General features: G+C 56.2%; 4 protein-coding genes and 1 long non-coding RNA gene across 19 annotated transcripts; 1 reads left to right on the top strand and 4 right to left on the bottom strand.

Annotated features, from left to right (window-relative positions):
• Window positions 1–43,440: 43,440 nt before the first annotated feature.
• Window positions 43,441–46,393, bottom strand: LOC136301123 (uncharacterized). Its single transcript, XR_010723796.1, has 3 exons — window positions 46,254–46,393; window positions 45,198–45,798; window positions 43,441–44,592 (listed from the first exon to the last, which is right to left on the bottom strand). It is a non-coding gene; the product is annotated as an uncharacterized lncRNA (long non-coding RNA).
• Window positions 46,394–57,447: 11,054 nt separating this feature from the next.
• CPNE5 (copine 5) lies at window positions 57,448–71,826 on the bottom strand. Of its 6 annotated transcripts, XM_066203916.1 has the most exons (21): window positions 71,678–71,826; window positions 70,236–70,276; window positions 69,526–69,572; window positions 68,018–68,121; window positions 67,557–67,596; window positions 67,397–67,473; window positions 66,608–66,667; window positions 66,460–66,523; window positions 66,126–66,229; window positions 65,818–65,922; window positions 64,758–64,799; window positions 64,378–64,453; window positions 63,646–63,699; window positions 63,507–63,568; window positions 62,721–62,767; window positions 61,790–61,971; window positions 60,867–60,994; window positions 60,697–60,799; window positions 59,957–60,014; window positions 59,656–59,729; window positions 57,448–58,158 (listed from the first exon to the last, which is right to left on the bottom strand). In XM_066203916.1, exons 1-21 carry the CDS (start codon window positions 71,758–71,760, stop codon window positions 57,985–57,987), a joined length of 1,725 nt encoding a protein of 574 aa, XP_066060013.1. In that variant the 5' UTR covers window positions 71,761–71,826; the 3' UTR covers window positions 57,448–57,984. The 6 variants fall into 6 exon arrangements, with proteins under 6 accessions (XP_066060013.1, XP_066060016.1, XP_066060010.1 ...); XM_066203919.1 differs by lacking the exons at window positions 68,018–68,121; window positions 70,236–70,276; window positions 71,678–71,826 and having other exon boundaries at window positions 69,526–69,534; XM_066203913.1 differs by lacking the exons at window positions 69,526–69,572; window positions 70,236–70,276; window positions 71,678–71,826 and having other exon boundaries at window positions 68,018–68,859.
• A 1,624-nt stretch (window positions 71,827–73,450) lies between these two features.
• PPIL1 (peptidylprolyl isomerase like 1) lies at window positions 73,451–76,233 on the bottom strand. 4 transcript variants are annotated; one of them, XM_066203997.1, is made up of 4 exons: window positions 76,131–76,233; window positions 74,859–75,013; window positions 74,711–74,779; window positions 73,451–73,733 (listed from the first exon to the last, which is right to left on the bottom strand). In XM_066203997.1, the coding sequence occupies exons 1-4, from the start codon at window positions 76,184–76,186 to the stop codon at window positions 73,513–73,515; spliced, it is 501 nt and encodes a 166-aa protein (XP_066060094.1). In that variant the 5' UTR covers window positions 76,187–76,233; the 3' UTR covers window positions 73,451–73,512. The 4 variants fall into 4 exon arrangements, with proteins under 4 accessions (XP_066060094.1, XP_066060096.1, XP_066060095.1 ...); XM_066203999.1 differs by lacking the exon at window positions 76,131–76,233 and adding an exon at window positions 76,044–76,122; XM_066203998.1 differs by lacking the exon at window positions 76,131–76,233 and adding an exon at window positions 75,113–75,943.
• A 204-nt stretch (window positions 76,234–76,437) lies between these two features.
• On the top strand, window positions 76,438–79,366 carry PSRC1 (proline and serine rich coiled-coil 1). The gene is made up of 7 exons (XM_066204149.1): window positions 76,438–76,475; window positions 77,605–77,642; window positions 77,727–77,784; window positions 78,213–78,564; window positions 78,764–78,920; window positions 79,000–79,170; window positions 79,257–79,366. Exons 2-7 carry the CDS (start codon window positions 77,627–77,629, stop codon window positions 79,364–79,366), a joined length of 864 nt encoding a protein of 287 aa, XP_066060246.1. The 5' UTR covers window positions 76,438–76,475; window positions 77,605–77,626.
• Window positions 79,367–80,160: 794 nt separating this feature from the next.
• Window positions 80,161–110,517, bottom strand: CELSR2 (cadherin EGF LAG seven-pass G-type receptor 2). 7 transcript variants are annotated; one of them, XM_066204146.1, is made up of 36 exons: window positions 106,752–110,517; window positions 104,051–104,698; window positions 103,191–103,413; window positions 102,575–102,690; window positions 102,092–102,180; window positions 101,286–101,443; window positions 100,692–100,855; window positions 99,965–100,090; window positions 99,346–99,512; window positions 98,510–98,695; window positions 98,285–98,398; window positions 96,565–96,739; window positions 95,573–95,714; window positions 95,002–95,122; window positions 94,606–94,789; window positions 94,282–94,299; window positions 93,717–93,818; window positions 92,874–92,968; window positions 92,587–92,796; window positions 91,766–91,949; window positions 90,518–90,661; window positions 89,717–89,954; window positions 89,160–89,345; window positions 88,040–88,166; window positions 86,796–86,996; window positions 86,134–86,308; window positions 85,022–85,134; window positions 84,867–84,943; window positions 84,266–84,392; window positions 83,618–83,734; window positions 83,407–83,537; window positions 82,853–82,941; window positions 82,619–82,762; window positions 81,835–82,041; window positions 81,535–81,760; window positions 80,382–80,468 (listed from the first exon to the last, which is right to left on the bottom strand). In XM_066204146.1, exons 1-36 carry the CDS (start codon window positions 110,503–110,505, stop codon window positions 80,441–80,443), a joined length of 9,306 nt encoding a protein of 3,101 aa, XP_066060243.1. In that variant the 5' UTR covers window positions 110,506–110,517; the 3' UTR covers window positions 80,382–80,440. The 7 variants fall into 7 exon arrangements, with proteins under 7 accessions (XP_066060240.1, XP_066060242.1, XP_066060243.1 ...); XM_066204143.1 differs by lacking the exon at window positions 80,382–80,468 and adding an exon at window positions 80,161–80,248 and having other exon boundaries at window positions 82,619–82,941; XM_066204142.1 differs by having other exon boundaries at window positions 82,619–82,941.
• Window positions 110,518–111,014: the final 497 nt, after the last annotated feature.

Below are 111,014 nucleotides of genomic sequence, written 5' to 3'. Positions count from 1 at the left end.
AGCTCTCCACAGGCAGAGAAGCTGTTTGCAGCACGGCAAGTGCTTCTCCTAGCCTGGGGGAAGCGAGCAAACGCCGTTTGGCCGCGCCGAGTGCACTCTCCGGCGGTCTCGCTCGCACAGGCCGGCCTGGAACAGCGTCAAACGCTGTTTCCGAGCTCTCCACAGGCAGAGAAGCTGTTTGCAGCACGGCAAAGTGCTTCTCCCTAGCCTGGGAAGCGAGCAAACGCCGTTTGGCCGCGCCGAGTGCACTCTCCGGCGGTTCGCTCGCAGGCCGGCCTGGAACAGCGTCAAACGCTGTTTCGAGCTCTCCACAGGCAGAGAAGCTGTTTTGCAGCACGGCAAGTGCTTCTCCTAGCCTGGGAAGCGAGCAAACGCCGTTTGGCCACGCCGAGTGCACTCTCCGGCGGTTCGCTCGCAGGCCGGCCTGGAACATCGTCAAACGCTGTTTCCGAGCTCTCCAGAGGCAGAGAAGCTGTTTGCAGCACGGCAGGAGTGCTTCTCCTAGCCTGGGAAGCGAGCAAACGCCGTTTGGCCGCGCCCGAGTGCACTCTCCGGCGGTTCGCTCGCAGGCCGGCCTGGAACAGCGTCAAACGCTGTTTCCGAGCTCTCCACAGGCAGAGAAGCTGTTTGCAGGCACGGCAAGTGCTTCTCCTAGCCTGTGGAAGCGAGCAAACGCCGTTTGGCCGCGCCGAGTGCACTCTCCGGCGGTTCGCTCGCAGGCCGGCCTGGAACAGCGTCAAACGCTGTTTCCGAGCTCTCCACAGGCAGAGAAGCTGTTTGCAGCACGGCAAGTGCTTCTCCTAGCCTGGGAAGCGAGCAAACGCCGTTTGGCCGCGCCGAGTGCACTCTCCGGCGGTTCGCTCGCAGGCCGGCCTGGAACAGCGTCAAACGCTGTTTCCGAGCTCTCCACAGGCAGAGAAGCTGTTTGCAGCACGGCAAGTGCTTCTCCTAGCCTGGGAAGCGAGCAAACGCCGTTTGGGCCGCGCCGAGTGCACTCTCCGGCGGTTCGCTCGCAGGCCGGCCCTGGAACAGCGTCAAACGCTGTTTCCGAGCTCTCCACAGGCAGAGAAGCTGTTTGCAGCACGGGCAAGTGCTTCTCCTAGCCTGGGAAGCGAGCAAACGCCGTTTGGCCCGCGCCGAGTGCACTCTCCGGCGGTTCGCTCGCAGGGCCGGCCTGGAACAGCGTCAAACGCTGTTTCCGAGCTCTCCACAGGCAGAGAAGCTGTTTGCAGCACGGCAAGTGCTTCTCCTAGCCTGGAAGCGAGCAAACGCCGTTTGGCCGCGCCGAGTGCACTCTCCGGCGCTTCGCGCGCAGGCCGGCCTGGAACAGCGTCAAACGCTGTTTCCGAGCTCTCCACAGGCAGAGAAGCTGTTTGCAGCACGGCAAGTGCTTCTCCTAGCCTGGGAAGCGAGCAAACGCCGTTGTGGCCGCGCCGAGTGCACTCTCCGGCGCTTCGCTCGCAGGCCGGCCTGGAACAGCGTCAAACGCTGTTTCCGAGCTCTCCACAGGCAGAGAAGCTGTTTGCAGCACGGCAAGTGCTTCTCCTAGCCTGGGAAGCGAGCAAACGCCGTTTGGCCGCGCCGAGTGCACTCTCCGGCGCTTCGCTCGCAGGCCGGCCTGGAACAGCGTCAAACGCTGTTTCCGAGCTCTCCACAGGCAGAGAAGCTGTTTGCAGCACGGCAAGTGCTTCTCCTAGCCTGGGAAGCGAGCAAACGCCGTTTGGCCGCGCCGAGTGCACTCTCCCGGCGCCTTCGCGCGCAGGCCGGCCTGGAACAGCGTCAAACGCTGTTTTCCGAGCTCTCCACAGGCAGAGAAAGCTGTTTGCAGCACGGCAAAGTGCTTCTCCTAGCCTGGGAAGCGAGCAAACGCCGTTTGGCCGCGCCGAGTGCACTCTCCGGCGCCTTCGCTCGCAGGCCGGCCTGGAACAGCGTCAAACGCTGTTTCCGAGCTCTCCACAGGCAGAGAAGCTGTTTGCAGCACGGCAAGTGCTTCTCCTAGCCTGGGAAGCGAGCAAACGCCGTTTTGGCCGCGCCGAGTGCACTCTCCGGCGCTTCGCTCGCAGGCCGGCCTGGAACAGCGTCAAACGCTGTTTCCGAGCTCTCCACAGGCAGAGAAGCTGTTTGCAGCACGGCAAGTGCTTCTCCTAGCCTGGGGAAGCGAGCAAACGCCGTTTGGCCGCGCCGAGTGCACTCTCCGGCGGTTCGCTCGCAGGCCGGCCTGGAACAGCGTCAAACGCTGTTTCCGAGCTCTCCACAGGCAGAGAAGCTGTTTGCAGCACGGAAAGTGCTTCTCCTAGCCTGGGAAGCGAGCAAACGCCGTTTGGCCGCGCCGAGTGCACTCTCCGGCGCTTCGCTCGCAGGCCGGCTGGAACAGCGTCAAACGCTGTTTCCGAGCTCTCCACAGGCAGAGAAGCTGTTTGCAGCACGGCAAGTGCTTCTCCTAGCCTGGGGAAGCGAGCAAACGCCGTTTGGCCGCGCCGAGTGCACTCTCCGGCGGTTCGCTCGCAGGCCGGCCTGGAACAGCGTCAAACCGCTGTTTCCGAGCTCTCCACAGGCAGAGAAGCTGTTTGCAGCACGGCAAGTGCTTCTCCTAGCCTGGGAAGCGAGCAAACGCCGTTTGGCCGCGCCGAGTGCACTCTCCGGCGCGTTCGCTCGCAGGCCGGCCTGGAACAGCGTCAAACGCTGTTTCCGAGCTCTCCACAGGCAGAGAAGCTGTTTGCAGCACGGCAAGTGCTTCTCCTAGCCTGGGGAAGCGAGCAAACGCCGTTTGGCCGCGCCGAGTGCACTCTCCGGCGGTTCGCTCGCAGGCCGCCTGGAACAGCGTCAAACGCTGTTTCCGAGCTCTCCACAGGCAGAGAAGCTGTTTGCAGCACGGCAAGTGCTTCTCCTAGCCTGGGAAGCGAGCAAACGCCGTTTGGCCGCCGCCGAGTGCACTCTCCGGCGGTTCGCTCGCAGGCCGGCCTGGAACAGCGTCAAACGCTGTTTCCGAGCTCTCCACAGGCAGAGAAGCTGTTTGCAGCACGGCAAGTGCTTCTCCTAGCCTGGGAAGGCGAGCAAACGCCGTTTGGCCGCGCCGAGTGCACTCTCCGGCGCGTTCGCTCGCAGGCCGGCCTGGAACAGCGTCAAACGCTGTTTCCGAGCTCTCCACAGGCAGAGAAGCTGTTTGCAGCACGGCAAGTGCTTCTCCTAGCCTGGGAAGCGAGCAAACGCCGTTTGGCCGCGCCGAGTGCACTCCTCCGGCGGTCGCTCGCAGGGCCGGCCTGGAACAGCGTCAAACGCTGTTTCCGAGCTCTCCACAGGCAGAGAAGCTGTTTGCAGCACGGCAAGTGCTTCTCCTAGCCTGGGAAGTCGAGCAAACGCCGTTTGGCCGCGCCGAGTGCACCTTCTCCCGGCGGTTTCGCTCGCAGGCCGGCTGGAACAGCGTCAAACGCTGTTTCCGAGCTCTCCACAGGCAGAGAAGCTGTTTGCAGCACGGCAAGTGCTTCTCCTAGCCTGGGGAAGCGAGCAAACGCCGTTTGGCCGCGGCCGAGTGCACTCTCCGGCGGTTCGCTCGCAGGCCGGCCGTGGAACAGCGTTCAAACGTTGTTTCCGAGCTCTCCACAGGCAGAGAAGCTGTTTGCAGCACTGGCAAGTGCTTCTCCTAGCCTGGGAAGCGAGCAAACGCCGTTTGGCTGCGCCGAGTGCACTCTCCGGCGGTTCGCTCGCAGGCCGGCCTGGAACAGCGTCAAACGCTGTTTCCGAGCTCTCCACAGGCAGAGAGGAGCCTGTTTGCAGCACGGCAAGTGCTTCTCCTAGCCTGGGAAGCGAGCAAACGCCGTTTTGGCCGCGCCGAGTGCACTCTCCGGCGTTCGCTCGCAGGCCGGCCTGGAAACAGCGTCAAACGCTGTTTCCGAGCTCTCCACAGGCAGAGAAGCTGTTTGCAGCACGGCAAGTGCTTCTCCTAGCCTGGGAAGCGAGGCAAACGCCGTTTGGCCGCGCCGAGTGCACTCTCCGGCGGTTCGCTCGCAGGCCGGCCTGGAACAGCATCAAACGCTGTTTCCGAGCTCTCCACAGGCAGAGAAGCTGTTTGCAGCACGGCAAGTGCTTCTCCTAGCCTGGGGAAGCGAGCAAACGCCGTTTGGCCGCGCCGAGTGCACTCTCCGGCGCTTCGCTCGCAGGCCGGCCTGGAACAGCGTCAAACGCTGTTTCCCGAGTTCTCCACAGGCAGAGAAGCTGTTTGCAGCACGGCAAGTGCTTCTCCTAGCCTGGGAAGCGAGCAAACGCCGTTTGGCCGCGCCGAGTGCACTCTCCGGCGCTTCGCTCGCAGGCCGGCCTGGAACAGCGTCAAACGCTGTTTCCGAGCTCTCCACAGGCAGAGAAGCTGTTTGCAGCACGGCAAGTGCTTCTCCTAGCCTGGGAAGCGAGCAAACGCCGGTTTGGCCGCGCCGAGTACACTCTCCGGCGCTTCGCTCGCAGGCCGGCCTGGAACAGCGTCAAACGCTGTTTCCGAGCTCTCCACAGGCAGAGAAGCTGTTTGCAGCACGGCAAGTGCTTTCTCCTAGCCTGGGAAGCGAGCAAACGCCGTTTGGCCGCGCCGAGTGCACTCTCCGGCGGTTCGCTCGCAGGCCGGCCTGGAACAGCGTCAAACGCTGTTTCCGAGCTCTCCACAGGCAGAGAAGCTGTTTGCAGCACGGCAAGTGCTTCTCCTAGCCCTGGGAAGCGAGCAAACGCCGTTTGGCCGCGCCGAGTGCACTCTCCGGCGCTTCGCTCGCAGGCCGGCCTGGAACAGCGTCAAACGCTGTTTCCGAGCTCTCCACAGGCAGAGAAGCTGTTTGCAGCACGGAAAGTGCTTCTCCTAGCCTGGGAAGCGAGCAAACGCCGTTTGGCCGCGCCGAGGTGCAACTCTCCGGCGCTCTCGCTCGCAGGCCGGCCTGGAACAGCGTCAAACGCTGTTTCCGAGCTCTCCACAGGCAGAGAAGCTGTTTGCAGCACGGGCAAGTGCTTCTCCTAGCCTGGGAAGCGAGCAAACGCCGTTTGGCCGCGCCGAGTGCACTCTCCGGCGGTTCTGCTCGCAGGCCGGCCTGGAAACAGCGTCAAACGCTGTTTCCGAGCTCTCCACAGGCAGAGAAGCTGTTTGCAGCACGGCAAGTGCTTCTCCTAGCCTGGGAAGCGAGCAAACGCCGTTTGGCCGCGCCGAGTGCACTCTCCGGCGCTTCGCTCGCAGGCCGGCCTGGAACAGCGTCAAACGCTGTTTCCGAGCTCTCCACAGGCAGAGAAGCTGTTTGCAGCACGGCAAGTGCTTCTCCTAGCCTGGGAAGCGAGCAAACGCCGTTTGGGCCGCGCCGAGTGCACTCTCCGGCGCTTCGCTCGCAGGCCGGCCTGGAACAGCGTTCAAACGCTGTTTCCGAGCTCTCCACAGGCAGAGAAGCTGTTTGCAGCACGGCAAGTGCTTCTCCTAGCCTGGGAAGCGAGCAAACGCCGTTTGGCCGCGCCGAGGTGCACTCTCCGGCGGTTCGCTCGCAGGCCGGCCTGGAACAGCGTCAAACGCTGTTTCCGAGCTCTCCACAGGCAGAGAAGCTGTTTGCAGCACGGCAAGTGCTTCTCCTAGCCTGGGAAGTGAGCAAACGCCGTTTGGCCGCGCCGAGTGCACTCTCCCGGCGGTTCTGCTTCGCAGGCCGGCTTGGAACAGCGGTCAAACGCTGTTTCCGAGCTCTCCACAGGCAGAGAAGCTGTTTGCAGCACGGCAAGTGCTTCTCCTAGCCTGGGAAGCGAGCAAACGCCGTTTGGCCGCGCCGAGTGCACTCTCCGGCGGTTCGCTCGCAGGCCGGCCTGGAACAGCGTCAAACGTTGTTTCCGAGCTCTCCACAGGCAGAGAAGCTGTTTGCAGCACGGCAAGTGCTTCTCCTAGCCTGGGAAGCGAGCAAACGCCGTTTGGCTGCGCCGAGTGCACTCTCCGGCGGTTCGCTCGCAGGCCGGCCTGGAACAGCGTCAAACGCTGTTTCCGAGCTCTCCACAGGCCAGAGAAGCTGTTTGCAGCACGGCAAGTGCTTCTCCTAGCCTGGGAAGCGAGCAAACGCCGTTTTGGCCGCGCCGAGTGCACTCTCCGGCGCTTCGCGTCGCAGGCCGGCCTGAACAGCGTCAAACGCTGTTTCCGAGCTCTCCACAGGCAGAGAAGCTGTTTGCAGCACGGCAAGTGCTTCTCCTAGCCTGGGAAGCGAGCAAACGCCGTTTGGCCGCGCCGAGTGCACTCTCCGGCGGTTTCGCTCGCAGGCCGGCCTGGAACAGCATCAAACGCTTGTTTCCGAGCTCTCCACAGGCAGAGAAGCTGTTTGCAGCACGGCAAGTGCTTCTCCTAGCCTGGGGAAGCGAGCAAACGCCGTTTGGCCGCGCCGAGTGCACTCTCCGGCGCTTCGCTCGCAGGCCGGCCCTGGAACAGCGTCAAACGCTGTTTCCGAGTTCTCCACAGGCAGAGAAGCTGTTTGCAGCACGGCAAGTGCTTCTCCTAGCCTGGGAAGCGAGCAAACGCCGTTTGGCCGCGCCGATGCACTCCTCCGGCGGTTCGCTCGCAGGCCGGCCTGGAACAGCGTCAACGCTGTTTCCGAGCTCTCCACAGGCAGAGAAGCTGTTTGCATAACGGCAAGTGCTTCTCCTAGCCTGGGAAGCGAGCAAAACGCCGTTTGGCCGCGCCGAGTACACTCTCCGGCGGTTCGCCTCGCAGGCCGGCCTGGAACAGCGTCAAACGCTGTTTCCGAGCTCTCACAGGCAGAGAAGCTGTTTGCAGCACGGCAAGTGCTTCTCCTAGCCTGGGAAGCGAGCAAACGCCGTTTGGCCGCGCCGAGTGCACTCTCCCGGCGGTTCGCTCGCAGGCCGGCCTGGAACAGCGTCAAAACGCTGTTTCCGAGCTCTCCACAGGCAGAGAAGCTGATTTGCAGCACGGCAAGTGCTTCTCCTAGCCTGGGAAGCGAGCAAACGCCGTTTGGCCGCGCCGAGTGCACTCTCCGGCGCTTCGCTCGCAGGCCGGCCTGGAACAGCGTCAAACGCTGTTTCCGAGCTCTCCACAGGCAGAGAAGCTGTTTGCAGCACGGCAAGTGCTTCTCCTATCCTGGGAAGCGAGGCAAACGCCGTTTGGCCGCGCCGAGTGCACTCTCCGGCGCGTTCGCTCGCAAGGCCGGCCTGGAACAGCGTCAAACGCTGTTTCCGAGCTCTCCACAGGCAGAGAAGCTGTTTGCAGCACGGCAAGTGCTTCTCCTAGCCTGGGAAGCGAGCAAACGCCGTTTGGCCGCGCCGAGTGCACTCTCCGGGCGGTTCGGCTTCGCAGGCCGGCCTGGAACAGCGTCAAACGCTGTTTCCGAGCTCTCCCACAGGCAGAGAAGCTGTTTGCAGCACGGCAAGTGCTTCTCCTAGCCTGGGAAGCGAGCAAACGCCATTTGGCCGCGCCGAGTGCACTCTCCGGCGCTTCGCCTCGCAGGCCGGCCTGGAACAGCGTCAAACCGCTGTTTCCGAGCTCTCCACAGGCAGAGAAGCTGTTTGCAGCACGGCAAGTGCTTCTCCTAGCCTGGGAAGCGAGCAAACGCCGTTTGGCCGCGCCGAGTGCACTCTCCGGCGCTTCGCTCGCAGGCCGGCCTGGAACAGCGTCAAACGCTGTTTCCGAGTTCTCCACAGGCAGAGAAGCTGTTTGCAGGCACGGCAAGTGCTTCTCCTAGCCTGGGAAGCGAGCAAACGCCGTTTGGGGCCGCGCCGAGTGCACTCTCCGGCGGTTCGCTCGCAGGCCAGGCCGGCCTGGAACAGCGTTCAAACGCCTGTTTCCGAGCTCTCCACAGGCAGAGAAGCTGTTTGCAGCACGGCAAGTGCTTCTCCTAGCCTGGGAAGCGAGCAAACGCCGTTTGGGCCGCGCCGAGTACACTCTCCGGCGGTTCGCTCGCTAGGCCGGCCTGGAACAGCGTCAAACGCTGTTTCCGAGCTCTCCACAGGCAGAGAAGCTGTTTGCAGCACGGCAAGTGCTTCTCCTAGCCTGGGAAGCGAGCAAACGCCGTTTGGCCGCGGCCGAGTGCACTCTCCGGCGTTCGCTCGCAGGCCGGCCTGGAACAGCGTCAAACGCTGTTTCCGAGCTCTCCACAGGCAGAGAAGCTGTTTGCAGCACGGCAAGTGCTTGCTTCTCTAGCCTGGGGAAGCGAGCAAACGCCGTTTGGCCGCGACGAGTGCACTCTCCGGCGGTTCGCTCGCAGGCCGGCTTGGAACAGCGTCAAACGCTGTTTCCGAGCTCTCCACAGGCAGAGAAGCTGTTTGCAGCCTGGCAAGTGCTTCTCCTAGCCTGGGAAGCGCGCAAACGCCGTTTGGCCGCGCCGAGTGCACTCTCCGGCGCTTCGCTCGCAGGCCGGCTTGGAACTAGCGTCAAACGCTGTTTCCGAGCTCTCCACAGGCAGAGAAGCTGTTTGCAGCACGGCAAGTGCTTCTCCTAGCCTGGGAAGCGAGCAAACGCCGTTTGGCCGCGCCGAGTGCACTCTCCGGCGGTTCGCTCGCAGGCAGGCTTGGAACAGCGTCAAACGCTGTTTCCGAGCTCTCCACAGGCAGAGAAGCTGTTTGCAGCACGGCAAGTGCTTCTCCTAGCCTGGGAAGCGAGCAAACGCCGTTTGGCCGCGCCGAGTGCACTTTCCGGCGGTTCGCTCGCAGGCAGGCTTGGAACAGTGTCAAACGCTGTTTCCGAGCTCTCCACAGGCAGAGAAGCTGTTTGCAGCACGGCAAGTGCTTCTCCTAGCCTGGAAGCGAGCAAACGCCGTTTGGCCGCGCCGAGTGCACTCTCCGGCGGTTCGCTCGCAGGCAGGCTTGGAACAGCGTCAAACGCTGTTTCCGAGCTCTCCACAGGCAGAGAAGCTGTTTGCAGCACGGCAAGTGCTTCTCCTAGCCTGGGAAGCGAGCAAACGCCGTTTGGCCGCGCCGAGTGCACTCTCCGGCGCTTCGCTCGCAGGCCGGCCTGGAACAGCGTCAAACGCTGTTTCCGAGTTCTCCACAGGCAGAGAAGCTGTTTGCAGCACGGCAATGTGCTTCTCCTAGCCTGGGAAGCGAGCAAACGCCGTTTGGCCGCGCCTAGTGCACTCTCCGGCGCTTCGCTCGTAGGCAGGCTTGGAACAGCGTTAAACGCTGTTTCCGAGCTCTCCACAGGCAGGGAAGCTGTTTGCAGCACGGCAAGTGCTTCTCCTAGCCTGGGAAGCGAGCAAACGCCGTTTGGCCGCGCCTAGTGCACTCTCCGGCGCTTCGCTCGCAGGCAGGCTTGGAACAGCGTTAAACGCTGTTTCCGAGCTCTCCACAGGCAGAGAAGCTGTTTGCAGCACGGCAAGTGCTTCTCCTAGCCTGGGAAGCGAGCAAACGCCGTTTGGCCGCGCCTAGTGCACTCTCCGGCGCTTCGCTCGCAGGCAGGCTTGGAACAGCGTTAAACGCTGTTTCCGAGCTCTCCACAGGCAGAGAGGCTGTTTGCAGCACGGCAAGTGCTTCTCCTAGCCTGGGAAGCAAGCAAACGCCGTTTGGCCGCGCCGAGTGCACTCTCCGGCGGTTCGCTCGCAGGCAGGCTTGGAACAGCGTCAAACGCTGTTTCCGAGCTCTCCACAGGCAGAGAAGCTGTTTGCAGCACGGCAAGTGCTTCTCCTAGCCTGGGAAGCGAGCAAACGCCGTTTGGCCGCGCCGAGTGCACTCTCCGGCGGTTCGCTCGCAGGCAGGCTTGGAACAGCGTCAAACGCTGTTTCCGAGCTCTCCACAGGCAGAGAAGCTGTTTGCAGCACGGCAAGTGCTTCTCCTAGCCTGGGAAGCGAGCAAACGCCGTTTGGCCGCGCCGAGTGCACTCTCCGGCGCTTCGCTCGCAGGCAGGCTTGGAACAGCGTCAAACGCTGTTTCCGAGCTCTCCACAGGCAGAGAAGCTGTTTGCAGCACGGCAAGTGCTTCTCCTAGCCTGGGAAGCGAGCAAACGCCGTTTGGCCGCGCCTACTGCACTCTCCGGCGATTCGCTCGCAGGCAGGCTTGGAACAGCGTTAAACGCTGTTTCCGAGCTCTCCACAGGCAGAGAAGCTGTTTGCAGCACGGAAAGTGCTTCTCCTAGCCTGGGAAGCGAGCAAACGCCGTTTGGCCGCGCCTAGTGCACTCTCCGGCGGTATGCTGCAGGCTGGCTGCGAACAGCGGCTGGGCGCGGTTTCCGTGCTCCCCACAAGCAGAGAAGCTCCTCTAGCACCGAAAGTGCATTTTCGGGGCTGGGAAGCAAGATTTCACTTATTCATTATCTGCAGTGCGCTTACCTGCTCGGCGTGCTTTGCGGCGGCTGAGATCCTCGAGGAGCGGCAGACACGCGTCTCCCGGGCCGGGAAGCGTGGCCTCGCTGTTTCGTCACTTCCGGTGCTCCTGCCGTGCGTGCAGCGCTGTGCAGAGGCGGAGGAGCTCGAGGAGCGGCGGCCACGCCTCTCCGGGGCCGGGATTGGAGAAGTCGCTTGTTCGTCACCTGCCGTGCGCCTGCCGTGTTCGGCGCGCTCTGCAGTGGTAGAGAAGCTCGAGCAGCTGCGGCCGCGCGTCTCCTGGGCCAGGAAGCGAGAACTCGAGCCCGATGAGGAGTGTCTGCTTCTGCTTTTAACTTGTGGAAAGTTCAAAGCCTGTGGCTGTAAAATTAGCAGCAATACTGGTGCCTTCTTTTATCGCTCAAGGTCACTGGCCAGCAGGGAACAAGAAGTGTCCCAGGACTTGTTGGTGCCCTGCCAGAGAGAGAAGCAGCAAATGGTGTTGAGAGAATTTCTGGGAGTGCATGTGGGATCCTGGTTTTCTTGATAGCTTGAGAAAGGATCTGAACAGAAAAAATATCTTTCTTTTTACAGGAGAATCTGATGTGGAACATGGGACCAGGATGACTTGCTGTGACTTCTTGAAAGCTGGAAAGAAGGCGATGTTAATCTTTTTGGCTAGAGGCCAAGTGTCTGCAAAGCCTTGGAAGAAGCCTATGCCAGGTAAGTGAGGACACGAACAGGAAAACACCTGGAGGCTGTGATGTGATTTCACGGAGGGTTATGGATTCCTGTCTCAAATGTCCATGTGTCAGTAGGGCTGGATCCAAGTGCCCCGGTGGAGAGGCAGGGTTGTCCTGCGTTCCAGCTTTTTAGTGGCTGGAGTTTTGCCCAAGGAAGAGCAGCATCCTGATTTTGCTGCCATGTTCAGCCAGCACGGAGCTGTTGGGTGCCTCTGTCCAGGAGCAGCAGGAGCTGGATTTCTGTCCCTGGGATTGCCTTGCTGTCCAAGACAAGGGCTGAAGGTGAGGGGCAAGGCAGGCCTGGGAGCTCTGGGAGTCAGGAGTGCCAGGCCTTTCATCTCCTGGTGCTGCTCAGGTAGTTGCTCAGGTGTTCACCAGTAGGTTTTTTGACGGCCTTTGGCTTTCTGGATGGAAGCAAAAGGGTCCTTTCCCCTCCCTGCCTTCTGTCATTCCCAGGTCAGCCACTGCTCTTTGCTGGCAGGCTAAATAGCCTCAGGAGTGGGCAGAGGAAGTGCTGCCTGATCTGTGAGGTTCCACAGGAGATTTGCACAGAGGTTCAAGCAGCTTGGGACTTCCTGAAGGCCTGAGGCCTGAAGCAGAGTCTTGAGGCAAAGCTGACCTCTGGGTGAGCCTTCAACCCAGATGTTGTGTTTGTATCCTGTCGGTAGTGTGGTAGCCAGGATCATTAGTGTTCTGGGCTAGGTCCGTGCTCATTAGTGAAACATGGCTTGACCTTTCTGTGTTCAGAGGCCGGACAGGGCCCTGAGATGAGTCCTGTGGCCTTGTTGGGAGGAGCGGGGCCAAAGGCAGCTCCTGCATTGCTCCTGAAGCCCTGGCCAGGCTTTGGGGCGACGCAGGAGGAGGCTGAGCCCAGCTGTTCCCGCCGTGGGAGTTGTGTGCGCCTGTTTATTGCAGCATTTGCCCGACCTGGGCCCTGTCCCGGCACAGCCGGAGCCTCTTGGCCTGCGGGCGGACGCACCAGCGGGAATTGCCAGTTCTGGGGGGGCTCTCCAGGGCTGGGTTGTGACAGGGGATTCCCAGCTGCTGGGGGTAAGGCTCAGGGTCCCTGGTGCTGGATCTCAGTCCCTGTAGGTCACCTTGGGTAGCAGTGCTGGGGGGCATTGCTGAGCTTCTCCTTGGGAGGTTCTTGGCTGCTCTGAGCTGTCGCCAATGACCCTGAGCTCCTGAGGTTGGTGTCTGTGTCTTTGGTGCTGACCCTGCCCCCTGGCCAAGCTACTTTGGAGGGTTTGAAGGGTCTAGGGCTGAGTGCCCTTTGGGCAGTTTGCTGCCAGTCTGGTGTGCTCCTGGAAAGTGCCGCTGACCTGCCAGGACTGAGGAGCTGCTGGCTGGATGCTGGTTCTGTTCTGCAGTGGGAGCAGGTAGCCACAGGGATACAGGGGGAAAATGGGCTGCTGAAATGAAGGAAACAACATGCTTCTAACAGCAGCTACTTTCTTGCGTACATAAAGCTACAGTTCCAGTTTCTAGCACTACTCTTCATGGGTACAGGTGTCTCTCTCGGTCGGCTAAGTTATTTCTCCATCAGGCGGGCGGGCAGGAAGGCAGGAACGCACGCACGCATCTTTCAGGGCACTTAATTGGTTAAGTGTCCATCACCGTGCTATGTGTCTCCTATCTGAGTTTTGCATTTCTTGGAGAGGCTTTCCTAGGCTCTTATTTTTAGAGCTGTTGTGGTTCCTGTAGCCTTGATGAATTCCTGAGAACTCTGGAAAAGAAGACTGCAGGTGTCGTCTTCTCTACAAACAGTTTGGCTGATACAGGGAATGGCCCAAGTTATTTAGACACATTGCTACACCGGGAGGGCTTAGAGAGAAACCTGGAGATGGGTTGTGGAAGCCTGAAGTGGGATCTTCTCCCCTGCCGACCCTTGATACCAGGGAAGCAGGGAGATGCACGTTTCCATCTAGCACAGGGCTGCTTGGGCAAATGAACAGGGCTCTGGAAAGTCTTTGAACATGAAGGGGTTTTGTTCTAGTCGTGGTTTAGGAGCACCTTCTCTCCTAAAGGAAAGAAGTGGCACTTGCTGCAGCTGAGAGACTTCAGTTCCTTTCCTTCAGAATGTTTGGAGAGCCCTGTGGCTGACATGCTGCTATCATCATGTGGACGGTTCTGGTCTTTGCAGTGTATTTCATTGTATTCCACATAGGATCGAATGTCCCTGCAGTGATTTGTGACCTGCCGGAATGTTTTTTGGACCCAGTGCTCTCACTCGGGGCTCGAAGTTCCCACCCGGAATGACGCCGTCAGCTCCGGGGGACTGGGAGCCTCGTGGTCATTGTGCCCTTGTGACTGTGGAGTGCCTTGGGTGAGTCAGAGCCTGGGAGATCTCTGTGACCTTTGCTCATGCCAGGTAACATCCACGAGCTGCATTCATTGCAGCTCATCTAAAGCAATCGAGTGTTTTGTGGTCAAATAAGTCTCTCCTCTCTTCTGTTAGGCTTTCTTGGTGCTGTTAGCACTCTGTTCTAACCAGCTGAGCTAATCTCTGGGTAATTCTCACGTTGTCCATCAGAAATTCATCTTGAGTTGTTTAAACTGGAACTTCATTTGAAATCTACAGGGAAGAAAATGCAGTCACAGTCAAAACACTGAAGCGCTTGGGAGAGGCAAAGCAGAGCTTTTATTTGCCAAGCTCTTGAAAGAAAAATGCCAGCTGACTTAAGTACCAGCCTCAAAAGCAGTTCCAACTTTTCTTCTAATAATGATGTAAAGGCAATAAAGGTAGGCATTTGGTATAACTTGGAGATGTCGTTTAGGATGGAGAAACTGCCCAAGATTATCTCAGCCAGATGGAACAAATGACGGCTTTTTCCTCCGGTCCCACTTTTGGGCAAGGTGAATTTTTGGGGCAGTTTTTCAGTGGGAGTGGTAATGGGAGTTTCCCAGATGAGCTGAGATCTGCTGGGAGTGTTGGTAGCTCCCGCTGCCTCCAAAATGACAAGCTGTTGTTTAACTCTTTCGTTTCTGTTTTCTTAGGGGAGAAATGCCCTGAGGTTGTTCTTGTCTCTGGCCCTTGCAGGGCGGGCTTGGATCTCTGCTCCGGCTGTAGTGGTCCGTAGGATGGTGGGTTTCCAGGGATGTAAACAGTTGTGAATCCAGCCGGGAGCACTAGTCTGGCTGTGCTACAGGGGTGTAACGGCCTGCTGGGCTCCTCCTGTGCTTCTGTCCCAGTACAGAACTGTCCTGCCCTGTCCAGCAGCCCTTCCTTTCTTGGGAAACTGGTCCGTCCTGTGCTCGGTGGGGAGATCCTGGTTGGTACTGTGTTCTGCCTGCCTGGACTGGTGTTGGGGGTTAGGTTTGTTCCTTCTTTCTCTAAAGAATTTTTTCCCCACAACTTACCAAGGAGACCAAGTGTTGGATACTTGAGAGTACTTAACCGAAACAAAGAGGTGGACAAAGGTGGAAGGGGGAGATAACGCAGGTAAAAGACAAAGCTTGAGGCAGCTGCATGCTTTTTTTTTTTTTTTTTTTTCCGGCGTTCGGGGAGACGCGTGTCTGCCGCTCCTCGAGGATCTCAGCCGCCGCAAAGCACGCCAAGGGGAGAACGGCTGTTGCTGGCTGGAGGAGTTTCACTGTGGCCAAAGGGATCCAGTCCTGGGAAATCTACTATCACCGGGTCGGCCTGAATCCGGAGTTTTCCCGGCCACCCGCGGGGAGCTGCTCCAGGCCCTACCTCGCCATCGACTTCTTCGGCGCTGCTCCTCTTGCTACAGTGTGACCCTGCACCCCCTGCGCTGCCGGGACATCCTGCCCCTGCCTGCCGGGACACTCTGCCATCCCAGCTACCAGCCCGGGACTTTTCCACTGTTTCAGCTTGGTGCTCTGAGGATCCTGCAGGGACACCAAAACCAAACTGCCCTGGGTTTTGTGAAACAAAGCCCTCAAGGTTCTTGGTACTGTTGTCGTTTGTCATTAATGCTGTAGTTGTTTGGTGGGGGGGGAGTTTTTTGTGTTTGTTTGCTTTGTATTACATACTAGTAAAGAACTGCTATTCCTATTTCCCAAATTTTTGCCAAAGAGCCTCTGATTGTAATTTTACCTGGCAGATACCTGTCTTCCCAAACCAAGACAACTGGCAAACGCTGTTGCCACGGTTGGACCATTACCATGGAGGTGCTGCGGACAGGTGGCAATCCTCCTTCCCCTTGCAGGTGGGTCTGTGCTGCCCTGGGTGGCTCTGGTTTGCCCTGGGTTCCCAGAGAGCATCTCCCAGTGAGAGGCTGAGGCCCGGAGAGCAGCCTGAGCCTGAGGTGACTTCCGAGATGAACCTTGAGCATGATGCTGTTAATGCTGTTAATGCCATCAAGACACTTTAGTTAAAAACAGGTGCTCTAAACATCAGTGTTAGTTGTTCTCAATGCCAAGCTGCCTTTTGTGGAGTTGTTTGTGTCCCTTTGTGTAGGGCGTATGCAGAAATCTTCCCTGCAGGTATCCCTGGAGACTTGTCAGGAGAATATTGCAGGCAAAACCCTCCCGGCTGTGGCCTGGGCTCTGGCCAAGCCCTGGCTCTAGCTGGTTGGGAAGTGGGCCGTCAGAACCTGGCGTTTCCTGCACAAAAAGCTGATCGAGTCGTTTGGGCTTGTCAATTTGGGCCTCTGAGGCTGGACCCCTTTCTGGGCGCCCTGGAGATCCCCGCTACAGGTGGACGCACCGCGTAGGATCTCGCCATTGCCAAGAAGGGTTCTTCAAGTCCTGGCTGCGGAATGGGGCTCTCTGCAGGCTCTGGCTGATGGTGGGGTGTTCAGGCCATTGGTGACGGGTGTCAGGCACTGTTCTCTCTTTCCCACTCCTGTAGGAATGGTCAGATGCTTTCCCTTGCTTGGTGCTAAAGCCAAGTGAGTGATAAGCTCATTGTTTTATGAAATGCTTTCCAGCAGCCCTTTCTTTCTTGGGAAGCTGGTCCATCCTCTGCTCAGTGGGGAGATCCTGGTTGATGGTGTGTTCCGCCTGCCTGGACTGGGAAATGCTGCTGCTGTAGTTGGACCATTGCCATGGAGGTGCCACAGACAGATGACAATCCTCCTTCTCCTTGTAGCTAGGCCTGTGCTGCTCTGGGAGGTACACTGAGGATTTCTCATTCCTGTGCACCTGTAAAATAAGGGGGATGTAAAATAACCACTGGGGATGCTCTGAACAAGTTAAGGCAAATGTGTGTTTGGGGCAGCCCCCGTGGATAAACTGCTGTTGTGTTGCAGATCTGCAGCAGGGCTGGTTTCGGCAGCGTGGCCGTAGGGTGTGTGAGAGCAGAGCAGGGAATGGACCCATCAGCTCCAGCAGGGTGCAGAGTGTCTGCTTTCAAGAAGCTTTTACTTTCTGGGAAGTGCAAAGCCTGTGACTGTAAATAGCAGTACTAGTGGTGTGCCTTCTTTTATCTCTCAAGTCACTGGCCAGCGTGGAACAAGAAGTGACCCAGAACGCGTTGGGGGCATTCTGGCCAGCAGGGGTCGCTGTGGTGCATGCTCACAGGGCAACAGGGGCGCTGTGGTGAAGGCATGCTGCCCAGCACGGGGCACTGTGGTGCATGCTGATGGCCAGGAGGGAGTCCTGTGGTGTAGGCATTGTGGTCAGCAGCAGGTGCTGTGGTGCACACTCCTGGCCAGCAGGGCACGCTTCCGTGAAGGCCTTGTGACAAGCAGGGGGTGCTCTGCTGCATTCTCACCACCAGGAGGGGGCGCTGTGGTGAAGTTATTCTGGCCAGAAGGGGGTGCTGTGGTGCATGCTTACGGCTTGGAGGGGGCAATGTAGGGTTGGCATTGTGGTCAGCAGTGGGTGCTGTGGTGCGCACTCCTGGTCAGCACACTTCCGTGAAGGCCCTTTGGAAAGCATTCTCACCGCCAGCAGGGCGCGCTGTGTTGAAGGCATTGTGGTCAGCAGAGGGCGATGTGGTGCACACTCCGGGTTTGCAAGGGGATCTGCGCTAAAGGCATTGTCGGAAGTAGGGAGCATGGTGGTGCATGCTCACGGCCAGCAGGGAGCGCTGTTGTGATGGACTCACAGCCGGCAAAGTGAGCAGTGGCTCACACTCGCAGGCCAGCAGAGGGTGCTGCGGTGAAAGCAGTGTGGCCAGCAGGAGGCGCTGTGGTGCATGCTTTCGGGCAGCAGGAGGCGCTGTGGTGAAGGCAGTGTGGCCAGCAGGGGGCGCTGTGGTGCATGCTCACGGCCGGGAGGGGGCACTGTGGTGTAGGCATTGTGGTCAGCAGCAGGTGCTGTGGTGCACACTCCCGGCCAGCAGAGCGCGCTTTCGTGAAGGCCTTGTGACAAGCACAGGGCGCTCTGCTGCATTCTCACCGCCAGCAAGGGGCTCTGTGTTGAAGGCATTGTGGTCAGCAGGGGGCGATGTCATGCATGCTCTGTGTTTTGGACGGGTACTGCACTAAAGGCATTGTCGCAAGTAGGGAGCACTGTGGTACATGCTCACGGCCAGCAGGGAGCGCTGTTGTGATGGACTCACAGCTAGCAGGGGGTACTGTTTGACGAAGTCACTAGCCAAAACGTGCGCTGTGGTGCACACTCACAGGCCAGCAGAGGGTGCTGTGATGAAGGCAGTGTGGCCAGCAGGGAGCGCTGTGGTGTGCTGTCCTGTCCAGCAGAACATATTGTGGTGAAGGCATTGGGTTTGGCTGTGGACACTGTGGTGCACGCACCCAACCAGTAGAGGGCACTGTGGTGTAGATCATGCACATAGCCAGCAGAGAGCGCTGTTTTGACAAACTCACAGCCAGCAGGGTGCACTGTGGTGCACAGTCCAAGCCAGCAGGGGGCACAGTGCTGAAAGCATTGTGGCAAGCAGGGGGCACTGTGGTGCACACTCCCGGTCAGCAGGGGGCTCTGTGGTGAAGGCAGTGTGGCCAGCAGGGGGCGCTGTGGTTCACGCACCCAACCAGTATGAGGCACAGTGGTGAGGGCATTCTGGCCAGCAGGAGCACTGTGGTGCACACTCCCAGAACAGCAGAGGGTGCTGTGGTGAAGACAGTTTGGCTGGTAGGGAATGCTTTGGTGCATGCTCCCCAGCAGTGGTGGGCACTATAGTGAGGGCATTCTGGCCAGCAGGGGTCCCTGAGGTGCATGCTCGTGGGCAACAGGGGGCGCTGTGGTGAAGGAATTGTGGCCATTAGGGGGCATTGTGGTGCATGCTCAGAGCCAGCAGGGGGGGCGGAGGTGAAGGCATTTTGGCCAGAAAGGGGGGCTGTGGTGCACGCTCATGGCCAGCAGGGGGCGCTGTTGTGATGGACTCACAGCCAGCATGAGGTGCTGTGGTTCACAATTTCAGCTCGCAGGGGGCGCTGTGGTGAAGGCATTGCGGCCATCAGTGTCCGCTGTGTTGCATACTCCTGGCCAGGAGGGTAATCTGTGGTGAAGGCATTGTGATCAGTAAGTGGCGCTGTGTTGCACGCTTTCAACAAGCAGGGGTACTGCTCTGAAAGCATTGTAACCAGCAGGGGGCATTATGGTGCATGCTATCAGCCAGCAGAGAGAGCTGCTTTGACACACTCACAGCCAGCAGTATCTGCTGTGGTGCACTGTCCCATCCAGTAGAACATGCTGTGGTGAAGGCTTTAGGGTCAGCAGGGGGCGCTGTGGTGCACGCTCCCAATCAGTAGAGGGCACTGTGGTCAAGGGATTCTTGCCAGCAGAGGGCACTGTGGATCATGCACATAGCCAGCATGGGGCGCTGTTTTGACAAACTCACAGCCAGCAGAGTGCACTGTGTTACACACTCTTAGCCATCAGGGGGCGCAGTGCTAAAATCATTGTGGCAAGCACGGGTCACTGTGGTGCACTCTTCCGTCAAGCAGGGAGCGATTTGGTGAAAACATTGCATCCTGCAGGGGTCGCTGTGGTGAACCCTCCTGCCCAGCAACGGGCGTTGTGTTGACTGCCTTGTGGTGAGCAGGGGGCACTGTGCTGAAGGCATTATGGCCAAAATGGGGAGCTGTGGCAAAGACATTATGGTTCACCAGGTGCGCTGTTCTGCTCATTCTTTGCCAGCAGGGCGCTCTCTGGTGTTGGCCTTGTGACCAAAAAAGGGCGCTGATGTTCACTCTCCTGGTCAGCAGGAGGTGCTGTAGTGAATGTATTGTGGCCAGCAGGGGCCGCTGTTTTTAGGCATTGTGACCAGCAGGGGGCGCTGAAGTGAAGGAATTGTTGCCAGTAGGTGGCATTGTAGTGGCAGCATTGTGGCCAGCAGGGGGCGCTGCTGTGGACACTCCCGGCCAGCAGGAGGCGCTGTGGAGAAGGCATTGTGCCCTGCTGGGGCCTCTGCGGGACATCCTCCTGGACAGCAGTAGGTGATGTTTAGAAAGTTATGTGGCCCGCAGGGGGTGCCGTTGTGCACCCTTCTGGTGAGCATGGGGCACTGTGGTGAAAGCATTGTGGTCAGCAGGCAGCATTGTGGTGCATGCTCACAACCAGCAGGGGACACTGTTGTGATGGACTCACAGACAGCATTGGGTGCTGTGTTGCACACTTCCAGCCAGCAGGGGGCGCTCTAGTGAATGCATGGGGGCCAGTAGGGGGGCGCTGTGTTGCATGCTTTCAACCAGAAGAGGGCCCTGTGGTGAAGGCATTGTCGCCAGCAGGGGGTGCTGTGATGCATGCTCACATCCTTCAAGGGCACTGTTGTAATGGACTCAAAGCCAGCAAATGGTGCTCTGGTGCACCCTTCTGGCCAGCAGAGGGAGCTGTGGTGAAGGAATTGTGGCCAGCAGGAGGCGCTGTGGTTCTTCCTCACTGCCTGCAGGGGGCGCTGTTTTGATGGACTCACAGCCGGCAGGAGGCGCTTTGGTGTGCACTTATGGCCACCAGGGGGTGCTATGGTGCATGTTCAAGGCGAGTAGGGGCCATGTTTTGATAGACTCACAGCCAGCACAGGGCGCGGAGGTGGATGCTCCCGACCAGCAGGGGGCGCTGTGCAGAAGGCATTGTGGCCAGCAGAGGGCACTGTGGTGCACTATCCTGGCCAGCAGGGGATGTTTTGAAATGCATTGTGTCCAGCAGGGGGCGCTAGAGTGAAGGCATCGTGGCCAGCACAGGGCCCTGTGATATATGCTCATGGCCTGCAAGGGGTGCTGTTGTGATTGACTCACAGCCAGCAGGGTGCACTGTGGAGCACACTATTCGCCAGCAGAGGGCTCTGTACTGAAGGCATTGTGGCCAGCAGGAGGCGCTGTTGTGAAGGCATTGTGGGCAGCAGGCGCTGTGGTTCATGCTGATGGCAAGGAGGGGGTGTGGTTTTTATAGGCTCACAGCCAGGAGGGAGAGCTGTGGTGCACAATCATGGCCAGTATGAGGCGCTGTGGTACACCCTCCAGGACAGCGGGAGCATTGCGATGAGGGCATTGTGGCCAGCAACAGGCGCTGTGGTTCATGCTCACAGCCAGCAGGGGGTGGTTTGGTGATGAACTCACAGCCAGCAGGGGACGCTATGGTGCACACTCACGGCTAGCAAGGAGCGCTGCGGTGCACCCTCCCGGCCAGCACAGGGTGCTGTGGTGAAGGATTTGAGGCCAGCAGGGGGAGCTGTGGTGTACCGTCCAGGCCGGCAGGGGGTGCTGTGGAGAAAGCATTGTAGCCAGCAGGGGGCGTTTTGGTGCCTGCTCACCACCTGAAAGGGGCGCTGTTCGCATTGACTCACAGCCAGCAGGGGGCGCTGTGGTGAACACTCCTGGCCAGGAGTGGGCGCTGTGGTGACAGAATTGTGACCCGCAGGGGGCCCTGTGGTGCACACTCATGGCTGCAAGGGGGCCTGTTGTGAAGGCATTGTGGCCAACAGGGGACGCTGTTGTGCAAATTTCTAGCCAGCTAACCTAACCTATATATGCCACTTAAAGGCCTTCTACTATTCTAAACCATAGTGCCAATGAATTTGTAGATGTTTACATTTTGGTTGTTAAGTCTGTAGATGAACAAATCCCATCACTAGGTTAATATAAAAAAGGAATACTTTGTTCCTTCAGCCTCAAGCTTCTCAGTTTCTCAATCTAAATGCTCTGTTTACATAAAGCTGAAAGAGCTCAGTGCTGCAGCATTTAACATTGACCAAAGGCTCTCTCCTGAGGCTGGATCTTGCCAGAGCCATGTTACTCTGTGCCTTAAAACTGGGTCCTGGCGTGAATATTCTGGGGTGAATAGTTCCCAGAGGACAGCTGGATGCTGTAGTCACAAAGCTGTTACTGATGACCTGCTGGAAGTCAAAGTTGTCATGCACAAACTGGCTAGTGCTAGAGACTGCTGTGACTTCGAATCCCAGAGCAGGGTGACTGACTATACCATTCTCCTAGTGAAAACCAGGACACTCCCTCCCTCAGGGCAGGGCGACCCAAACTCCTCAATAAATGCAGCAAACAGAGACTTAAAGACAGCAGGGTTCTTCAAAGGAAATGTGTCATGGCTAGCCAGCACAGTTGCATGATTAAGGGAGATTTTAGGTATCAATAACCATTGAAGTATGGTGATATTAACAGCTGCACATTCCTTCTGGTTCTCTTTCCTCTAGTGCAGAGCCAAGAGTTGTTATTAGGTGTCCGATTTGCCTGGATTTTTACTCAGAGGTAAGGATCCACCTGTTATCATCCTTTCTGCCTTGTGGGAGGAGGAGGAAGCCAGAAGGGGAGCGGCACAAGTCACTTGGCTGACATGGGATGCTGTGGGCAGCTGGCTGGAAACAGCCCTTGCTGTGAAGCTCCACAGGCCACTTCTTGGTGGAGAACGTAGAGGGAGAAGCCCTTGCAAAGATGGCACAGGCAGACCTGTGGGTCCCCCAGTATTCTGACTCCAGATGCTCCAAAGTCTCATTTGCCTGGTGCCAATGGAGGAGCAAACACAAATTCTTTCCTCCTAATACATGTTGTGGTTTTCTTTCTTCCAGATTATGCAACATGGACGACAGTTAATGGCACCCCTGTGTGGCCATGTCTTCTGCAGCGAGTGCCTCCCTCTTGCCCTGCAGACTGCTCCCATATGCCCAACTTGTAGAGTGGAACTCAATCCAGATCTGTATTTTCCCATTTATTTATGAGTGCTTCTGCTTCTCAGGACAGACTCAGATGGTTCCTGAACAATAGGCAATGTAGAGACTTGTTTCTTTATGTATATAGATCTTTCTGTATATAGTATCATTTTTGCTGAATTCAATTATAAATAAAGTTTTGATTGCTTTAAATATAATCTGTGATAAATATTGTAAGATTAATTCGTGTTTTTCTTTTTATATTACTTTATAAGCCTATGTAATAGTAGTTTGAGAGTTAGTTCGTGTTTTACTGTATAACATTCTTAAGCCTAAGGAATGCAGGGTTCCAGGAAGACATTCCTCTGCCGAGAAGCAGAAAATCACTCATCTTCGAAAGAGAGTACCACTCATGGGTGATGGAGCTGAGCACCACCATCAGCGATCGTCGGCCGAGGGCTCAGCACCCCATATCCATCATCCCAATCTCAAGGATATACATCTCAATACCTGGTTCCAGTAAACCCAGACATAAGCTTATGTCTCCCTAGAAAGACTATTCACCGAACTTACAACCTGAAAAGAAATCAGACGAATATGAATCAAGGACCATATACACAAAGAACCAATGAAATAATCGGTTGCACAAGCCCAAAAACTGTATAAAAACAGGCCCTGCACACTCCGAATTTGTGAACCAGAGGGGGATTCTGTGCCATAGGGGCAGGATCTGCGGTTCACCCAGTGCTGATTCCCGGGATCGGATCTGTACTTTGGTTGTGGTTTTATCAGGGTTTTTCTATTTGTAAATTATTAAAATTTTCATAATATTTTATTTTACAGATTTGGCTAATCATTTATAACATAATCTGTCTGCTCTTCTGTGCTGGACTCTGCTGATAGCCAGAGATGTTGTTTCACAGGTGGAAATAAGGCCCTTGGTTTGAGCAGTCAGAAGCTCGTTCTTTTCATCACACTGTAGTCATTGATTTGGGGGAAATGTGCTAAAGCCATAAGCTTTGTAGTTCCTGTGGCCAGCGTGTGTTGTAGAGGGAAAAAGAAACAGGCCCTGCTTGGAGTGTGAGGGATTTGATTTCTCAGCCAGACCTCTGGTGGACACTTTGGCGAAAATGTCTTGATTCCATTGCTCAGAAGTTGGAAAGCGTATCTGGTTGTGCACACATCCAAAGAAAGCGTATGTGTGAGGTTCATAATTCCTAAGGAAATTCCCCAGCAGTCATAACCCTTTATTTACATATTTTCTTTTGAATCATTGCTACCTTGTCTTTCTGTGGAAGTGTTTCAAACATTCATTGAGAGTTCAGGAGCTGGCTTGTTCATGACTTAGCTGACAAGCCCAGGCTTAATCCAAACACCCAGAATTACAGGGAAATATAGAGACAGTTTATAAATACTGCCCTCCCATGCAACGTAGTTCTTCCTTGCACATCCGCAGAGCAGATTTACTCCATCCTTTCTTCCCAACAGCATCTCTCCAGCACAAATCCCGCTTCTCAGACACAAACCAAACAGAAACCGATTACAACGCAGGCCTGGGGGGCTGGGCCTGGGGGGCGGGGCAGGGAGGGGCGGAGCCCAGGCTGGGGTGTGGCCGGTCCGGGGGCAGAGCCCCTGGGCCCTGAGCGCAGGTCGGGGGGCCGAGGGGGTTCCCGGGGCCCGCTATCCAATCAGCCCTGCCAACGCCTCAGCGAGCCCGCTAATCGTGAGCCGGGCAGGGATTCCAAAGGGTGCCGGAAAAAGCGGCTGCTCTGTGGGCTCGGTGAGGAATACGGTGGGGGCCTGGGGCCCGCCCCGCGGCCCTGAAGCCGCGCCCCGGTACTGCCCGGCCCCGGCCGCCTCCGGGCCCCGCCTCACAGAGCCCCGGCCCCGCCCCGAGCCCGCCCCGGCGCCCTGCGCGGCCCTTCTCCCCTGGGCCGGCCCCGCCCCTCACAGCGGAGCCGAGCCGAGGTCGCTCCTGGCTCTGCGCGGAGCCCGAGCGCTGAGGCGGGGCCAGGAACCGGGCGTTCTGCTTCAGGTCCTGTCAGTGTCGGCTGGGGCTCTCGAGCGGTGCCGCCTCTCCCGCAGCGGGAGGACTGTGGGTCTCAGGGTCAGGGCGGCGTTGGAGCCAGGAGCAGGAGCGGGATTGCTGCGGACGGCACGAGCCGCTCCTGCTCCGCCTGCAGCCGGCGCTGCGCTGGGCTCCTGGCGGGGCTCTGGGCACGAGAGGACGGCGGCGGGGATGATTTCTTCGTGCTGACTGGGACGGGCCGAGGCGCAGGGAACCCCCGTGCCGGCCCCAGGACCCCCCAAACCCCGCTGCTCCCTGCGATGCCTAGGAATTGTTTTCCAGCGTAGGCAGAAAATTCTTTATGAGAAAACTCAAAACTCAAGGATATGGGGTCTGAGGAGAGAGGAGAGATTCTGGTATAAATTCAATATGCATTGGGAAAAATAAATTTATGCAAAAGCTCACATCCTCCCCCAGATTGGCTTCTGTGTGATCATCTGGGACTCCAACTGATCCGATGGGATTTTCAGCTTGTGGGGCTATAACGACCTGCCAGATTTTAAGCATGACAGAAAAAAATGGGAAAACTCTCTGGATGAGGCAGTGGAGCCTCTCAGTAGTGTCCCAAAGGTATAGCAGTACCCAGTATCTCTGACTGCAATTTGAGGGGTCCCAGCATAGCCCCTCTGTTGTGTTCCTCTGGAGCTGACATTTCCCAGCATCCCTGACCACGGTTTGGGGGTCCCAGCACAGGTCCCCTGGAACATCCTGCTGCTTCTCCAAGTCCCGTTTAAACAGGATGGGGTTTTTTTGGGGTAGGAACACCCAAAACCAGCAGAACTGGCATTAACCACTTCCTGGAGGAATCTCTCTTTTCTTCCTCACCAAATCCCCACTGTCAAAACCCAGCCCGAGGCTAAGCTCCCCATCCCCTCAATCTCTCCAAGGAACTGGGCTTAGATTTCCCAATCCAGCAGGACAGAAATGCTGTTGTCCTTATTGTATATCCTAATTGCAGTAATTGCTTAAGAAATAATTGAAAGACATTAAAGGAATGAAGAGAAATTAAATAAGAGCTGCCAGCTCCAAGGGCCATCCAAGGGTTGTTCAAACCCCTTATCAGTGATTTGCTTTAATTAACCAACTCAGAGTAATTAACACCACATTGATACAGCATGATTCTTTTAAAATTGAGTTATAGATGAATACTGAAGAATGGAAAAACCTTTGTAAGCCCGGAAACTCTTTTAAGACGTATACAGGGCACAGCTGCAGACAGTGTCTTGGGATTCAGGGGGAAAAAAAACAGAGTTTCAATCTTTAGCATCTTCCACTATGTCATCGTTGACAACAAACATGGCTTCAGCCTCAGGAAGACACGGAGAGTCAGAGATTTTGCAGATCCTGGTCCCACCTCAACCTTTCAGCAGGCACAGTCTGTAAGGAGAAGAAAATGGGTCAGAATGGACAGCCGACTTGCAGAAAATCATCATCATTCATTAAGCATTAAGTAGAGCTGGAAGAACTTCCCCAAAGGTCCGTTTCCCTGTGGACTGAGGGCTCCAAGTTCAAGCACAGGCTGGACCTGCCATGGGCAGACTATGGAAACCCCAGAAGTAAAAGCTACTTGGTCAATTCCATAAAAGCATTCCAAAATCAGGCTCCTGGGATGTGACCATCTCTTCTCTCACCTTCAAACATCCAGAATGAAGTCTATTGCTGTTGAGGATTGTCATGGGTTTTGTAAAGAGTATATTATTCTATTCCATCTGGGTGGAGCAGAATTGCTTATCTTTGCTCAAATGGGTCAGTGTCACTTATCAGACGGTGGAGTGCTACTTATCTCTCTTCATTGTTTCTCTGCTTCCATGGGAATGTCTTCTACTAATGGACCATTAAGAGCTCATCAATGACATTACACATTACAGTGCACTATTGTAAGCTGCTCCACGCACGCAGGAGGAGCCAAACCATCTTAACCTAGATAAAAAGGAGCCACAGTCCCACTAGGTATCCAGTTTTTCCACCGGATCCCTGGAAGAAGACCGGACCCATCTCACCATTACTAGACCCTTTTTTCTTCAACGGGACCATCTCTACTCCAACAGAACCACATCTGCCACTCCAGGAGGGCTTACTTCGGACTGCTTCCAACACCCTGACCAACAGGGTGTCAGGTTGTATTTCTGACTCTGTCAGGGTTTTCTAAGATTTCTTTTTTATTTGTTTGCTTATTCGTCTGTACTACAACATCTGTATTTTTACATCCCTAGTAAAGAACTGCTATACCTATTCCCAAAATCTTTGCCTGACAGCCTTTTAATTGCGAATATATGATAATTTGGAAAAGAGGGGGAGGGGCTTACATTTTAAAGGAGACTCCAATCCTCCCTGGAAAATACCTGTCTATCTAAATCAAGACAGATTTTGGCGCCCAACATGAGGCAAGAGGGCATTGAGAAGAAAAAAGAATAGCAGTTCTTTGGTGATCTAAGTTCTTGTGTATAGAAACCTTGTTAGACAGCATCATGTGGTCCAGTTTTCCCTAGTTTGGGTGGCATATGGTTGTGGCTGTATTTCTGCCATTTGCAAGCCCTTATCTAAACATGAGCCCCAGAACTAAAGCTGTCTGTCATCCAGTTTATTCTATGGCTTAATAAAGTCAAGAACTCATAGATTTTAAATTTCCTCTGGAAGGCAGGCACATGGATTCAGGGCTATCGTACACTAACTGTGTGTTTTTGGAGTTACTTTAACAATGGTACCTACTGTGAGGAAATGACACAGGGGGAGTTTTTTTCCCAACCCTTTACCCGTCTCTTTGAGTCTGCCCCACCAGTTTTTGAAGGGTTTAAATCCTCTCTGAATGCTAATGATATCATACAATGGCTAGTGCTGCTAATAGGCATATTCTATTTAGCATTCAGAGATAAGGGAAGATTGACCTGGATAACCACCCTGATACCTACCCCACAGATTAGGGATGATACCCCAGAGCCTGCCTCAGAAAGGACCCACCCGGGTTGGGTTGAGGTTCTGGTAAAAGAGATGCATGAGATGGGCCAGATGCTGAGAGAATACATTTCCCCAGCTCATGAAAAACCCTCCCCCTGTCCCGAGAAGGCAGAGACTGATGGTGCAGGAGTAGAACCCACAGACGTTACAACTGTCAAAGTTCCAGCTGAACCACAAGGGCAGCCACAGCCAGCAGCAATCGCCCCTGTAGAAACAAAGAAGTCTAAAGTGAAATCGTCAAATCCTGGTATTAAGGATAAGAAAGGAGAGCCCTCACAATCCACAGAAGAGCCACAGGTTGAGATCATCACTGAGTCCCTGTCGTATGAGAGTCTACGTAATCTGCAAAAAAATATTGTACGACGAGAACGTGAGGCTTATACAGCCTGGCTACTTCGAGTCTGGGACCTTATGGGTACAGGCGTACAACTGGATAGTGCTGAAGCAAAGAATTTGAGACCCTTGACCCAGAACTCAAGTATAAATCAAGTATTTGTAAGAAACCAAAGGCCCCTTTCCCTTTGGGAACGACTTCTAATGAGTGTGAGAGAGATATTTGTCCACAAAAACAGAATGCAAGAGCACAATAGAATGCGATGAAAAACCCTTGAGAAAGGAATCCAACAGTTGAGAGAAGTGGCAGTATTGGAAGTACTTTTTAGGAGGACTTGACAGCATGATAATGACCCCAACAAGGTTAGATGCACAGGGCACATGTTGTGTAATCTAGCAACTCATGGACCATCTCAATACACCACATTCATCGCAACAATTAATGCCGAGGATAACTGAGAGACAGTAGGTTCTGTTGCCAACAAGCTCAGAAATTATAAAAGTATGATCAGTGGCCCAATGCAGGCTCATGTCTCTGCGGTGGTGAAGGAACTCAAAGAGAAAATGAGAGAAATGAGAGAGGAGATAAGAAAGAACAGTTCCCATGTAGCACCGGTGCGAGTCACAGGCCCCAGAATCAGAACCCAACATCCCCCAGCGAGAGAGAGAGGGTACACCCCTCGAGCTGACCTGTGGTTTTATCTGCGGGACCATGGGGAGGACATGGGAGTGTGGCATGGGAAACCCACTTCTGTCCTGGTAACACAGGTACATGAACTCAAGGAGAGCAACACTAACAGAGGAAATTCCACTAGAATGAAGGTAGCCTCAGCCTCCCATGAGCAAGCTGCCAGGTATTACAAAGGTAAAAATGCTGTGTCGAATTCCCTTGAAAGAACCTCTACCATGTATGTCCAAGAAGAAAATAATAACCAGTGCTAGAGGGGCCCTGCCTCTAACCAGGAAGAGACATGGGAAAATCAGGTTTTTTAGGCTGTGTGGATTCGATAGCCTGGCACATCAGAGCCACAAAAATATGAAGCTTTGGTAGATACTAGGTTGCAGTGTACTCTAATGCCATTGAGACATGTGGGAGCAGAACCAATTTCCATTGCCGAGGTGACGGGGAGATCACAGGAATTGACTCTGGTTGAAGCCGAGGTGAGCCTGACCGGAAAGGAGTGGCAGAAACTTCCGATTGTGACCGGCCCAGAGGCTCCGTGTATTCTGGGCATAGACTTCCTCAAGAATGGCTATTATAAAGACCCTAAAGGACTCAGATGGGCTTTTAGAATAGCTGCTGTGAAGACAAAGAACATTAAGCAGTTAAACACCTTGCCAAGACTATCAAAGAACGTGGGTTCTTTGATATGGGTTCTGCAGTGAGACTCCTAAAAGTAGAAGAACAAGTACCTGTTGCCACCTCGATGGTGCACCGTCGGCAGTATCGGACAAATCAAGATGCCGTGATCCCCATCCACAAGATGATCCGTGAGCTGGAGAGCCAAAAGGTGGTCAGCAAAACCCACTCACCCTTCAACAGCCCCATCTGGCCTGTGCGCAAGTCTGACAGAAAATAAAAACTGACTGTGGACTATCGTGCATTAAATGAAGTGACTCCACCGCTGAGTGCTGCTCTGCCGAATATGCTAGAACTTCAGTACGAGCTAGAGTCCAAAGCAGCGAAGCAGTATGCCACTATTGACATTGCCAATGCATTTTTCTCCATTCCTCTGGCTGCAAAATACAGACCTCAGTTTGCTTTCACCTAGAGGGGCGTGCAGTACACCTAAAACCGGCTGCCCCAGGGGTGGAAACACAGCCCCACCATCTGCCATAGGCTGATCCAGGCTGCACTGAAGAAAGGTGAGGCTCCGGAACATCTACAATACATTAATGACATCATTGTGTGAGAGAAGACTGCAGCTGAAGTATTTGAGAAACGAAAAAAGATCATCCAGATTCTCCTAGAAGCCGGTTTTGCCATCAAAAAAAGCAAAGTCAAAAGACCTACTCAAAAGATCCAGTTCCTGAAAGTAAAGTAGCAAAATAGACGGCAGCAGATTCCCACTGAAGTCATCAACAAGATCACAGCAATGTCTCCACCGACCAACAAAAAAGAAACACAAGCTTTCCTAAGTGCCATAGGCTTTTAGAGAATGCACATTCCAGAATACAGCCATATTTTCAGCCCTCTCTACCTAGCTACCCGCAAGAACAATTTCCACTGGGGCCCTGAAAAACAACTAGCTTTTGTTCAGATCAAGCAAGAGATTGTTTACGCAGTAGCCCTTGGCCCAGTCAAGACAGAACCAAAAGTGAAAAATGTGCTTTACTCCACAGCCGAGAACAACAGTTTGTCCTGAAGCCTTTAGCAAAAAGTGCCTGGGGAGACCCGAGGCAGACCACTGAGATTCTAGAGCAAAAGTTACAAAGAGTCCAAAGCCAACTACACTCCCACAGAGAAAAAAAATCTTAGCTGCCTATAAAAAAGTTCAAGTTGCCTCAGAAGTAATTAGCACAAAAGCACAACTCCTCCTGACACCCCGACTACCAGTGCTGGAGTAGATGTTTAAAAGAAACGTTCCCTCTACCCACCATCCACTGACGCCACATAAAGCAAATGGATTGCCCTTATCACACAGCGCGCCCTCATTAAAAACCCAAATCGCCCTGAGATTTTAGAAGTAATTACCAACTGGCCAGAAAGTGAAAGCTTTAGTCTCACAGTAGAAGAGCAAAAACAAGTGACAAGAGCTGAAGAAGCTCCTCCGTACAACCAACTGCCAGCAAAAGAAACACATTACGCTCTTTTCACTGACAGCTCCTGTCGCATCGTAAAGATGAACCGCAAGTAGAAAGCAGCCGTATGGAGCCCCACACGACAGGTCACACGAGCCACTGAAGGAGAAGAAAAATCGAGTCAACTTGCTGAGCTCAAAGCTGTTCAATTGGCCTTGAACATTGCTGAAAGAGAAAAGTAGCCAAAGCTCTACCTCTACGCTGATTCGTGGATAGTAGCCAATGCTCTGTGACACTGGCTGGAAAAGTAGAAAAAGGCAAACTGACAGCGTAGAAGAAAACCAGTCTGGGCTGCTGATGAATAGAAAGACATTACCACTCAAGTAAAGAAGTTGCCTGTAAAAGTCCGCCATGTAAATGCCCGTGTCCCCAAGAGTCGAGCTAATAAGAAGCACCAAAACAATGAGCAAGTAGATCAAGCTGCAAAGATAGAAGTGTCAAAAATAAATTTAAATTAGCAACACAAGAAAAAGTTATTCCTAGCCCGATAGGCCCATGATGCCTCAGGTCATCAGGGCAGAGATGCCACCTATAAGTGGGCACGAGACCAAAAAGTGAATTTAACCATAAACAGTGTTTCTCAAGTCATCCATGACTGTGAGACATGTGCTGCAATCAAGCAAGCCAAGCGGGTGAAACCCTTATAGTATAGTGAGCGGTAGTCCAAATACAAGTATGGGGAAGCCTGGCAAATTGACTATATCACCCTTCCCCAAACCCACCAAGGCAAGCGCTATGTGCTAACCATAATGGAAGCCACCACTAGATAAAAACCTACCCTGTGCCTCACGCTACTGCCCGGAACACCATCCTGGGCCTGAAAAAACAAGTCCTGTGAAAACATGGCACCCCTAAGAAAATCGAGTCAGACAATGAGACCCATTTCAAGAACAGCCTTATCAACGCCTGAGCTAAAGAGCATGGCATTAAATGAATATATCACATTCCTTATCATGCACCGGCTGCCGAAAAAATTGAACGGTGCAATGGACTACTAAAGACTACCCTGAAAGCACTTAGTGAAAAAACCTTCAAAAATTGAAAAATGAACTTAGCAAAAGCCACATGAATAGTCAACACTCGAGGATCTGTCAATCGAGCTAGTCCTGCCCATTCTGAACCTTTGCACACAGTGAATAAAAATAAAGTCCCTGTAGTACACATGAAAAGTATTTTAAAAAAGACTATTTAGATTAACCCTACATCAAGCAAAAGTGAACCCATTTGTGGGATTGTTTTTGCTCAAAAACCTGGTTACACTTGGTAAGTAATGCAAAAAAATGAAAAAACCAGTTGTGTACCACAAAGAAACCTATTCCTAAGTAAAAATTAAGTGTAAAAGTTCATTGTGTTAAATATGATGCAGATGGTAATAGAATAAGATCTATTACCATTCGTGGGATTGTTTTTGCTCAAAAACCTGGTTACACTTGGTAAGTAATGCAAAAAAATGAAAAAACCAGTTGTGTACCACAAAGAAACCTAATCCTAAGTAAAAATTAAGTGTAAAAGTTCATTGTGTTAAATATGATGCAGATGGTAATAGAATAAGAAGTAGATAATGTCATAAGTTTTGTAAAGAGCATATTATTCTACTCCATCTGGGTGGAGCAGAATTGCTTATCTTTGCTCAAGTAAGTCAGTGTCACTTATCAGATAGTAGAGTGCTACTTATCTCTCTTCATTCTTTCACTACTTCCATGAGAATGTCTTCTGCTAATAGACCATTAAAAGCTCATCAATGACATTACACATTACAGTGCACTATTGTAAGCTGCTCCACACAGGCAGAAGGAGCCAAACCATCTTAACCTAAATTAAAAAAAGCCACAGTCCCACTAGGTATCCAGTTTTTCCACTGGATCCCTAGAAGACTGGACCCATCTCACCATTACTAGACCCTTTTTTCTTCAACGAGACCATCTCTACTCCAACAGAACCACATCTACCACTCCAGGAGGGCTTACTTCGGACTGCTTCCAACACCCTGACCAACAGGGTGTCAGGTTGTATTTCTGACTCTGTCAGGGTTTTCTACGATTTCTTGTTTGTTCATTTGTTTGCTTATTCTTCTGTACTAACATCTGTATTTTTATATCCCTAGTAAAGAACTGCTATACCTATTTTCAGAATCTTTGCCTGACAGCCTTTTAATTGCAAATTTATAATAATTTAGAAAAAAAGAAAAGAGGCTTACATTTTAAAAGAAACTCCAACCCTCCCTGGCAAATACCTGTCTATCTAAATCAAGACAAGGAGCATTCAAAAACTTGTTAGACCAGAAACTGCCTCACAAATTACACTGGAGTAATGTAAGCTCCTCTGGCTTGCAGGTATGTCAATAACAAAATGTTTTAGTTACCTGACCAAAAAAGGATCTGAGACCATCACTACAGACTGAATTGGAGCACTACTTCAAGACAGGGCAGTGAAGATGGAGGGGAGAAGCTTTTCTAAGCGATACAGTGCCTACCAGTGAGGCAGAACGGGCAAATTCATTCTGAGTTTTTGGAGAAAACTTTAAAACTCACAGTGGCAAAGCTAAGTAGAGTTGGGTAACAAAACAAAAACAAAACACAACAAAAAAACACCACCAAGCCAAAAACCTTTTTGAAATTATTCTTGCCTTTTACAACTGCTTGCTTTTACTGAAAAACACTAGGTGGAACACTCGATCGGTATGAGAAACACTGACAATTAGCTGAATGCACAGAAAAGCAAACTCACCCAAACAGCAGCATTAACATCAAAAAAACTGCTGAAATAATTGCTCAAATATATACCAAGCCTTCCTTAAAGGAGTGTGGCCATCAGCCTGGTTTGGTTTGCCTCCCTTTGAAGTTGTCAAACAACGGATCTTCAACACCTCATGCAAAAGCATTTATCTAATGCTGCAAAACAGCCTTTTCTTAGATCATATTTTAGCCCCAAAAAACCCCACCAGACTAACAAGTCACCACATACAGTTCTTGAGTCATTCCTGTCTTTGAGCACAAGTCAAGCTAAAGCTATGGAGACAAGAAAAAGAAAAGTGACTTAATGCTGCTCCATTGCAAATTACAAAATCACAGGGAGGTTTCTCATTAGCTTAGGAAAATGGACGCCCAGTTCAGTAGATACTGAATAGCAGGGAAGTCAGGAGATAAATGCTTTGCTTTCAGAGACAAAAATTTAAATAAATACTTCCATTAAACCAGAAGTCTACAGATCGACTCCTCAGAAGTCTTTATTAAGAACAAAACCCCTGGAGTACCCTCTCAAGGGACACAAGGGGAGCCCCTTGGCTGGGACACAGCCTTGGTCAGCACTGCTCCCCTGCAGCACAGACCACCCATGGCTTTCAGCTCTTTCACGGCCTCCACAACGTTCCCACAGATGCCAGAGGCTTACGGGGCCAAGTTTCACATTCGCCGTTCTCCTGCCATTCAATACGTATTTCCTCTCAGACCTGCCCATGCAGAGCAGCCACCCGTGACTCAATTGTCGTCAGTCTTGTCTCCAGATCTTGGAGTATTGTATCTACCTGCAAAATAATCAGGGAAACTACTGTACTTGGTTACACACAGAATTTGACAACAGAAAGAGCATGTGTGGATGTCAGAAACGGCTCAAATACAATCTCACGTGACCAATGCTTTTCATTTGATCCTTTCCTTGCTACGTTCATACCTTGAAAGCTCAGCTGACTCTAACATTCACTTTCCATGCAGGAACTCTTTCCAGCCTTGCTAAGTGGCACAGCCACACACTCAGCTTTTGCTGGAAAACCTGCAGCTTCCACAGTCAACTTCCTCACACTATTTGATCCCAGCTCCTCCTACCTGCCAAGGTAGTCACAAGATTTTAGTAGAACAAAACATCAGCTTGATTTATCAGGATTAGTTTATGACTGATATTTCAATACAAAGTTACAGGAAAACATTAAGTCCATTTGCACAAAAGGCAGAAGAAACGTGACTCAAAGTTAAGATCTGATGAAGTGAATCAGAACTAACTAGGAATAACATATCAAATTACTGAGACATAAATAGGAACCTAATGCTGTGCTTAATAAAAACAAAATGCTAATTACCATGCAAATTGAAGGAAAAGTTGCTGAAGATCTTGCATAACACAAGATACCAAATACATGAAGCGGACCAGTGCATGTTACAATGCACTGAATTGCTCTGGGTGAAATCAGCTGTTCTGCAGAAACTGTTGAAGCCTACTAAAGTTTCACAGAGGTGATTTCAACAAAGAATAATATGAGGTTAAATCTCACCCTTTGCAGCGCCTCTTGCAAGACAGCTTCACTTTCAAGAGTTCGTGGTTCCTCATGAATAAGAGCTTACTTTTCTAGGGTTTCTAGAATAGAGCCGAGATGCCACTGTTCAGATCCTGCACGTCCCACTCTGAAGCCAAAAATCCAAATACAGCACTCCTTCAGAACCCTGAGAGACAGCCATGGATTCCGGGGCAAAGGGATACACTGAAAAATTGCACCAAGACATCAAGAACAGTGCAGCACTGGCTGGGAGAAGCAGTATAACTCTCTCCGAGAAAATGCCATTCTGCAGCCAGCTTAGTGCTTTAGAGAATTTTACTGCTTTACTGCCATAGGAAAAAAAAAAAAAAAGTATTATAGCTGTGGAATGAAGAAAAAAAATCCCCAAACCTCTGTCCAGAGTACGAGGGTGAACATCCACAGCAATACAGCAAAATAAATGGGAACTTCAGAAAAAAACAGAGATAATAAAACCAGTCCAGATGAACAACCATCGTCTATTAGAACAATGCTCACACCAAACAACTCTGGCATGGAGCCCTTATTCAGGATACAGTTATTGAAAAATATTTTGGACCACTTTTAAGTGCTATACACCAAACTAAACCCAAGAACGCTTCTATTTTCTGGACAGATTCTCAGACAGCTGAGTGAGAGTCTTAAGCACACATTCAGTTGTCAGATTTGCCTTTGCCCACCTTAGCAAGGACGGAGCACATGTGGCCACTACAGGTCAGACCCAGGCCAAGTCCTGCCTGAGCCCCTCTGGCCACCCTTCCCGCTGCTAATGCTGACCCCTAACAGGCTCCACCCAGGCCCGTTCGGTGCTTGGTTTGTGTGTTCTTCCCATCAAATGGGAAGGAATCCTCCTGTGCCCTGGGCCCCGTGATACTTTCTTGGCTGGAATGCAATTTCTCATACAAAAGGCAGACCCGGTTGTTTTGTTTGGGGTTTTTTCCTAGGATTTGTCTTACACAGGTGATGTTCCTCACAACTTAGCACTACGATGCTGTAGTAGTTTGAAGGCAAAACAAATGAGAGGCTCCCAGTCAGAGATACAATTTAATAGGGAAAAAAAAAAAAGAAAGAAAGTAAAATAAAATCGATGCAATAATACAAAAGACCACTGACAGAGTCAGAATACAACCTGAGCGTAGTGATGGAAGCAGTCCAGATGAGGTGGTCTTCCTGAAGCAGTGATCCTGTAGAGAGGTCTGGTAGCTCGGGTCCTCTGGGAATCCAGTGGGTAAGCGCCCCTCTGGTGTTCAGAGTCTCAGCTTATATCCAGGCTGGAATGCTTGGTTTCTCCCTCTGGGTGGAGCATCCCACAATGGGATGGTGAGTCATGTGATAAGGCCTGATGGGCCCATTAACAGGAGGTAGTCCAGGAGGGGGTTATCTGTGAGCTGTGTAGCAAAGGTGCTGATGGCCCATTAACAGAAGATAAGCTAGAGTGGAGGAGGCAGGGAGCACTGCCTCACCTGGTTTCAACAGTTCATGAAGATGGTGATAGAATATACTTCAACCCAGGACATTATCCACCCCTTATTCTATTACCATCTACATCATCCCAAATCAATACCTTCCTTAAACTACACACACACACACATATATATATAATGAAATCCTACACACAGTTCTCACTTAAAATAAGGTCTCCTTGTGGTACACAGTGGGTGTCCCCATCCTTTTGCATCACCCACCAAGTGTAACCAGGTCCTTGTGCAAAGACAACCCCACGGATGGGTTTGCCCTTGCCCGAGGTGGGATTAATCCAAACAGTCTTTCCTAACATACCTCTCATGTGTACCACAGGGACCCTATCTCCATCCACTGTATGCAAGGATTCAGACTGGGCAGGACCAGCTCGATTGATGGACCCTCGGGTATTGACCATCCAGGTGGCCTTCGCTAAGTTCTGTTCCCAATTTTTGAAGGTTCCTCCACCAAGTGCCTTAAGGGTAGTTTTAAGCAGTCCATTGCAGCGTTCCACCTTCCCAGCAGCTGGTGCATGGTATGGGATATGGTATATCCATTCGATTCCGTGTTCTGTGGCCCAAGTGCTTATGAGGCCATTCTTGAAATGAGTCCCGTTGTCTGACTCAATTCTCTCAGGGGTGCCATGTCTCCACAGGACCTGCTTTTCCAGGCCCAAGATGGTGTTCCGGGCAGTAGCATGAGGCACAGGGTAGGTCTCCAGCCATCCAGTGGTTGCTTCCACCATGGTGAGCACGTAGCGCTTGCCTTGGCGGGTTTGGGGAAGGGTGATGTAGTCAATTTGCCAGGCTTCCCCATACCTATACTTTGACCATCGTCCGCCATACCACAGAGGCTTCACTCGCTTGGCCTGTTTGATCGCAGCACAGGTCTCGCAGTCATGGATAGCCTGGGAGATGCTGTCCATAGTAATGTCCACCCCTCGGTCACGAGCCCATCGATATGTTGCATCTCTCCCTTGATGACCAGAGGCATCATGAGCCCAACGAGCTAGGAATAATTCTCCTTTGTGCTGCCAGTCTAGATCAACCTGAGATACTTTCACCTTGGCAGCTCGATCCACCTGCTCGTTGTTGTGATGTTCTTCATTAGCCCGACTCTTGGGTACGTGCGCATCCACGTGTCAAACCTTCACGGTCAGCCTTTCTACTCGGGTGGCGATGTCCTGCCAAATCTCAGCAGCCCAGATGGGTTTCCCTCGGCGCTGCCAGTTGGCCTTTCTCCAGCGGTCCAGCCATCCCCACAGAGCATTAGCTACCATCCATGAGTCAGTGTAGAGATAGAGCCTTGGCCACTTCTCTCGTTCAGCAATATCCAAAGCCAGCTGGACAGCTTTAAGCTCTGCGACCTGACTCGATCCACCTTCTCCCTCGGTAGCTTGTGCAACTCGTCGTGTGGGGCTCCATACAGCAGCTTTCCACTTCCGGTTAGTACCTACAATTCGGCAGGAACCGTCGGTGAAAAGGGCATATCGTCTCTCACTCTCTGGTAGCTCGTTATATGGTGGGGCTTCCTCGGCCCGTGTCACTTGCTCCTCCTCTTCTTCAGAGGATAATCCAAAGGTCTCACCTTCAGGCCAGTTTGTTATAATTTCCAGAATCCCAGGGCGATTCAGGTTTCCAATACGGGCGCGCTGCGTGATCAGGGCGATCCATTTGCTCCACGTGGTGTCGGTGGCGTGATGTGTGGTAGGAACCTTTCCCTTGAACATCCACCCCAGCACCGGTAGTCGAGGTGCCAGAAGCAGCTGTGCTTCAGTACCAATCACCTCTGAGGCAGCTTGGACTCCTTCATAGGCGGCTAAGATTTCCTTCTCTGTGGGAGTGTAGTTGGCTTCGGATCCTCTGTAGCTTCGGCTCCAGAATCCCAGTGGTCGTCCCCGAGTCTCACCCGGCACCTTCTGCCAAAGGCTCCATGACAGACCGTGGCTCCCGGCTGCAGAGTAAAGCACATTCTTCACCTCTGATCCCGTCCTGACTGGGCCAAGGGCTACCGCATGAGCGATTTCCTGCTTGATCTGGGCGAAAGCTTCCTGCTGTTCTGGGCCCCAGTGGAAATCGTTCTTCTTGCGGGTAATCAGGTAGAGAGGGCTCACGATTTGGCTATACTCGGGAATGTGCATCCTCCAGAAGCCTATGGCACCTAGGAAAGCTTGTGTTTCCTTCTTGTTGGTCGGTGGAGACATTGCAGTGATCTTATTGATGACTTCGGTGGGAATCTGACGCCGTCCATCTTGCCACTTCACTCCCAGAAACTGGATCTCTCGAGCAGGTCCCTTGACTTTGCTCCTCTTGATGGCGAAGCCGGCCTTCAGGAGAATCTGAATGATCTTCTCTCCCTTCTCAAAGACTTCTGTTCCAGTGTTTCCCCACACGATAATGTCGTCAATGTATTGCAGGTGTTCTGGAGCCTCACCCTTTTCCAGTGCAGTCTGGATCAGTCCATGGCAAATGGTGGGACTGTGCTTCCACCCCTGGGGCAGTCGGTTCCAGGTGTACTGCACGCCCCTCCAGGTGAAGGCAAACTGAGGCCTGCATTCTGCTGCCAGAGGAATGGAGAAAAAGGCATTTGCAATATCAATGGTCGCATACCATTTTGCTGCCTTGGATTCCAGCTCATACTGAAGCTCCAACATGTCTGGTACAGCAGCGCTCAGTGGTGGTGTGACTTCATTCAGGCCACTGACAATCCACTGTCAGTCTCCATTCTCCGCTGGACTTACGCACGGGCCATATAGGGCTATTAAAGGGTGAACGAGCCTTGCTTACCACCCCTTGGCTCTCCAGCTCACGAATCATCTTATGGATGGGGACCACAGAGTCTCTGTCGGTGCGATATTGCCGACGGTGCACTGTTGCTCGGGCGATCGGCACCTGTTGTTCTTCAACTTTCAGTAGTCCGACAGCAGAGGGGTTGTCTGAGAGTCCAGGCAAGGTACTCAGTTGTCTGATGCCTTCTGTCTCTAGAGCAGCTATGCCAAAAACCCAGCGGTATCCTCTTGGGTCTTTGAAATACCCATTTCTGAGATAGTCTATGCCCAAAATGCATGGGGCCTCTGGACCAGTCACAATGGGGTGTTTCTGCCATTCTTTCCCAGTTAGACTTACTTCAGCTTCCAGTACAGTCAGCTCCTGGGATCCTCCTGTCACCCCAGAAATGGAAATGGGTTCTGCTCCCACGTACCTTGATGGCATCAGAGTACACTGAGCACCGGTATCAACCAGAGCCGTATATCTTTGTGGGTCAGATGTTCCAGGCCATTGAATCCACACAGTCCAGTAGATCCGATTGTCCCTTTCCTCTACCTGGCTAGAGGCAGGGCCCCCCTATTCCTGGTCATGGCATACATTGCTCTCTTCTTGTAAATATGTTTCTGAGGTTCCTTCAAGAGGATCAGTCATATCGTCATTCCTGTACCGTCTGGAGTTCTGTGCACGAGAGACCGGAGCAACATTGATTCTAGATGGGCTCTTTGTGGTAGGTGTTTCTCTTTTCAGTTCACGTACCCGGGCTGCTAAGGAGGAGGTGGGTTTTCCATCCCACTTCCTCATGTCTTCTCCATGCTCCCGAAGAAAAGACCAGAGGTTACCTCATGGTGTGTATCCTCTCTCCCTGGCTGGGGTGCGCCTGCTCCTAATGGCAGAGACTCTCATTGGCTCTGGCTGGATATGGTAAATTTCTTCCTTAAGTTCTTTTTTCAGTTTCTGATGGCCTTCTTCAATCAAGTTCCGGACTTGCTCAGCCAGTCTTGTTTCCACAGACGAGACATGGGTACGAACTGGAGCAGTGACAGTGTCCTCGTAAATTCTTAGTTTATTAGCCAAGACACCTACCCTGTCCTCACCTTCCCTCCATTGCAGTGTTGCCAGGTAACGTGAGTACATCTCGGGTCCAAGCCGTGCAAATCTCAACCACATCCGTGATGTGCACTGGACACCATCTGGGTTTTTAGGAAATCTCTCATCTTCTGAAAAAAGGATTTCCAACACAGCCAATTCCCTCAGGCATCGGATACCTTGTTCTATTGTGTTCCATTTTCCTTGGTGCACTTGGAGGTCTTCTTTACAAAGGTATCTATCCTTCACACTTGTTAGCAGTCGCTGCCAGAGGCTGAGAGGTTCTTGGCTTTTCCCAATCCCCTGGTCAATGACCACATCCCGGGACAACGATCCCAGTTGCCTGGCCTCACTTCCATCCAGAATGGTGTCATTGGCTGCAGCGTCCCAGATGCGGAGCAGCCAGGTCAGGATGGACTCATTGGTCTGGCGGGTGAATTCCCTTCGCAGGTCACGCAGCTCACCCAGAGATAGAGAGCGAGTGATGATTTCTGGCTCTGTCTCTTCTGCTGATTGTGAAGGTCCTGCTGCACCCTCATCAGTCACTATGCGGACTGATTTGGTCCTTGATTTCTTCTTCTGAACCGGGGCAACTGCTACTGGTTTAGGCTGTTCCGGTTCGGTGATGGTTTGTGTGGAGATGCTGATGGCACCCTTAGTCCCTTTCTCCTCTGTGACAGTCTGCGTAGATGTGGACACTGTTGCCTCACTTTTGGCTTCTTTCTCCTCTGTGACGGTCTGCGTAGATGAGGACACTGCTGCCTTGCCTTTGGTTCCTTTCGCCTCTGTGACACTCTGTGTAGACACTGATATTGTTGCTCTGCTTCTTTTTCCCTCTTCCTCTTCCTTCAGAACACGCTGTATCACACCATGTAGTCTTTTGATTCTAAGCATGGTGCGGGCCGTGCAGAGAAGACAAAGCAGGACTAACAACAACATCATGCTGTCCTTGGCATCCAGAGGGTATTCCATATTTTCAAAAACTGCTGTGTCATGCCTGAAAAGCTGGAAAAAATCATTCTTCACCCCTCCCCACAGGGGCTGGGTGAGATTGTTGAGGCCCCAGATGTAGCATCCTAGACCAGAACAAGAAAACAAAAGTGGGTGTATATTCTGAATAATGTTCATTGCCTCGGAGTTTATCAAGCAATGGACATAATAGACCACTAAAGCAATTTTAGTACCATACCCTGGTCTATGCAGGAGCATTAAGACTGGCAGATAGTACCCCAGTTGTGGAAAAATATAGAGAGATAGGTATAAGACACATGTAAGCATGTTGAGCATCATAGCGAACAGGTGTCTTCTTCAATACAAAATTGTAATTCTGACTTTTCTCAGTGTCTTGTGCCCCACGTTGGGCGCCAAAAAATGTAGTAGTTTGAAGACAAAACAAATGAGAGGCTCCAAGTCAGAGATACAATTTAATAGGAAAAAAAAAGGAAAGAAAGTAAAATAAAATAGATGCAATAATACAAAAGACCACTGACAGAGTCAGAATACAACCTGAGCGTAGTGATGGAAGCAGTCCAGATGAGGTGGTCTTCCTGAAGCAGTGATCCTGTAGAAAGGTCTGGTAGCTCGGGTCCTCTGGGAATCCAGTGGGTAAGCGCCCCTCTGGTGTTCAGAGTCTCAGCTTATATCCAGGCTGGAATGCTTGGTTTCTCCCTCTGGGCGGAGCATCTCACAATGGGATGGTGAGTCATGTGATAAGGCCTGATGGGCCCATTAACAGGAGGTAGTCCAGGAGGGGGCTATCTGTAAGCTGTGTAGCAAAGGCGCTGATGGCCCATTAACAGAAGATAAGCCAGAGTGGAGGAGGCAGGGAGCGCTGCCTCACCTGGTTTCAACAGTTCTTGAAGATGGTGATAGAATATACTTCAACCCAGGACAGTGGGACAGGATGGGAGGGTTCAGTTGTTTGGCTGACACTTTGTCTGTTCACACTGCAGAAGTGACATGATCCCCTCTGCTTTCCCCTGCTCCCACCCCCGGACCGGATAAGGGGGTCCTGAGGAGGAGGCCGGGGCGAACCCCGATCGGAGGAGAGGGCCCAGGGGAAGGGGCTGGGACTGAAGGGGATAAAAAGTCCCCTCTCTCTCCCACCCCCCTCCCCCCAAGGGGGCTCACCCAGGAACCCCCCCTCCGGAGGGAGCCCTTCCTAACCCCCTAGCCCAGGACCCCCTCCTAAGGAGGGGCCCTCCCTAACACTCAGCCCCCCCACCGTGGGACCCCCATTCTCTAAGGAAGGGGCCCCCCTAACCCCAGCCCCAACTCCCCCAGGGGCACCCCAGTGTGATGTGGGGAAAGTCAGATCCCCGGGTGTGTCAGGCCGTGTTTTTAACTGCATGGGGGGACAGCCGCAGAGCAGGCCGGCCCCGTGTGGGGGCTCCAGCCCTCTGGGCTTTAGTCTCCCGTGCCCCGAGACCCACGGATGCGGGAGGAAGCGAGAAAGGGGACGATGGGAAGAGAGGAGGGCTGGCAGGGATGAGAAGGGGTAGGGAGGGGGGTCAGGGTGTGTAGGGAAGCAGGAGGGGAAGGGAAAAGAAGGGTGGGGGGGAAGAAGGCGGGTGGATGGGGGAGAGGGGTAATAGAAGTGGGTAGTGGGGCAGGGACAGGAGAGGAAGGAGTGGGGGGTCAGGTTTGGGGGGGGGGGGGGAGAGGAGGGGAGTGTTTCGGGGACAAAGAACAGGAATACAGGGAGAAGGAAGGAAGGTTAGAAGGGGGGACAGGAGGGCAGGCCAGAATGGGAGGGAAAGGCTTTGGGGAGGAGAGGGAAAGGGGGGAAAGGGAGAGAAAGAAGGGGAATAAGGGGAAGAGGAAGGAAGGGTAGAAGGGGGAACAGGAGGGGAAGCCGAATCCCGTCCTGTCCCAGGCTGTGAGCCCGGACAGTGGGCTCCTGTCTCCAACGTGCTCAGAGTGAGCAAAGGGCTGGCAAAGCGATTTCCATAGATTAAATCACTTCGTCCCGGCCCCGCGCACCTGATCCGAGCCCGGGACCCGCCCCTGAAGCTGCGTCCCTGGTACCGCCCGGCCCTGCCCCCGGCCGCCTCCAGGGTGTGCCTCACAGAGCCCCGGCCCTGTCCCAAGCCCGGCCCGGACCCCGCCCTGTCCGGGATGCTGCATTCTGCGGAGCTTGGCTCGGTTCGGCTGCACTCGGTGCCGCTCTATGTGTTCGGCGTGGCTCGGCTCGGTCGGCTGAACTCGGTGCCGCTTGCTGCATTCGGCCAATCTCGGCTCGGCTGCCTGGGGGTGGCGTGGGCCGGGCCGAGGCGCCGCACGGGGAAGCGGAGCTGCCTCACGTTAAACACGCAGAGCTCGGTGTTTTCCGGCTGCCGAGTCCCGCAAGCCGGCGCACGGACACGAACAGGGGCACAGGGTCCAGCAGCACCTCACCATGCAGTGACTGCACTCGCGCTAATTAATGGGCATGAGAGCAGGCAGCTGGGCTCGGCTGAGCTCGGTGCCGCTCAGCTCAGTTCGGCTGCACGCTGCCCAGTTCACTTAAACTTGGCTCGGTTCGGCTGAACTTGGCTAGATTTGGTTGAACTTAGCTAAGCTCAGCTAAATTTGGCTCACAGATTTCCTCATGTCGGCCGCTAGTAATTCTACGTGACACAAACTGTAGCCTTTAAAGGGCTTGGGGGTTTTTAAAGAAATAAAAATTTAAACTCAAGTCTTGGTGCAGAGCCGATGGCTCCTTTAGGACAAGAATATTTACATGTGGACGCAATTCCCTTATTTGCATCTCATTTTTATTTACCCCTTCCCCAGAAATTCAATGCACATCAGAAGGAATGTGCAGTTCTGGTTTTTCCCTGTACAGTATTTGGTACAAAGGACCTGGGCACAGGATGCAGTCATGAGTCAATTGAATAAATCCTGGTTTACTTTTCACAGGTTCTTGTTCTGGCACTGCATGTTTACAGATGTGGGGTGGCATGTTCAACTACCCTCATGGCCACATTCAAGAACAACTTATCAGATTTTGCACACTTACTCAATAAGCAGAAAATCCTTTGGGGTTTAGTTCCATCTCTCACCTGTTCCAAGTGGAGGGAAGATAGGCTTTTGTTGCACATCACAGCAGCAGTGATGGATGAGGGCTTTTTTTAATTTAAAAAAAAAAAAAGGGTAATAAAAATAAACCAGGTCTGATATCAATGTCTTTCAAAGCCACTAAAGTTTTTTAAACCCAAGAAGACCATCATGATTCCTGAGTTCAGCCTTCTATTCATACTGGTTTTGGTATCATGAAATCAAACAGATTCTTCAAGAAATAGTAAATTGTCATGACTAAACCTCTGGCTCCTTGTCATTTGCACTTACAGCCCATTGAGGGAAGCTCTGCAGCCTTTTTTTCCCCATCCCATATTGGAGAGAGGATGAATATTAATGACACACACGTCCACAAACAGTCTCTCTGGTTCTACAAAAAGTTAAAAATGTCAGTAATAAAAATGATATAAGTAATATTCTATCTCAGACTGTTCAAGAAAAGAGAAATAGGAGCTTTAATGCTCCACTGACAGATACTGAATAAAATCTTTCCCCTAAGTTTGCACACAGTAATAAAATACTGATTTTTTTACCAAACAAGTCAGGTCTTTATGAGAGCAGCTCAGGAGGCTTCCATGGCACACAGTGATGATGGCAGAGCAGAGAACGTTAAAGATGAAGTGTTAGTTCCAGAATTAATGCCCTGATGTAGCCAAATTTTTTTGCAGAGAGACATAATAGCTTCTTCTTGTTTCTGAGTTTCTGAGTAATCCTGTAATTCATAACCTGCACCAGTGCAGACCCATCTGACATGGGTAAGTAACATATCCGGCTCCTGGGCTCCAAGCCACGTGCCTCCATTGTAAACGGAAGTCAGGAATACAAAAACAGCTGTGGAAGAAAGATGAGAGAAAAATCAGAACAGATATTCTTCTCTTTCCACACAGTAATAAAAAACAGCCAAGCTGTTTACCTCCTGTTAAACCTACCTGTTAAAATAGTTCCCTAACTAGTTTTCCTAGATGGAAAATCTGGAGTGACTTTGCCCATGCCAAGCCAATGATCCTGCCCACAAGTGGGAACAAACCAGATTCCTGTTAAATAAAATAGTTTTAAATCTGACCCGTCAGCTGCTATCATTGACCAGCAACAGGAATCAGCATCCAGGTCCACACGGACCTGTTTTTTGCAGACTGTTTTCCCTCTTGGAATTACATTTTTTTTTATACCTTTTTGTTCCAGTTTAGTCCTTGAAAGGGAAGCTTCTTAGAGGGAGTGTGAGTGTTGTAGTGTCAGAAAACCTCCCAGAGTAACCATGCTCCGTGCTACCCACCCCTTCCTCCATCCCAACAAAGACACAGCTTCTGCTGTGGGAAGCCATGAGCCTGGGTGGATATGGGTAAACTAGTTTAAAACTGGATTTAAAAAGCCATGAAATTTCCTAGTTCCTCCCACCACTGCCTCGTAACATGAGTGATAAGAACAAGACAAGGCACCTGTCTGGTCCGCATCCTCTTCCGTCGCTGGTGACAGGCACAGGGATTTCCCAGGCTTGTGGAAGGTGCTGGCCAGGCCCAGCTCCTCCAGCAGCTGCAGCACGATGGAACTGAGCACTCCGAGCTCCCTGGAGAGCCCAGCTGAGGCGCTGCTGGCCTGGCTGAGCCGGGTGTAAAGCCTGAAGAGGTCGTTCCTCAGTGTCTCATCCCTGAGCATCTCCCGCGTGGCCAGCAGGTGTGGCAGAATGCGGTTCCGCAGCCACCTCAGCGCTGGGGACACGTCCTGCTCCCTGAGGAGGCTCTGCCTGGCCAGGGACCTCAGCAGCCATTTAAGTGACCACGTGAGTGGACACACAGGTGACAGCCACTGCCTCGCCCCCAGGTTCACTGGCTCTGAGGGTCTCCCCTCCCTGTGTGGAGGGTGGTGCTAGGAAAACAGGGTCACAAAGGGCAAGTATGAAATTCAGGTGTTCTCTGCATTTCTCCAGCTCAGATACTTCCATGTCTGCAGCAGTGTCATCTTCTTCCACCTTGTTCTTTTTCCAAGTGTGTCGATACAGATGAGATGAGGCTTGAGGTTTGTTCTTGTCTTTAGTATTTTCTGTAAGAAGAAAACCACCATCAAAACAAACATCAGAGACTCCTAAGGATTTTCCTGGTACAAAATTGTGCAAGTAAGGTGCTCTCCTGTGTTGGTTCAGTTGTTACAATGGCAAGTACCAGCCTCGTTTAGCAGCCTTATGGAGTCTACACTGTTCCAAGGGGCTCTGGGAGCTCCCAGGGACTCCAGGCTGGAACCCTATTCCAAACTGGATCCCCCAGCCTGGAGATGAGAGAAGCTCCTGAAGCCTTACTTTATTCCCCATGTATTCAAATACCTAAATCCTCCTGTCAGAGAAATCTCATCCAAATTCACCACTCAACACACAAACTGAAGGTGAAAAAAGCCATTCATCTACCAGAGATAAAGAAATCCTCCTGGCCTTAATAAAGTTCAAATTGGACAGAAGATGAAATGCAAACTGACTAAAACAAAAACCAAAAGGCAGGACTTACCAAATATGTTTGATTATTGTGGCTAAAACATACAGAAATTCATTTACAAGCTGAATAGAAAGAAGTTTCCCGAAGTCGCAGGGGAAACCCCGAAATAATAAAAGGAGTCGGCAGAGCAAACGCAGGCCCAACCAATATGATTACTACTACGTTTCTCCTTTATTCTATGTAAGATGGCAGATTTTATACACTCTATATTGTTTACACTTTTAGATACATTCTCATTGGTACATGGCACAGGAAAGAATGCAAACACCTATTGTTTTATAAACTGTTTAAGGTAGCTACTATGTTCATACCAATTACTATACTTGTTAACTACTATGAAACCCTTTGACCCTTGCAACACCTTAAGTGAATATTTCTACATATGACACACTCTTGGCACTAATTTCTGTCTGCGCCACAACCTCACAGGCCTCAGTGCCACGGCCTAGAGGCCTAGCATATTGCTCAGTCTGGATGATTCAAGTACAGCTCATCTCCTACAGTTTCCTCTTCTCTTGGAATTGATTCTTGTTTTCTCTCATATCCTAAATTTTTTAGCCACAGAGCATGGAGTAAGTAAATAATTTTATTTATCACCTTGCTTTCCAGAAACTTGAAAAACAAACCAAACAAACAAAACCAACCAACCAGACAACAACAAAACAAAACAGTAAACCACATTTGGAAGGAAGATCCATCACCTACAGGGGACCATATTCTAGTGCATTTTTGGCGCACTTGCCTGAACTTGTCAGGGTGCTCTGAGCAGCAGAGATTTTTTTGTGTATGTAAATATATGTGAGGGAGAGGCTAGTGGAGGAGGGAATGTTCTAGACAGCTCAAAGCCATTACTGTGCCACTTCCTGTGCAGCATGCTGGTCCTGTTACAGGATGTGAACTGAGGGTGTTTGAAAGTTAAAAGGTAAAGACACCAAAACAAAGTGCCAGTTTGCTTTCTCAGTTTTTCAAGGAAGTGTTTTCCAAATAATGAAGCCCCCTCACCACCATCCCTCCTACCACAACCTGAAAGCATCTCGATTCTGTTTTCAAAAACACACAGGACACCTCAGAGTTCAGCAAGTTCTGACAGTACAGCCATTGGTGCCCCCGGCTCCCTGCCTGTCACCCTTGTTTTCATACTCAGTCACATAATTATTCTACTGTGGGCAGTAAACTTGTTCCCATCTCTACTGTACTTCTCTGCTTACCTTTTCTCTAAGCTGTGCAGGACCCACGTGGGGAGTCCGTGATCCTGGATCAGCTCATAGGTAGCTCTGGTGTCACGGGCAGCACTTTGTAATATCTCCAGCATACAACTCTGAAACAGAAAATATAACTTGTTCTTTTACAGTTAAGATCTAATTATCTAACTTAAAATTAGCAATTTGACTGGTATCTGGTCAACTTCAAGGTGAAATGGACACCACCTGCTCTCAGAAACTCCAGGGAAGGAAAGACATTCTCTGTTCAAAGCTTCATACCACAGGTGCTACTCTTACAAGAAGTCATCAGGTAGCAAGACTATTTTATCTTTTTATCCAAGGTTTTGATACCTGAAATACTCAGGATGGATGCTCCCAAACCTGAGAGCTCCTGGCACATGAGTTTCCCTTCTGCTGAAGCGCTGTTCAGATAACAAAGATGCTGGCTAGGGAATGGAGGCCCCCAAAAAAGAAAAGGCCCTGACTGTAGGACCAAAACCATGGTACGAACGTGAGGCTCTGTGTTGGCAGCAACCTGTTCGAGTTACAGGGGATAAGGATGTGACTGGTTTAGACATAAGCAATTATTTCCCCCTCCACACATACACAAAATCAGCAGGGAACAGATTTTCAAGAAGGCAAAGACAGAGTCAACTGCTCCTTTCTGCTTTGTACTTGAGAACTCAAAGCCATGGAAACTTCTGTGGTTTGGGGTTTTTGGTACTTTCTTTTTAAATTCTTACCTGGGAGCCCTCATTACACAAAGGATTGTTCTAAAAGGAAAGAATGACCTGGAATATCCTCTGGTAGTCATGAAACTCACAACAATGTTTGTTACACAGCCCTTCCCCAAGAAATCTGAGCATCCATTCATGCTCTGCTTTGTACTGGAAGCCACAAAAAAACCCCCCAGCATCAGACATTTAGATATTTCCAAATAATATGCTGCACACAGATCTAGAGGCCTCAAAGAGGGGGTTTCTGTGGCTTTGCTTGGAGCAGGAGCCCTGTGTGTTTTCTGTGCTCTCCAAAAGCAGAGAAGGTAATGTAGCATCGCTCATGCCTCTCCCACTCCTGGAACAATGAGAACGCTGCGCGCAGATCTAGTGGCTTCTGAGGGCGTTTCTGTGGGTTTGCTTGGAGCAGCAGCCCTGTGTGTTTTCTGTGCTCTCCACAAGCAGAGAAGCTTGTGTAACAATGCTCGTGCTCCTGCCAGGCTAGGAATAGAGAGGATGCTGCACACAGATCTAGTGGCCTCAGAGGGGGGTTTTGTGGGTTTGCTTGGAGCAGGAGCCCTGTATGTTTTCTGTGCTCTCCACAAGCAGAGAAACTAGTGCAGTCCCGCTAGTGCGTTTTCAAGTCCATCAAGACATTCTGCTGTTTTCCTGTGTCTGCAGCAGCAAGAAGCAAGGCTCTGCTGCCTAGTTGCTTCTTTTCCATGGCAGAGCTGTCAGCAGCTCCAAGCTCTGTTTTGCAGGCAGAACACTGCACGCAGAGCTTATGGTCTCGGTGGGGGATTTTGTGGTTTTGTTTGGAGCAGGAGCCCTGTGTGTTTCCTGTGCTCTTTACAAGCAGAGAAGCTAGTGCAGCACTGCTCGTGTATTTTCCTTCTCTGGAAGACATTCTGCTGCACTTGGATTTTTTATGTGCCTGCAGCAGCCAGAAGTAAGGCCCTTCTGCCTAGTTGTTTCTTTTCCATGGCAGAGCTGTCAGCATCTCTAAGCTCTCTTTTTCAGAGAGCATGCTGCACGCAGGTTGTGACCTCAGTGGGGTTTCCGTCTGTTTGAGGCCCAGTGTGTTTTCTGTGCTACCAGCAGGCAGCAAAGCTAGTGTAGTGCCACTCGTGCCTCTTCCAGCCTTGGAATACATTCTGCTACACTTGGTGTTTTCCCGTGTCTGCCACAGCTAGAACAAAGGCCTTGCTGCCTGGTTGCTTCTTTTCCCTGGCAGAGCTCTCAATAACTGTAAGCTCTTTTTTGCCAAGAGAACACTTCATTTTTGCTCAGGTGCAGAAGGACACATAGGTCCTGGAGTCTGTGCAGTGAAGGTAGAAGGGAGATGGGGGACGATGTGGAAGACAAGCCCAGGGGAGTAGGTATCTTTACTAGGAAATCTGCTGGCTCCTCAGTGACATTTAGGGAGACCTCCAGAAACCGCTACAGGACAGTGCTGTGCACAAGGGCTGTTTCCCTGCCAAACATGCCCTGGCTGCAGGGGAATGCTGTAGACACTGCAGCAGGGGGCGGACCCTTGCCTGTCTTGGTTTGTGTGCTTGTGCTTGTCGGCTTGCTCAGTTACAGATGAAGGATTCATTCTCTTTTCTCAGCGAGCAGTGTTCTGACCCTGGGACCTCATTAGTCCTCTCAGTTCATATTTACCCTTTGCACCACTTTTTCCTATTCTTATTCGAGCCTGACCTCAAGACCCAGCCTAGTTGTCCCATTTATAACTCTGTGCCCTCGGAGGCCTTTCGGCTCTGGTCCCTGGAACACGTTCAAGGCTGTAGCCATGATCTAAGCACCAACAAGAAACAGCCCTTGGCTTTCCAAATGGGACCACTTCTCCTCATTCTAGGGGTCAGCTCTTTATTAGCAGAGTGCTGCAGGCCCCTGAATCGCAGGTCGCTCTCAGGGACACGCAGTTGCATGATGCAACACAAGTGCTTCAGACACTGCAGTAGCTGGCAGCATTCTCTTTTGGTTTATGTGTTTGTGCTTGTCAGTTTGCTTGGTTACAGAAGCAGGATCCGTTCTCTCTTTTCCTCGCAAGCAAAGATGCTACTGCACCAACTCTCCTGCCTTTTCCAGCACTGGATGAGATTCTGCTACAGTCTGAGTTTTCCATATGTGCAGCAGCTAAAGCAAAAGCCTTGCTGGCTCTTTGCTACTTTTTCATGTCAGAGTTGTAAACCACTAAAAGCCCTGTTTTGCAGAGAGAAAAGTGCTTGTCACTTGGAAGGAGAAAGTCATGGAGAGGCTGGAGCATGGTGCAGGGAAGGTACAAGGGAGATGGGGGAGAATGCGGGAGACAAGCCCGGGGTGAGGAAGTGCTGAGGGTGCTTTAGCCAGGAAAACTGCAGGCTCGTGAGGGACATTGAGGCAGACTTCCAGAAACCCCTACAGGACAGTGCTGAGCACAAGGGCTGTTTCCCTGCCAAACATACCCTGGCTTCAGGGGAGTGCTGTAGACACTGCAGCAGGTGGCAGTCTCTTCTTTTGTCAGTTTGCTTAGTTACAGAAGCAGGATTCGTTCTCTCTTTTTGCAACAAGCAAATATGCTACTGCACCAACTTTTCTACCATTTCCAGCACTGGATGAGATTCTGATACAGCTGGAGTTTTCCATGTCTGCACCAGCAAGAGCAAAGGCATTGCTGGCTCTTTGCTACTTTTCCAAGTCAGAACTGTCAAGAACTAAAAGCTCCATTTTGCAGAGAGGACAGTTCTTGCTGCTGAGAAGCAGAAAGCCATGGAGGGGCTGGAGCGTGTGCAGAGAAGGACAAGGGAGCTGGGGAAGGATGTAGAATACAAGCTGTACCCCCTCCATCTCTCTACTGTTAGTATTGTCTAGATTGCATTCACCTATGTAGCTGTCAATCCTTCCTAAACCCTGTGTTTTCTTCCAGACTGTTCCCTTTCAATCTCCTAAGCTTCAATGCCTTATTAGTTTTTCATATTGTTATGCTTCTTTATTGGTTTTAGTATTGCAATCCCCACCTTGTTTCCTTCTCCCTATCGGATCCTTTCCCTCTCTTGTCCTGAGAGGGCGCAGACTTACTAAGAGTTTTTGCTTTCATTTTCTCTTTTAGTTAGACCTCTTGCTTTCACTTTTCGTTTAGAGATTTTAGGTCCTAGCCTCTGCTATGTGTTCAGGTTAGGTCGTTTTATGTTATGGTTTTATAATAAACAAATCTCAGAGTTGCAAGCTAGGCCCATCTTGCATCTTTTACACAGATCTGCCGGTGACTGCCTGGGACACACAGGGCCCTGGGAGAACATCTCACCCCCACAAAGAAGAGTACCACAACATGCCACTACTGTGGTATGTCTCTCACAGATGGGGGAAAAGCTGGGGCTGCAACCACTCTGGTGTCACAGAGAGGAGAATGCTGGGGCTGCCCTGCTCCTTCCCTGCCCCCAACAGCTCTGCCAATGCCTGGAGTGGACAGAAATGCTGAGCCAAAGGGTGAGAGCTGCAGAAGGGGCTGAGCTGGGAGAGACCTAGTAGAATCATGGAGTCCAGGCAATCTCAGCCTGGGCATCCCTGGGATTGGTGTCCAAAAGCTCCTGGACTTGCAGCAGCCTCAAGGCTGTGACCGTTCCCTGGAGAGCCTGGTCAGTGGCTGAACTCCCTGTAGGGGAATAAGCTTTTGCTGATCTCCAGCCCAGAGCTGGCCTGGCCCAGCCCCGGCTGTTTCCTCGGCTGCTGTCCCTGCTCCCCCTGGGGCAGAAATTGTAGCTGCCCCTGCACTGTCCCTTGGGAGGAGCCACAGCCGCCGGGGAGCTCGGAGTTCTGTCTGCTGGGCTGCAGCCAGAGCAACTCAGTGCCCGCAGAGCTCCGTGGAAAGGTCCTGCCCGTGGCTCAGGGCTGAGCCAGTGCCACAGGGAGAAAATCAACTTGCAGCTTCTACCCCACAACAGGGAGGAGCAGCAATTGCTGGCTAAGAGAGACTCTTTCCAAGGGCCTGCAGGGAGACGACACAGGGAATGGCTTCACGCTGCCTGGGGCAAGGGTGAGATGGGATGTGGGGATGGACTTGTACCTTGGGAGGGCGGTTGGGCCATGGCCCAGGTTGGTCCAAGAAGCTGTGGCTGCCCTGGAATCCCTGGAAGTGTCCAAGGCCCGGTTGGATGTGGCTTCCTGCCCAGGAGGAGTGGGGTGGGATGGGATGGGATGGGATGGGAAGGGAAGGGAAGGGAAGGGAAGGGAAGGGAAGGGAAGGGAAGGGAAGGGAAGGGAAGGGAAGGGAAGGGAAGGGAAGGGAAGGGAAGGGAAGGGAAGGGAAGGGAAGGGAAGGGAAGGGAAGGGAAGGGAAGGGAAGGGAAGGGAAGGGAAGGGAAGGGAAGGGAAGGGAAGGGAAGGGAAGGGAAGGGAAGGGAAGGGAAGGGAAGGGAAGGGAAGGGAAGGGAAGGGAAGGGAAGGGAAGGGAAGGGAAGGGAAGGGATGGGAAGGGATGGGGTGTGATGGGAAAGGGTGGGGCAGTGTACATTGGGGATGGAACTGTGGGGGTGGGATGAAATCTTTGAGGGGTGGGGGATTGGAAGAGGGGGATGGGGTGGTTTGGGCTTTTGGAGCAGGGCACTAGAGGGAAGGACAGCAGCGGGCACTTTTAGAGATGGTGTCTTGAGTTTTGTAAAAAAAAAAGTTTATTCTATTCCATCTGTTGAAACCAGTTGGGAAGATGTTTTTCTTTTCTTTATCTGTTGTAACTCCAGAAGGGAGAGGGTAACTGCCTTCTCTGATAACAAACCAGCTGTGAAAACTGGGTGGGGCACTGTTTCTTATCTCTGCTCAGTCTTCCACTACCCCCATGGGGATATCTTCCATGGGCCGTTAAAGCTCACCAATGACATGACACATTACATCATCCCATTGTGAGATGCTCTACCTAGGGAGGAGGAGCCAAACCATTTCCTCCTAGATAAAAAGGAGCCACAAGTATCACCAGACATCCAGTGTTCCCACGGGACTCCCAAAGGAACACTGGATCCATCTCTGGACCCTTTTCTCCACAGCACCATCACTGCTTCCAACACGACTACATCTGCCACTCCAGGAGGGCTTACTTTTGGACTGTTTCCAACACACTGACCAACAGGGTGTCAGGTTGTATTTCTGACTCTGTCAGGGTTTTCTAGGATTTCTTGTTTGTTTGCTTGCTTATTCTTCCATACTACAACATTTGTATTTTTTATATCCCTAGAAAATAACTGCTATACCTATTCCCAAAATCTTTGCCTGACAGCCTTTTAATTGCAAATTTATTATAATTTGGAAAGGGGGAGGGGGGGCTTACATTCCAAGGGAGACTCCAGTCTTCCCTGGCAGATACCTGTCTATCTAAACCAAGACAGATGGTGTTGCTGCTTTTAGTAATTTTGGGTCCTAGAATTGTCTTCTGGGCAGTTGCAGTTAAATTGGGAAGGCTGAGGTAAAGGTTCTGAGCTGTGGAAGGCTGAGGTTATGTGCCAGGCATTTTGGGAGGGTGAGGGCACTATGTGGAAGGAAGACAGGAAGGCAGGAAGGAGTCCAGATCCAGTCCTTACCCGCACCTGGAGCCTGAAAGCTGGTGTTTGCTGGCACTGCCAGTGCCCAGATCTCGAAATTTCCCAGTGCCACCACCAGCGCCAACTAGATCTGGTAATTTGCTGGTGCCAGGACTCCAGATCCAGCAAATTGCCAGGGCTGGCACTGCCCTGGTGTGGTGTTTGCCATCACTGGTACCACTGGTACCACCCAGGTACCAGTACTACCCAGGTACCAGTACCACCCAATTTCCTGCTGATAGAGCACTGAGGTTGTCTGGATGAGCAGGAAAGCTGACCCTGAGCCAAGAGATTTCCTTGGCTGCAGCAAAGCCTTGGCATGCAAAAACCTTCCTGGCACTGTACCCTGGGCCAGGATGGATTGTGTCACAGGAGCTGATCCTAAATTTTTTCTCCCAGGCAGCCTTAGGACATGGAAGATGGAGAAGCCAGAGCTGACTCTCAGCTTTCTGGAGTCTTCCCGAAGAATCCTGTGTGGGAAGCAGCCTGGTAGCAGGGTTTATGTGCCAGGGGCGGGCAATTCAGAGCCCTTTCCTCCCTCATGGAATGAGCATCTGGCACTTTCCATTTCCTTATGGCCCTGCAGCTGCCAAAGCTGCCTTTTTCTTTCAGCTGAGAACAGTCCTACTTGAGAGCCTGTCCTCAAACTACTTTTCCTGCAAATGTGCTCAGTGTATCCTCATTTTTTGCATTTTTAGGTCCTTTGTCCGTGCAGGTTTAATAACTGAAGTATGGAACAGGTCTACTGTGGGGGAGTTCTTTCATTTGGGGTATTTTTTGTTTCATTGTTTTGGGGTTCCCCCCCCCTTTTTTTTTTTGTTTTTGTTTGTCTGTTTTTAATCAACTCCCCCTGGCGGCTCTGTGCAGAGCTCTGTAACTCTATCTGACACTTGCCTGTGGCACTGTGTAGGTAGCCAGGGGGACCTTCTCCAAGCTGTCCGCAGAGGAATCCACATCAGCCCAGGCTGAGGTGGTCAGTGGCTGGTCAGTTCCTGGCCAGTGAAGCTCTGGATGCTTCCCTTAGAGCATCTCCAGGGAGGGAATGCTGGGGCTGCCACCACTCTGGTGTCACAGAGAGAGGAACACTGGTGTAACAGACACGCTCAGCCTGGTCATCCCTGGGAGCGGTGTTCAAAGGCTCCTGGAGCTCTGGCAGCCTTGGGCCAATGCAAAAGCAGCAGGGAGGAGAAGGCCAGGCAGTGGGGCGGTGCCACAGGGCCCGGGAGCAGGGTGGGGTTGGCATGGGGCCAAGAGTAGGGTCAGGGGGCCAAGGGGCGGGCAGACATGTAAAGTCCCTTCCAAGTGTTGACATGAGCAGCCTGCTGTCACTGCTCAGGGTGGAGATTGCAGCAGTTTCAGAGCTGCACACGGGTGCAGCACTGGCGGCAGGTGCAGGAATGGTAGGGAGGCAGTGCGTGAAGGCATTGGGCAGGGCATGAGGGCGGCACGGGGATGGCTGTCAGGTGATTGAACGGGGCTGGGCTTTGTGGCATGAGTTTGCCATCTCTTAGATTCTCAGCCGAGATGAAGCACACATTTTGGCTTTCAGGAGTTCATCAGCAGACATGGCCTTGAGGAGAGATTTTAGGATTCTGTGGACATTTAGGAGGAAGGGGTTTGCTGCAGACCTTGCTCAGGCACACATCCCACCCCCAATCCGAGTATGGTGTGTGACTGGAGAAAACAGACCGCCCCCAATGGAACATTTCTGGGTAAGCTCTAGGCAGAAATCTGGATGGAAAATTAACCCTAACACTAACCCTAATCCCCAACCTTAACCCCCAATCCTAATCCTAACCCTGAGCCCCAACTCTAACCCCCAACCCAAACCCTAACCCAAGCTTTTTTTCCACAGTGATTCTAAAGAGGTGAGTGTTTGGGAGAGGCCCAATGGATAAATGTGGAGGGATGCCGGTGTGTGACAATTCCATGTCTCCTCAGGATTTCCTGGAGTAGCAGCCTCTGGAGATGTCTTGCTGGACCCACCCCCCCACACACGCACACAGTGTGTCCTCCTAAACAGGCAAAGAACCCCTCCAAACTGACAGCCCCCCACCCCCCACAAAACAAGGTTGGCCCCAAACAGTCAAGGACCCTCTCCGTACTCTTCTGCAGGGGGATATGCATGCAGGGTTTCATCTGCCCCTCTTCTCTCTTTATGTGGAGTGTTTTATTTTTGGGAGCAACCCCTGACACCCGCCCCCAGCGAAAGATGGCACCCCTGGTGGCAGTCCTGTTATGGGGGGTCTCAGGGGCTTTTTTCCCACCATTTGCTCTCCACAGCAACATGAGGCCCCCTCACACTGCCTGATCTAAGGGAGGCTCCCTGTGTTTTGGTGTGCCAGTTCAGGTCTGTGCCCCCTGGGATCTGTGCTGCTTTCCCCCAGGGCCGACCTTGGCCAAGGAAAATGCAGGAATAAAGAATGGAATCTTGAAGCAAATTTGGGATCTGGAGGGCCCCCACAGCCTGGAGGGGTGCAAGAAGGGGGGGTGAGAGCAGCCACCCAAACATGGGATTTCCCACCCAGTATCCATTGACAGGTTTGGTCTTAGCATGGGTGCAGTCCCCTTACACTGGAAAGCCACTTCTTTTGGGGGGGAGACAGGGGCCTAAAACAACTCCCACCTCCCAGCCAGGGGACAGGAAGCTTTTTCACTCTCCCACCATTAGAGTGCTGGGGCTTTGTGACCCCCAAACTGGAGGATGGGCGTTTTGTGACCTCATTGAGCTGGGATGTGGGGTATCTGTGACCCCCTCAATTTATAAATTATAAAAGGGCAGTTATGAAAGGACAGTTATAAACCCCCTGCACACCAGGTTGGAGTGTGGGCACTTTGTGACCTGCCCCTCCCAAGCTGGAGGGGGAGGCTTTATGAGACCCCACAGACACAGTTGAGGGGTGCTTTGTTACCCTATGAAAGTGAAATGTGAGGGCTTTGTGACCCTCCTAACTGGGGTGTGGATACTTTGTGAACCGCCCAGTAGGATGTGGAGTCTCTGTGACCGCCCCCCGTTGGGTTTCAGGGACTTTATGACACCTCTCAATTGGGGTGTGGAGTCTCTATGAGCACCACCCCCCCCCAACCTACCATGGCCCCCTTCAAGCAGGTTTGGGGTGTGGGGGGTGCAGAATCCTGTAAATAACCCAACTCTCCCCTCCCCCAAGTGGTTTCTGTGTATTTGCAATTCTGAGGGTCACACAGTGAGGTCGGGGTCACACAGTTTGAGGTGTCACACAGTGGTGGGGTGTTATACACAGCTGGTGGGGGATCAGAGCTGGGGCAGATGCCACAGCCTGGGGGGGGGGGGGTTACATTGTGTGGGGGCATCACAGCCAGGAAATATCAGACATGGGGGCCATCACACAGTTGGGGGGTGTCAGAGCTGGGGGGAGGGTCACACACAGCCAGGTAGGTCATATATTTGAGGGGATCCACACAGTATGTGGGGATCTGACTCTGGGGAAGGGTCAGAGCTGGGGGTGTCACAGCTGGGGGAGAGCACAGGTTGAGGGGGTGACACAGCGGGAGGGCATCACAGCTTGGAGGGTATCACAGATGGGGAGGGGGCAGAACTGCGGGGGAGAGGGAGAGTCACACAGGGCAGCAGGGGTGTTGTCACAGTCCCAGGAGGTGTCACACAGCTGGAGAGGGTCACACACAGGGGAGTTACACATACAACCAGGGTGGGGTCCCTTTTAGGGGAGATGCTGGGACGTCCCAGGGGAGGGGGCTGTAATTAAAGCCACAATAATTTATTGTGATTTAAGGCAACTCAATACAAACCCACATGGACACATGCGACACGGCAAGGGGGAACACAAAAAACACTGGGGACCCCATTGGGATCAGCCCAGGAAATTTGGGGAGACCGTGGATTTGGGGAAGCTGGTGAGGTGAGGAGGGGTCATGCATCACCCTAGGGGGACACTCCATGTTTGGTGGAGGCTCCTGCACACCCCGGTTTTCTGGTCAGGAGGGTGAAGACCCCCTGCCTCTTTTTTTGTGGGGGCGGGATAGTCCTGAATGGGTATAGGAGCCAAGAATGCTCAGGCAACACCATACCAATCCCCTGGGAAACCCAAAAGATGGTTTATGGGTGTGGTGGGAACCCGGATTGGGGAGGGGACCCCAGATCAGGGGGGGACCCCAAGGTTGTGGAAGAGAGGACAGGGACCCCCAGTCCCAGGTCCCTGGCAGAGTATGGCTGCCTTTGGTCCTTGGATAGAGGGTCCTGGGGCAGAATGAGGGGACGTGGTGTGTTGGGGGTAGGCAGTCAGGGTGGGGGGATTTCAGGGGACATGGGAGGTATGGGGGGTGGTTTTATGCCCCGTGCCTTCATGTAAGAGAGGAGCTGGTCGGGAATCTCAGCTAGGACTTCCCGCGCCAGCCCTGCCATGCTCAGTCCCGCGCCGGGACCCCCCGACATGTAGTCACGAAATGGAACAAACTGGAGGGGCACAGGGGGGCAGAGTGGTTGAGGGTGTCCAGGGCCGGGAAGCCTCTGGAACTGTGTGCCCCACACACAGCAGTTCCAGTGTCTCCTCCCCATTCCTGATGTCCCAGTGTCCCTCACATCCAGGTACATATTAAGACCCAGCGCCTCCCCATATCCTGGTACCCCAGCCATGTCCTAATGTACTCCCATATCCCAGTGTTCCCCATTTCCCAGTACACCACTCTTCATGCCCCAGGGCATCCCTACATCCACGTGCATGCCAAGCCTCAATGCCCTTCCATTTCCCAGTGCCTCCCATTTCCCACAGCCTCCACATCCCAGTGGCCTCTCCTATTTCCCAGTACACCCCCATGTCCCACTGCCCCCCATCAAGGTCCATCCTGGTGCCCCAATGCCCCCTTCATTTGCCAGCACACCCTCCTCATGTCCCAGTGCCCCCATATCTGACTGCCCCCCTCATTTCCTAGTGCACCCCTCTTCCCCAATACCTTCCCCCTTCATGTCCCAGTGCTCCCCAAATCCAGGTACATCCCATATCCCAGTGCCCATCTCCAATGTCCCAATGTTCCCCCATGTCCCAGTGCCTGCTAATGTCCCAGGCTCCCCCCAGAATCTCCCAACAGAGATCCTAAGTCTCATTCCAGCCCCTTTTCACAGCACAACCCCCTCAAATATCTTAGTACACTCCCTCTTCATGTCACAGTGCAACTCCATATCCCAGTACCTGCCCCTCCATGCCCCAGTGCCCCCCACATCCCAGTGCCCCCCATTTCCCAGTATCAACCCCCTTCATGCCAAAGTGCCCCCCATATCCTAATTACCCCAATGTCCCACTGCACCTCCATTCCACAGTTCATCCCAAATCTCAGTACACCCACTTTTCCCAGTGAAGGCCCCCACCATGTACCCAGTGCACCCAATGTCCCAGTGTCAGTGTTTCAGTGTCACACTGAAATACATTCCAAGGTCCAGTGCACTCCTTTTTCCCAGTGCATCCCTCCCATGTCACAGTGCACCACTCCTATGTCCCAGCACACCCCTGACATGCTAAACCCCCCCACCATTTCCCAGTAAACCTCCTTTCACGTCCTATTGTCTCCTTCATGTCTCAGTGCCCCCCATATCTTAATACACTTCCATGTCCCACTGCATCCTCCTTCCAAGGTACATCCAAAGTCCCAGGGCACCCTCTTTTCCCAGTGAAGCCCCCTCACCATGTCCCAGTGCACACCCAAATCCCAGTCTGTCCCTCCATCCAGGTGCATCCCAAACCCATTGCAACCCCTAGTCCCAGTGCATCCCTCTCACGTCCCAGTGCCCCGGCAAACACCAGTGCTGCCCCATGTCCCAGTCCATTTTACCATCCCTGCACACCAGTCCAACCCATTGCATCCCAGGAGTGATGGGGCTGATTTGAGGTCCCCAGGGAATCCCCTACCACCCTGCTGGGTGGGCTGGGAGTCCCCAAATCCCTCATTGGTGAGGTACCTGGACAATATCACGCTCAGCCACTTTCCCACGGGAAGAGATGCGGATGTCGTCCCCATCCAGCTCCACCATGGCTGGGGGCAATGTGGGCAGAGGTCAGCAGCACCCCAGTGCCCTCCACCCCAGGGTGGGATCCCATTATGTCCCTCTCAACCTCACAACTAGAACCCCCAAACCCCCTCGCTGGAGTATGCTGAGCCCATTCATATGCTGACACATTTAACTCATAATTCCAGTGGTCAAGGGACCCCCCCTGATCTCCTCAGCCTTCCATTAGATGCCCCCAGCCCCCAGATCTTACCATCAAACTCTGCCTGGCCAACTCCCACGATGATGATGGACATGGGCAATTTGGCAGCCTGAGGGAGCCAGGGGGTGAAGGGAGTCCCATGAAATTTAATGATGCTGTCACCAAATGAGTCGTCCCCCCTTTCCCACAGCACCCAGGGGTGCCAATACCCTCTCCCGTAAGGATTCCAGTCCCTCACCATTCCCCATCACCCAAGGATCTCAGACCTCCCCACCGGCACTGGGGGGGTTCCAGAAATTTCCTAGCCCCCTTGCAGCACCCAGGGGTTCCAGACACCCATACACCCCAAACCCTGGGAGTCCCAGCCCCTTCTCAACTCCAGGGGTCCAAGCCCTTTCCCACCTCTCAAAGGTCCCAGTCCCTCCTCACTGCCTCTAGCACGCAGGTCCACACCGCCCCCCCCCCAAGCACCCAGGGCTCCCAGCCCCTTCCCCACCCCTCCAGCATGCAAGGGTCCCAACCCACCCCCTCCCTCTAAGCTTCAGGGTCCCAGCTCCTTACCCACCCCATCACCCAAAAGGTCCCAGCTGCCACCCCCAACCCCTTAGAACCCAGGGGTCCAATCCCCTTTCCACCCCCCAACCTTTCCCACCCTCAAGGGTCCCAATCCCTCCTCATTGCCCCATCACCCAAGAGTCCCAGGTTGCCCCATCACCCAAGGGCCCCAGGTTCCCCACCCCTAGCACTCAGGGGTGCCACCATCCCGCCCAGTGCTACCACAAGGGTCTCACATTGACGATGGCCTCCTTGGTCTGAGCCATGTCAGAGATGACACCATCGGTGATGATGAGGAGAACAAAGTACTGGGACCCGTCCAGCACTGTGGCCGCTGAGCTGGGGGGACCCTGCATGACGCCAGGGGACACAGGGACCCCACCCCGGGGCATGGGGCCCCTCTTACCGGGCAACATGGTTGACGACAGGGGCAAAGTTGGTGGGGCCGTAGAGCTGAACACGGCGCAGGCTGCACTGATACGCCTCCAGCACCCCCGCAATGCCATGGCATGCCGGGTTTGATGCATCCCCATTCTGCCACAAAGTCACCAGGACCATGGTGACACCACGGTCCCCACCCACGGACAGGGTGACACTACAGACCCCACCCACAAACAAGGATGGCACTGCTGTGGCCCCCGGATGCTAACAAGGATGATCCCACCATGTCCACAATGCAGTGACAAGGAAGACACCAACATGTTGCCAAACCAGTGTCAGGGATGATACTGCCATGGCCCCAACCCAGTGACAAAATGATGATGCCACTATGTTCCCAACCCAAGACAAGGATGACACCACTACATCCCCAGTGACAAGGAAATTGCCACCACATACCCAGCCCAGTGACAAGAATGATACCACCATGTCCACTACACAGTGAGAATGGGTGGCGAGAACACACCATTATATGCCCAGCACAGAGTCCACACCACCACATCCTGAACCTGCTGATGAGGATGATGCTACTATGTCTCCAACCTGGTGACACAGCCATGACCCCAAACCAGTCACAAAATGATGATGCCACTGTGTTCGCAGTCCAAAGATAAGGATGACACTACCACATCCCCAGTCCAGATCCAACCCAAACACACCATGTATCCAACTCGGTGATCAAGGATGAGACCACTATGACCCCAAACTGGTGACAACACCAAGCCCCTTCCTAATATGATGACAAGGATGACACTGCCATGGCCCCAATCCAAGCATAAGCATGATCCTCCATGTCCCAAACAATGTGACAAGATGATTTCACCATATCCCCGACTGGGTGACAAGGACACCACCCTTCCTCCGCAGTCCTGTCCCTCCTTGGCCCCTCACCAGTGGGAATTCATGGGACACGTGCCCATCTGGGGGGATCTTGGCGCCAAAGCCAAGGGCTGGGAACATCTTGTCACTGTCGTAGTCCTGGATGATGTCCCCCACGGCGCGCAGTGCCAGGCTGTAGGCATTCAGCTGGAAGGGGCTCAGGTAGTGCAGGGACGTGGGCTGCGAGGGGTTCCCTGCACGGGTATGGGATTCAGCACCTCCACAGGCCCCCCAGCACTGTCATAATCCCCCCCAGCACCCCCAAAACACCCCTAGCATCCCCACAACCACGGCACCACTATGGCCCCAACCCAGTGGCAAGGATGATGTCATCTTATCCCCAACACAGTGACCAGGACAAGGATAAATCCCACCATGTCTCCAAGTGCCACCACGTCCCCAACACAGTGACAAGGGTGACACCTTCACATTCCCAACTTGGTGACAAGGGTGATGCCACCACATCCCCAATCTGGTGACAGCTGGTGACAAGGATGACACCACCATGGAACCAACACAATGGCAAGGATGACACTACCGTGTCCCCAATGCAGTGACAAAGGTGACACTGCCATGACCCCAACTCAGTGACAAGAGTGGCACCACTGTCCCAAATTCAGTGATGATGACACCTAATCCCCAACCCAGTGGCAGCTGGTGATAAGTATGACACCACCATAGTACCAACACAGTGACAAAAATAACATCACCATGGGCTCAAACCCGTGACAAGGACAAAACCATCATGACCCCAACCCAGTGACAAGGGAGATGCCACTGGGTCCCCAACCCAGTGACAAGGGAGACATGACCATGCCCTCAACACAACTACAAGGACAACATCATGTCCCCAAATTGGTGACAAGGATGACACCATCATGACATCAAACTCATTACAACTGCCCCAGATAAATCCCCCTGGGGGAACACAGTTCCCACTCACCATTGGATGCCGTGAAGTCAATGGCCACTGTGAAGTTGAGTTGGGTCCTGGGGGGTAAAGTGGCCTTGAGGTGACACAGGGGGTCAGCTGCAAGTTTGGCGTAGGGATACCCCTGGGGCCACAAGTTGGACTGGGTGTACCCATCCCCCAATTCAGAGCACCTCCAAGTGTACCTGCACTGAGGTGTCACCATGCTGCACCTAAGGGAGCAGCTGGGGGTGCTGGGGACCCCCAAATTACCAATTTAGGGTGCTGGGGAGCCCCTGCCCATGAGATAGCATCTGTGTGGGAGTGTTGAGGACCCCCAGTGGAGAAGATAGGGGTGGTGGGGACACTCTTTCCCCAGAGGAGCAGCTGTGGGTATTTGGGACCCCAAAGGGAGCTGTTGGAAGTGCTGGAGACTTCCAGAGGAAGCAATTGTGGGTTCTGGGGACTACCACTGAATCAGCTGTGGGTGATGGGGACAGCCTGCCCCCAAGGAGGCATCTGGGTGGGGGTGCTGAGCCTCCAGTGGAGGAGCTAGGTGTGCTGAGGACCCCCAGTGGAGCAACTGGGAGGTATTGGGGATCCCACAGGGAGGAGTTGGGAATAGCAGGAACTCCTGCCTTCCATCCCTAAGGGAGCAACAGTGGGTACTGCAGACTCCCCTACAGTGAAGTAGGAGGTGTTGGGGACTCCCTGCCCTTGAGGGAGCAGCTCAGTGTGCTGGATACCCTCAAGGAAGGAAATGGGGGTGTTTGGAACCATCAAAAGTGCAGCTGGAGGTGCTGGGGACCCCCTGCTCACCCGCCCCTGATGTAGTCCAGGAACGTGTGCTCGGCCTCGACAGCGAAGGATAGCAGTGTCACCTGTGGGGACATGGGGCTCAGGGGAGAAAGTGCCCACACCGCCTGTGTTCCCCACCTCTGCACATCCCCATTCTCACTGTCCCCGAGTTCAGGTACTTCTTCTTCTTCATCTTCTTCCGAGGGTTCACCACCTGCAGAGATGGGAGGGGAGGGAAGGGGGCTGCTTCTCACAAGGACATGAGGCCCCAGGGAGCAGTGCAAGGGACTGTCACATCCTAGGGGACAAGGGAGCACAGAGTATACTGGGGGGCAGCAGTGGGAGCACTGTGCTGGGGTGCAGAGAGAGACCTTGAGGAGCATATGGCCCACAGCATGGGCTGTGACACTGAGGAGTGCATGTGGGGACCCTGGGGATTGTAGTGCAGCTGGAGATCCATGGCAGGGGCTGGAGACCCTCAAGGGAGCAGCTGTGGGTGCTGCACCCCAGGGTGCAGCATGGGAACCATAACACACCAGGACCCCAACACTCCTGGCTGTAGCACAGGGAATCCTGGGAACTATAAACCTCTGTGGCTGCAGCATGAGCACCCTGGGCACCATGACACCTCACAGTGCAGGAGGGCAACCCTTGGGTACATGACACACCAGAGTGCAGTGTTGGAAGGGACCCTGGGGACCATAACACCACCCCAGAATTGTATCATGGGGACCGTAGGGGATGTAGCACCCACACAGGGACCCTGGCATCCAGAGGTGCAGCAGAGAGAGGGACCCCGGGGACTATAACCCCTGGGGGTGCAGCAGAGGGACCGCACGCCTCACGGGGAGTTGCAGGATCCCCCTGCCCATGTATCCCCCCCACCCCTCACCTCATACACGTTGAAATGGCTCTGGCCTCGTGCCAACTCCCGGTAGCTGGTGGTGAACTCCCCAATGAAGTCGTGACTGCAAGGCCAGTGGTTCTCCATCAGTCAGGTTAGGGAGGTTCCCGTTACCCGGGGGGTCCCCATCACTCGGGGCTGTGAGGCTGAGAGGTTTCCCATTGCCCAGGAAGTTTTCCATCAGCCAGGGAATCCCAAATAGCATGGGGGGATTCCCATCACTCGGGTGGTCCCCATCACCCGGGGAGGGGGTTCCATTTCCCCTAGGATGCAGGGGTGGGGGGGTCTCCATTGCCTGGAGGGTCCCTGTCACCCGGGGTGGGGCAGGTCCAGGGTGTGGGGGATCCCCAGGACCACACACAGCTCACCTGCCATCACGGTCCCAGTCATATACCTCCACCTTGATGGCTCTGCAAGGCAGGGGGAGGGGGAGAGGTCACCAGCACCCCCTCTCACCCCCAAATCCCATCACCCCCCTTCCCCGGGCACCTGCCACCCCCCACTCTCTGGGGGATTTGTTTTGACGCCTCTGTGGGCTTTTTCCTGCTTCCTTCTCCTCCTCATTGGGATATTTTTATCCATCGTTGCCACAGCAACGTCCAACACGGGGCTAAAGCGGCGTGAGGAGCTGTTTGCCAGGACAGCAGCTGGTGACACTTATTTGGGATGGGGTGGGGCGAGACGGCTCAGTGACAGCTGTGATGCCCATTGCCCAGATGGGTAAACTGAGGCAAAAGCAGGTAACATTTGGGGGGGGGGGGGGGGGGGGGGGGGCAGGACAGGAGTCGGTGCTACTGATACCACGGAGACAGGGGTGGGGGTTCTGGGGATCTCAGAGGACCACAGAGAGGGTGGACGGGCTGCAGGGGGTTCTAAGGTACCACAGAAATGGGGAAGGAGATGCAGGGGTCTTTGAAACCACAGAGATGGGGGGAAGGAGATAAAGAAGGTCCTGGGGTACTACAGACAGAGGGGAAGAGATTCTGAGGGATCACAGAGAGAGAGGAAGGAGGTCCTGGGGTGCCACAGACATGGAGTGAGGGCAGCTCTGGGTGTCCAGAGGTACTGCAGAGATGGGGACATGGGGTGCAGGGATTCCTGGAAGATCTGGGAGATGGGGGGAAAAAAGGAAAAGGGAGCCCTGGGTGCCCACAGAGACAGGCGGACACGGGAAAGGGGGTCCTGGAGGATCAGAGAGACAGGAGACGGGGGTGCACAGCATCCCTGGGGCACCATGGGTGGGGGGGAAGGGGGCTCAGGGCGTCTCAGAGGACCACAGAGATGAGAGTGCAGGGTGTTCCCAGGTATGACAGATGGGGGAAGGGGGTTCAGAAGTCCTGGTGGACCCTAGAGATGGGGGGAAGAGTGAGAAGGAGGTCTTTGGGGCCAAAGAAGGGGTGCAGGGGGTCCCAGTCCCTTGGTACTCACCGGTCATGGTCCCCATTGCAGAGGGCACGGACAGGAATGGCAAAGGCTGCCCAGACGGGGTTCAGCGTATTCCGCACCACTTCTGTCTTGTGGCAGATGGTGAAACTGGGAGGACGACAAGGAGGGGACAAGGGGGTCACTCCCCCATCCCAGCATCCCCCGAGTCCTTCACCCCCACAGCGCAGTGAGGATTTCTGGACACCCCCACCACTTCTAGTCCATGGGGACATAGGGGTGTCCTGTGCTAAGGCTGAGCCCTCCCATGAGGTGTGGGAGGGTCACTGCAGTTTTGAGGGGGGGTTGCTCACGTCCCGTCTTCATTGCTGCGGTAGAAGACCATGAAGGGGTCAGATTTTCCGAAAAAATCCTTCTTATCCAGTTTGTTGGCGGAGAACTGGAGTGTGGCCACGTCCTGAGGGGTGGAATCGCGGGGGTCATCCACCCTGCACCCCCCTCTCAGGGGTGGGATCCTGCAGGGCGGCTGCTCCATGAGGGAAGGAGGGATCCAGGACAGGCAGGATGAAGCGTGGGGATAGACAGCCCTTACCCTTACCTTTGGGGTGTGGGCTAGTGTGTCTTAGCCACCCCTGATATTGCAGGGTCCCCAGGCTATGCCCCCTCCCCTGCCCTGCCACAGCTCACCCGGCAGTTTCCCAACTCTTCAGCGAGGAGTATGATGGTGCCGCACTTCTTCCCCGGAACGCCACTGCCAGAATGGGATGTGAACATGGTGGAGGCACACATGGTGTCCTGGGGGTGACCCCCGCGCACTGGGCACCCCAGGACTTACCCATTGGAGGCGGCTAGGGTGCGTCTCCTGCCCCGGGTGTGCATAGTGGCTGTCCCCATCCTGCAGGGACACATGCTGAAGGGTGATGAAAGGGATCCCCGCCCAAGAAAAAGCCCCCCCACCCAAAAAGAGGAAATCTATAAAAAAAAAACCCATCTACCCCAGATTCCAGCACCCTAAAAAGAAGCTGTTTCTCCCCTCAAAAAGGCCAGTCCCCAAAAGACATTCAGCTCCCCAAAAAGTCAATCCCCACAAAACAAACTGCCCCTGAAAAAGCCAACTCCAAAATCATATGGCTCCTCCTAAAGCCAGACCCCCCAAAAGCCAGATCCCTCAAAGCCAGATCCCCCAAACCCACATTCCTTCCAAAAGCCACTGGGGCGCAGGCAGGACTCATGTCAGGAGCTTCTCCATGGGAGAGGACATGGGGACATTGGGATCAGTGGGGGAGGTGGCTCACACTGGGAGCAGAGACATGGGGACCCTAGGACACTGAGGCTGAGGGGGGCTACCATCAGGGGTTTCTCCAGTGGGGGGCATGGGAACTCTGGGGACTTCGGGGACACTGGACCACAGTGGAGGCTCACACAAGAGGTTTCTCCGGGTGGGGGGTTGGGACTTGGAGACACCAGGGCTGGAGGGGTTCATGTCAGAGGCTTCTCTAGGAGGAACATGGGCGCACTGGGGCACAAGAGGGGCTCACATCAGGCGCTTCACTGGGGTAGGACATGGAGACATGGGGACACAGGGGACATAGGGACACTGGGGCAAAGGGCGACAGGGGCTCACGTCAGAGGCTTCTCCAGGCGGCTGCCAGCTGAGCCCACAATCTCCCCCAGGGTGCAGAATGCCTGGCCCAGGAAATCCTGCAGGATTGGGAACATCGGGTGTCACCAAGGGGATGCCCATCCCAGGGAGGCCAAGGGAGCAGGGCTAATCCTGCACTTACATGCTTGGAGAGGTCAGGGCTCTTGGAGTCCACATCATACCTGGTGACAGAGGGGACATGTGAGCACAGAATGGGAAGGGGGGGCCTTAGATGTGACAGGGATGGGGACTGGCATGGGATGGGATGGGATGGGATGGGATGGGATGGGATGGGTACAGGAACAGGATGGGATGGGATAGGGACACAACAGAATGGACAGGAATGGGATGTGGACAGGGACACGATGGGATAGGGACAGAATGGAGATTGGATAGGATAGGGATGACAATGGGATGGGACAAGTGTGGGGACAGAGATGTGAAAAAGGGTGGTGATTGTCCAGGAATGGTGACAGAACAGGGATGGGGACAAGGATACTCTGGGGAGGCTGTGCCAGGGTGGCCAGGGGGTGACCCTGGGAGACAGGGGGTGACATGGGGGGTTACATGGGGAGTGACACGGAGGCCACAGGGGCCACTCACAGGTCAAAGCGCAGGTTCTGCCGCTCCTCAAAGCAATAATCAAGGACAAACTTGTGCAGGAAGTCAGGATTCAGGGAATTGTCGATGACCTCGGTCCGGCCAAACTGGGGGATGTGAGGACAGTGGGGATAATGGGGTGACAGGAAAACATGAAGTGGGCACAGGGACATGAAGACACAGGGACATGGGGACATGGGGATGTGGTGATGTGGACACAGGGACATGGGGACATACAGATGCTGAGTCATGGGGGCATAGGGATGGGAACATGAGAACACAGGACATGGGAACACGAGAACATGGGCATGGGGGATGGGGATACAGGGATATGGGGACACAGACACAGGGACATGGGCACATGGGAATGTGGTGGTGTGGGCAGAGGCGTATGGGGACATGGAGGTGCAGAGACATGGGGGCATAGGGATGGAGACACGAGGATATGATGACATGGAAACACAGGGACATTTGAACACAGGACAGGAAAACAGGGGCATGGGAATGAGGTTGGGGGCATGGGGATGGGGGCAGTGGGACATGAGAATGTGGACATGGGGACATACAGGTATGGGGACACAGCGACATGGAGACACAGGGACATAAGAATATGTGGACATGGGGTTGAGGACGTTGGAACATGAGGATATGGGGACACAGCAACTTGGGGACACAGGGTCATGAGAACATGTGAACATGAGATTGGGAACATGGGGCACCTGTGGGCAGAGGAGGCGGGGCAAGGGCGGGCAGCGGGCCCAGGCCGGGGCACATGTGGAGACATGCATGGGAAAGGGGCGGGCAGGGGCAGGGCGGGCCCAGGTGCTGTTTTGTGCAGCAGTGCCACCACCACACCCCTCCCCACCCCCTCGTTCATTACCCTGCAATTAACACTCTGTTAATTACAGGGGGGCGGGGCCTGGCTGCATGCCGACAGCTGATTGGCTCGCTGCCCAGGACCTCGACATGCTCCCCAGATCCCCAGGATGCTGGTTGGCTGATCACTCTGACCCTAACATTGATTGGATGGCTGCTGCATTCCAGAATGCTCATTGTTCAGGTGCTGCACCCGAAGATGCTGATAGCTCACTTGTGACTGGCCAACTGGTTGGCACCCCAGCACACTGATTGGCCATCTGGCCAACACCCCAACATGCTCATTGGTCAGCCCCCCAACTCATTGGCCAGAATTTGACTTGCTGATTGGTCACCTGCCCAGCACCTCAATAATCTGATTGGCCAGTTGGCCATTACCCCTCCATGCTGATAGGCCAGAATCTTACATGCTGCTTGGCTGGCTGGCTGCTGTTACCTCTGACATGCTGATTAGCCATGTGGTTGGCACACACACATGTTGATTGGTCATTGCCCCAATATGCTGATGATTGGTTGGCCAGCTAGCACCCCAATATTCTGGTTGGCTGACTGAGTGCACCCTAACATGCCAATTGGCCAGCTGAGCACAGCCCAACATGTTGATTGGCTGCCCCCCCACCAACCAGGTCACTCACCTCCCGCCATTGGTGACTGCCAGGGCATTGCGTGTACAGCACACAGACTGCAGGGGGAGGCGTCAGGGGGGCAGGCACCCCCAGAGACCCACCAAAACACCCCAGAGACCCCAAAACTCTTAGAGACACCAACATTCCCAGAGACTCCCAAAACTCCCCAGAGACCCACCAAAACACCTCAGAGACTCCCGAACCCCCCAAGACCCCCTGAGATCCCCCAGACACCTCCAAAACACCTCCCCACCTCAGAGGCTCCCCAAATCCCCGAGAGACCACCAAAACCCCCCAAACACCATGCAAAACCCCCAGAGACCCCAATACTCCCCAGAGCTCCCAACACACCCAGAATCCTCCAAAATGTCCTTGAAACCCCCAAAACCTCACAGAACCACAACAATCCCAGAGACTTCCCAAAACACCTCTGAAATCCCAAAAACCCCCATAGATCACAACATTCCCCAGAGACACTGACACTCCCAGAGACCCCCCAAAACCCTCAGATACCTAAAAAAAATACCTCAGAGAACCCCCCAATCTCCCAGAGACCCCCAAACCCCCAGAGATCTAAACAACTCCTGAGCCCCCAACACCTTCCAGTGACCCCAAAACCCTCCAAAACCCCAGGCCCCCCAAAGACTACCCAAAACACCTAAGAACCAAAACACCCCCAGAGACCCTAAAATACACCCCATCCCCTCTCCCCCACTCACCTGGGTCCGACTTGGAGAAGGTGTCCCTGTCCAGGAGCTGCCTGGGGGGGCAGGGGGGAGTGAGTGTGAGTGTGCATGAGTGTGTGTGTGTGTGAGTTTGTGTGTGTGAATGTGAGTGTGAGCACCTGGTTGTGCCTGTATGTACCCCTTACGCTGTCAGATGTGCCCCAGAACATACACTGAGGTGCACAGCCACATGGGTTGTGCACAGTTTTGTGACAGGGTGCATGGCAGGGTGTGCATACCCAGGTGTGCCCCAGGACATGGACTGGGGTGCAAAGCATGTCTGACACATGTTGGGGGCCATGTGCTGGGGGGCTCAACCATGTATCAGGGTGCACAGCAGGGTGTTGGTGAGCACAGCCAGGTATTGGTGAGCATGGTTGGGTGTTGGGGTGCACTGCCAGATGTGCCCCACAAAACATGTTGGGGTGCACAGACACATCTGCACAGGGTGCACAGCATGACATGTAAGAGTGCCATGTGTCAGGGGCACAACTATGTGTCAGGACACCAAAGAAAGACCTCAGGTTGCAGAGGGAGGGTACGGGGGCTGCAGGGTGGGCAGGGGACACGGGATGCAGATGATGCAGTGAGGCCCAGGAATTCAGGAGTTTCAGGGTGGGCAAGGGATATAGGGGTGCAGGGGATACAGGGTCCAATCTGACCCCCCTGCATCCCTAGAATCCCTCAAACCTGACCTCCCTGCACCCTAGTCCCAGAGACTCCCAAAATGCCCCCCCCCCCGTCCCCCACTCCCCTCAGTGCCCTGCACCCTCAGCACCCTTGGCTAACCCAGTGCCCGTCCGTCCCCATACCCAACCTCCCTGTGCTCCGATTCTCCCCAATGCCTCCCAGCACATTCCAATGTCTCCCAGTTAATCCCAGTGCCTCCCAATGCATTTCAGGGCCTCCAAAGCCAGCTGCCTTGCTACCCAGTGTCTCCCCGTGCCTCCCAGTGCTCTACAATGCCGACTACGCCCCGTTCCCTAGTGTCTCCCGGTACCTTCCAGGGCATCTCAGTGCATTCCGGTACATCCCAGCAATACACACCACCAACTGCTCCCACTCTCCGGTGCATTCCAGGGTCTCCCAGTGCACCCCAGGGGATCTCAGTGCATCACAGTACACTCCAGCACCCTTCGACGCCAGCTGCTGTGGCACTCCAGTGCCTCCCAGTGCATCTCATTGCGTTCCAGGGCAACCCAGTGCCCTACAACGCCAGCTGCTCCCAACTCTCCAATGCTTCCCAGCGCATCCCAGGGGATCTCAGTGCCTCCCAGGGCACCTCAGCACCCTCCAACGCCGCTCCCCAGTGCTTCCCAGTGCCTGTCTCTGCATCCCAGCACCTTCCAACGCCAGCTGCCCCTGTTCCCCAGTGCCTCCCAGCGTCTCCCCGCACCCCCGCCGGCCGGTGCCGGCTCCCGCCGCGGCCCCACTACCTGCAGGACACCGTGAGCTCCACGCGAGTGGCCGGGATGGGAGCGGGACCGGTGCCCGATTCTGGGGAACCCAGGCCCGCCATGCCCCGAGCTCCGTCGATGCCCCGACACCGACACCGCGATCGCAATCGGGATCGGCTCCGCCCCGGGACCGCCCTTGCCACTGCCCGGGGATCCCAGCAGCGGCTCCGGCGCCGCACCGAGGGCCTGCCCCAGGGTCTTCTTCGGGACCGCCCGCCGGGAGACCGGGACCACCTTTGGCACCGCGCGGGGCTCCTGGCACCGGCCCCGGCTGCGCACCGAGTGACTGCCCCGGGGTCTTCTTCGGGACCCGCAGCGGGGTGACCGAGACCGGCTCGGGACCGCCCCTGGGATCGCCCCCAGATCTCCGGGACCGCCCCCTGGGCCGCCTCCCCTTCCCCGGTACCGCCACAGACCCCCGATAGTACCCTCGGGATCGCCCCGAAACTTTCGGGATCACCCCCAGGTTCCTGGGATCTACCCCCGCACCGCCTCCGGGGCTGCTTCCAAATCCCCGTTACCTCCCGGGCCCGCTCCGGCTCCGCCTCCGAATCGCCTCCAGATCTCTGGGATGGCCTCCGCATCATCCCCAGAGAAGCCTCCATAGCCCTGTTCCCCCCGGAAGCCCGGTACAGTCCCTGGGATCTCCCCCAGATTCCCGGGATCGCTCCGGGATCAACGCCAAATCCCTAGTACCTCCCCTGACCACCGACACCTCTCCCGCATCGCCCGCGGGCCGCCTCCCCATTCCCGGTACCGGACCCCCTATACTGTCCCCGGGATAGCCCTCAGATCCCCGGCATCACTCTCACTCGTCCGGTGCCGCCCTCCGCATCGGCCCCCATGCCGCCTCCCCATCCCCAGTGCCCCCCGGACACGGGTACCAAGGATCAGCCCCGGGATCGCCCCGAGACCACCGATACTGCCCCGGGACTGCCCCCGAGGCTGTCTCCACATGCCGGTACACCACGGTCCATTGGTATTGCCCCCTGGATAACCCCCAGACCAGACCCCCGGTGCTCCCTCTCCGGTAGCCCCATCACTCCTCCGATACTCCGAGTGCGCCCCCCTGTGCCATGGTGACACTCTCGATACCACCCACTCCCCAGGATGAGCCCCCAATCCTCCTAGTTCCCCCTTAATCAGAACCTTCCCAGTATCCCCACAGTCCTCTGCAGATGCAGAGTCCCCCAGTCCTCTGCAATCCCCCCAGTAGCTCCCAGTATCACCCCCACACCATTCCTCGTAACACCCAGCAGCTCCCAGTACTGTCCCAGATCCTGCCCTGGGAGCCAGGGGGTGACTTTGAGAGCCGGGGGGACACCCATTGCTGGGGGGTTACCCAGTGCCAGGAGGAAACCCAGTGGGTGCTGGCATGTGGACCTCACTGCCAGTTCAGGGGTGCCCAGTGCTGTGTGAGGAGCCCATTCTGGGGGGACAGCATAACCCCCTCCCTTTCCACCCAAAGCTCAGTGATCCAATGGGTTGATGGTGGGGGGACACTCTGGGGGGTCCCAGGAAACTTTGAGGACACATAGACACAATACAGTAGGGGTAAATTTGGGTCTCTGGCACCCACTCTACATCCCCAGGAACTGGGGCCACTGGCAGCTCCATGTCCCCAGGGGGAGACACCCACCCCTCCAAGGGCATCCACAAACCCCTTTTGGGGGGGCTCAGAACCTCCCAGACCCCCATCACACCAAAGACACTTCCCCCACCTACCCCTAAAACCACCACTCTGCAGCCCACCACATCCAACCTCTTTTATTACAAACGAGCAGTACAATTTGGAGGGAAAGCACCCCACACCCCTACCCTGAGGGATATGCCTTGATGACCTTGACATCATCGAGGGGTCGGTCCTGGGAGTTTGTCTCCACCATGGCTAGGCGCCCCAGCACCCCCATTCCTTGGGATACCCTCCCAAAAATGCTGTGCTTCCCATCCAGCCACTGTGCTGGGCCCAGTGTCAGGAAAAATTGGCTTCCATTGGTGTCCGGCCCTGCATTGGCCATTGCCAGGATCCCGGCACCTGTGAGACATGGGGACATGTTACCTCATGGATGGAGATACAGGGAAGATGCCACCCCACAGCCAAAGTTCCACCATGATTAGGGACATGTCACCCCATAGGGGATGTCATCTCATGGCCAAGATCCTGGTATCACAGGAAACATGTCACCCCAAGACTGGGATCCTCAAGGGTGTCAAACTATGGCTGCGAGCCTTGGGACTTGTCATCCCGTGAACATGGGAACATGTCACCAGATGGAGGGGTCTTAGTGGACATCAGTAACAACTTGCTCCCACTGGTGTCCAGCCTCATACTGGCCATCACCAGGATCCCAGTGCCTGCGGGACAGGGGCTAAGGGTCCTGGCACCCTGAGGGACATGCCATGCTATGGCCAGGGTTTTGGGGGACATGCCACTCCAGGGAGGAGGCCCTGGGGGATATGGAGGACATGCCACCCCATGGATGGGGTCTCAGGGACATGTCATCCTGTGGCTGGGGTCCTGGTGTCATGGGGAAAATGTCGCCCAATGGAAAGGTCTTAGGGGATATAAGGAAGAATTGGCTCCTGTTGGTGTCCAGCTCCATGCTGGCCATTGCCAAGATCCTGGTGTTTGTGGGACACAGGGACACATCACACCAGGAATGGGAAAACAGAGGACTGGGCATCCCATGGCAAAGCTCCTGGGGGAGATGTCACTCCATGGATGGGGTTTTGAGGGACACAGAGGACTTGTCACCCTATAGACGGGGTCTGGGGGACAGGGAGACATGCCACCTTCATGGTCAGGATCCAGAGGACATACCACATGACCAGCCCCCTTGAGACATGCCACCCCATGACTGGAGTCCTGGGAGTCAAGTCACCCCACGAATAAGGACACAGGGGACATCCCATTCCACAGGTGTGTTCTCAAGGGTCCTGCCCCCCTATAGGTGGGGTCCTTGCGTCCCTGGGATGCCCCTCCAGTGTTCTCCCAGTGTTGGCTCTGCTCACCAGTGAACTTCAGGTCAGGGTGCAGCTCATCCTCAAATTGTTTCCCATAGATAGAGGCACCACCACGACCTGCAGGGGGATTTGGGGGTCAGCAGGTACCCCTGAAACCAGGGAGGGTCCCAGGGTGATTTCAGAGGCCTGCGCTCACCAGTACCCGTGGGGTCCCCTCCCTGCACCATGAAGTCCTTGATGATGCGGTGGAACTTGGTGCCATTGTAGTACCCGCGGCGGCTCAGCTCAGCAAAGTTCTTGCAGGTGCGGGGGGCATGTTGCCAGTACAGTTCCAGCACAAGTGAGCCCATCCTGGGATGGGAACAAAGGGAATGGGAACAGGAAAGGCACCAGGAATGGGGAACAGTAATGGGAATGGGAAAAGGAAATGGAGTCATGCCAAAGTGATACCCATATCCCCAGCTTTAAACCAAAGCCAGGGGCTGTGTTGCTAGCGCAGCTCCAGCACCAGCAGGCTCATTCTGTGAATGGCAACAGCAGGAATGGGAACGGGAACATCACCAGGAATAAGAACTGGAGACAGGGTCATCACAATGTGACTCCCACAGCCAGTTTCAGACCAAAGCTAGGGGCTTTGTCTGCCAGTACAACTCCCGCACGGGAAGGCCCATCCTGGGAACGAGAAAACCAGGAACAGGAATGACACTGGAAATCGGGAACAGCACCAGGAATGGAAACAGGAGATGGAGTCACCTTGCTGTGAACTCCTTCATCTACAGGGTAAATTCTTGCAGCTGAAGGGCAGGGTCATCCCAGCTGTGACCCCCAACCCCAGTTTCAGAACAAAGTCAGGGGGCTGTGCTGTTAGTATAGCTCCAGCACCAGCAGACCCATTCAGGGAATGGGAAATGGAAATACTGGGAATGGGAACAGGAATGGGAAGGGTATCAGGAAACACCTAAACGTGACCTCCCCCCATCCCCCAAGGGCAGTCAGACAGGGAACACAGGGATGAGAGAGGATGGGGGGCAATGGCGGCTGCAGGTACTGGGACCCCAGGAGGACATGGATGGCTCTTGGTACCAGGGGAAGCAACCAGGACTGGCTGGTTCTGTGCAGTACCGGGAGACACTGGGACTAACGGACCACCACGGCATCACTGGGATCGGCCCGGTACCGAGGGGCCTGGGAGTTAGGAACACCATGGGGGACACGGAGGGCGGGGACCAGGGGTTCTCTAGTACCAGGGCAGAAACCAGGACTGGTTGATACTGGGGGGGAGTCGGACCGTACCGGTCTGCCTCGTACCGGGAGGACTGGGGACTCAGGAACACCAGGGCTACATGGAAGCCGGGGTGGCAGGGAGCGGACACCGATTTACCCCCAGCGCTGCGGGAGGGGGCGGGGACCGGGGTGGGCGAGGCTTCCCGTGCCGGTGCCGGTACCGGGACGAGGCCCCGCCCCTTACGTGGTCTCCATGGAAACGGTGGGCGGCTGCCAGGAGTCGGGCGGCACGACGGCCATGCTGCGACGGCACCGGTGGCGGAAGGACCTTCAGACGCCGCGCTTCCGGGACGCGCCCCCAGGGGGCTGGGGGTGGAGCGCGGGGAGGGGGAGGGAAGAGCCAATGAGTGAGGCGGAAGGCGAGGAGATAGGCCAATCAGAGTGGAAGCTTAAAGTAAGCAGACCAATCGGAGCCCGGGGCGGGCGCGCCGCGATTGAGCTGCAAGGGGAGGGGGAATTCGAACGAGACTCCGCCCCTTTCGTTAGGCCACGCCTCCTCGGCGCGCGCGACGAGCGGGAGCCGGGGGCGGTGAGGTGGGGGGGAAGAAGGGGGACAAGGGGCAGACCGGGACCCCCGGGTAGAGGGGAAGCCTGCGGGGTGATCGGGGGGGGCCGCGGAGCGAGGGGTAAACCAGCCCATGCGGAGATGGGGTGACGTGGGATTGGGGTGCGGGGCTGGGACTCGTCGGTGGGGCTGGAAGCCTCTTGGTCTGGAGCTGGGGGCCCCCAATATGGGATTGGGGTCTCCCGGGCTGGGGGTGCGTGGCTGGGAGATTCCCCAGGTGTGGGGGAGGGATCCCCTATTATGGGGTTAAGACCCCTCAGTGTGAGGCTGGGAGGCCCGGGAGTGGGCATGGGACCTCCAGAATTGGGATTTGGGGCTGAGACCTCCCACGTGGGAGGTGGGAGGCCTAGGAATGTGAATGGGACCCCCTCGGGATCGCGATACAGGACTAGGACCCCTCAGTGTGGGCTGGGATCCCCAAGGGATTGGGGTGAAGGGCTGGGACCACTAGGTACGGGAATGGAGTCTCCCAGTGTGGGACGGGGACCCCCTGAGGATCAGGATGTGGGGCTGGAGGTCCCCTGGGATCGGGGTGTGGGGTTGGGAGTCCCCCGGGATCGGGATGTGGGGCTGGGGCCCCAGGCTGTTGGGCTGTGATCCCCCAGGAATCAAAATGTGAGGCTGGGGACCACCCGGGATCAGGGTATGGGTGTGGGGCTGGGCCGGATCCTCTGGGTATTGGACGGGAGTTCCCCTGGGTGTGGGGCTGCGACATCCCAGCGGCGTTGGACCCCCTTATTCTTGGCCTGGGGTTCCCCGATAGGGGCTGGGAACCACCATTGTGGCACTGGGGACTCACAGGGATCAGGGTGCAGGGCTGGGACCTCCCATTGTGGTACTGAGTACACCCGGGCTGGGGCTGTGGGTTCCCCGGGTGGGGGTAGCCGGTATCACCCCCGCCTACTGGTGCCGGCGGAGCCATCCTGTCCCCATCCCGGTGGCATCGAGCCCGGCGGCGCCTGGTACCGGCCGTGTCACCCGGTGCTGACCGATGCCACCGGGCCCCCGCGAGGGGTTGGGGACATGGGGGGCGGGTAGGGGCGCGCGTGGGAGACCCCGATGGGGTTGGTGGTGACCCCCCCAGCTCCCGCAGGTGGCCCCGGTGCGCCGAGGCGATGGCCGAGGACCGAGGTACGGCAGCACCAATGCTGCGTGTCCCCAGTGTTTCCCCCCTGGGGCGGGGGAGGCCGGGACTGACCCCCAGTGTCCCCCCAGATATTCGATTTGTCACCGAGGAGAGCTTCGACTTTGGTGTGCTATCCCCATCTGACAGGTATGGGGGCGTAGTGGGGACAGGGTACCCCGTGTGTGGGAACAGGAGGGACAGGGCACCTTATAGTTGGGAACAGGAGGAAAAGGATGGACATAGAAGATAGAGGGAGATAGCACCTCATTGTCAATGTCCTAGGAAATGTGTCACCCGATGGATGGGGTTGTGGGGGATGTGGCAACTCATAGTTGGGGTCCTGGGGGCCTGAGGGACATCACACCCCAAAGATGGGGTCCTTGGCGATATGTCACCCCATGAACAGGGTCGTGGGGGTCCTGTGGTCATGCCCTCCTCATGGATGTGGTTGTGGGGGTCCTGGAGGATGTGTCACCCAATGAATGGCCGGCATGGGGTGGGGGGTTCCTGCCACTTCTTGGCAGTGGTGCTGGGGGCTGCCACCACCTTTCTCCCTCTCCCCGCTTCATTCGCAGCCAGGAGGAAGAGGAGGATGAGGATAGGGCGGGTGGGGGGTGCCGGCACGGGGGTGGCAACGGGCGCTGGAGTCCCCTGCGCGGGGCCCGTCTGGAAGAGATGGTGCGGGAGGCCACGCGCCTGGCGGCACAGTTGGAGGGGTGTCACCTGCCCCCTCCCGCCGCCGGAAACCCCTCGGGACCCGCCGCCACGCCCCCCGGCACCCCCCGCAGTCCCCGCCGCCAGACCTTCGTGGTGAAGGACAGCCCGGTGCGGGCGCTCCTCCCCACCGTGGATTCGCAGGGACCTGCCTCCATTCCGCACCTCCCCGCCAAGCCCCGGGGGGCCTCTGCTGCCACCACTGTCCCCAAGGTAGGTGAAACCTGGGAGTAGGAGTCCCAGTGTAGCCATGTCCTTCCCGGGCTGAACACCCAGATGCTCCCTCAAACCCATCCTAGATGGGGGTAGTGAGTGCCCCCCTGTCTCCAAGGCTCATCATGAACCTCCCCAGCCCTGTGGGTGGGGGGCACTCACTGAGTGATGTCCCCATGTCCCCCTCCTCTGTTTTCAGGCACCCTCCAGCCGTAGTTCCACAGCAGCAGCAAAAGGACCCTCCGGGGGCAGGGAGCCTCCCCCTAGCCGCGTTGGTCCCCCCCAGCCATGCCCTCCCCAGAGGCAGGGGGCTGGTGTCCGGGGCAGGTCAGAGCCCTCCCGAGGGGGGACAGCAGGTAGTGATGGCAAGGGGGTGGGGACACCATGGCCATGGGGGTTCCTGGGCTGCACCCCAATGCTCTCCTCTCTCCCCAGGCCAGCCTAAGGTGAGGGGGGGCACAGTCCCCTGCCCCCCCTCCACCCGCCAGCCCCACGTGAGGACCACCACCACTCCTGTCCCCTCCAGCTGTTCTCTGGCACCCACTGCCCTCCCCAAGGTGTCCCCTCGGACTCCAGCAGTGGGTGGGAGGACCCCCACAGCCAGAGGTAAGGATGTAGTAGGGTTAGGGTTGGCACAGGGGATGCCCCCTCCCTGTGCTTCAGTGTCCTTATGGGTTCTCTCCCCTTTGCAGGTGCAGCACGGGCAGCACCCCCAGCTGCTGCCTTGGGGTGCAAACCAGGACCCCCCCCTGCCCGCCTGCGGCCCCCCCGCAAGACGGCGGTGAGCAGCACCCCGAGGTGACACGCCCAAACCACCCCGCACCTACCCAGAGGCCCTGGTGGCACCCAGACCCCCCCTAGGTGCCAGCCAAGGTACCTAGGCTGGGGGCGGGCAGAGCCAAGCCACCCCAGGGATGAGCTGAGGCATCCACTGGGTTTTGGAAGGAGGCAGGCAGTGCCAAGGGCCCCCAGGGAGCAGCCAAGGAACCCGTTCAGTTGTCAGGCTGTGAGGCAGAGCTGGAACCCCCAGGGACAAGCTGAGGTTGGGGTGGCAGAGCCAGCGGCCTCCCCAGGGATGAACCGAGGCACTCATTGGGTTTTACTTTAATTACAAAAGGTCCCATCAAGAGTAGGAAATGTCCTATGTCCCCCAGTATCCAGGGGTCACTCACCCCCCAACACCCATTCCTGGGTTCCCCCACCTGAGCCTCACCCCTGGGCGGCGGGGTCCCAGACATCCCTGTAACCCCCAACTGTTCCCCCCACCTCAGGGAGTTGGTACCGTGGGATGGGTGGCATCTTCAGGGGGGTTGGCACCTTGCGGGGCAAGGGGGGTGGGCACAATGGGGGAAGTTGGTTATAAATTCCTTTTTTTGTATTTTCATGTATTTTTTAAATAAGAGACTGCTGGGCAAAGGGGCTGGGGGTGATCATGGGGGGGCAACAGAGGTACCCTGTGCCACCCCCCCAAGGTGCCAATCCCTGCAAGGATACAAAGTGCACTGGGGTGGCTTGTGGCTCCCTGCCCCCTCCTGTCCTCTCAGTCCTTGTGCCCCACCAATCCGTGTGTGCCCCCCCCCCCCGTCCCCCTGCCAACCCGGTGCCCTCCCTGTCCGGGTGTCCCTGGCACAGTGGGTGGGCTGCCCGCTGGGTGGGTCCCCATTAGATCGAGGTCTCGTCGCTCCTGGTGGGGGGGATGGACAGACGGCAGGGGGAGTGGATACAAAGTGGGAGGTGGGGATAATAAAAAACAAGACAGATGCGTGATGGGGGAGGTGGGTGCCAGGGTGCCCTCTGTGCCCCCCAGCACCCAGCACCCACCCATGGGGGGAGATGGAAGGGTGGGGGTTGGGGGGAGCCCCTCAACCCCCCTGGGTTAATGGAGAAAATTAAAAAACAGAAATCTGGGGGGTAGAGGGGGAGAGAAGAATAGGGTTAGTGCTGCTGTGCCAGCTCTGCCCTGGGCATCTGTGGGTGGTCCAGAGGGTACCCAGTGGGCACCCCAGGATCCAACGTGCACCCCAACACCCAGTGGGCACCCAGTGGTCAACAGGCATGTTTGGACAGTCAATGGCCACCCAACATGCACTCCAACACCCAATGGGCACTGTTAGAACCAAGGGACACCCAGTGGTCAGTGGACACTCATGAACAGTTAACATGCACCCAATGAGTGCTGTTAGGCTTGATGGGCCATCAGTGGGTGACCCAAAGGTCAGTGAGCACCCAACAGGTGCTGTTATACCTGATGGGCATGTAGTTTGCACCCAGAGGTCATTAGGCACCCAGTGGACATTCAGTAGGCACCAAATGGATTCACAGTGTTCAATGGATGCACAGTGGGCATCCATTGGTCAATGGGCACCCATGGACAGTCAATTGGCATCCAACAGGTGCAGTTAGACCTGATGGACACCCAGTGACTACTCAGTGGGCATCCAGTGGGTACTCAATGGGTATCCCAACACTCAATGGGCACCCAGTGGGCACCCAACAGCCACGTTTGCACCCCATGGGCACCCAGGATTCCAAGAGGAATCCTGGCACCCTACTGACACCCAGCAAACACCTTTACACCTGCTAGGCACCCTGGCACCCACTGGACACCCAAAGGAAACCATGGAACCTGATGGATACCCCAAAAGTAATGTTGCACCAAGTGGATGTCCAGTCAGTCGTGTGACACCTGATGGGTAGCCAACAAGCAGTGACAGACCCAATGGGTGCCCAGTGAACACCTGAGAAAAACCCTGGCACCAAGTGAGAATGCAATTGGAACCTTTGCACCGTTTTGCCCAGCCATCCTTGCACCTGATAGGCACCCAAAGGGTACCCAACAAGTAGTGTTTGACTGCTTGTCCACCCAGCAGGGACCCTGGCCACCCCAAGGGCACCCTCAAAACCAATGGTGGGAACCCCGGCACCCAAAGAACTCCCAGTGAGTACCCCTTGAATGTGGTGGGCACTCACTCAGAGCCAGAGGAGTCCTCATCAGCAGTGCCTGTGCGGATGCTCATGGCAATGGGGGTGAGGCCGCTGAGCTGCTCCTGGAGGCTCTGCCGAGGCCGGGGGACTGGGTGGACCCCCCCATCGCTGCCCGAGGAGGCAGCTGTGCAAGCGGGAGGTGGAGGGAGCAGCCCAGGGCACTGGGCACTGCCCCGCTCACTGATAGGGGGCAGGCACTTCTTCAGGATCCCTGCAGGGGCAACATCACCCATGGGTGGGGAGGCCAGATTTGGAGGGCCCACCCCTGCCATGGTAGCCCATTACCTTTGTGGTGGTGGGGCAAGGGCAACAGCAGGGGGTCCCTGGGGAGTGCCTCGCCGTTGGGCCGGGGCGGGTCGCCCCAGGGGTGTCCCTGGCCCCCGGCTGGCTGCACTCGAAGCCTCTCACTACCTCCTGGTCCCTCGCTCTCGCTCGCTGTTGTCACAAACTCCCCTGGCCAGTACGGGCACCCCGGGGGCACCAGGGGGTCACCTGTGAGGAAGGAAGGAAGCTTAGACAGGCAGGATGAGGGACACCCCACCCCGTTCTCACTGGGTGCCCCCATCAGCACATGGTGTGAGGGATGCACCCAAACCTATTGTGTCAGTCCCATCCACACCCCAGACTGGACAAAGGGCAATCCTTCCCCCCTGGGTGCCCCCCATCAGCACCTCTGACTGCCTGAGGGACCCCCACACTGGGGGAAGGGGGGGGGAAGGTAGGTATCACCACCCCAGACTGGACAAGGGACCCTCTCCCCCATACCCACTATACGTCTCTATCAGAACACCAGGCTGGACAAGGGATCCCTTGTCCACTCTGTGCCCCCTGCATCAGGATCCAGCCAAGATGAGAATCCCCCCAGCCCCCCCCCCCCCACCCCAAATCCATTCAATGGCCCCATCACTACTCCAGACTGGACAAGGGACTCCTATCCCCACCAGGTGCTGCCCAGCAGCATCTTGGATAAGGCAAGGCACCGCCCCCTACCCATTGGGAGCCCCCCCCATCAGCACCCAGCCATGTTGAAGGTCCCCCATCTCCACGGGGTGCCCCCTGGGAGTGTTACCAGGGCCGGGGGGACCCGGGGGAGCCCTGGGCAGGGGGTCCCAGCCGCGGGGGGCCTCGTCCTCGCTGTCAGAGGAATGTGTGGAGCCATAGGAGCCACTTGGGTCATCCAGGGACAGGTCACTGTCCGAGTCTGTGTCGTGCTCTGGGGGGTCATGGGTCAGGGGCTGTCCAGATACACCTCCTGCCCCCTGGGCCGAGGCTGGGCGCACTTGCCCTATGGGTGATGCTGTACCCTCGGGCTGGTCCTGGGCATCAAGGAAGAGCCCCCCGGGCTCAGGCAGCAGCACTGGCCCTGGGCTGCCTGCCAGCCCTGAGTCCTCCCTGTGGGGACACAGTACTCATCAGCATCTGACCCCCATTCATGAACATCTACCATCCACTGTCACCCACTGAGTGACACCAACCCACTGACACAATATCACCCACTGACACCCAATGCCCACTGACACTCCAATATCCACTGACGCCCACCACCCTGATATCCATCATCCTGACACCTACTCCTGACAACCCCCCACCCTGCCACCACCCCACCACCCTGCCACTGTACTGCCATGCCACCATGCCATTGCCCCATCATCCAGCCATTCCAACACCCTCACAACCATGTCACTCCATCACCCAACATCCACCCACCCCAATACCCCCATGCTATGCCATGCCATCCAACCACCCCAGCACCCTGCTATCCCACCATCCCATCACCATTCCATCTTGCCGTCCCAGTGCCACACCAGCCCAAGACCCCACAAAAACCCATGCCCTGGCCCCTCCTGTGCCCAGTACCGCCGCATGAAGGGGATGTAGCTGTGGTGGCTCTTGCCCGAGCGTGTGGTGCTGTGCAGGGACCCCGAGGACCCACCACCTGGGGAGGGGTACAGCCGCCCTGCCACGTATGTGCTGTCCCTGCCATAGGCCTGCCAAGGGCACAGAGACGTCGTAGCCATGGCACAGGCTGCCCTTCACTACCTGATACCCTGTGTCCCCAAGCACTCACGGGGGTCAGGGTGGCTTTGGTGGCCAGTGGTGAGTGGTGGCAGCGGGCACAGCTCAGGCGGAGGCTCCTCCGCACTTCCTTGCTCAGCACCACACAGGACAGGAAGATGAGGGGGCCCTGGGCAGAGAGGGGGCAGGGGAGACAAGGAAGGGTGTGCACAGCCTGGGAGGACCCCAGCAGCACCCCAGACAGGTCAAGGGGTCACCATCCAGATTGGGTGCATCCCACTGGCACCTCAAAGAGAACGAGTGTCCCCCTATACCCACAAGGTGCTCCCCACTGACAGTTCAGACAGCATGAGGGACCCCGATATGCAGTGAGTGCCCCCCATGGGCACTGTGGAGTGACTGAGGTGTCCCCATACATACTGGGTACCTCGCGTTAGTGCCTTGGATATGGCAAAGGATCCCTCTGTGCCCACTGGGTGCTCCACAAATAGGTGTGGGACTCTGGAGTTTCCAAGGGTGTGAGCTTCAGGGGACTTTGGGGTCTCTGAGAGTCCCAGGGGTGGTGGTCACTGGGGATCCCAGAGGTGGAGGCTTTGGGGTTCTGGAGTCTTTGGTGGTGCCAGGGGCAGTGGCTCTGGAGGTCCCAGGGGTGTGTGTTTCAGGGGTCTCAGGGGTAGGGTCTCAGGTGGTCCCCACTGACCTGGAGGCAGTTGGAGGCGGCGAACAGGTAGTGACAGAGCAACATGTCACTGTTGACTGAGAGCAGAGCCAGAAGCCAGGCCAGGCTGGGCATGGCCAGCAGGACTGCAGATGTGCGCACCCCAGACCTGGGCACCCCAATGGCACCCCAGTGTCATCCCAATGACATCTCATGTCACAGCCCTCTGTACTTCTGCCCCCCAGGATTGCCCCAGCCCCTCATGGCCCCCTTTCCCCCTAGATGCCCCAACCTGACACACTGCCATCCTTGGGTGCTCCATCCCCCCTGAGCTCCCCAGTTCCCCATGGGCCCAGCCTAACCCCAACTCCCTGTGCCCTTGCCCCCAATGCCCTTCTGCCTCCCCATGGGTGCTCTGTGCCCTCCTGCCCCCCTAGATGCCCCAATCTCCCCTGATCCCCCCAGCCCCCAGTGGGGCTCTGCCCTCGATGCCCCCTGCCCTCCACAGGTGCCCCAAGACTCTATATCCCCCTACCCACCATGGGTGTCCTGGTCCCTCCTGTGTCCCCCTGCCCTCCACAGTTGCCCCAACCTCTCATGCTCCCCATTGGTTCCAACCCCCTGTACTGCCTGGGTGACTCACGCTGAGCCCTTTTTCTGGAAGCCCTGGGGGGTGGCACACGTGGCCCTGGCCGCCAGCACCAGGAACAAGATGCCAACCTGGGGGTGCAGGGAGTGAGCAGGGTGATAGGGGATCCCCTGCCCTTCCCAGCCCCCAGCCCTCAGCCCTGTACACACAGCGAGGGCGGCACCGCAGGGCCCAGCCAGGCTCCACACCAGGCTGTCGTGCAGGGCCAGCCAGCAGAAGTCAGGGTTCCCGTAGCCCTCAGGGTCCAGCCCCACCGCCAGCCCTGCAAAGATATATAGGGCAGGGCCAATTCAGTGGGCGGAGCTATAAGAGGAGACAGGGGGCTAAGGTGGGAGGGGTGGGGCTAAACAAGGTGAAGCTATGGCAGGACGGGGCATGGAATGGTTCGTGGATGGCACGGGGTTGGTGAGAAGGTGCTGCTCTTGGGGGTGAGGCTACACTGGGTAGAGACAGCACTATGCAAATGAAGTATGTCTAAGTTCTTGGCATGTGGCAGTGTTGATGACAGCAGGGATATGCCACTGGGGACTTGTCTGAGAGGTTATTACAGGTCTATTCTCTCGGGGTGGGATTATGCAGATAAGGGCGGGGCTAAGATCCTGGGGGTGTATCTGACTATGATTGATGGAGAAGGGCTATGGCCCTGGTGCCATATTGAAGAGGTTGGGAAAGATGCTTTTGGGGGTGGAGATATGATGGATGAGGGTGGGGCTAAACTCCTAGGGTGGGGATAAAATGTTGGGCCAGGGTTATATGCTTTGGGACGGGGCTATGACTCTGGGGATGTGTCTGACAGTTTGGGGTCAGAGCTGTGGTGGATGAGAGTAGGATTATGGACCCAGTGGCCTGTCTAAAATCTTGGGGATTTGGTTTGATTGATGAGGGCAAAGCTATGACTCTGGGTCTGTATTAAAACTATCAGGGTGAGGCTATGGTGGTTAAGGGTGGAGCTAAACTCTTGGGGTGGGGCTGTTTTGGATTGGGCGTGGCTATCCTGTTGGAGGCAGGGTTATATCCACGGGTGTGGCTATGCTGGTAAAGATGCATTTGGGGGTGGGCCTATATTCTGGGGGTGGGGTTACACATGGAAATAGGACCCCACCATGCATCAAATTGATTGGGGGGAGGGATTCAGGCGACAGGGCCATAGCCTAGAAGAGGGTGTGTAGCCAACAGAAGGCATTGACCCAGATGGAGGTGGGCAGCTGGTGGACCAGGGAGTGAGGTCAGAATGAGAGCAGGGTTTCACAGCAGGGCTTACCGGTGATGAAAGCAGGCAGTCCCCAGCCCAGCACATGGTAGAAGCGCATGGGACCACGGTCGACATGACGGGGCTCAATGCGGCGCCGGTAGAGGTGCAGCGCCTCCAGCAGTGCCCAGCCTACCGCACTCAGGTACAGGAACTGCAGCAGGATGGCCACCACCGTGCACGCCAGCTGCACCCGCCTCGTCACTGCCAGCCCACAGCCCCGTCCACTAGCTCCACCCATCCAACTATATGCACAACCCCCAGCTCCACCCCTTTTGAGAGGTCATTCCCGGTTGAAGTCACACTCCTCTAAAAGGTCCCACTGCTTTTATAAGCCTCACCCCTTGAGTGGCCCACCCCCATGAGAGCCAACCCCTTTGATGAGATCTACCCCTTAGAGAGCCTCACCCGTTTATCAGCCTCACTGCTTTGGAAGCCCCACCCCTTTACACAGACTCCACCCCTTGAGATCATCACCCCTTTGATAGACCCCCACCGATTATTGTCCTCACATCTTTTAGATGCCACCCCTTAGGCCCAGCCCACCATGGTGCGCCCACTCCTTAGCCCCACCAACCCAAACACTTCAAAGGCAGCAGACCCCCTGAGCAAACCAGCCCTTTCCAGTGAACCCCACTCCTTCCCTCCTTTCCCAGCCCCCTTTTCCCACACACCGGGACATCAGCCTGGTTGATGCCAAGCAGGAAGACAAGCTGAGCAAGGAGCAGTGCAGCTGAGCCATGCCGGCGGATGCTGTGGCGGTTGGAGCGCAGCCGACTGAGGGTCCCTAGGGACACGACCACCAGCGCCAGCCCCGCCAGCCCCACGCCCAGTGAGCCGTAGGTGAGTGCTGCCAGCGGCAGCACCTCCCCGTTCTGCAGTACCAGGATAGGCATATGTCAGGCATGTGCTCAGCGGGCATGCCCCCCAGATATCCCCATCAACAGACATTACAAAGCAATCAGTCCCTGGGCTTGGGAAGTCCTGCCCACAATGCATAGCCTAATAGGAAGGCCGGCTCACATTGTTCAGCCTTGGCCCTGGTAACCCCACCTTATGAAACCGCCAGTCACAGCCCTTCGACCATGCCCCTCAAAACCCCACCCACGTTGTGTAGCTCCACCCCTTTAAACTTCTCCCATACCACTAAGCCCCAGCCCTCAAAATCCCACATCACTCAGCCCTGCCCCTTTCAACCCCACCTTCTGAACTCGACCCTGGCCCCTGAAACCACACCCACAGCAATGACCACACCTCTTTATATTCCACCCACAGTTTTCAACCCTGCCCCAGGAAACCCTGCCCATAGCATTTAACCACAGCCCCTGAAAACACACCTGCATCACTCAGCCACCCCTCTTGTAACCCCACCCACACCAACTCTGCCCCTTGGAGACCGACCGGCCCAGCCTGCTCAGCTGCATCCACTGGAATCCCACTCATCCTGACTGGACCCGCCCCTGGGGGAGTTCTGACAGATCTGACGTAGCCCCGGCCCACCCTATTCTGCCCCAATAGAGCCCTACCCATTGGATTTAGCCGTACCCCTTGGATTTAGCACCACCCCACTTAAGCCCCCCCCACTATTCTCAGCCCCGCCTTCATGAGCACCCACTCCTCCACTCTGACCCTGCCCCTCTATGCCCCGCCCATTCTGCCAACCCCCTCCTATCCCTGTCCCGCCTCTTTTATCAAAAGCCCTGCCCCTGTCCCTAAAGTGCCACCCCTGTGCCTGGCACCACCTGGTGCCCTATTTCTGCATGTGTCTCCATCCCACCCCCCCACCACCATGTCCCCACCAGGGCCCTCACCCTGAGTCATTCCATGCCCCAGGGTCACTGTGGTCCTCCACATCCCCTGAGTCACATCAGTCCCCCTCTGTCCCCATGCACCCCTCCGTGTCCTCCTATGTCCCCACCTCTCGGCGGGAGATGTCCATGAGGACGGCAAAGCTGGTCAGATGGTGGCACTGGCAGCTGACATGACTGTGGTTGCGGAAGGCGACTTCGCAGCCTCGTGCTGACCAGCCACCTACACTGCCCGCCCTGCACAGCACCACAAGGTGACATAAGCTGGGAAACCCGCCAGTGCACCCACCAGGGACGAACACACACACACCCGCTGAGGACACTCACCAGGGACACCCATTGGGAACATCCACCCCACCCAGGGACATGCACCTGAGCCAGGACACCCATCCAAGAGGTCAAACACTTGGACACCCACCAGGGACACATGCACTGGGGACACCCACTGGCATCACCCTCCCAGAGGGACACACACCCACCAGGTACATCCCCAGGCAACACACACCCACCCAATGAGACATCCATCCACCCAGAAGAGACAACCACTGCCACCTGGGGCCACTCACCCACCAGGGACACTCACCCGGGAACACCCCTCCATTTGGAGACAGCCCCCTATCCTATCCCTGACACCCACAAGGGTCAGAGCTGTCCCCTCATGTCTTGTTCCCATGTTAGTCACCCATGACCCGCAGGGACACTGGGGCATCCATCCTGCCCTGTCCCCATGTTCCCTGTCCCCTTAGGATGTCCTCTGTCCTCTTAAGGTGTCCCTATTCCCATGCCCCCTGTCGCCTCAAGGTGTCCCTATCCCCTGTTACTACGTCCCCTGCCTCCATGGGATGCCCCCATCCCCATGCTCCCTGTCCCTCCAGAGTGTCCCCATCTCCCTGGGGTGTCCCTATTTCCATGGCTCTTTTCCCCCCAGGGTATTTCCGGTTCCCCTGTTGTGTGCCACGTCCCCTGTTACCACAACATGTCTGTCACCCTATGTTGCCCCTGACTCCCCAAGATGTCCCCATCCCCCCACGGTGTTCCCTGGGATATCCCTTGATCCCCTGGGTGTCCTTATTCCCACGTCCCCTGTCTCCGTGGGGAGATCCCTTATCCCTCTGGAGTGTTTCCATCTTCCCCAAGGTGCTTCCATCCCCAATCCCATTGTTCCGGGATGTCCCTGTGCCCCCAGGGTGTCCCCTGTCACCCATGGGGTGTCCTCTGTCCCACCCTCACCGCAAAGAGTGGTTCCAGAAGACACAGATGGGCTTGGAGCGTTCCTGGGTCTCCAACAGCCGGAACTGGAGGGTGACAGGCTTGGCCAGCAGCTGGGGGGTCCCCATGCCCCCCACGCCAACCGTGCCCCCGGTGTGCACGCTGATGCTCAGCACCGGTGTGTTGATGACAGGGCGCTTGGGCACTCTGGGAGGCACGGGGTTCAGGGAGCCCACTCAGAGCACCCCAAAACCCACCTTGGTGCCACAGAGTGCCCTTGCACCACACAGACACTGTGAGGGAACCCCGTTCTCCCCTGTGCCCCCCCTTTTAGGGCACCCCATAGGCACCATTCTTGGAGATCCCTTGAGCCACCTCCCCAACCCTCTGCCCCCCATCGTCAGGCACTCTCTGTCCCCCCCACCCTTGGGCACCCCATGTGTACCCTTTTCCATCCCTCCCCTGACATCCCTCCGGACACCCCTGTCCCCATCTCCCTATACCCCCCAGATGCTTGGCTTTGCCCTGACACCCCATGCGCCACCCCCAGCCCCCCAAGCCCCCATCCCCAGTGGCACCGGAGGCTGCGCTTGTCGGTGTCGAAGTGCTGGGGCAGGAGATCGGCCAGGGTGCGGTAGATGATGATGCTGGCGATGGCCTGGCCCTCACCCAGGGATGGCTGGCGCTTGTGCCGGGTCACCACAGTCATCCCTGCCTCCTCTTCCTCCTCCTTCTTCTCTTTGCCTGCTTCATCCTCCTCCTCCTCCTCCTGCCCACCTGTGCCCTGTGGTGCCTGCCCATGCCCAGCTGAGGTGCCTGGGGGCCATGGGCAGGGAGTGGCATGGTGCTCTGAGACCTCATTGGGGTTCCCATGGCCACCCTGAGTCCCCAGCACTGCCAGTCCCATGACCACAATAAGGTTCCCCCAACACTTCCAGCTCCAGGGGTCCCTATGTCCACACTGGGGTCCCCAACCCTGTCAGCTCCATGACCATGAGGTCCCCATGGTCACACTTGTGTCCCCAACCCTGCCAACTGCCATGGCCACACCAGGATCTCTGATGCCACCCTGGGGTCCCTGGTCATTGCATCCTTACCAGGGTCCCCAGCCATGCCAGTACCATCCTGAGGTCCCAAACCTGCCAGACTCATGGCCACACTGTGGTCCCCATGGTGGCACTGGGGTTCCCGTGGGGATTCCCAACTCTGTCAGCCCATGGGCATTCAGGGGTTCCCCCACTCCTGCCAGCCCCCAGCCAGGGTCCCCAGCTGTGCCATGTCCCCATGGACAAATGGGGTGCTCCCCAAGCCCTGCCAGCCCTATGGATACAAGTCGGTCTCCAACCCTGCCCCCTGTCCCCCCTATGCCCTGGACTCACGCCTGTCCTTGGGGGACTGGAAGATGCTGTCAGGCAGGATGACGGTTGTCTCCAGGTCTGGAAGTTTCTCCCCCCGCAGCGCCTCATACCGTGGCAGATGGGCACCCGCAAAGCTGCTCTTGTCCAGCCGCACCACCGACACCACTGTGGCATCATGTCACCCACTGCACGGCATGACATGGCACCCACCAACCCTGAGGCCCACAGACCCCAGCACCCACCAACCTCACGGCATACCGACCCCAGCACTCACTGATCCCAGGGCACACCAAGCCCAGACATACCAATGCCGGAACCCAACAATCCTGGCACCCACTGACCCTGGGGAACACAGACCTTGGCACCCACTGACCCCAGGGCACACCAACCTCTGCATTCACTAATCCTGGGGCACACCAATCCTGGCACAAACCAACTCCAGCACCCACCGACCCTGAGGGACACCCACATCAGCACTCACCAACCCTGGCACCCATGAACCACAGAGCCACAGATCCTGGGGCATGCAGATCCCGGGACCATAGATCCCAGCACCCAGCAACCCTGTGGCACACAGACTCCAGCACCCACTGAGCCCAGCACCCACTGACCCTGACATCCAACAACCCCAGAGTAATGAATCCATAGACCCACAGACACCAGCAGCCACCAACCTTCAGGCACATGGACCCCAACACCCACTGACCACAGGGGCCATGGATCCTGACATCCACTCACCCTAAAACCCACCAATCCCAGGATACACAGAACACAACACCCTCTGTATCCAGTACCCACTGACCCCTGGACACACAGACCACAGCCCATGTCCTCAGGGACACACACATGCCTCTAGGCACACCCACGTTCCCCAGGACACTTCCCAGCCACATAAATGTCCGTGTCTGCAGCACAAGTTCCCAAGTACACATCACACATGCATGCATGCTCCTAGCACACATCTCCTTGTGCACATACATCCCCAGCTCACACATCCTTGTGCACACACATACTCCAGGTATATTCGTCTGTGTTCCCAGACATGTGTCTATGTCCCCAACATACACACATCCCCTGAGCTCACACATGCCTCAAGCGCACATATGTCCATGTCCCCAGCACATACATCCCCCAGGCATATCCATGCCCATGTCCCCAACACCACACCAAGGGCACATGCGTGTCCCCAGGCATACATGTTCCCGGCATGCCTATGTTCCAGGCAGATACCCCCCTCACAGCCCTCCAGCCATGCATGTCCCCACTGACCAATGTTAGGGGTGACAATGGTGAAGGGGCTGAGGTAAGTCTGGGGCATATTCCGTGCCAGGGCTCGTGCATACTCCTCAAAGTGCCGCAGCAGCTGGGCTGTGCCACCCTCCGTCTGCTGGATCAGCTCCCAGTGCCGCTTGTTCCCCATGTCCAGCAGCGCACTGCCCACCCGCAGCAGGTTCTGGGGGAAAGGCAGCAGTAGTGGCACTGGAAGCTGGCACTCTAGGGTCTGGGCAGGGGGTCCCTAACCTCCCCTGCAGGAATCTATTGCTGGGGCACTGGCACTGACAGTGGGGAATGGGAGTGCTGCACCCCCACAAAGCTGAGGGTGCACCCATAGCCACACCAACACATGCTGCTCAGGGATGCCCACTGCCCTGGCATCAGACCTCCTACACCAGCATTCCTCTCTAAGTGGATGCCCATCACCCTGGTGCATGGGCTCCCTCACAAATATCCTTCTGAGGTGGGTGCCATACACCCTGGCAGCCAGGTTCCTGCACCAACACCTTCCCCCTCCCCATGAAGGTGCCCATCGCCCCAGGATTTGCCCTTCTGCCCCAATATGACCCTCCCCACAAGGATCCCCATAACTCCCACCTCTTTTCCTTCTCCCTTAACCTCCCTCCCCAGTGCCCATCACCCAGGTATCTGCTCTCCTGCCCCAGTATCCCTTCCCACAAGGGTGTCCATCACTCTGGTGTGTGGGCTCCTGCATCCACATCCTTCCCCATGGGGGTGCTCATCATCGCAACCTCTTTTTTCCTTGGCCCATTTCCCCTCTGGGCATGTCCCCATGCCTGTGACCTCATGCCCACCTCGGTGAAGTGCACGTCCTGAGTGGCAGCGAGGTGGAAGCCGTGCTGGCGGCTCTCATGGTGCAGCAGGGCCCCTGCCAGCCGGTATGCTAGGTGCACGTCACTGCCGAAGTACCCGCGGGCCTCACGCATCGCTTCACGCAGTGCCAGAGCTACACGCCGTGACTGCCCTGCATCCCACCATGACTCATTGCCCACCAGCTGCTCCGCCTTGAGGGGGACACACACAGTCAGGGGAGCCCCAGTGCCACGGTCGCATGGCTGTTGCTGGTGTTCCCCCAGCTCACCCACGGGCGAAGGGCAGCAAAGGCCAGAGCGCTGCAGTTGAAGAGGTTGGGGGGCAGCCAGCCCTTGTGCTCATCACAGTGGCGCAGTGCCGTGCCTGTGGGAGGGGGACATTGAGTGCACCATGGGGATAATGGGGCAGCCTCACCTCACAGCATGCCAGCAGTGCCACTAGTGTCACACTCCTGCTCTACCCTTGCAGTGACACCAGAGTGGTGCCCCCAGCCTTGTCCCAGTGGTGCCATGCCCTGTCCCAGCTGTTGCCACCACAATGTCACACTCCCGTGTCACCCCCCCCCCAGTGACACCACTATGACAGCCACCAGTCCTTCCCCAGCGACGCCACCAGTGTCACACTCCGCAGTAACACCACAGTGGCAGCCCCAGCCTCATCTCAGCAAGTCTACACTTGTGTCAGCCCTACTCCATCTTGGTAGTACCAAGGTGTCACCACCCCTAACCCATCCTATCAGTGCCACCACAGTGTCACCTCCCTGTACCAACCCAATGCCACTACAGTATCACTCCCCTGCCCTGTCCCAGTGATGCCCATGGTTCCACCCCATCCCAGCTCCATCCAACTGGTGCCACCAAAATGACACACCCCAGCCCAGTTTCACTGGTGTCAACATGCCATCCCAGCAGTGCAACACCCTGAAGTGACACCATGGTGTCCTCTCTCCTCACCATGTCTCATGAGTGCAATCACGGTGTCACCTCTCTGTACCACCCAAGCAATGCCATGATGTCAACCCCTCCCAGCCCCATCCAAGTGATGTCAGCATCCCCCCCAGCCCCATTCTGACAGCGTGCCCAGGGACACCCCCGCCCATGTCCCCACGTACCAACAGAGCCCTTGGGGCAGGGGGCTGCAGCTGGTAGCCCAAACCGAGTGCGAGGCCACCAGATGCCAGCCTCAATGGCCCGGGGACAGCTGTCGTAGTTCACTGCGGGACACAACAGGCCATCAAAATGGGGGATGAAGGGTGGCACAGTGTGACAGCAGGGTGGCAGTGACACCTAGTCACTGGAACCCAGGGTGACACAGGGTGACACAGGCTAACAGCAGGGTGACAGGAGAGGCAGAGCAGGGTGACAAACACAGGGTGGAAGTAGGGTGACATAGTGGAACAGAGTGATAGCAGTGTGAGACAGGATGATAGTGGGGTGACACAAGGTGTCAATGGGATTACACCAACAACCAAGGTGTTGGCAGAACTCAGTTGCCACAGCCAGGGTGACAGCAAGGTGACAGCAGGTGACACAAGGTGACAATGCAGTGATGCAGGGTAGCACAGGGTGACAGCAGGGTGACAGTAGCACCCAGTCACTGGCACTTGGAGCGACACAGGGTTGCAACAGGGCAGAGTAGGGTGACACAGGGTGATACAGGGTGACAATGGCACTCACTGGCATCCAAGGTGACAGCTGTGGCAGAGCAAGGGGACATCAGGACGGCACAGGGTGGTGTAGAGTGGCACAGGATGACAGAAGGATGACACCAGTGTGACACAGAGTGACAGTGGGGTGACACAAGGTCACACAATGTCACAATGAGGTCAGTAGAGTGACAGCAGAGTGACAGTAGTATCCAGTCATGGCACTCAGGGTGACACAGGATGACACAACGTGGCACAAGGTGACACAAGGTGACAGAGAGTAATGAAGGATGACAGCAGGGTGATGGTGGGCACTCAGGGTGGCACAGGGTGACACAAGTTGACAGACCCCCACCTTCGCAGCCGCTGGCTGTCACCTCAGCGAAGGGGTTGTCACAGCGGTCACAGTGGCGGCCGATGACCCCAGCTTTGCAGGGACACTGTCCAGTGTTGGCATCACAGCGGCGTGACAGTGACCCAGTGGGGTAACACTCACAGGGGTGGCATGTGTCCCCTCCTGGTGGGCGGTAGTGGTTGTCCTGGGAGGACACAGGGTCACAGCAGGCATGGGGATGGGGTGACAGGGGGCTCATAGGGGGTGACAGGGAGGTGACTGGGGGGTTGTCAGGGGCATGATGGGGGGTGACAGGGAGGTGACAGGATGACAGTGGGGTGGAAGGGGGCAACAGAGGGGTCACAGGAGGATGGCAGGGGTTGGGAGGGGAAGTGAACAAGGGCTGGCAGGTCCCACCTTGCAGTGACACTCGCCCGTGGTCTTGTTGCAGTCTGGGTCGAAGCCGTGGGTGACATTGCAGCTGCAGGGGCCGCACGTGGGGTGTCCCCACCACCCCCGTGGGCATGGCTGTGCCTCCCTGGGGACACTGGAGCTGGCACTCGGGCACCATGCCAGGATAACCCCACAATGCCACTTGTACACTCACACGGCTCCTGTACACCCACACTGTCCCTTGCATATTCACATGGCCACTTGTACCCTCACAGTACCACCTGTACCCCCCCAGTGCCCCTTGTTCCCCCACTGTTCCACTTCTACTCCCACATTACCACTTTCATCCACAGTGATCCCTGCATACTCACCACAGCTCTTGCACAGCCGCTGTGTCCTTTCCACGCTCCCCGTGCCATTTGCACACCCACCACAGCTCTTGCACATGCACTATGCCCCCTGCACAGCCACCCTGCCTCATATGCCCACCCTCCTCACCCCACCCACTGCCTCCTGTGTTCCTCACAGCATCCCCCTCTTCCCGGGTGCTCTGTGCCCCCCCAGGCAAACGCATGTGCCCCACAATGTCACCAACCGGTGCTGGCAGAGGGTCCCGAAGGTGCCCGGGGGACAGTGACAGGCATAGCCAGGGGCTATGCCTGGGCGGTGGGCACAGGTGCCCGGAGGCTCGCAGGGGTCCAGGGCACAGGCACTGACACAGCTGTCACCGAAGTACCCTGGGCACAAGACAGTGTTGGGGACAAAAACAGGGGACAGTGATGGAGGACAGGGATAGGGGGGTGAGGGGCAGTGCCCAGGGGTGACAGTGAAAAGGAGTGGCAGTGACAAGGGAGGGTGCAAGTGCCCCGAGGACAGTGAGAGGAGGGAACAGTGGCAGTGCTTAGGGAACAGGGTAGGCAGTACCTGGGTACAAGGCTGGCAGTGCCCAGGGAGGGTGGCAGTCCCTTAGGAACACTGACAGGGGTAGCAGTGTCCAGGTGACAGGGACAGGGTGGTGGCACTGCCCTGGTGGCAGGGATGGAGTGGTGGTGCCCAGAAAGGATAGCGTTGTTGGGGCAATACGTCACAGGGTGGCAGTGCTGGGGATAGCAGTGTCTCAAGGTTGTCAGGAGGTGCTGGGGGGTCTCCACTCATGGGGGTGGCAGTGGGGGGTATCACAGGGACTGGCAGTGTCTCGGGGGCTGTTGGGACTTGTCAGGGGTTTCAGGGAGTCTCTGCTCACCAGGGCAGCAGTAGGGGGTGTCACAGGGGGTGTCACAGGGGTGTCTCCGTGGTGTCAGTGTCCCACAGGGTGTCAGGGGATGTCAGGGGTTGTCAGGGGGTCTCCATTCAATGGTGTAGAAATGAGGGGTGTCACAGGGTGTCAGCATCCTGGGGGTGTTGGGCTGTGTCAGAAGGGTGTCGGGGAGTGTTAGGGGGCTGCTGGGGGGTTTCAGGAGTCTCAGGGGGTCCCCGTTCACTGGGGTGGCAGAGGGGGGCGTCACAGGACTGTCAGTGTCCAGGGCTATTGAGGGATGTCTGGGATATGTTATGGAGATGTCAGGGGTCTGTGGGGTCCCTGCTCACCCGGGTGGCAGCGGCATGAGAAACTGTCCCAGTCGTCACTGCAGTAGCTGTGGGGGGGGCAGGGCCCCGAGTCGCAGGGATCAGGCAGGGCACAGCCCACCTCCACGTTCACCTGCACTGCCTGTGCCAGGCTCAGGGCACCCGCAGTCACCACAGGGTCCCCAACACGCAGGCCCTGCAGGGTCACCCATCAGTGTCCTCATTGAGACCCACCCCGAGCCACCCTGGACCCTCCAACACACTCCACTCCATGCCTCAGTTTCTCTCACCATTCCCTCAAGACCCCACAAGAACTCCCTGCACAGTGTCACCATCAGTGTGATCTCACCATCACATGGGACCCACCACGTCACCCCAAAACCCCCTGCCCAACTGTCATCCCTACCTCAGTGTCCCTTGCCACAACACAAGACACCCCAGGACAACCTGGACCACCCTGCAGTGTCACCCCCTTCTCAGTTTCCCCCACCATGACACCAGACCCACTGTGGCACCCTGAACCCTCTGCATTCTGTCACCTGTCATTGTACCTCAGCACCAGCTGGTGACACCCCTGTGTCAGTAACCCCTCATTGACCTGGGACACGCCCCCACCCCACTCCAACTTCCCAGTGATCCCCCCAGCCACCATGACCCCTCCTGCCCCAGTGCCCCTCACTACCACCCAGGACCTTTTGTGTCATCCCATTCAGTCTGTCCCCACAACATGTGGCACCCCGAACCCCACACCAAGACCTGCTGTGTCACACCAGCCCCCCTCCCCAGTCATATCACCTCTCAGTGCTTCAGTGGCCCCAACACCAGCCAGTACCCCCTGTACCACCCATAACCTCCTCAGTCACACCAGTGTCCCCAAAGCCATGTCCCCATGCTGCCCAGGCCTTGGGGTGATGTCCTTGCACCCTATGTCACTATGCCCTTGAGTACCCAGCACAACCCCAATGTCCCCCTGCCCATACAGCCTATGTCTCCTTGTCCTGTGCCAGCTGCCTGTAACCACATCCCTGTGCTCTTGTCCATCCTGCCCATGTTCCCATGTCCCGTGCTACGCCCCCACTTCACATCCCCAAACCCAATGACACGTCCCTGTGCCTCCCACCCATTCCGCGCATGTCCCCACTTCTCTGTGTCACGTTCCCAAACTCCATGCCCCATCCCTGTGCCTATGCCCCAATGTCCCTGTGCTGCCCTTCATCATGCTCACATCCCCACTCCCCATGCCATGCCCCCAAGCTCTGTGCCCATGTCCCTGCGCTCCCTCCAATTGTGCCCATGTCCTCAACCCCTGTGCACGTCCCAATGTCCCTGTGCACCTCTTTATCATACCCATGTCACTAAGCCCTGTGCCTGACTTCATTGTTCCCTGTCCCCAATCCATGCTACACCCCCAAGCCCTGGGCCCATGTCCCCAAGCTCTGTGCCAGGCCCCCAAGCACTGTACCCATGTCCCTGTGCCCCTCTTCATTGTGCCCATGTCCTCACCCCCAAGGCAAAGCCCTGCTTCATTGTGCCCTGTCCTCACCCTGTGCCACATCTCCAACATCTGTATCCACATCCCTGTGCCCATTTCCTCAAGCCCCATGCCATGTCCCCGTGACCATGTGCTGCCATCCCATTGTGACCATGTCCTTACCCCCTCTTCCACATCCCCAAGCCCACCTTCCACCCCTACACCTACCACCCCATGCTCCCCACACCCTCCAAGCCCGTGCCTCTGTACCTGCAGGCACCCCTGGAACCCCTCCTCCACGGTGCCACTGTCCCCCAGCAATCCCCCGAGGCTCAGCGTGTGCAGTTGCAGTCCCTGCAGCTCACCAGGGACATCATCCACTGCCTGGGGGGCACAGGGACTCCCGTGGGTGCCTTGGGGAGCCACAGGGAGTGCCATGGTGGCACCCAGGGATCATCGGAGTGGATGCCTCCCTGTGCCGCAGTCACTCCCTACCTGGTGGCGGCCATAGTCAAGGGAAAGGAGGAGGAGGGTGGCGGAGGGGTTGTGCCCGGGGCCCCCCCGCAGCTCCAGCTCAACGTGGTGCCAGGCACCGTCATTGACTTTGGCCTGGGGCAGACGCAGGGTAGCCAAACGGTCCCCCCGTTGCCAGGCACCAGCTTCCACCTGACCCTCGCTCAGCTGTGAGGGGTAGACACGTCAAGGACCCCAAAAACCTGGTGAGCACCAGGCACTGCCCACCGGGAAATACAATTTCCCCCGAGACAACAAGACAACCCCCCAGATAATGCCCCCTCAAGGAGTGACACCGCCTTGCACACTGTTCCCTGTCCCCCCAGCAATACACCCCCCCATAGAAATACGTCTGATGCCAACAGACCACCTACAGGGCAACGCTCCCCTGGCACTTCTCTGAAGTTAACTTCCCTATTCCAACCCCCTTGCCACTTCTTCCCCGTGGCCATATATACCCCCCAGGCAATACCTCCCACTCCAACGACCCCCCCCAGGGCAATGACCCCCCAGTGTAATAAACCTTGTGCCAACAACTCCCCAATGCTAAGAATGCCAATAATCTCCCCCCACCCTCAGAGCAATAACCCCTGGCACTGCCCCAGTACCAACCCCCCTATATTCCCACTCAAGTCAATAGCCTCCCAGGGCAATGCCCCCTATGCCAATGACACCAAAACCAATACTTCCTGTCGCAATGACCCCCACCCAAATCAATAACCCCCCCAGGGGAACCACCCCCTGTCCCCAGCACTTTCCTCAGGAAAACTCCCCTGTTCGACTCCCCTGTGCCCTCCCCATGCCTCTCCCGTGCCCACCTGCAGGATGAGGGTTAGACGACCTCCGGCCCCTGCCCACAGCAGAACCCCACGGGGGTGACGGGTGCGGAACATGATGCGGACTGGCCAGGGCAGGGAGAGGGGCAGCGACAGCCTGTTCCATGCCACACAGCTGCTGCCCACGAACCGCTGCGGGCCTGCCATCTCTGCGGGGGATGCACATGGGACGGGGGGCAACTCCCACAGAACCCCCAAGCCCACTCAGGGACCTCCATGCCATGAGGTGGCCGTGCGTTCCCCCGTACAGACCACTCATACCTGCCCACCCTCACACTCCATCCAGGATCCCCCAAAACCCCACATGGCCTCACATACCCACACTCAGATCCCCAGCAACCACCCGAGGACCCCATGCACATCCCACAGATGCCAACACATCCTCCCACAGACCTCCTGCACCCACCCACCGATCTTCTGTACACCCTCACAAACCCACAACTACTCCACAGACCCCCAAACACATGCGGCGACTCCCCTCACTCCCTTCCCACACCCCTCACACCCACTCAGAGACCCTCCCCATGTCTCCCACGGACCCGCAACAAGCCTATGGACCCCACAAAGCTCCACCACACCATCCCCCCAGGACCCTCAGTACCCTCCTGGCAGGTTTTGCCCCCAAAGCCCAGCGGGCAGCGGCAGCTGAAGCCCCCCCACTCATGCACACAGGTGCCACCGTTGTGGCACGTATTGGTGTCACACAGGGTCTTCTTGGGGGGACAACCTGGGAGGGGACATAGGAGTCACATGCCACACATGACCTGGGATCCCTGGCCCCATGGGGCACAGACAACCAGACATCCTTGAACCCTTATCCAACCCCACAATCCTAGTACCCCCTGACCCCACACCCCAAAGGGGATATAACCCAATCCAGATCCCCAGCCCTGGCATCTCCCCACCCCACCCCCAGGGGACACAGCCTTGTCTGTGCCACCCACTCCAGCTCGATGGCCCTGGCAGCCCCCTGCCCCCCACCCCACAACCAGGGGACACAGAATGGCCTACCACCGTCTCCCTGGAGCCCCATCCAGCCCCATTACCCTGGCACCCCCTCCCCGCATCCAGGGGGCACAGTCCCATGGCCCTGGTACCCCTGAACCCACACCTGCACTCCCTAAATTCCCATCCCACACCCAGGGGGCACATCATCCCCCATGCCCCCTGGACTCCCATCCATCCCTCCAGCCCTGGAATGCCCTCCCACCATTCAGAGGACACAGCCCCACTGCTCAGGTACCCCTTAACCCCACATCCTATCTCTCTCTGCTCAAAGGACCACAGCCCCCCCAGACCCTGCCCAGTCTCCCAGCCCTGGAGCCCACCAGGCAGGGTGCCATTGTTAGCAATGAAGGCTGCCATGTCCACGGGGCGCTGGTCAACATGGAGGTGCCGCATGCACCCCACAAAGTGCCGGCTGCGGATTGGGAAACTCTCGGGCAGCGTTGGGACCCCCCCCAGCAGCAGTGGCCCCGTCAGGTCCAGCGATCTGCAGAGCCCACCATCACCTCGGGGACTCAAGAGATCCCCACAACCCATAGGGACCCCGAGGGAACCCCAAGGGACACGCAGCCCATTCCACACGAGTCACAAGGGAAGCCCAAAGAACACCTACTCACCACAAAACTTCTGCGGACCTGAGGGACCACCCAAGGGGTTTTCACCCATAGGGAACTCAACAGACCCCCTCCAAGGGACTCCCCACCCCGCCCAATGCATGGAGACCCCAAGAGAACCCCCCCAAACCAATGGGGACCTTCAGTGACCCCCCCATCTCTAGGGATCCATGATTCCCCACGGACCGCTCACCAGTGAGGACTCCAAAGATACCGCACCCACAGGGACCGTTCACCTCCAAGGGACCCCTCTATGGGCACCCCAAGGGACCCCCACCCCTGACATCCCCAGGCCCTCCTCACTTCTTGCTGCCAGTCTGGGTGCCCTGGGCAGCGCAGGAGTAGTTGCCGAGACGGGGCCCAAAGCGCAGGGCCATGGCTGTGTCACAGTCATCCACAGTCACCACAGCCACCTTCTGCTCTGAGGGGCCCTGTGGGACCCCCGAGCGCCCCACAACCGGCTGGGAGACTCCATATCAGGTGGGGGGGCCCAGGACCCCCATCCTGCAGCCTTTGTCCTGCTTCTCATCCTCCCACTGCCCTCTGGCCCCTCAACCCTCACCACATTCCCATGCCCCTCCAGCCCACCAGTCCCCCACCCTTCAGATCCCCCCCCCCCCCACTCCCCTCCATCCCTTCAGCCCCCCTTAAACCCCTCAATGGTCCCCTTCATTTCCCTCAAGCCCCCATCCCTTTGACCACCTCTTCCTCCATTCCCCCATCCCAATTCCTTAGGAGTCCCCACAGGTGAGGAAGGGAGGTGGGGTTCCTTGTGGGGCCAATGGCTGAGGAAGTGGGTGAGGGTCCCTTGGGGTCTTCATGGATGGGGGCAGCTCTTGAGAGTCCCTTGGTGTCCCACAAATCTCCTCTCTATTCTCCTGATCCCTACAACACCCTCTTCCCCTCCACTCCTTCCTCTTCTTCCATCTCCCATCCCTTGGGACCCCCATGGGTGGGCACATCTCATAGGAGTCCTTTAGGTGCCCCAAACCCCCTACCCGATCCCCCCATCTCTCCATTCCCCCACCCTTCCCCTCCATCTTCCCTCCCTCTGTCTGCCCCAAACACTCCCCACCCACTGTGCCCCACCATGTCCCCCATTCCCCCACCTTGTTGTAGTAGTGCAGCTGCACTCGATGCCACTGCCCATCGCTGACACCTCCTGGCACGAAGGGTGACACCATGGTGGTGGTCTCACCTATGGGCACAGCGTCATGGCAACACAGCCAGAGGCAAGGAGAGGTGGCAGTGTCAAGATGGGATGCCCAGGATGCAGTGCCAGGGATGCAGTGTTGGGGATGCAGTGTTGGGGACATGATGCAGTGGATGCAGTGCCAGCAATGGGATGTCCAAGATGCAGTGCCAGGGATGCAGTGTCAGGGATGGGATGCTGGGGATACAGTTTCAGGCAGCGCCAAGAATTGACAGGCCAGGGATGCAATGAGGAATGCAGTGAGGAATGCAATGAGAGATGCAGTGCCAGGCAGCATCAGAATGGGATGTCTGGGATAAAGTGAGGGATGCAGTGAAGAATATAGTGCCCACAAGGGTGCCAGGGTGCAGTGCCAGGGTGTGGCAGGGGCAGTGTGTACCTGCTGAGAAGGTGAGCTGCAGCTGCTCATCCACAATCTCCAGTGCCACGAAGTCATGCCGCTCATTGAAGCGCCCGTTATACAGCAGGAGCCCGTCCCGCTCCTGTGTGGCAAACCTGAGGAACACAAGTGCCAGGAGTGCCCCAATACTCCCCAGTCGCACTGTGCCTCCCTGGCAATCCCCAACACCCCCTGACCCTGCTGTGCCCCTGAGGCACACCCCTCACGCCCTGCCCCATGACCTTGTACCCACTGTGAGATACTGTGTACCCATCAGCCCCTGCCCCCACAAGGTGCCCCCCACCCCATTGCCCCCCATGCCAAGTGGTAACCCACACCCTTTGCTCCCACCCTGTGCCTTCAGGGTGCCCATCACCCCACACTCAATCACTCCACAGCCCATCTGATGCCTTTGAGAGACCCACCACTCCACACCCCAAATTATGCCAATGGGGGCACCCACCTACCCACCCAGTACCCACAAGACATCCATCACCTCACACCCCATCACCTCATCTCACGCCAATGGGGCAACCATCACCATCTACCCTACACCCCACACGACACCCACAGAGGCACACATCACCCCCCACCGCCCCAGTTTCCCCAAGCTCACGTGAGGCCAAGGGTGAAGTGGAAGCGCTGGCGGAGCCCACGAAAAGTGAGGAAGGAGCGCGGGGGGAAGCTGCGGGTGCTCATGGTGCAGAAGGGCTTCTCATAGTGCCCAGGGGGGCACTGGCACCGGAATCCCCCCACCAGCAGGTTCAGGCAGGTGCCCCCATTCCGGCAGACCCCTGGGGTGCAGCGCCCCCCCCGGGTACTCAGCTCACAGTGCTCCCCTGTATGACATACAGAACTCCAAGACTGGGGTGAGGAGTCCCATCTCCCCCCGTCCTCTCCATTAAACCCAGAGAGGCCCTCCCCAGGTGCTCAGCTTGCAGGGCTCCCCTGTGGGATACCCCGATGCCATCAGCATCTCAAAAATGGGGGGTGGGGGTCTTCTCTCCTCCCCACCCCCCTAGTAACCCCCAAATTTTCCCTCCAGGCACTCACAGGGCTTCCCAATGTGACACCAAGCACCCTAAGTGGGAGGGTGGGGATCCCCTCTCCCCTCCCCAGCATCTTTATCCTGAACTCTCTCACCATGGCAACCATCTCCTATTGCCATGGAAACCCAGAGATACCCCCTCCTCTCACATCCTCTCCCCCACCTGGCTGGCACCCCCCACTAGGGTGGTCCCATAGGGGCTGGAGTCCCGGGGGGGGTAGAGGCATATGGCCCCAGTGCTACCAGTCTACTGGCGGAGGGAGGGAGGGAGGGAGGGAGGGAGGGAGGGAGGGAGGGAGGGAGGGAGGGAGGGAGGGAGGGAGGGAGGGAGGGAGGGAGGGAGGGAGGGAGGGAAGGCTAAAGAGGAGCTGGATAAGGAAAGATGAGGATGGAGACACTATGAGGACGGGCTGATCAGTGGCTCTAACCAGTGAAGTCTTCGTGGCACTCGCAGGTGTATCCGCCCTCACGGCTCCGGCACCGCCCGTTGCTGCCACAGGGGCTGGAGTAGCAGAGGTCAATCTCAGTCTCACAGTAGTCACCAGTGAAGCCAGGTGGGCAGCGGCAGCGTAGGCCCGTGACGGGGTGGATGGGGCGAAAAAGGATGGTGTCGGAGGCGAGGAAGGGCGCGGAGCTGTCAAACTGCAGGACAGAGACGCAGCGCATGTAGTTCTCACAGGGTTCACGCAGACACACGTTGTCATCAAAGGGCAGGACGCGCTGGGCTGTGGTGGCCGCCAGGAGCGACCGGTTAAGGTAGAGCCGCTCCTGCAGCTCTTCTGACGAGAAGAACCGTGATGCACCCGGCACCGCCGCAGGCAGCAGAGCTGAGAGGCTGACATTGAGGATCTGTGCCGGTCCCACGTCTGTGTCCGTCTGGATGTTGAAGAGGATGACGTGGTGGCGGGGGGTGGCCAGGACAGCAGCCACCCCCTCCAGGAAGCGGTTGAGCAGGGGGGACAAGAAGCGTTCCTGGGACATGTCGGCCAAACGAAGGGTGATGCTGTTGCTGAGCATCTCATCTGTGATCACTGTCACCTGCAGCGTGCACTGCGCTGTTGCGCTGTGAACGCCATCTGGAGACAAAGGGGGGACACAGGAGGGGTCAGTGACAGCAATGGACAACTCTGGGAAAGAATGGTGGGATGGGAATAGTGCTGGATATGGGGCAACCAAACGAATCAGCTGCTCTCGGACGGGGATGGTGCTCTAGGGGCTTGATCTGCTTGGCCACCACAGAATGGGGACAGCACTGGCCATGAAACACCTAGCCTATGTAGCCACTGTGGAACAGGGACAATACTGGCTATGAGGTGGCCATCCCACTTGACCAGCATGGAATGGGGACAGTCAGGTGGGGACAGTACAGGCTATGGGAGACCTTTCCTGGTCAGCCACCAAGGAATGGAGACAGTGATGGTTATAGGGTTGGTGCTGGTTATGAAACTGGTGCTGTTTTTGGGATGCCCATCCCACCTGGTCATCACAGGGCAGAGACAGTAGGATGGGGACAGTGTTGGCAATGGGGTTGGAACAACTGGTTACAAGGCTCCTGTCCCACCTGGTCACTACTGAATGGGGACAGTGCTGGTTATGGGACTGGTGCTGGTTGTGGGTGCCCATTCCACTTGGTGACCACAGAATGGGGACAGTGTGGTTCATGGGGTGCCCATCCTGCTTGGACACCGTCGGGTGAGGGCATCTGAATGGGGTTGGTGGTTGGTTATGGGATTGGGGCTGGTTATGGGGTTGGTGCTGGTTTCTGGGGCTGGAGCTGTTTCTGGGGCTGGTATGGGGATGGTGCTGGTGAAAGGGCTGGGGCTGGTTATGAGGATGGTGCCGGTTATGGGGTTGGTGTTGGTTGTAGGGCTGGTGCTGGTGGGGGAGCAAAATCTCTGCTAAGCACTCGGGCACCTACCTTTCTCCTCCTCCTCTTTGTCCTCCCCCTGGCCGAGGGCAGCAGGATGCAGGACAGATAGGGAGCAGGCAGACAGACAGATGAAAGGGGCATGGGGACAGGTGTGGGGCCAAGCAGGCAGAAGGGGGTGGCGCAGGGGGCCCATGGCCAGTGATTGGTGGCCAGTGGCCAGCAGGGGGAAGGTTGTCATGGCCGCAGCCGCGAGGGCCCAGCTATGGCTGGACCTTTTGTTTCCCTCCCGCCTGCCCCTGAGCTTGCAGGGGGGGGACAGGGGGGACGGGGACTCCCTGCCCCCACCCTTTGTGCCCTGCCCCTGCTTTGTGCAGCCAGAGCAGGGATCCCAGCCAAGGGAAGCTGGAGGGCGATGGGGGCAATGTGGCTGGGGACAATAGACATCAGGCATGGTCTGTGGCCCAGTTTCCCCCTGGCCTGGGGTTGACGAAGGAGATGTTCCCGCACCTTGGGGTGACCCCCATCTCCCAGAAGCACCTCCTGGACACCCCACTACCCAAACAGTGCTGACAACTTATGGTACAAACCCCTTATCTTCTAACCCTCCTCCTGAGTTTGGGGACCTCTCAGTGGACGTCAGGGTGACCCCCGAAATACACACACCAGGCCCTGTTTCTCCTGCCCTGAATTCATCAAGTGGAGTCTCCTTGAAACACAAAAATTGCAGTGCCAGGACTCCCCCAGTGTTGCACTGCACCCTGAGCCTTCCCAGATTCACCCATCAGACCCCACGTAACAAGCCCCCAAGGGTACCAGGACCCTGCTGGCCCACACCAGCCTCTGCTCCCCCAATACATGCATTGAGTCCTGCCCCATCAGTGACATACAGAGAAGTGCCAGGACCACCTCTAGACAGCTCAGGGGGTAGGAAAAGCAAAGAGGGTGCTAGGGACCCCAGTGGCCTCCAGCTTGTATGTCTGGGGTGTGAAAGAGGCAGAGCATCCCATTATCCCCCCTGCCCTAGATCCAGAGGGTGGAGGCAACCACGATGGGGTGGTGGAACTCTAAAACACCTCAGTGGGGTGGTGGGACCCCACAACGCATCATCCCTTCTGATCTGGAGGGTGGGGGCAGCCAAAACAGGGTAGTGAGACCCCTGGGTAATAACACCTCGCCTCCATGCAAAAATAGATGTCAATGTAACCACAAACCTCATGCACCTCCCCCTGCAAGGTGCTCTTTATGGGTGGGGGTCTTACCAGAGACAGACACCCTCATGACGGCCTCAAGTGGGCGGTTGTTGTCCAGGGCCGTGCTGAGGCGCAAGTCCCCACTGTGTGGGTCCAGCAGCACGAGGTTGAGCTCATTGCCCTGCTCAAATGCGTAAGTGAGGTGGTCAGAGACATCAGGATCATGGGCAGGGATGCGGCCAATTACACCCCCAGGGAAGCTTCCAGAGCGGTTGGTGATGTAGTTGTTGAAGAGGATCTTGAAGTTCTTGAGCTGGGGGCTGTTGTCATTGGTGTCACGCAGGCGCACATGGATGGTGGCCCGACTGACCAGTGGTGCCGAGGTTGCCTGGACCACCATGATGTATTCAGCCTTCGTCTCATAGTCCAGGTCAGCCAGGGCGGTGAGCTCTCCAGAGAAAATATCCAGCTGGAAGACCTCAGGAATGTTGCCCTCCACGATCTGGTACATGATCTGGGCATTGGTGCCCTCGTCGGGGTCGGTGGCAGTGATCCGGGCCACCACCAGCCCAATGGGGCTGTTCTCCTCCACAAAGATGTCAAATTCATCCTGCTCAAACACAGGTGGGTTGTCATTGACATCCAACACTGTCACCTGGATCTCCATAGGTGTCCTCCGGGCTGGGACCCCCTTATCCACAGCGAATGCCCGCAGGGAATACAGTGGCACATTCTCCCGATCCAGACGGCGCAAGGTGCGGACAATGCCCGAGGTGGACTCAATGATGAAGTCACCATCACCATCATCACCCCCTTGGAATGTGTAGAAGACCCTGCCGTTGAGCCCAGAGTCACGGTCAGTTGCAGAGACCTGGAGGACGCTGGTGAAGGTGGGGACATCCTCATAGATGGATCCCTGGTAGGAATGATGGAGGAACTGGGGTGCATTGTCATTGACATCACTCACCAGGATCTCCAGGTAAGTTGTGTCAGATTTCTGCGGGATACCATTGTCCTGCGCTGTGATGGCCAAGGTGTAGGACACCTGGTCCTCATAATCTAGCTCCATCTGGGTGGTGACAGCACCAGTCTCAGCAGCAATGCTGAACTGGGGGATGCTATCTTCCATCAGGTAGGTGATCCGGGCATTATCCCCTGTGTCCTCATCTGTGGCACTGATGACCACCACTGTTGTGCCCACTGGCCGGTCCTCATTGATGCTGACGGTGTAGTGGGAGCTCTGGAAGACGGGGCGGTGGGTGTTGGCATCAGTGACATTGACAACCACCTGGGCAGTGTCCTGGCGGGTGCCATCAGAGGCAGCAACGGTAAGCAGGTACTGCCGCTCCAGCTTGTAGTCCAAAGGCAGGGCAAGGGAGATGAGTCCACCACCGCTCTGGCTGGTGATGGAGAACCGGTTGCGGGTGTTGCCACTGGAGATCTGGTATGTGATGATGCTATTAGCATCACGGTCGACAGCAGAGATGGTCAGGACACTGGTGCCCACTGCCGCATCCTCATTCAGGCGGGTGCTGTACTCCCGCTGGGTGAACTCAGGGCTATTGTCATTGACATCCAGGATGGTGACAGTGACACTGGCCATGGAGGCCTTTGGGGGGGTGCCCCGGTCCTGTGCCTCCACCCCAAAACTGTAGAAGTCAACCACCTCCCGGTCCAGCTCAGAGGCCACCACGATCCACCCAGTGCTGTTATTGATGGCAAAGGGGAAGCCGGTGCCAGTCTCCAGCAGGGTGTAAACTAACCAGCTGTTGTCACCTGAATCAGCATCAATGGCTTGTACATGGATGACGGAGTAGCCTACAGGGACATTCTCCAGCACGGTGGCCTGGAAGGGCGTGCTGACAAAGATGGGTGCATTGTCATTGACATCCAACACCTGGATGGTAACCAAACCACTGATGTTGGAGAGAGGTGGGCGGCCACCATCCTGTGCCCTGATCCGTAGGGTGAACTCCTTGGTGACCTCATAGTCCAGGGGGGTAATGACATCCAGCATGCCTGTCTGTGCATCAATGTAGAAGTGCCCACGGGTGTTGCCGCTGACAATGCTGTAGTGGACCAGTGCATTGCTGCCTTTGTCACGGTCGGTGGCCATCACCTGCAGAACCGCCGCATTGGGCACCACGTCCTCAGGGACCTGTGCCACGTAACGCCGCTCACTGAACTGTGGCGCATTGTCATTGTCGTCCTCCACAGTGATGCGGACAGTGGCTGTGGCACTCCGGGGACTGGGATCCTGGCCCTGGTCTGTGGCCTCCACCAACAGCTCAAAGGCATCCACCACTTCCCGGTCCACGGGGCCACGGGTGCGGATGACACCTGAGCGGGAATCAATCTCAAAGACTTCGTTGGCATCACTGGTATTGAGGAGGCGGTAGAGGATGTTGGCATTGGGACCAGTGTCGCCATCGGTGGCCCGCACTGTCAGTACCTCATAGCCCACCTCCAGATTCTCTCGCACACTCTCCTGGTATTCTAGCTGCTCAAAGGCTGGGTCGTGGTCATTTGCGTCGCTCACCATCACCGTCAGTGTGGCCATGGCACTGCGCCGGGGTGTCCCGTGGTCCACTGCTGTCACGCGGAAGACATGAGTGCTCTTGCTCTCACGGTCCAGTGGTGCAGTGGTGCTGATGGCACCAGTGACAGAGTCCACGGAGAAGAGGGCATCAGAGCGGCTGTCGAAGAGTGCAGCCATGGCATAGTGCAACTGGCCTGCCTCCCCCTCATCAGGGTCCTGTGCTGTCACTTGTGTCACTGGTGTGCCAGCTGGCTGGTTCTCCTCCACTGTGGCCTGGTAGCTGGAGGGCTGGAATTGCGGTGCTGTGTTGGGGCTGCGGCAGGGGCGATGATGAGGTATGGGGGGCCTGGGGACCACTGTGGTCTGGGACTCCCCAGCATCCCTAGTGTCCATTGCATCCCCAGTACCACTGGTCTCCCTGGGGATGTTGCTGTTCCCAGCACGTCCAGTGTCCACAGTGTTCCTGGTGTCACTGGGGACTTTACCAGTCTCTCCATTATGTTCAATATCTCTGGTGCTCCCGGTATCCCTGGGGACTTTCCCAGTGTTTTCAGCATCTCTGGAGACTCTCCCAGTCTCCCCAGTGAGTTCAGAATCCTTGGTGTCCCTGGGGACTGGCATGCTCCCAGTGCCCCCAACACCCCCACTGCTCAACACATTCCCAGAGCTCCAGGTGTTCATGGGGATGTTGGTGTTCCCGGTGTGTCCAGAACTCCTGGCTCTCCTGGTGCCCCTGAGGACATGGGTGTTCCCAGTGTCTCCAGTTCCTCCAGTAACGCCGGTGCCTCCACTATCCCGAGTGCCTCCAGCGTCCCTGGTGCTTCCAACGCCCCCAGCGTCCCCAATGCCTCCAGGTTTCCAGGCGTCTCCAACATTCACGGTGTCTCCAATGTCCCCGGTAAACCTGGTGCCGCCGATACCTGGAGACCCCGTAACGCCGCCGCCACTGCCCCCACTGAAAGAGCCGGTGCCTCGTGCGGTCCCATCGCTGCCGCCCGCGGCCGGTACGGGCCCAGCGCTGTCGCCGCTGTCCCCGGTGCTTGGCGGGGGCCGCGCACCGCCGCTGTCCCCGGTGCCACCGCGGAGCTGGAGTGGAGACGGGAGCGTGCTGGACGGACGGATGCGGGTGCCGGTGCCGGTGCCGACGCCGGTGCCGATGCCGGTGGGGGTGCCGGAGCCGATGGCGGTGGTGATGGCGGTGGCCGGTCCCGGTGCGGGCAGCAGCAGCAGCAGCAACAGCGGCGGCAGCGGGAGTGCGGCCCGGCGAGTGGGCGGAGGGCCCATGGCCGCTGCCCCCCGGTGCCCCCGGTGCCTGCGCTGGTGCCCGCAGACCCGCGCCGCCGCCTGCGCCCCGCCCTGGCCCGCGCGCGCCCGCCGGGGCGGAGCCGACAATTCATCGGCCCGGCCGCGCTTAAAGGAGCCACCGCCCCCGACACCTGCCGGCGGCATCCGCAACCGCACCGGCAGCGGCAGCGCGGGGGCAGCGAGCGCGCACTGCAAGCAGGTTGCGCACACTCATGCGGGGTGCACATGTGCGTCCTGCGCGCACACACGTACATACACACATGTGAAGAGCCTTGGGCGCTCCTGTGCATTGCAGGCACGCGTGTTGCACGCGCAGGAACACGCACGTCGCACACGCAGGGCACATAGGCACCAGCGTGCATATTTGACATGGGAACCACTATGTGACACACACAGCACATGTGAAACACACACGGAGCAGACACATGTGAGACAGAGCACACGTCTGACACAGCAGAGATCATGTGTGTAAACACACAGCACATATG

Source organism: Chamaea fasciata, unplaced genomic scaffold, assembly GCF_029207755.1.
Source record: "Chamaea fasciata isolate MVZ Bird 193981 ecotype frontalis unplaced genomic scaffold, bChaFas1.0.hap1 SCAF_25, whole genome shotgun sequence".
NCBI classification, from domain to species: Eukaryota; Metazoa; Chordata; class Aves; order Passeriformes; family Sylviidae; genus Chamaea; species Chamaea fasciata.
Note: the sequence above shows the minus strand (reverse complement) of the source record. Positions and strands in the feature narration are given on the sequence as shown.

Excerpts from the sequence above, each read along its gene's own strand:
- CPNE5 (XM_066203913.1), bottom strand. The coding sequence starts at position 68,802 with ATGCATGTCTCCACATGTGCCCCGGCCTGGGCCCGCTGCCCGCCCTTG. Across the intron at positions 64,454-64,757 it reads GACTGGGACCGTGATGGCAG|TCACGACTTCATTGGGGAGT; the intron begins GTGAGCTGTGTG and ends CTGGCCTTGCAG. Across the intron at positions 60,015-60,696 it reads CCAAGGAGGCCATCGTCAAT|GCTGCCAAATTGCCCATGTC; the intron begins GTGAGACCCTTG and ends TGGCTCCCTCAG.
- PPIL1 (XM_066203996.1), bottom strand. The coding sequence starts at position 75,099 with ATGACTCCATTTCCTTTTCCCATTCCCATTACTGTTCCCCATTCCTGG. Across the intron at positions 74,780-74,858 it reads AGGGGACCCCACGGGTACTG|GTCGTGGTGGTGCCTCTATC; the intron begins GTGAGCGCAGGC and ends ATCCCCCTGCAG. Across the intron at positions 73,734-74,710 it reads CCCTGACCTGAAGTTCACTG|GTGCCGGGATCCTGGCAATG; the intron begins GTGAGCAGAGCC and ends CATGTCTCACAG.
- PSRC1 (XM_066204149.1), top strand. Across the intron at positions 78,565-78,763 it reads CTGCCACCACTGTCCCCAAG|GCACCCTCCAGCCGTAGTTC; the intron begins GTAGGTGAAACC and ends CTCTGTTTTCAG. Across the intron at positions 78,921-78,999 it reads CTCCCGAGGGGGGACAGCAG|GCCAGCCTAAGGTGAGGGGG; the intron begins GTAGTGATGGCA and ends CTCTCTCCCCAG.
- CELSR2 (XM_066204142.1), bottom strand. The coding sequence starts at position 110,505 with ATGGGCCCTCCGCCCACTCGCCGGGCCGCACTCCCGCTGCCGCCGCTG. Across the intron at positions 91,950-92,586 it reads AGGACGTGCACTTCACCGAG|AACCTGCTGCGGGTGGGCAG; the intron begins GTGGGCATGAGG and ends CCTTTCCCCCAG. Across the intron at positions 83,735-84,265 it reads CCGCCTCCAACTGCCTCCAG|GGCCCCCTCATCTTCCTGTC; the intron begins GTCAGTGGGGAC and ends CTCTCTGCCCAG.